Source organism: Megalobrama amblycephala, linkage group LG9 (genome assembly GCF_018812025.1).
Source record: "Megalobrama amblycephala isolate DHTTF-2021 linkage group LG9, ASM1881202v1, whole genome shotgun sequence".
Classification (NCBI taxonomy): domain Eukaryota; kingdom Metazoa; phylum Chordata; class Actinopteri; order Cypriniformes; family Xenocyprididae; genus Megalobrama; species Megalobrama amblycephala.
The window spans coordinates 26,484,676-26,610,165 of NC_063052.1; the positions used below are offsets into that span (position 1 = coordinate 26,484,676).

Sequence of the window (125,490 nt, forward strand, 5' to 3'; positions counted from 1 at the left end):
AGTGTAAGTAAGGCCTAAGAAGGAATCGGCTAAGACTTCTCTGTGCCCTCAGGGAGCCGTTCTGCCAACCCCACCACCTTCGGTGCTTCGGGGCCCAGCGGTTTCCACTGAGCTCATTTCTCAGCATCCGCCCACTGCCCAGAGACATTTCAGCATTGGGAGACTCGCCCCTCTGAGGAGGGTTTTAGAGAACCTGATTATTTGTTCCCTGCTAGTCATCCACTTCAGGCTGCCAGACAGTCTTGTAAGTCTTGATTTTACCCACAGTGGTTGGTCCCAAGCAGGCTCAGGTGATGGAACAAGAGGTCAAGTTTCTTTTGGTAAAGGAGGCTATAGAATGTTTTCCTAATCTAGAGAGAAGGATGATCCAAAGTAGGATGTATTAGATCTACGACAATTGAATTGGTCTGAGGATATATAGTTTCAAAATGTTAACTCTGAAGTTAATCGTAACTCAAATCAGATCCTGGTTTGTCACAGTAGATGTCAAAGACACATACTTCCACATATCAATCCTTTCTCATCACAGGCCATTCCTCAGGTTTGCTTTTGGAGGTGAAGCATACCAGTATTGGTTTCTTCCTTTCAGCCTAGCCTTGTACCAGTATTGGGTTCTTCATTTTAGCCTGGCACCTCTGACTCCTGTGACTCCAGGGCGTATTCAGTTATATCAACAATTGGTTGATTCTAGCTCAATCTGAGCAAGTGGCGGTTCAGCATTAAGCTGTCATCCTTGCTCAAATTAGGTACTTGGGGTTAAGACTGAACTCCAGTACAGAGAACCACTTTTCTAGGGGTAGTATGGGACTCGACTACCATGTAGGCATAACAGTCTCCTGCTCATATTGACTCAATACATTTAGCCATAGGCTATGGGTATCACAGGTTATAATGGGTTCTATTGTCTTTTGACACATTGTGTCACGCTGCTCTTGTCCGGTGTAGACACGGTGTTAGGACACATGGCAGCTGCATACAACGTGATATAAACATAAACTGCCTGGATATGATGGCTGTTTTTCTGGCTTCTAAATATTTCCTTCCACATCTCAGGGGCCACCATGTGCTTGTCAGATCATTCGACAAAATGTGCAGCCAATGGATAATCATCCCGTTTCTTCTTTACGTTACATATATATATAAATTATATATAAATTATTTATATGATATATAAATTAAGGACTCTTATTCCTTATGGTCTGAATGTTGAATTCGATCTAAGCTGTTTTCTATAAGTGTTTTCTTCTGCTTTTTATTGTTGGTGATGTTTTCTGTTGTTGACATGTATTTATTCTTGTCATGTATGTTGGACAGTTTCTTAGAATACTTAATTAATTGATTGTATATTTGATTGGGATTAATTGTATGCACCTGTTGATTGTCTATTTATGCTCTTTCCACTTGGAGTGAAAGTATACCTTGACAAAGGCTTTTGCCGAAACGTTGGCTAATAAACTATTCGCAAGTTGAGTGTGCGGTCATATATCTTTTTTATACACATTTGAATTCATCTCTTCTGACTGGCACCTCAGACGGTAGTGCGTTTGTTTTCCTTTTTCTAAAACTCCCTAGGAGATTACCATCAGAAGGGACCTTCTGTCTCAGGCTGTCTTATAGAGCACCCTCCATGAGGAAACTGTATGCCTTGAAGTGGAGAGTTTTCACTTCATGGTGCAGAGATCGCCAGTTGGACCCAGTTAACTGCCCGGTTGGTTCAGTGTTGGAGTGCTTCCAGGAGCGATTCTCTGCAGGGCTATCCCCCTCCACCTTGAAGATGTATATGGCGGCCATAGCAGTTTACCACACACCTTTGGGTGATGAGTCATTGGGGAGAAACCCACTGGTGTCTCATTTTCTACATGTTGCTTTGAGAGTAGGAAATCTTCAGGCTCTGTCAGTTTCCCCTTTATGTTTTGAGTTTGCCCCTGGCATGGTGAAGGTAAATAGAGAATAAGCAAGTGTGGATATTTCAGGCAATCTCTCTTGCCTATAAGGTGTGCACATAGCCTTCACCTACTGCTGTCAGAGCATTCGACCAAGTGTATGGTGGCTTTGAAAGCCTTATTGTCAGGAGTTTCCCTGCAGAAAGTATGTGATGCAGCGGGCTGGTCCTCTCCGCACACATTTGTGAGGTTTTATAACTTGGACTCCACACCGGAGACTCAGGTGCTTATGTCCTAGATTTGTGTTCGCCATGATTCATACCAATACTAATACTACTACTAGTATGGCGTAGTGGATATTAACATAGCATGACGCAGCATAGAGTTTTTTCAATAGGGAACGTCTTGGTAATGACTAGTGTTGTCACGGTACCAAAATTCCAGTAGTCGGTACCGATACCATGAAAATTTTACGGTTCTCGATACCAATTTCGGTACCACAGTAAAATCTATTGGAACTATTTTACTATTTTATATAGCCTATTTTAAAAACATTAAATATGATTTGGAGTGTGTGTGTTTGTGTGTGTATATATAGGCCTAGACTACCTCAATGAAATAAATTTTGAAATATAAAATAAATAAATAAATAAATAATTAAATGCTCAAACATCCATTGTGTACTGTTGAAAAAACCAGCATATGCTGGTAAGATAGGTTTTGAAGCTGTATGCTGGTCAAATGCTGGTCCTAAACTGGTGCTGCTGGTCCATACTAGTCCTAAGCTGGTCCTGGACCAGCATAAACCAGCTCAAACCAGCATACCAGCTTCATAACCTACTTTACCAGCATATGCTCGTTTTTTCAACAGGGGTAACAGACGTGCGTGTTTATTTTAGCTATTCTGTCAGAGAAACAACACACTACAGCCTGTAAAACTATGAAATAAATATCGGTAAATAATGGTAACCTAAATAATAAGAAAGTTAAATATTATTTCAAAAAGCATTTGTTTTTTATTTCCACACAAAGACGTGTCATATATAGCCAAAGTCCCGTGATATAACCGCTTTGCGCTTTGAGAGGGATGTGGGACACGAGCAGGAAAGAGACCATTTCTCTTTAATAATATCTTCGTTATCTCCTGATGTTACAAACAACTGACACTTGTAAAAGGTCTGAAGAGCGTGTTTTATCCTCCGCAGGGGCAAGACATTCAGGCTATGTTTGATTTAGCGCTGCCAGAGAAAACGAAAGTAAAAATCACTGGTGTGTGAAACGTTCTATACAAATAAACTTGACGCGCCTTATAAAGTCTAATAACAAGCACAAACTCTGGTAAATAGAAACTGACGTGCAAGTAAAAAGGTTTCTGTCCTATGGTGTTTTTTCTACTTTACCACAGTAAATAATGCGAATAGCCTACAATAGGCCTAAATGCGAACGTAAGAAACGTTATAATCCCCTGCGTGAGTGAAGATTTGGGAAAAGAAACAGATTCCATGTTCAGTGGAATAACTAATGGAATATTGTTAAATTCTCTGATAATCGGGTGACCAGATCGCGATTCGGAAAACAGAATACGAAGCTTAAATGTATGGACTCACGCACCTCTCTTATTCGGCATTAACCAAAATGTTTCCATGGCTGCGATGTCACATTTAATTGCTAACCTATTATTTCTTCTGTAAACAAAGCTTTGTGCTTCACTCGTGTCATATTCAAGTAAATACTAGCACAGCCCTATCAGTGGGTACTGAATATACCCGGATTCTCGGTACTACCGGTACTACAGAAATGCTGGTATAGTCACATTTTCAAAATTTCAGTACCGACTTGGTACCGAAGTACCGGTACTTTTGACAACACTAGTAATGACTATAACCCTAGTTACCTGAGAAGGGAATGAGATGCTGCGTTGCGCTGCCATACTTTTTACTCTGTGATCCACTTGCTTTGGCCAATCAGAAGCTGACCTTGTTTGGTTAAGGTGTGCTTTATAGCTTCCTGGTCATGACATCACATGCTACAGAATGACGTCCCACCATACCATTGGACTGATTACACACATGCTTCAAGATGCAATTACACAGAGGCATTGCCATAGCATCTGATGTACCATCTCAGGGTACAGAGAAAAGCATACAGCACATATTCACATATTCATCTAAACGGCATTATCAGCAGTGTGGGCAGCGTCAGATGTTCGATAACAGTATATAGCTGCTCATGTATTTCAAACTTTATTTTACTCCTAAACGAAGAACAAAAAAGAAATTTGCCTTTAGTATATCGAGGCCTTAAAGCATTATCTATTGTGAAGGGTCATTTCAATATGGTTGTTGTAGCGCTATAATTTAGTTTCAAAGAGGTACCATTTCTTATTAATGCGTATAGCTACATATACAGTACGTATATATACAGTAACGTCTTCAGCTAGTCAGCTTAAGATCCTTTCCATCTAAACTGGTTACATCTCTTAAGCCTTGCAGCGAATGTTTTATGAGAGGTAGGATAACCATATAACAGTCACACAGAACTGAAGCACAACCAAAACAATGTTCTTCCTCAAAATGCATGCAGTTTTTTGCTAGAGGGCCAAAAGGTACATAGTGTACTTTTAATAAAATTTTTCATTGTTTCTTTAAAGGTGCCCTAGAACCCTTTTTCACAAGATGTAATATAAGTCTAAGGTGTCCCCTGAATGTGTCTGTGAAGTTTCAGCTCAAAATGCCCCATAGATTTTTTTTAAATTAATTTTTTTAACTGCCTATTTTGGGGCATCATTAACTATGCACCGATTCAGCGTGCGGCCCCTTTAAATCTCACGCTCCCTGCCCCACCGAGCTCTTGACTCTATAGAGATCGCAAAGACATGTGACCTACTGGGCGGCAACTTCATCAGAACGCAAAAAATTATGGGTATGTTTGGCCTGTTTACATGGGCTGGCATAGCAGGCTAGTGTTCTGGCATGAAAATAATTAAAAATTAGTGTGAAAAACAGAATATAATCCTACAAAATGCAGCGGGCTAAAGAAAACATTGTCAGACCATACAGCCTAAAACTAAATCCTAATGCAAAGATGAGATATGACGAGAAAATAAAGGGAATCAAAGGACTGGATCTTTACGAGCAGAACGACTGGTCAAGGGATGTCAAACTGTTGCACAACTTCCAGCACCCATATATATATACAACTACATGGTATTAAGTGTTAGTGCATACACACACGAAGTTTTCAGTAACTTCAAGTTGCTGCAGCAGGCCCATGTATTTTTTACAGATGGATGGGTCCAGGACCTGGAGATTGTAAAAGTAGGCCAGAAAACTGTCGTCCGTTCAAAGGTATGCTAATGTTTTAAGCACCACACTCCTCGCTCTCTCTCATCTATCTGCATGCATTCAGAATTCAACAAACCAGCGTGTGTGTGTGTGTGTGTGTGTGTGTGTGTGTGAGAGAGAGAGAGGCGCGGGTGCGATCGAACAGTGGAAACAAAAACATACTCCGTCATTTTGTTCATACAGGACATCATTCAAACTGCAAAGTGTTTACTTATATTCTAGCCATTTCATGCTAGTTAACAGTTAACATTGGCCTAACGTCAAATCTAATGGTCTGGTTAAGTCAAAAAAACATGCTGGTTCCCTTTCGTGGGAACTATCGACGCTGCGTGAAACGCATTGGGAACCTTCTGTGTGATATCGTCATTGAAGCACTCCTGTATCCAACCAATCGTGTAACGAAACGTCAGAGGCGGGTGACGTCACGGACCAGGAAACTATAAAGACACTCATAAGACACAAATATAAAAGAAATGGCGGATGAAAGCAGCAAGCAATTCAGGAAGTGTGTCCATCCCTGTACTCGCTTTATCCCTGACGGGGATACACACGATATATGTGTTATTTGCCTGGGGGTTGAGCACGCGCAGGCAGCTCTCGAGGGAGCTGTCTGCGTGCATTGCGAAAGGCTCACCCTCAGAGCGCTGCGATCTCGCCGGGCACTCTTTGATAAAGCGGAGGGTGCCTCGGTTGGTGTTCCCCGCGGATCGGGTCCCGCTGCTGCCGAGGCAGAGCGAAGGCTCCATTCGTGGGGTTCACAAATGGATCTGGCAGTGGGGGTTGAGACGGGCCCCGCCCTATCTCTCCCTTTAGCTGCCAGACCCACTGTCTCTCCTGCCGTGGTGGAAGCACGCCCAGCGGTTTCTTCCCCTCGGGGAGAGACATCAGCACTTCATCTGTTTTCATCTGAGGATGTTGATGTGATGAGTGTCGAAGCAGCGGATGAGGAACCGCCATCCTCTTCCTCTGCAGATGAGGAGCTCATGGAGGTAGTGGCCAGAGCTGTTGCCAAATTAAATATTAACTGGCCAGAAGCAGAGCGGGGAGATGTAAAACCCAAAAGCAAACTCGATGAGCGCTTTCTCCCCGCGCGGTCATTACCTCCACGTCGGTGCTTGCCGTTCTTTCAAGATCTACACACTGAGGTGTCTAGATCTTGGAATAGACCGGTCCAACACAGAGTGTTCAGCCCCCAGACCTCGGTCTATAGCAACATCGTGGGGCTGAAACCCCGGTGATGCCCCGGGTTGAAGAGACGCTCGCGGGCTATCTCTCACCCGAGTCGGCGTCGTCCCTAAAAGCACCGACGTTGCCCACCAAGCCCCTTAATACTACATCTAACTTGGTGGGCAAAGCTTATGCGGCAGCAGGGCAGGCAGCAGCGTGTCTTCATACCATGGCGCTGCTGCAAGCTTAATTATAAGCTGAGTGAAGTGCTGAAGTGCTGGGGGAAATTGATACCAGCGGGGAGGCCACATTTGAGTGCATCCAGGAACTGCGCATGGCGACAGACCTGGCTCTCCGTGCCACCAAGGAGACGGCTAAAGAAGTGGGCCGTTCTATGGCAGCCCTGGTGGCCACGGAGAGGCACTTGTGGCTGAACCTCTCTGACAAAAGGGACAGAGATAAGTCTGCCCTTATGGACGCGCCGCTGTCTCCTGCGGGCCTCTTCGGTGACGCAGTCACAACTGTCGTCGAGAGGTTCCAGGAGACCAAGAAACAATCTGCGGCGTTTCAGAGGTTCCTCCCCCGCCGGTCTAAAATCCCCGCCGAGACTGTTGAGCGGGAGCAGTCTCGGCCCGCAACGAGCTCCTCAGCGCACCACAGAGCGCAGCAAAAAATTAGTGTGGCCGCCCGTGCTCCCCCACGTAGATTCTGGGGACAGGGGCGGGCTGCACAGAAGCCTTCTCAGCCCAAGACAGACCTGCGGGCTGTTATTGTGGCGCGGAAGGCTTCTAAAAAGCGGTCCTGATATCTGTGGATCAGGACCCAGGAGGGCGGCCCCCGTCTGGAGGAAGCGTGGTGTTGAAACACCTGGCCCCCGCTTCCATCCAGCGCCCTCCGGGGACCACGCTATCTTCACCATCCAGTGTGCGTCGGGTCCCACCAATCCTCTGAGGAGGGTTGGCCTGCACTTGATTCGGCTGACTTCTGCCGGCACGCCGTTTCAGAGCGCCGAGCCAAGTGCTCAAAAAACACCAGAGGCCAGTCTCGAGAGACTGGTTCCCTTAGTAGATTTTCTGGAAGAATGGAAAACTCTACCAAATATATCAAATTGGGTGCTGCTCATGATAGAAAAGGGGTACAGAATTCAGTTCGGGTCTCGCCCGCCCAGGTTCAATGGGGTCCTTCCCACAGTGGTGACCCCGAGCAGTCTCTGGTTATGGAACAGGAAGTTATGACACTTTTGCAAAAAGGAGCTATAGAAAGGGTTCCTCCTCCCAGCAAGCTGTCAGGCTTTTACAGCCGCTACTTCATAGTTCCAAAGAAGGATGGGGGACTTCGTCCTATCATAGATTTACGGGTGTTAAATCGGTCTGTACAAAAACTGAAATTCAAGATGCTTACACTCAAACAGATCATTCCCCAAATCAGGTCCGAGGACTGGTTTGTGACGATAGACTTGAAAGATGCATACTTTCATGTGTCCATCCATCCTTCTCATTGGAAGTTCCTCAGGTTTGCTTTCGGGGGCGAAGCTTACCAGTACAAGGTTCTTCCGTTTGGCCTATCATTATCACCCCGCACATTCACGAAGTGCGTGGATGCAGCCCTGGCTCCTTTGGGACTCCAGGGCATTCGCATACTGAATTACATCGACGATTGGTTGATTCTAGCTCGCTCAGAGCAACAAGCAGTTCAACATCGAGATGTTGTTCTGTCTCACATGAAAAGGCTTGGGCTGAGGCTCAATGCCAAGAAGAGTGTGCTGATACCGGCTCAGACCACCAATTATCTAGGTGTTATGTGGGAATCCACAACAATGCGGGCACGTCTGACTCCTGCCCATGTGAGCTCTGTTCTGTCAGACGTGTCAGCCAAGGCTACGTCTGTACGCATTTCCCCCGTTCGCTCTGCTCCCACGAGTCCTGGAGAAAGTACGCCAGGAAGGGGTCAGCCTGATACTGGTGGCCCCATACTGGCCGACCCGAATATGGTTCTCGGACTTGGTGTCCATTATAGACGGCGCTCCTATGGAGCTCCCCTTAAGACGGGATCTTCTATCTCAGGCGGGCGGCGCGATAATACATCCCCGCCCAGAACTATGGAAACTATGGGCCTGGCCTCTGAGGGTGACAGGTTCATAGAGGCTGGTCTCTCATCTGAGGTTGTTGAGACCATACTTAGCTCCAGGGCTCCCTCCACGAGGAAGCTTTACTCTTATAAGTGGAATTTATTCTCTACCTGGTGTAGACAACATGAAACGGACCCTGTCCGTGCTCCTATTAGCTTTGTGCTATCTTTTCTCCAAGAAAAATTCTCGGAGGGCTTATCCTATTCAACCTTGAAGGTTTATGTTGCGGCTATATCAGCCTATCATGTTGGGGGGGATTCCTCGGTCGGTCGAGACCCCCTCGTGTCACGCTTCCTCCGTGGTACACTGAGGCTGAGGCCTCCAGTGCGCACAAGGACCCCGGTCTGGGACTTATCAGTGGTTCTACGTGGGTTAGCTGAGGCTCCCTTTGAACCACTGGAGGAGGTGTCTGTAAAGTTTCTGACTTTAAAGACGATATTTTTACTTGCTATTACTTCTCTAAAAAGAATTGGAGATCTTCAGGCCCTTTCAGTGGCCCCCTCATATCTGGAGTTCGCTCCTGGAATGGTGAGAGCATTTCTTCATGCTAGACCTGGCTATGTGCCGAAGGTCCCCACCAATGTCCCGGGTCCCATTGTGCTTCAAGCTTTTCATCCTCCTCCGTTTATATCTTTGGATCCAGAAAAACTAAATCTGCTTTGCCCAGTGAGGGCTTTGGACGCTTATGTCCACAGAGCTGCCCTGTGGCGTAAAACAGAGCAATTGTTTGTCTGTTACGGTTCTCTTAATAAAGGTGGACCGGCGTCCAAGCAGAGGATGAGCAAGTGGGTGGTTGAGGCCATCTCACTTGCATATAAAGCGGTCGGACAGTCCTCTCCCTTTAACGTCCGCGCTCATTCCACAAGGTGTATGGCGGCATCGAAAGCTTTGATGTCTGGCGTCTCTATGAGTGACGTTTGTGATGCAGCTGGATGGTCAAACCAGCACACATTTATCAAATATTATAACCTTGATGTGGGCTCCACTCCGGGGTCCTCCGTACTGTCGAGCTAACATAGCAAGCATTTGAAGTACGGCACAGTTGGGATTGCATTCCCAATGCGTTTCACGCAGCGTCGATAGTTCCCACGAAAGGGAACGTCTCGGGTTACGGATGTAACCCTGGTTCCCTGAGTAAGGGAACGAGACGCTGCGTCTCTCGCCGTACCCCTGCATGCTTGCGAGTGCTTGCTTCAGATTTTCCACAGAAGCTAGCGTTCTCTGTATCCGGGCATGCTTTATAGTTTCCTGGTCCGTGACGTCACCCGCCTCTGACGTCTCGTTACACGATTGGTTGGATACAGGAGTGCTTCAATGACGATATCACGCAGAAGGTTCCCAATGCGTTTCACGCAGCGTCTCGTTCCCTTACTCAGGGAACCAGGGTTACATCCGTAACCCGAGACGTTATTTGCCCACAACATAACATTTACAGAGAGTAATTGTAACTTACCTTTGTGAAAATGCTTTGAACACACCATCATGTGTGGTGGAGTGTTATCGAAGGTAATCTTGGGCCTCCTTACTGCTGCTATCCATGCCATTCGTCGCCTTTTTGTCACCTCTGAAACATGGCTTGTACTATTATTTTTCCACGCTGGAAAACGATAAAAGGATATTCCGTTCTTAAGCTTTATGCCACTTCTATCGTGAGAACGACTATTGCATTTTATAACACAGCAGGTAGACGGCATCTTGAACACTGCGTTCTTCCCTCAAGGCAAAGAAGTCTGGTACCTTATGTATGTTTGTGCCGCGGATTCCCAAAATGCTTTGCACCACTGGGAATACGTCATGATGACGACACATTAGCAAGCCTTATATACAGTGCATAAACAAAGTTCACACAGCTAATATAACCCTCAAATGAATCTTGTAAATGAATCTTTACGAGATGTTTGTCATGCATGCTGCGTGCATGGATCGGATCATGTGAGTATAGTATTTATTTGGATGTTTACATTTGATTCTGAATGAGTTTGATAGTGCTCTGTGGCTAAAGCCAACATTACACACTGTTGGAGAGATTTATAAAGAATGAAGATACAGACTGCAAGTGTTTAAAAATGAAAATAGCGACAGCTCTTGTCTCTGTGAATACAGTAATAAACGATGGTAACTTTGACCACACTTAACAGTACATTAGCAACATGCTAACGAAACATTTAGAAAGAAAATTTACAAATATCACTAAAAATATCATGTAATCATGGATCATGTCAGATATTATTGCTCCATCTGCCATTTTTCGCTGCTGTTCTTGCTTGCTTACCTAGTCTGATGATTCAGCTGTGCACAGATCCAGACGTTAATACTGCCTGCCCTTGTCTAATGCCTTGAACATCAGCTGGCATAAGCAAATTTGGGGGAGTACATATTAATGATCCCGATTGTTACGTAACAGTCTGTGTTATGTTGAGATTCGCCTGTTTTCCAGAGGTCTTTTAAACAAATGAGATTTACATAAGAAGGAGGAAGCAATGGAGTTTGAAACTCACTGTATGTCATTTCCATGTACTGAACTCGTTATTCAACTATGCCAAAGTAAATTCAATTTTTGATTCTAGGGCACCTTTAATAACATTGTTGACTTTTTTATTTGAATCTTTGAATTAATAAATAAAGGGTACATTAGTGGATATAACATTTTTTACTTAAATATCAAAATATATAAGCTTAAATTCAGTCAACTAAATATAATAGTGCATTTTCAGTTCCATTCACAGGTGGAAACAACAGATTCCATCATTAAATCTAACATTTATTATCATCCATAATAAATTACTTGCATTTGAGGCTTGATTTAAATAAATAAATACATAAATAAATGCATGGGCGGTGGTGAGCTCATGCACTGATAACCAATGTCCCAAGTCATGGGAATAAAGATTTTCATCAATACACCAAGAGAATTTGAAGTCAGGAGAGGTAAAATTCTCACTAAAAAAACAAACAAACAGCATGTTTTTTAAACCAGTAACTGGCTACAAAAGCCTGAATGAAAGGTTACCTAGTTGCTTAAAAAAAAAAACCTTCTGTCATTATTTATGGTCATCTTTATTTCACCTTCCAAACCTGTATGCTATTATTTTTCAAATGTTTTTTTAAAGGAGAATTTGAAGAATCTTCATGCTGCTCTTTTTTATAGTTTATATAATAGTTTAGTTTATATAGTATAGTTATATATATATATATATATATATATATATATATATATATATATATATATATATTGCATATATCTTGTGCATTTCAAGTCTTTCACAGCCACATGACAGCTTTGTGCAAGAAACACACTAAAATTTAAATCATTATTCATTGATACATTGTAGCTCAAGTCAAATTTGGCTCTTTTTGAGGGATACTGTCATGTTGGACCTCAATAACATCATGAAACATAATTGATTTTTGTGCATCATTTATTATGTTTTATAGAAAAATAATTAATGTGTACAGGTTTGGAAGAAATTAGAAAGAGTACATAATGACTGAATTTTCATTTTTGGGCACCTCTGAGGGTGGCATGTATGTCAAGTCCAAGTTTGCCATTCAGTTTTGCTACCAAATCAAACTTTTTTTCTTTTTTTATTCTGAGTTATCAAGTAGCCAAAAAGTATTTTTTGCTCATTTAACAAGTTGAGTGGTGTAATATCCTCTTGCAAACAGAATTCTTGTTAGTGTGAGACTTTAAGGCCTTCAATCCTGCTAAACTCTTCAAAGTTTAGTTCCAACCCTAATTAAACACACCTGAACCAGCCAATCCATCTCCTCAGGATCACTTGAAAATCACAGGCAGGTATGCTGAAGGAGGCTGGAAATAAACTTTGCTGGACAGTGCGTCTCCAGGAGTAGGGTTGAAGACCTCTGCTTTATAGCATACTTATTTTCCTTATTATTGTACAGAGAGAAATTAAGGTTTTATTATTTCCTTCCTTCAGTTTTTCTATGATCAGTTTCTCTTGCTCTAAAGGAAGTCGCTGTTCATCTCAATGGAGAGCTGGCTGACTGCCACCTCACTTTGAGTAGAGCCAACGAGGATGCATGCTGTCTTTTGGGGTGTGATGTCCAGGTAATGCCCTGTTTGTCTTTTTGGACAATGTCTGCTTGATTGGTGGGTCTCATTCAGTCCATTAGAGACCCATGTGTGGTTACAATTATCCTTTGTGTTCAGTTTAGAAAGACTTGCTGTGGTTTTTTGTTGGCTGTCTGTCTGGCACATGCAGGGACAGAGTGTTCTCTTGCATTTTGTGGCATCCCGGTAGAGGGATTTTCGGAAGCTGGGCTTAAAGACGAGGTAGACCATTGGGTTGTAGAGGGTGGATGACTTGGCAAACATAGCTGCCAGGGCAAATGCTACTGGAGGTACCAAGTCTGGATCACTAAAGGCTGCCCACATGGATACCACAGCATATGGGCTCCACGCCATCAGAAATCCAATACATACTGCCACTGATAGCTATATGAAGAGGAAACACAAAAACATCAACACACATACATTAATACATATAAAACACATTGTTCTGTGTGGTTTGCAGTAAACAAAACAAGGGACATTAGGTCTGGATGCCCTGGATTACAAGTGGTCAGATCTTTTGCTATGTGCTTTTCCTTCTCTTCCACTTATCTGGGCTGTCCTGAGATGTGCCTGCTGCTCCAGCTAGTAAACACCTACAAACTACCATTGGTCTGTGGTAATTACATAATCTGCTCTGGGGCTCCTCCTTGTTTAATGTGGAAATCTTCTCCAGTTAATTTCTTCTGTTAAGTCTGACAAAGTCAGATGTGATAAAAACATGAACACACTGGAGAGCTACTTTATAGAAGAAAAGAAAGTCTAATCGCAAATGCTTAGTTGACTGCGGTAAAGGACAAATTACTATTAGAGGAGGATCTCACTCTAGAGAAAGCGATTACAATCGCATGTCAAGTGGAAGCTGCAGTTAAAAATTCTGTAATTCCACTGCTACTGCCATGAAATCAGTACAAGCCATTGGTTTGGATACTAAGTACGGCAGAAGGGGAAAGGGGGCGCGCTCAAGTAAGCAGTTACAGCCTGCTCAAAGACGATCGGAGGATTGAAAACAAACAGCGACCGCCCAGCAACATCGACAATGCTTTAGATGTGGATCGGACAAACATCTGGCAAATGATAAAAACTGCTGTAAGAAAGGTGGTAGTTTCAGATGTGATTGTGCTCTGCGTGGATAACATTAAACAATCTACTTCAGCCAATGATAAAATCACCTGTGAAGTGAATATTGAAGCACCAGGAGGTAATAAACATATGTTACAACTGGTTGTGGATACAGGTGCGTTAGTTTCCATACTTCCAGAAGCTGTGTATAAGAAACACTTCTCAAAATGCACATTGACTAAGCCCAAAATCAAACTTGTCACATATGCAAAAGAGAACCTACCAGTTGGCTGCTTATCAGCATTGTGTATCAGCAAATGACAACGTAGTCCCCGCTACTTTTTATGTAGTGACTGCTTGATCTCCCTTGCTAGGGTTAGATTTGATTAGACTGCTGAACCTGGACATTGTAAGTGGTAAAGTAAAGCACATAGACAATGAATGTGAAATCTCACCTGCACCTTCTCAGACGACAGAACATTCCACAAGTCCTGTGTACACAGTGTCACCTGTATCTGCTACTCACCTCAGATGTGTGAAAGGATTCATCCACAAAGTTCAAGTTAATTCAACAGTGACACCAGTACATCAAAAATTTAGATGCTTAACTCTCAGCATCCGCAAGGAAGTGTCCACTGAGCTTAATCGTCTTCTTACAGCGGGCATAATTGAACAAGTTGATGCTTCAGAATGGGTTAGTCCGTTGGCGGTGGTACGTAAACGTAATGGACACATTAGACTTTGTGTAGACTTCCATGAGCCCAATAAGAGTGTGATTATGGATTGCTACCCATTACCTCATATGGAGGATTTGTTTAAAGAACTTGCAAGTGCTTCACATTACAGTCAAATTGATCTGAGTTCTGCTTACCATCAGCTGCCTCTCCATCCTGACAGTTGTGATCTGACTGCGTTCATAACGCACGAAGGCCTTTTCCGTTTCACTCGGGTTCCATTTGGGCTGTCTTCAGCGCCATCAGCCTTCCAAAAAATGATGCAAACGGTCCTAAGGGAGCTGGAAGGTGTTCAGAATGACTTAGACGACATTATAGTGTATGGTAATTCTCAGGAGGCCCATGATAAGAACCTTCAAGCTGTTCGTCAAAGGCTAGTGGAAGTTGGCTTGAGGATTAACTTTGACAAAAGCTCCTTCAACGCAGGCAAGCATTCCGTTCCTGGGCCATGTCATTTCTAAAGAAGGACTACGTCCCAGCCCAGACCACCTGACTGCCATTGCAGAGGCACTTCAACCTACAGACATGGTAGCTTTACATTCATTCCTACTGTAGGACTCACTTCGTGGTTCAACCCATTTTTTTCCGAACTATGCTACTGTGGTTGAGCCACTGAGGCAAATGCTCTGGGCTGATGCAAAAACACCACTACAGTGGAGTAAAGAGACTGTCGATAGCTTTGATACACTTAAGAGAATGCTGCTGGAGAGCCCTGTTCTTGCTATTTATGATCCTTCCTTACCTATATTCATTACTACAGACGCCACGGATTACAGCCTTGGCACTGTTCTGACACAGCTACATCCTCATAGTGTTGAACGTGTGTTATAGAGGTCTGCATTCCCGCGACTCTCCCGCGGGACCCGATAAGTTTTCTTGCTGTGCGGGATTAAATTTTGAAGGTGGATTGCGGTCGGTAACTATAGTGTACATAAGGCGTGAGCGGGCAGTCTGACAAAAACTCGGTCGCTCCGGAGATGCTTTGACATCAGCGCATCTGTGCTTGAACTTGAAGTGAACAAAACTTTCTGCAGTGGTGGTGTTCACACAGTCCCCAGTTCCCTGTCCTGAGAAACCTGGCAAGATATGTTCTTTGCATTAGACGTCTGCACGAATGCACATTCAGAGAAAATTCAACCTTTGTGATCAGATTTTGGACGAGAGACATTCTGAAACGGTCATCAGTCAGCATCATTCTGTTCTTGCATGGATAATAAAAAAGATTTCAATTTGCAATATAGCTAGTAAGCCAACAGTTTTCGCTTATATAGTTTTGAGGGAAATGTTGTAGGATATTTAATTTAACCTATTTTTCTCTGTGATATTTAGCCTATATTATTCTTTGTGACATTTTTTCTCTGACATTTTTTAGGGTGTTGACAGCATCATAAGACAAATAACAAATAAAAATCTTGTATATGCAACATTTTATATTTGTTATCCCCAATCTCTTTCTTTAGGGGAAGTTTAAATGTGAAATTCTGGAAACAATCAAAATTTCGGGTCAGGACGAAAATCACTATATGCGGATAGCGGGTGAACACAGAGTGAATTTTAGGCGGGAGCAGGTGCGTGCGGAATAGATCCTTGCAGGAGCGGGATGAAAAAAACAGTGTGATAGCTTTTGCTTCCAGGACATTATCAACGTCTGATCGGAAATACTCTACTGTGGAGAATGAGGTTCTTGTGTGTGTGGGCGGTAGAAAAGTGGACAACGTATGTGTGGGGACATTGTTTCATTTTAAGAACTAATCATCAGGCCCTTACCACTCTTCTCTCCACAAAAGGTATGAATAGAGCAGGCATGAGGGTAGCTTGTTGGTCTGCTAGGCTCCTGTGCTTCCAGTATGATGTTCAGTACCATCCAGGTAATAAAAACTGTGTGGCGGATTGTCTCTCGTGTATGCCGTTGAGCCATACAGACACCACTGTATCCATTGAACAGGATTTGATTTCTGAAATCGCAGAAATTCAGCCGTTTCTGACTGCGTTGCCTCTAGTGGACTTTAAAGCTGAATGCGAGGACTGTCCAGAGCTGTCACAGTTACACCAGACAATTCAGTCAGGTTGGCCTAAACTGCAAAAGTCTGTCTCCAGTGACTTGTGTCTATACTTACCTGTTAGACATGAATTGGCTGTTGAATCTCCATTGATTTTCAGAGGGAATCGTTTGATTGTTCCTATTGCACTGCGGGAACGCCTCATCCATCTGGCACATGAGGGACATCAGGGGCTAGTGCGAACCAAACAGCGTCTAAGAGAGTTGTATTGGTGGCCACGAATGGACGATCTTGTTCACACAATCCTATCTGCATGTGTAACCTGCCAGGCCAGTGATAAATAGACCCTTTTCACATGACGTCACACAGCTTCCGTTAGGACTCGATGCAGTGTATCCTCACTTCCGTCAGCATAGTGGAATACTAGCGCGACTCGAATGAAGTGCACTCAATAGTTGTACATATGCCACAAATGTGGTTAAAGGATGACTGTAGTCACCTAATTTCATGTAAATTCAAGGTGAGGTATTTGGCAGCCGCAAATCTCAAACAAACTTACTGATCGGCGCGATTTGCTGCTTGAAGTCGGAGGAGTTGAATACGTACGGAAGCCATACATAAACTTTGCCGTCTTTATTGCAGAAGCTGTTTATATATATTTGTGAAATAAACGCATGTTTCCAACATTTACGTGCAGTAAAAAACCTCTCATTCAAAGCATAATGTACTACTTATTGCAGTGCCTGCCTACAGGCCTATGTAAAATGAGATCAACATAAGCTTATTCTTTTTAAATATCAAAGTCTATTTTTCCACTTTTATTTCTATAAATATAACATATATAATAATACAAATTGTATTTAATATAATACCATTTCTACATGAAGACTGTTAATGTAAAAACGGACTCATGTACATGTCATTTTTACCATAGTAAAAAAAAACAAAAAAACAAAAAAACATCGTCATCATTCATCGCTTTATTGCAGAACAAAACTGTCACATACAAAAATATATAGAGGATTTACAACAGTTATTGTTATAGCAGCATTAAATTAACGAAATCAAATTATTTTCTCAAGGGATTAACTTTAAATGAACACATCCGTTTTGTATTTTCAATACACTTCTTACAAATTATACAGTCTTAATATATTGCACCAGTTCAGTTTAAACTGGTATGATGTAAAATTATCTAAAATCTTCACACCATTAATTCTTCTGAGTATGTGGATGTGCTGCTTTCAAGTGTCCATTACTCGTCAATAAATCTCACAAGAACAATTTCCATTATCATAGCCTACCAATTTCTAAAAATAAAGATTTGTTTTAAAAGACAATATTCTTGTTATTCCAAATAGGCTAACAGATTTGTGTGGACACACAATCGTTGTGATAAAACTCAATTAGCCTTTCGCCGAGTCCCGCCCCCCTTAGTTACTGTTGCTTTGTCAGACAAGCCGTGGCGCTGTCACTCCACACGCAGTGAAAAATACATCGCGGAACAAAGAGGATACTGACCACACATCGACAGACGAGACAGAGCAGGTTACTTATGATATTAAACAAAGTCCCCAGCTTTCAAACCGTGTAGTTATTAAAGAAATTCAAACAATAAAAAACGTTTTGTTGCTCTTTAATGTGTCGTGACCATGGCCGTGACAGATTGCTGTAGATCCTCATAAAAAACCGATCATCTCTTCCTATTAGTCCATGAACATGAGAATGAATGTTGTTTCAAACGCGGAAAGACGTCAATACACACCATTTTTCAAGTTTAACTCCACCGAGGTTAATCTTTTAACTACTGGCTGCTTTGTCGGACAAAATGGCGGATGCGGCGTTCTGATTGGTTAGATCGCTTGTCAATCAAACTCCCGGCGAAAGGTCAATTCAATGACAACATTGCAAAAGTTTCTGCTCGTGGAAACCCTAACCAAGGCAGTAACAGAAAGGAAATAATAAATATCATTACCAGAAGATGCCGACTGTGTAAATCCTTGACATAAACAGTTCGCATTTAAAGTTATTAAAACATTTTCCCGAGAAGTCGCCGGCGCGAAGGTAAGACGGAACAACTGATACACTGCTTTGCGGATAGGCGGAAGTTAACTGATGTCATTGTGAAAAGGGTCTATCGGCCAAAATGTTCACAGCTCCAATGCAGCCTGTGGAGTTACCTGAAAGGCCCATTTTCAGCATGTTGCTATTGACATAGTAGGACCTTTCGAGAAGGGAGCTATTGACTGTAAGTTTTCAATAACACTGATTGACTATTTTAGCAAATGGCCAGAAGTTGGTTTTGCTTCATCAGTAACAGGGACTGTTCTGAAATTTCTGACCATGATCTTTGCTTGAGAAGGAAACCCCTGCACCATCACGACAGACAATGGCCCACGGTTCATTTTGTCTGAATTTGCTGATTTTGTGAAAACACAGGGAATGAAGCACATTAAGACAAGTGTTTATCACCCTCAGGCTAACAGGGCCATTGAACGGTTCAACAGGGTGCTTAAAGAATGTCTTCAGGCAGCTGAGATGGCTCGTAAGCCCTGGAAATCTGCAGTCCTAACCATGCTGAAGAGCTATCAAGCAATACCCCATGCCTACAACAGGTGAGACCCCAGGATGAAATAACTAGTATAGGAAAGAAAACCAGCAGCAATTGTGGCACAGAGGGGTTCAAAAACTAGCCCTGACGAAGGCCTGTGTGCCGAAAACGCGTCGGCAAAAATAAAGTTGATACTTAGCTCCAGCTTCATAGTTTTTTGTTTATATTTTTGACCCCTCCGTGCCACAAGTGCTGCTGGTTTGAAGTTGCACCAGACTAATTATATTACAGGAATGAAATAACTGAAAGAGGCTGTTTATACAGCCTCTTTCAGTTATTTCATCCTGTAATATAATTACAGGATGAACACGAAGAACACTGCTTTGAGTCTGAATAGGGGCTTAAGACAGAGATGCCCACCTGTGTGGACTCAAGAATATGTGATGGAGTAATGGGTCTGATAAGAAACAAATAAGTCAGACCAAGAAGATATGTAAAGGGTGTAGGCAGATCGCTGCCCTATCTTAAAAAGTAAAATGTATGTTAAAAGGATAACAGTGTGCTAGAAGATTTCATTATGCTAATTTCAAATGCCGGATTTGAAATGCTTGGTTTAAATGCATAAGAGTTCATTTAAATATGATTATTTGAGATAAGTTTTTGTTTGTGTAAGTAAGACTTGAATAAGGTAATGATCTTATAAAAGAAGTAATTCTGTTTGAGTAATGGGGGAGATGTTGTGTTGAGAAATATATAATACTTGATGTTCTGTTCATAGTAATTGCTTACTATAATACATGTAATTTGGAACTACACCACTAGGGGGCTCTAGTGTGAAATTGTGTTGAGTAATGTAGAGAACAAGAATAAAAGTTGAAGCTTAGTGGTACACCGCATAGAGTGTGTTCTGTTTACAATTTACAATGTTAGTACATGTTTGATAGTTAATGCATTAATTAACATTTATGGCAGGGATGGGCAACTTCAGTCCTGGAGGGCCACTGCCCAGCAGAGTTTAGCTCCAACCCTAATCAAACACACCTGAACCAGCTAATCAAGGTCTTTAGGATTAGTAGAAAGTTATAGGCAAGTGCGTTTTTATCAGGGATGGAGATAAACTCTGCAGGACACTGGCCCTCCAGGACCGGAGTTGCCCATCCCTGATTTATGGCGTAACCAAATCAAACAGCCTCTTTAAGAAGGAATAAGAAGAAATCTGACTTTGAAACAAGTTTAAATAATATTATCAGAGTTTAAACTTCTGACTGCAGCTTTGTCATAAACATTACTGAATAGCACAAAATTAATTGATCCTCCTCATCAAATGTAGAAAAAACTAAATACGCTATTGAGTTTTCTGCATTTCTACACACTATAAAAAGTCTTTATTTGTTTAAACTCACCCTCCTGCAACTTATGCGCAGCTAAATAAAAATTCAAAACCCACAAAGAACATTCGTGGAACAGTTCCCAAAGAAACAACCAAACTGGGATCATGGTTAGAGCGTTTGCTGGGATCAGTACAGTTCGATCTCCATCCAGACACAGGCCGTGATGATACTGTACTTACTCTCGCTGACTTCTTTAAAAGCCACACAACATCACTTAACTGGCCTGAACACTAGTTGTGTTAATGCATATGTATTTTATAGTCAGTTTATGATAAATAATGTGCTGAATTTAGTAAGATGTTAATAGTGAGTTAATTATAATTGGGCCCTCTCAAGTAAAGTCATTACAAAATAATGCATTAACAAGACATGAGTTGATGTTAGTGTATGGTTAGTTAATAATGAGTTAATTATGATGGGCCCTCTCAAGTAAAGTCATGACAAAATAATGCATTAAAGGTCCCGTTTTTCGTGGTTTTTTGAAGCTTTGTGTTTATAGTGTGCAATACAACATGTGTTCATGTTTCGCGTGTAAAAAAACAGTATTTTTCACATAATTTACTTATCTGTATACCGCTGTTTCCACTGTCATAAAAACGGGCTGATGACTTCCTTGTTCTATGAAGTCCCTCCTTCAGAAATACGTAACGAGTTCTGATTGTGCCAGCGGTTCCTGTGTTGTGATTCAACAGCAGCTTAGCGCACCTTGCCCGGAAAGTGCTGCACATAGTTTTACATGTGGATTATAATTTTCGGGAACCGAGTTAAACATAAATTGTAACCATTGATCTCTAAGTACAGCGTCCCTGGGAAGGCCAAACAAAGGTGATTGGACTGCGGGATGAAAATAACAGCGTTTCGACGACATGGCGACAAACACACTCTACAAACGCAACTCTTGCTCTTCTCCGTGGGAGCGCAACAAGACCACGCCCCCTTTTTTGTGTATTCCTGTGGCGGAGGTTAGTCAAAAAGCTGTTTTAGTGACGTCATTAAAGAAGGAAGTAGAGGGATGTAGTCCAAACTGGCCTTTCGATGTAGGCGACTTCTGTTAAATAAAATATCTCGCTTGGCATTGAACTTTGAGCTTTAAAATTTTACAGATTTTATTTATACTCTAACAACAACATTACACACTAACTAAAGTTTGAAACATGGGATCACGAAGAACGGGACCTTTAACAAGACATGAGTTGATGTTAGTTAATAATGAGTTAGTAATGATTGGGCCCCTCAAATTAAAGTCACGACACAATGATGCACTAACAAAACATTATAAATTAAAGCTGCAAGCAGCGATTAAAGGGCCCTCGCACCCTGGGCCACCACCACCCGGTGGCCTTAGGAAAACAGTGAATAGTGGGTGACATGCATATAAGCAAGTAAATACAGTTGAAATATGACAAAGTCATTTTGACATGCCACACTTCCTGCTGCCAACAGGTGGCACTTTGACTATTACTGAATATTGCCATGTAGATGTCTTAAGGGTAAGACTATTATCAATCATGTGAAGTTTGGAGCAGATCGGACATTCGGTGCGTTCCAAATGGGATATATCGCCCTCCGAAGGGCACTTCGGAGTGAAAACGATCATAGCCACCATATTGCAGGGTCGTTCCAGTGCTCAAAACTGGCCACTTCAAAGGGCCAACTGATGGACACTTCGGGACCCCATGATCCTTTGCACAGGGAAGTTCTTTGACGTCACAGAATGGGTACAGGGGGCTCGGAGTTTGATTTTACCTATAAATGTATGTATAGTATTTTTATATACTACTGTAATTTATACGAGTTTGGTGCATTATTATGGTCAAAATTACATTGTACTTCAACAAAAATACTTTACAGCTCCCTTTATCAGTCCATTCAAATGTTTCAAATACATTGACACAATATACAATATGGTGCGATAAACCAAAAATAAATAAATAAATAATAAAGTTAAACAAAGGGCGCAGCTTGCACAATGTACTCTTCCTTGATTGTCTCGTTAAGATGACGCATAAGTGCATTTAAAAAAAAAAGGGTTTTTTTGACCCCTACACCCTCAATCCCTTCGAAGCTCTCACTCTGGAGGGTAAACTCTTTGAAGGTATTAGGCCATAAGGATGAGCCCTTCCGAATGGAACGCAGGGATTGTTTGCCTGAGTTACAACAACTTGCTGTTTCGTAGCATTAATTGCATACTTTAGCACTTAGCCAAGTGTTGCATGATTTAACGTGTTTCTAGTATATTTGGTACATCATGGCATATTTAAATGTGTTTCTGGGAGTGAATTATTGTGCAAAACATCATTTCCTGTTGCCCGCAGGTGGCACTATGACTGTAACTGAATATTGCATTGTAGATGTCTTCAGGTCAGGACTCTAATGAATCATGTGATGTTTGGGGCAGATCTAGTGTTGCCAACCGTTCCGCATAATACGGAATCGTCCCGTATTTGACACATAAAAGTCTTGTTCCGTATTGAACTGATACGGAACGCACTTTGTTCCGTATTTTTGAGAATCAATTCAGTGCAAATCCATGACAGACATTTTCACAGTTTTTTACCGTTAAAATCACAGTCATTTTTTGCAGTGTGGGGTAGATAGGCCTACTAATTTCTCCCCCTGTTTGTCTATGATCAGCGTAGCGCTTTTACCATCTTGGAACATCATCAGAGAATGCCCTTTTAATTGGTCGTTTCAGTCATTGTGAGTCACGTATCGTAGCAACGATGACGACAAGTGACAACAGCGGGAAATGTAAAAATGACTACCTCCGAGCAGCCAGCGAAAAAGAAAAGAGCACAAAAATATAGAATTGAATGGGAAAATGACTACCTGTGGCTGGAATGCCTGAGGGACAATGAATACAAGGCCAATTGTACCATATGCCGTCGCGTTTTTTCTGTTTGTCACGGCGGAGTGTGTGATATTAAGCAGCACGCATCAAGCGATAATCACAAGAGGAGCGAGAGGCTGCGGGCACAGGAGGGAGCGATGTCAAGGTTCCTTGTCCGTCAGATGACTCCAGAGGCTGATATGGTAGGCTATGTAATCATGTGGATTTTTAAAACTCAAATATAGTTGATAAGAAAGTGATTATATTAAAAGAGATAATATAGGTTTAGCCTAACATTCCATATACATCTCTCCTGTGTTTCCCCTTGTTGTGTTCCTGTCTCCCGCTCCCTCATAATGTGTCAATCATTTCTGATGGGTTTCTTAATAAGGTATCTGGAGGAGGGAAATAATTATGGATTTAGATAGCTCAAGGTTTAAAAAAGGGTGGGGTCTTTGAAGGGGGTTCAAAGATTAGCAAAGTTTATTCAAATGACACTTGAAATTTGTTTTTGACACTTTAAAAGGCTATATTTCAATATAGGCTATCTATTTTTTTCTATATGGCTTAGGCTAATACTTAGGTAGGCCTAACCTAAAATAGGCCTATGTATAAGCCACACACACACACACACACACACACACACACACAGAGAGACAGACTTTTACAGACATTCAGTCCAACAGTCCAACCACCAAATAGTTCATATAACTAAGCCTACTCAAAGCATAGGCTTACAAATAGTGAAATTGTATATCTCTTTCTTTAGGTCACTGCTGCTGAGCTAGCACATGTATATCATACAGTGAACCACAATTTGAGCTACAACAGTTCTGACTGTGGGCTTAAGCTCTGTCACCAAACACTGAGCGATTCTAATATTGTCAAGATGTCCTGTGGGAGAACAAAAGCAGAGGCACTAGTCACAGAAGTCCTTGCCCCAAAGGCAGTACAGGAGGTGATCAACAAATTAAAAAGTGCTGAGAATCCACGTCCATTCTCTATTCAAACTGATGCATCTAACAAGGGCAATCGCAAGATGTTTCCCTTGGCTGTACAGTTTTTCACTGCAGAGAGCGGGGTCATGAACAAGTTGATAGATTTTGTTGAAAATCCAGATGAATCTGCTGAGGGAATAGTCACTACAATTCGGAGCTCTCTTGGAAACCTGGGCCTGACTTTGGATCATGTGTCTGCATTCAGTGCAGACAATTCAAATGTCAATTATGGAATCCACAATTCAGTATTCTCAAAATTAAAAAGTTCCAACAGTGATCTCCTCAGAGGCAACTGCCATGCACATATTGTCCATAACACCATAAAGTATGCCCTGGATCAGCTCTCAGTCGACATAGAAAATGTAGTTCTGAAGATCTACAGTTTCTTTTCCATCTCTGCAAAAAGGAGAGAGTCTCTGAAGGAGTTTTGTGCCTTTTGTGATGTCGAGTTCCATGAAGTCATGCGCCATGTGGTGACCAGATGGCTGTCACTCAACCCTGCAATCAGTCGCCTGCTCCAGAACTGGACTGTTCTCAAGTCCTGTTTCATTAGCATGGGTGTTGACTGTCCAAGGCACCTGCAAACATTGCTGAAATTAACAAGCAATGCTGCTGGCGTTGAGGACGACGAGCCTGATCTTGTGGAGGTGTATCTCCTCTTTTGTAACAACATCCTGACCCTCTTTGAAGAAGTGGTCAAAAAGCTGGAGAGGAATGACACCACATCACACCACACTTTTCTGACAAAACTATCTCAGAGAAGAGATGATGGGTTCTATGGCTACCTAACTAAACAAAAGCTTCAGCGTCTTTCTCCATCTGATGCTGATGTTGCCAGACAGGAGTTTACAGCCTTCTTAAACACTGCCATTACGTACATACAAAAATGGCTCAATTTTTCAGAAGACAACTGGCTTTTCCATCTACAGCCCCTCTCTCTGACATCTGGGAGGATCTCTTATGATGGCATGGAGAAGATCATTGAGCAGCTTCACCTGGTTAGCAGGCAAAACATCTCCATGGATATGCTTTATGATGAGTGTGTTACTGCCAACAACATTCTAAAGCATCTCACAGAGCATGATGACTGGGTATCCAAGGGAACAGCAGAGAAGTAGATGGCAGTTCTACAGGCAGCTGATCTCCCAAACATCCTTGCTGTGGTGTCCTTTGTCCTCAGCATCCCGTCTTCCACTGGGTATGTGGAGAGGGTGTTCTCGGCAATGAAAAATAAATGGTCAGATTTACGAAACAAATGTTCAGTTGGACTAATAAAAAGTGAGCTGATCATCACTCTGAATTATGAGATGTCTTGTACAGAGTTCTACAGTGCAGCTCTACAGGACAAACAACTACTTGCTGCTGCAAGAAATCAAAAAAAGTATACATGGAAAAAATAGCTGCACAATGTACTTAGTCTGGAGGTTTATTTGTTTCTGTGAGATTTTCCATGTGCATACATACAGGCGTAGTATTGCTTGAATGCAGTATTTGAGTGCAATATTTTATATTTTCTTTATTAGCTGTTTTTTTTAATGTATTATTGTTTTGCACTGGAAAGAAAGTTAACTATAATGGAAGTATAATTATATAAAGATATTTGCACTACACTTCCTTAAAATGTTGTATAATTAAATTAAAAATATAATTTTTTGCACTGGAAAGAACATTCTAGAAGTCTAATTCTATTGAATAAGTTTGCACAAGGCTACAGAAAACTGTTGTTTATTTTTCTTCAAATGTAGTCTAAGCCGATGAGTTTTGAATGTTATATGTTCTATTTGTTTAAGTTAAAAATAAAACGTATTATAAACTAAACAAATCCATGGTTCATTGTTGGAAAAATGATCATGATAGCCTTTATAATTCACATCTATGTGGTTCAGTCTTGTATATTGATTAGGCCTGCTTTGCTATTCTATATATATATATATATATATATATATATATAGGCCTAATAAGTTGTATTATAATATTCTATAATGTATGAAATATATTATACCCTTGTAATTGCTCAGTCAATTATTCTTCTCTGAAATGAATCGCATTTTTGAGAGCCAAAACATGCTTGAAAACTCATGAAACTTTGCACACGCCTCAGAAGTGGTGAAAATTTACGTATGATCTGGGTTTCAGAATTAGGTGTGGCAAAATGATAGCGATAGCACCACCTGCAAAATTTCAATTAAGCGCCCTTCGCGTTACGTTACACGTATAGTTATGAAATTTGGTGCACACACGTAACAGCCCAATACCTACAAAAAAGCCAATGGGTGAAAAATCTGTAAAACCAACAGGAAGTGAGATATTTAGAATTTTCTCTGAAAAATGTTTGGCTTTAACGAACTCCCCCTAGAGCTTTAATCAGATCAACATCATATTTGGTCAGTCTAATCTAAAGGCCTTTGCTACATTATATTGTGAAGATCTAGAGTTTTCGCTGAAGGGCATGTCCGTGGCGGCCTGACAAAGTCTGATGTTTCGCCATGAAACAGGAAGTTGTTGTAACTAGGGCATACAATGTCCGATCTGCTTTGTTTGTTTGATAATAGTCCTAACCTGAAGCTAATATTCAGTTACGGTCACAGCGTCACCTGTTGGCAACAGGAAGTGTGGCACTTTGAAATGACTTTGTCATAATTCTCCTGTATTTTCTCGCTTACATGCATGTCACCCACTGTTCACTGTTTTCCTGATGCCAACAGGTGGCGGTGAGCCCGGGTGCGAGGGCCCTTTCATCACTGCTTGCAGCTTTAAATCTTATTCCTTTTCACCACCCATACAAAAAACAGATGATAATGGTTATCTAAAGCTATTTTATTATTTATTGACATCAAACATCTATGGGCTCAAAAGAACAGACCTGTAAATACATGGAACACTAATACAATTCATACAATAATACAATCAAATATGGCATGTCCACAAGCTAATGCTAATCGAACCATATACAATTAAAAGACAAATACAGTTAATTATAGTTCATAACTTCCTGAAACCAGCTAACAGCAGATGGAGATTATGCTCGGTACTCTACTGCTTTTCCTGCAGTTCCCGGATGTGAAATGTTGAAATTTGAACCACTGAATTTGTGGACGTGAAATAAAATGGACCGCAAATTGCCTGCTGAATATTATAGGTTGTATTTTTAAACAGAATGAATTTTGGAAGTGAAATCTGAAAGGTGAATATGGATTAAAGGGGTCATGAACTGCGTTGGTTTATTGTTTTATAGTGTTTGCTGGGGTGCACTTATAATGTTAGTATGCTTTTTACATCCAAAATTGTCATAATTTATAAATAAAAGGCATTTTTTCTACCCTGATTTTAGCCCTCTGGTTTGAACGCTCTGTTTTAAGGGGCGTATCTGCCATGAGACTTCAGTGTAAACGCCCACTACTGTGATTGGCTGACATCTATGAATATTAAATAACTCTCTCTACTCTCTCTTTTAGCACGTTTTTACTATTACAGCTATAGCGAAAATTAACTCAAAGGGGAAATATTAATAATTATTCATAACTCATTATGATTATTAATTATGATTAATTATGAATATGCAAATCCGTTAATCAGATTAACTGGACATAGCTACATTAAAATTAATATTACAATCAGTTAACCTGTTCATCCAGTGAACGCTCAGTGTTGATTGTTTATTAATTCTAAGAAATGTTAATTTCCAAGTTATGGAAAACAATATTTCTTATTGTACTGTACTACTCAGAGCACGTAGTCCGGATCTATCACTTAAGAGGCAATTCATTAGCAGACGGAGTCAGAACCAAACATGTCTTGTGCACAATCTTTATTAACTAACTCACAAACACATAACTAAACTAACAAACATGTAACATAACATACACAAAGGGTCACACACACATACACAAGTCAGAATGAGTAATGATAGAGTTGAACCGGAAGAGATGCTGTTACTAGAGCTACATGAAATGTCAAAGGCAATCTGGAAAGGACTCATCAGTTTCTTTTAGCAATAGCAAAGGTAAGTCTTTACAAATCAATACTAAATCGCTGTTTAGCATTAAAATGTACGATACTTGCAAGATGCCTTTAGGCTGAGGAGCGTCGGATCTGCAGGTTGAGGATAACTCTTGACGTTATCATCTGAAGTTGTTGCCAGTCTGTTGGGTGATGAGCACATGGCTGGGTGTTGTAGGCCAGGGGCCTACCAGCCTTGCGGCCGGGCCTAGAGAGGCCGGCCGCAAGGAGATTTGTTCGGTCCAGAAGCAAGGAAGAAGAGGGGGAGTGGCACTGTTCGCTGGTTTTAACCTCTGGTCAAAGTCACACCTCTCAGTTGTTGACCGGACCAATGAAGATGTTGTAATTCTGGGTGGCAACACCCCTCCTGTCAGGGCTTTTACAACCCAGAAAGATTAACAAGCTGAGTTCTTGAATCAGAACTATTAAAGATTCTTTTAATACTGATGTGTTGCACAGGTATGGATGTACCGCATACACAAGCATTTAAATCTTCCCGCTACGAACGTATAGACACTAAACATGGCATGATTGAAGTTACCGTGCAGGTCATAACATTTAACAATCATCAAACATGTAAATACAATGAGTACAATACAACATCAGTAATAATGGATACCATTTCCTGAGAAGGATTCATTTATAGCACAGTCTGTCTATACATTAATGCCATAGAGTCTGTGTTCTGTGTGGAAAATGCAGGGAAGATGCAGATTTTCTGTGTCTCTACTCTGTTCTCCATGCGGCGACCGCATTCCTCAGCGCAATAAACTTGAAACTGAAAACTTCCCGGGGGATGGGGACAGACTCCAGAGTGAGCTTAAAACTATTGGTTAACTAACCAATAATTGTGTCTGATTTGCCTCAGTCATTACACAGCTCTCAAGGTTAACTAATCGTGAAAAGTCTTGCATTACATTTAGATCTATGGCATTATATTTAGATCGTTGCATGAAAAGTTGCAGAGATGAACACCGTGTAACCGATCACAGACGCGTTGCTGAGCGCATGAAAGCAGTGATCTCGTCATTGCAACTCAATTTCTGCACACTAACGAATGTTTTCATCTTCACTAACAGTGCAGAGGCGATATAACTTTTCAGTGTGTGCTGCTACAATGATTGCAAAGGATCTTTGATCGCTTTCTTTATATAATTTAATCACCGTTAAATAACAGATTATTTTCATCCTACTAAGAGAAACAACACAAGTTGACATTTAGTCACGGGTTTGATTTACTGACACACAGACAAAGAACATCTGACTGTACATGAATCATTAATATCAGATCAGGCATTAGAATTAACACTGTTACTCACATGTTGTTGTGTTACTGTCGAGTCCAGGCACTGCACAATATTTTGTAATCCTCAACGCTATGTTTATTGCTTGGTAGCTCGATCTGGTTTAGCACCACATATTTACTTATGCGTGAATCGGTGGGCAGGGCTAAACAGGCAGTTATGAAGTAGGCGTTGATTTTCTTCTGCAGAGGCGGTGCTTGCTGCCCTTTGATGTCATAGATCCCCACTTTGTAAATCCTGTTGTTTGCTGGGTCTGGTGTCAATTAAAGCTTTTATTGGACTAACAAGGACATTTTAATAAGGACAGCTCTAAAACTTACAGGCATATTCTTAAAGTATGATGACCTCTTATATGTCAAAAGCTCAAGGAAAATTTGATTTCTCAGTTCATCACCCCTTTAATGATTTTTTAACAATGAAAATGTGTGTGAAATGTTTTAAATTGAAATATTCATAGCTTAAATATACAACCATGTTGAATTTCAGCCCATAAAAATGCAAGCCCTAAAAATACAATGCATTAAAATACAAGCACGGTTAATGCAATGCATATTTTTTTCAAGTAGTGCAATTCAACAAGCTTTTTATTTCAAAAACATATGGCATTGTTTTACTTCCATAAGGTTAGCTCTTCAATGGTTCATGATTAGTTCATGCTTTCAATAATCATTAGTTCATGCTGAATTAAGTATTAGGTCAGGTATTAGTACATGATTATTCATGGACCCTTATTGTAAAGTGTTACCGATAAATTAACTAAATTAATAACTATTGATTCTTACAACATAATGAATCAATACTGAATTTACTTAAGCTGGACAATGACACCATTTTCTTTAAGAGCTGTTCTGCAGCCAAAATTATATACCAGATATGACACAACTCTGGATCAACATGCACCAATGCAATTCTTCCAATATATCCTAATCATTGTTAACATGCATTCATTACTTCAATAAACTCATTGTTTCTGCCTTAAATTAATACATTGTTTGAATTAAAGGTGGTAAAGAGGATGTTTTGTTTTATACATTTTTGCAATATTACTTGAAACTGTCTTTACTAAGTGATAAAAGACTATTTATTAGGTGCACTGAAAGTAATAATATTAATATACATCATCTGTGCACGAGGTAGGGCCTTAAAAACATCAGCCAATCGTTTATGCGATCATCGCGTAAACGATTGGCCCTCTGGCTTGTCAATCACTGCCATTGTGAGAGACGTGCGCGGATTAGCCCTCTGGCTTGTCAATCACTGCCATGACGTTCCTTGTGCGGCTGTGCGCTCTAGTAACTTTCCACACTACATGCGCCGCATGCAATGTTTTTGTCAGGAGACAGGAGTAACAACTGCAGATTATGAGGTGAGTCCGACATAATGAATCCACTAAGTGTGTGCGTGGCTTAACGATTGTAAGGCCGATTATGAATGTAAATTGATACTTATGACTGATCGCGCTCAAACGCGTCCAGTCAGAGCCAGTTGCTTTCAGTCTGCGATTACAGTCGGTGTTCAAATTTGCTTCAGGAGCAGGAAACTATCGCTGTATGTTGAGCACAGTCAGAATGTTTTAGCTAGTCATAAAATGTGTATCATTTCAAACGCTCATTTCAAAAACTCAGTCGACGAAAACATCCTCTGTACCACCTTTAATAGATTGTTAACTAATCTTGGAGTAATATTTGATGACCAACTGACCTTCAAAGACCACATTGCAAAGACAGCTCGGTCATGCAGATTTGCACTGTACAACATCAGGAAAATCAGGCCCTTTCTAACAGAACATGCAACACAACTTCTCGTCCAGGCCCTGGTCATTTCTAGGCTTGATTACTGCAATGCTCTTCTGGCTGGACTGCCATAATGCACAATCAAGCCTCTACAAATGATTCAGAATGCTGCAGCACATCTTGTCTTTAATGAGCCCAAAAGAACAAACCTCTCTTCATCTCTCTGCACTGGCTACCACTTGCTACACACATAAAGTTCAAGGCGTTGACGCTTGCTTACAGATCTACCACAGTCTCAGCACCCCCCTCACTAAAGGAGCGAAGGCTCATGGTACCATCACAGAGAGGTACAAAATCACTCTCCAGAACATTCTCGTTCACTGCTCCATGCTGGTGGAACGATCTTCCTGCCTTCATCCGGAATGCAGAATCCCTGGCAATATTCAAAAGACAGCTAAGAACTCATTTCTTTCATGAGCACTTAAACTCATCTTAAAAAACAAACAAACAAACAATCAAAAAAACCTATCCTTTCATTACCTATCCTTTCACTTCCTTTAATACCTCTCTATTGTAGCTTATGATACTCTGAGCAATGTCTGAAACTTGTATTGTGAGCACTTCTTGTGTCTATTTGGCTCTTCATGATGACTTGCTTATTGTATTCCTCACTTGTAAGTTGCATTGGATAAAAGAGTCTGCCAAATAAATGAATGTAAATGTAAAACTAACTGCATGATTTGTATATGTACATTTCTGAAATTACATAACTTGCACCTCTGACAACAGATCACTCCAAATTGTATTATTGACATGCATTTTCTGTAAAATTGCTTTGAAACGATATGTATTGTGAAAAGCGCTAAACAAGCAAGGTTTTTTTTGGATTTAGAGAAATTAAATCGTTAGACACCCCAGTCTGCAGGACTTGCCAATCAACACTGCCGATTAACTCTTACCTTGACAATAAGTGTTTGCACACTGGATATTTTGTTTTGAGGAGAGACATGCTGCTGCACTGCATGCTGGGCCCCCCGGACCGTCACAAGGATGAGAGTATAGGAGAGGATGATGATGGTGCAGGGTACAATGTAACAGAAGAAGAAAAGGCAGATGATGTAGATCATGGCAGGTGTGCTGTAGCTGGGAGCGTGCCAATCAATACAGCAGGCAGTGCCGTAAGGCTCTGACCCGTACTGACCCCAGCCTGAAAGCGGACCTACTGCAAACACTGCAGCATAACACCACACTCCAGCCACCAGGAAACGCGCATGGGACGAGGAGAATTTATTACCTGATAAAACACACACAAAAATGGCAATTATCAAAACAGCATATTGCCATGCAACTTAAACAATATCTGCAGTGTGTAGTATTTATACTGCACATGCAAATTTCTACAAAGAGGTGACCGTGAACATCATGTCACCAAGTACAGCGTGTTTCTGGATCAACCTCTTTGTTGATCCTAGAACAACATTCCAATCAACCAATCAGATTTTAGGGACAAGTTTATAGTTTATGTCAAGTTTAGGCTTACAATCATGGTTAGGTGCTTCTATATCAGTGTTATCCACCTATCATTTCAGCATTTTAAATAGACAAATAAGTTGCCTGGATCAAATCAGTAGCAGAGTGATGCTTCAGGCTCAAATAAATATGCCAGAGGTTTGCTGCATCCTCCCCACTGAGCACTCAAATCTGACCTACAAGACTGTAAATCTTTGTAAATCTGGAATTCAAGTCACGTGTTTCATAGTATATCGCAAAATGTGTTGAACTCTATTAACCAATTCTCTTATTTTACTAAATCACATCCTACAATAAATGTAGTATATGTAGTATGTGAAATTTTAATTTCTAATTGCTGAAACTTTAAATCAAAATAGGACTTATTTAAATGTTCAATATGGCACTGCAGCTTCAACACAACAGAATCATAATATGTGAAAAAATGAGTCAGAGCCTCAGTAACATACCGTAAAAGAGGGCAACTGAATCCAAGGTTCAGAGTTAGCCTGTAGGAAAATATTATCGCTCCAGTAAAGGAAAGGGTTTAAGTATACAGCTAAACTCACTCGCAGAAATGAGTGAGTAAGAAAGGTTATAATCACTTTAGCCTTTGGCTTTAAAGTACCACTGTAAAAATACAGGAAAACTTGTAGGAAATTAAAAAAGAAGTATTTCACAATGGATAAAAATAAGCAGTCTACAATTAGCAGTTCGCAGTGGAGTTCATGTGTTAATCTGACCATAGTTCAAGCTTTCCTAGTTTACCAACACGAGCCTGCACAGTCGCATACATCTGATCACGTCTTATTCAATCAAATTGATTATTTCTGTAAAATAACAGTTAAACAGAACAACTGCCCTGAAATGTTAAAAATGATACTGAAAATCAACATGTAAAGGAATTTCCCAAAAATTAAAATTCTGTGATCATTTACTCACCCTCGTATAGTTCCAAACCCATAAGACTTTAATTTATCTTTGAAATACAAATAAATAATTGTATGAAACCCGAGAGATATCTGTCCCTCCATTTGAAGGTCCATTACACCAAAACTTTGACTTTTAATGTCTCCTGAATAGACTTTATACATCAATCAGGCATAACATTATGACCTCTGACAGGTGAAGCGAATAACACAGATTATCTCTTCATCATGACACCTATTAGTGGGTGGGATATATTAGGCAGCAAGTGAACATTTTATCTTCAAAGTTGATGTCTTAGAAGTAGGAAAAATGGGCAAGTGTAAGGATTTGAATGAGTTTGACAAGAGCCAAATTGTGATGGCTAGACGACTGGGTCAGAGCATCTCCAAAACTGCAGCTCTTGTGGGGTGTTCCTGGTCTGCAGTGGTCAGTATCTAATAGGGGTGTAACGGTACACGTATTTGTACCGAACCGTTTCGGTACAGGGCTTTCGGTACGGTGCACGTGTGTACCGAAGCATTACATTGCAACCAATATTCACCACCAATAACCGCAATAAGCTCTGCGTTTTGTTACTTTCGATAAGAAACAAAGTGTCATCCTTCAAATTCTGTCCACGAAATCATGAAGTTTAAACAGAAAATGCCATTTTGACGTGCTTTGATGTGGGGTGACAGATCACTGTACAGGCGCCTCAGTTCAACCGGCAGCGCGAGCGCGGAGCGCAAGTGAATGTGTTCATCTCTTCCTCCTTAATACTAGTTACAGAATAAACATGAAAGAACATCTGAAGGTATGTTGCAAGATTCAGTACAACTTACTGAAACGGTCATATCTCATGTAATCGCTCATTCAGTGTTTCAACGGTGGAAAGACATCAATGAAAGCTTCCGTATTCAACAATATGTCATGATGCATTTACCTCAGAAAAGCCATTCAGTGTTCACAGCTTGTTAGTTCGCTAGAGAAATGAACTCTTTCGCTTAATATATGCACTGTATTAGCCAATATATTCATTATTTTACTTAACCTTTTAGTGATATCCTGATTAGGCTATTTAATGTATGTTTAAATAAATCTGATGTTAAAATAACAGCCACTGTGTAGAAATGATTATATTTCAACAACGAATTGGAGTAAAAACATTTAGAAGTTAATGCAAAAACTGCCTTAGGTGCAGCTTACAGGTTTGCATACAATTTGTTATTTGAGTGTTGATTATTTTATCTAAAAATAAAAAGCAATTGAATTTAGGCTAATAGTTTGGGCTTCTTTCAAGTTAGGGCTCCCTACATAGTTTATAGCAGGGGTCATCAACTATATTTGTCCAAGGGCCAGAATTTTTCTCTGCAGACACTGTAAGGGCCAGATACTCGTAATATAAAATAAAATTCGAATTGTATCCTAATATGTTATTATTTGATATACTAATTCTAATTCCAAATTTATTTAATTTTTTACATATTACCTCTACTGCAGCAAGCCACCAGGGGGCGATAGCGATATTTTAGGCTTCATATTTGTGAGGCTGTCAAGCTGTCCATCACTGTCACGCAATTGTGCGCTAATCCCAGGCAAGGAAAATTTTGACATTTGTGAAAAAATGAGCACGTGAAACAATAAAAGATGTTCAATGAGAGCAACGCGTTTATCGTCATTCTTGACTGAAGGCAGGCTATGGCACAAGCTACTTTTCAGAAGGGTTTTTTTTTTTTCGTTAGATTTAAAAATAAATAAATATGGAACGGACCCGAATATTCAAATATTCGTTCGGTGGGTTTGTTTTCGATTTGAAAATTTGACATTCGAATATTGTTTTTTTTTTTTTTTTTTTTTTTGCACACCTGGGAAACGATTCTCATTCCCCCTTGAATAAGGCCGGCGACACACTGGCTGCGTGAGCGTCTCAGCTGCGTGGCGTGTCCGTTTTTATTTCGGCTCCCATATTTAACAGGTTGGAGTTTGCACACTGAGACACGCGTCTCAGGCGCGCTCCAGCCACGCGGAAAACGCGTGCATGCTAGAAATAGAACCAACGCCTGTTCCAGCAACGGGAGTGTTCTCTGGCTAGAGCGCAGAACAGCGGAGTTTGTATGGACCGAAGTGCATATCTGAGCTTGTGTTTTGTTGCTTTGACATTGTGGAAAATAGAATAATAGAAACAAAATGTATTAGCATTTTTACCCGTTATTATCAATCTAAATTAATCTCGTTTTTAATTTAACTTAATTTCGTTTTTCTTTATTTAAATTTCGTTTTTTCTTTATTTAAATTTCGTTTTTGTTTATATAAATTTCGTTTTTTCTTTATTTAAATTTCGTTTTTCTTTATTTAAATCTACCCTTACTGTGCCAATTTGTTAGTCAGAAAAATATTAGACTACCTTAAAAGTATTGCTTAATTTAACAGACCTGTGTGTGTGCGTTTTATATCACTAGTGCAGTGTCCGTTCTCGGAGCATAAGCCCTGCCCGCATGAGGTGCGCCGCTTCCCGCTCGCGCTGTTCTGACTGTAGTTTACTAAAAGTTTATTAATTCTGAATGTGTCGCGTCTCGCGTGTCCATCTATATTGCACCAAATGCGACACTGCACTGCCTTGTGAAGTCGATTGGATGAACGGTTCTCGAAATAATAAAAATGCAAACGGACATACAGACACAGATTCCTGCCTTTATTAGAGAGAAAAATATGTTCAGCCCCTCTCTCCGAAGAGTCGATGTTCATTACTACCGAAGCTTCGAAGCTCAAAAAATGGTATTCGGACCAGCCCTAAACTTTTTCCTCTTACAAGGCTATTCCTGAATTCAGTATTATTCTGGGGGCCGGATGGAAATCTCTGGCGGGCCGGATTTGGCCCGCGGGCCGCCAGTTGACGTTGCATGGTTTATAGCATTAGCAGAGATCATTTTTTTTTATCCTTAAGAAACTTTTAGTTTTAATTTAATTTAATATATTTAAAGACAAAAACACAATTTGTTCAGTAAACCTCTGTTTAATAATAAAAAAAAGCAATTTTATGTTTAGTTTTCTCTCCACCTGTTGTACCGAAAACTGTACCGAACCGTGACTTCAAAACCGAGGTACGTACCGAACCGTGAGTTTTGTGTACCGTTACACCCCTAGTATCTAACAAAAGTGATCCAAGGAAGGAACAGTGGTGAACTAGCGACAGGGTCACGGGCGGTCATGGCTCATTGATGCGTGGGGAGTGAGGGTTGGCCCGTGTGGTCTGATCCAACAGACAAGCTTCTGTAGCTAAAAAATTGCTCAAGAAGTTAATGCTGGTTCTGATAGAAAGGTGTCAGAATACACAGTGCACAGACCCCTGTCCACCCACCACCAAAAGTGCCAACAGTGGGCAAGTGAGCATCAGAACTGGTGGCCTGGTGGCAATGGAAGAAGGTGGCCTGGTCTGATAAAGGATGGCCGGGTGCATGTGCTTTGCTTACCTGGGGAACACATGGCACCAGAATGCACTATGGGAACGAAGGCAGTGTAATGCTTTGGGCAATGTTCTGCTGGGAAAACTGCCATCCATGTGGATGTAACTTTGACACGTACAACCTACCTAAGCATTGTTGCAGACCATGTACACCCTTTCATGGAAACAGTATTCTGGTGGCCGTGGCCTCTTTCAGCAGGATAATGTGCCCTGCTACAAAGCAAACATGGTTCAGGAATGGTTTGAGAAGCACAACGAGTTTGAGGTGTTGACTTAGCCCCCAAATTCCCCAGATCTCAATCTAATCAAGCATGTGTGGGATGTGCTGAAAAAACAAGTCCAATCCATGGAGGCCCACCTTGCAACTTACAGGACTTAAAGGATTTACTGCTAACATCTTTGTGCCACATACCACAGCACACCTTCAGGGGTCTAGTGGAGTTTATGCCTCAATGGGTCAGGGCTGTTTTGGCAGCAAAAGCGGGACCAAGCAGGTTTAGGAAGGTGGTTATAATGTTATTGCCTGATCGGTGTATAAGTGAACTGCTTTCGCACACACATAAAGCAAGTCAAATATTGTAAACAAAGAATCAAACAAGAACCAATGAGGTTTTTTCTTGCATGTTACGGAAGCATGTTTGATCTTCCACAAGAACAATCTGCTTGTTGAGTCATGACATGCCAAATACTGTTTCCGGGGCCAGATCTACATTGAGAATACTATCTCAACAGCCATTTGTAAGCACTATTCTTTTATAGGACAGCAGCTAAGCTTTTTAAAAATTCACTATGTCACTATGTCTGTCTGGCCAGCAATATTTTAGCGATTCAGAAAAGAAGAATCACTGTCTGGCCAACTGAGATATGGTGAGGTGATAAAGGTTAGATCATGACTTTTTGGTAGTACTACAATACACTGTGAGGGTTTATTAGCACTGTCTGTTGTTTGCTTTTGGGATCTGATAGAGCATTGGACCCAGAAATAGTGACACGTGATGTCAGACTTCAGTCGGATGAGGTTTGTTCTTGTGAATCAAGCAAATATTGTTGAGGATGGTTTATCATATTTGATGTGCTCTATGTACGTATGTGCATTGATCAATGTTTATATGTGAATAAAAGCCTAACTGAATCTGTTCATTACATAGTGTGACTGCGTCTTTTCAAAAGACTAAATCAACCAATTATTATGGATTTCTTTAACAATGTCTTCATGAACTTTTTGAATAATTAAATGTTTTGGCAAAATGGTCTTTCAGCGGAGGGACAAAAATCTTTTAGGTTTCTTAGCTGAACAAAAGTCTTTTGGGTTTGGAACAACATGAAGGTGAGTTGTTGATGAAATAATTTTAAATTGTGGGTAAACTGTCTGTTTAAAATGAAACGGTTCATTTTGAATAATTGTATATATAATTCATTTTTATAATCTGGGCCTCAAAAGAAACCAACTAAGGAGTCCTGCTGTAGACATCATTCCATTTGACTTCACAAACTATTTAAAGTGCAAACCAGATAGACAAAACAACACAATACATTAGGGGTGCAGTTAGGGGGAAGAAATGCAAAACATAAAATTGCTTGTTGTTTATTATTAACATCATTTATTATTATTAACATTTGTAAACATCAACAGTTTACATTTTTTAAACAGTTTTAAATAAAATGCCTGCTTGGTTTAAATAACAAAAATAAAATATATAAAATAAAATAGAATAAAACAGAAGTTCTCCAATAAATAAAATAATTTTCAAATAAATTAAATAAAATATAAAATGTAGTAAAAAATAAAATGTATAAATAACTATTGATGTATAAATAACTACAGAACAGTAAAAATCTCAGCTTGTAGTCCTACTCAGATTTCTTTCTTTTTTTTTTAACCTAACTTTTCCACACATTGTATAAAGAACAACATTACAATTCCAGCTCATAGCCCTATCAGTTTCATTCAACTTTCATGTTTTTTGTCAGAAAAATTAACTTGTCTACACTGTCCACAGAAAGGGAAGATCTGCTGGCAGTAACAATGTCTCCTGCTGTAAAAAATACCCTCTCACTAGGGACAGAGGTAGCAGGTACAGCACACTAGCGCTTTGCTAACTTGGCAATACGAGGATATGTGGACTCATTGGTCATCCCCATACAAGTAGGTTGGAATCCAGGGAAATGCAGTCCACTGCCTTGTATGAGGCAACCTCTTCCTTCACCAGCTGCAAATTAGGCTTTTTTCCCACCTGAGTCTTGAAGATCTCACCAAACAGTTGAGCCATGGCTGACTTCTTGACAGGAGGAGATGATTCAGATGCCTCTGGGTGTCCTCTCTCAGGAGATGAACTGACTGCTGTTGCCCTGTGGCCTCCTCACTCTGCAAAATAAAATGACAAAACTTTAATATCTGTTTACTACTGACACTGTAGCAGCAAGTGTTTCAAATTAAGCAATGAAGACATTTTATGTACAAGAAAATTAATACCTGTTCTTCTTCCATGGTTACAATCTCTGCGATGAGGCTGTTGTAGATTCTGTCAAAACAGGCATCATCCACATGAGGAAGGGCCTTGAACGTTGGGTCAAAAGCTCTGCATTTGTGGAAGAAGTCACTGTCTTCCTCTTTGGGTTCCATAGAGTTGAGCACTGGTTTTGAGGGGCAGGATCATTGATACTGAAGGTGAGGATTCAGTGCTCATCAGTGTTGTGAGGATTTTTAGTGGTTTAAGGACCTCAATTACCTCCTCTGCCATTCTCACATCCTAGTCAGACAATGTGGTTATGTCTTTGTTCTTCTTGAGGGCACTTTCTGTCAGTGCTGAGTACACAGTTGTTCAATGTACCTCTCAAGCATATCATAACTGGACTTCCAGCAGGTGGTAACATCATGAATAAGGGTGTGTTTTGGTAAGTTAAGCATCTCCTGTTTGCTCTCCAATATGTGTGCTGCTGTTGGGGTACGGTGAAAAAAAAAAGACACTCTGCCTAGCACTCTGGATACCTGGCTGAGTCCTGTTGCTTTCTGTGATGCTAAATTAATTGTGTGCACAAAGCATCCAATTTGGGGGCCCAGTCCAGCTTCACGGACTGAATTAACAATATTTCTAGCATTGTCTGTTGTGACAGGAACTGTAGTTGCTGGTCTCTCTAACTTCCATTCCAACACTGCCTGATTAAGTCCCTCTGCCAGATTTGTGCTTGGATGTTGTTCACAAATAGGTCAAGTTTGCAGAACATGGCATACCATGTTCCAGTCAGGGGTGATGTGATGAGCAGTCACTGTTAAGTAGCTCTCGATAGCTCTTGATGTCCACACATCAGTCGTGAGTGTGACAGCAGATGCCTTGGCCAAGTCGTGGACAACAGTAGCTTTTACTTTTTCATAAAGGGCTGGTATGACTTTCTGACTAAATTGTGAACAAGAAGGAATTTCATACCGAGGCTCAGTCACCTTCAATGTGTTTAAAACCTGTGTTTTCAACAACTGAATATGGTCAAAGATCTGCTGCTATAAAAACGTCAGTGGCATTTGTTATTGCTTTGGCCTGATCTGAATTACCATTGGGAGGCTGTTTAAATGACGAAGGAATCAGCATTTGCGCTACACTCCCTTTTTCCTTTTAGCAATGATATCCACATCAGAGTCCTGCACAGGTCCTGTTTGATAAACCTGCACCTCACCTGCACCAGCAGTTATTAACAGCATACCCGACACAAACGCTAATTTTAGTCCGTACCCGACCCGACTGACATCAAAACCGCGTCCCACACCCGCATTAAATCTCCTACATGAGGTAGACAAAAATAATTTCATCATCTCATCTAGCCTAACACAAGCAATAAAACATTAGGCATTCTATATGTCGCTGCTTTTAATTAGACATTGCATTAAACAACTCAAGTAAAATAATAGAACAAAGAATGTTTTAGTAGGCCTATTTAACTGTAAGCTTAAAGCTAGTAAATATTTTAGCAGATTCACTCAGCATTTAAACATGGTTGTCTCTTCTTAAATTCAGCAGGGTTTACCTGGCCGCTTCAGTGGCGCATTGCTGCCACATACATAATATTTTTTCCACTCAATTATGTTAATTAAACAACATCTTTTCTCGTAAAATTGAGATGTTATGTCATTAAAACGACATCTTTTCTCATAAAAACGAAATATGTCGTTAAAGGTGCAATATGTAAGAATTTTGCAGTAAAATATCCAAAAAACACTAGGCCAGTGTTATATATTTTGTTCACTTGAGTACTTACAATATCCCAAATGTTTCCAACTATTTGTAAATCTTGAGAAAATTGCAATTTTAATCAAGGCTGTGTGTGAGGAGTCGCCTCTCCATTGCGTCATACACGCGTTACCCTCGGTTTTATTTTGTAGAAACCATGGAAACACCAAAGACGCTTTAATACATTACATGTTTTAATAGACAAGTGAACAAGTGTTTGGTTACATTTATAGACAGAAATCTAATTGTTGTTATTTAGCTCAACACATTTAGTCTAATTGTTTAAATCTAATTTTCTTGATTTCTTTGCGAGTACCATGCTTTACCATGCCTCAGAGAAAAAAACCTATTTTGTGAAGTAGCTAACATAGCATAATCAGATGCAGCTTTATTTTTAGTAACAGTAATACAGAATTTTCTCCATCATACAATACGTTTTAAAATTAATTGCATATCATTTATCAACACAAGCCATTCAGCATTTAATATGATATTCTAAAATCAATCTAGCTTACTGCAGTGTGCAACAAGTGTCTCACAGCAGCCACCGAGCGAACGCACAGAGTAACGTTATAACATCATTTTCAACACTCTCAAATGTATCTAATATGATAAACAGAGCTGTTACGTTAATAATGCATTCATGAACATGATTTCTTCCCGAGTCCTATCCCAATTCTATTCCACCGTCCGTTGAGGTGAAGACCATATGTCCTAAGATTCTGCGCTCAAACTTGCCGTCATCAAGCTACGCCTTTGTTTTTAATTGGCCTCTAGCGACCTCTAGCAGACAGAAAATTTTACATAGTGCATCTTTAAAATGACATCTTTTTCTCGTTAAAATGACATATTTTCTCATAATAACGAGATATTATGTTGTTAAAGCAACATATTTTGTACATGACGTGTACGTTTACCTTTAGGCTATCTGATCTATAATAGAGAATTTTTTGCCTAGTCTAAATCAGTGCCTTTATCAGACTTCTGTGGTACCGGAAGCAAATGTAGTGTAAAAAAGCAAGCAAATATAGTGTAAAATACCTTTCGATGCCTGTATCAATGGCTGTGCCCAAAGAGTAATGAACACAATATTATTGTTTTATTGGCATATATCCCCATTTGTAAATGCAGTTTCTAATAATAAAGCACAATTTTATCATTTAGCATTCCTTATTTTCTGCAAAATAAGTCGCACATGATGTCACATGCATCAGGTCAGACTTTTTGAGAGGAGAAAAAAGGTCACCCATCGGGTACCCACCCGCGTACAGGACTCCGATCCACATTCATGTGGTGCCGTTTCAAAATGAGTTATCAAGTTTGACGTGTTGCCAGAAACATACACGATCACTGCTAAACAATGTCTCCACACTGCTTTCGTCTTATCCACCTGTCTCTGTCCATTGTCATAATTCACTGGGAAACCCGAAATGTTCAGAAACAGGAGACCTTAATGATAAGGGAGGGTCTGCAAGCTCTGACTTCTCATTTGGATTGCCATGATGACATTCACTAGCTAGAGGCTAGGCTAAGCGTGCGGTGTGTGTGTAGTGCACTGAATAGTATGCATATGCACTGAATATGCACTGGAAGTGTGAGACGGAGAGTAAACAAACTTGCGGTCCGCCACTTAATATGTTCGTGTGGGAACTCAGATTTGACGTATGTTCTGTAAGTAAAACAAGGATTGCATTCGGTACATATGTGCACTAAACCAAAAGTCCTGTACCGAAACGGTTCGGTATGAATACGTGTACCGTTATACTCCTACAATACATTTAACACAGTGCAGAAGTCTGCACTTTAAGGAAACTGCTTTACAGTCATATGGTTCAACACAAAAGAATGAATTCTAGGAAGGATTTGGCAGCGTACCTTCATTTTAAAGGTATGTAAGAATTTTTATGTTAAAATATATTCTCTTAACCCAGCTTATTATTTATTGACTACTTTTAGTATGCCATTTATGGGTTTATCTCGCCAAAGTGTAAACTCTTTCCAGCCTAAGTTTGGGCATGGCTACTATAGTAGATGGAGCCAGAGGGCATTCAGCTTCGGTTACAAAAGTGCAAGCCAAAATTCGCTGCATTTAATTCTTCAAAGTAACCATCAAAGTGACAACTCTCGTTCATTAAACACAAGCACAAACGTGTAAAATGTTCACGAAACTATTATTATATAAATTGACACATTTTATGGATGAGCTTTATGATGTTGTGGTATATTGTAAATGCTGATGAGTTTAAATATTGTGAAATAGTCAAAGGCCTTGATGTTCTAAAGGAAATGTCACAAGAATTACCTTTTAAGGCCAAGATTAGTCATATGATGGTCATTTCCTCTGTACAAAACTCAGCAGTTTAAATGAATAAACAATTAAAATAGTTCACCCAATGACAATGAAAATTCTGTCATGATTTACTCACCCTCATTATTTAAAAAAAAAAAAAAAAAAAAAAAAATACCTGCATGGAGATCAATGATGTCAAACCTGAAGTGACAACTTCATACAGCATATCTAAATAAACATGAAAACAAATTAGAAAGCCATTCAGTTTGGAAACAATAGGAGCATGAGAAAATAAAGAATTTTCATTTTGAGTGAACTGTTCCTATAAGGAATAAAGGTCTTGTGTGGCACAAATGTCTATCATCAAGAAACAACACTTTCAGAAGAATAAAGGTTGCTAACTTTGTCAAACTGGAAAATAGATTTCATGTATGATAATGTGACATGTAACAGAATGATCACAGCCATTTTACACCACCCAGACAATCACATTTTAGGACATTATAGTGTATAACCATGTTATGTTGTTTCTCTCTGCAGAATGTTTTCATTAGTTATCTGGAGATGAGGAATCTTTTGTATTAAAACTGTAAGTTAAGTTTAAGTTTAATTTTAAGTTTAAGTGCCTTAACTTTGTTTAAAAAAGTGGTTGGGACAGGAATGTGTGTGTGTGTGTGTGTGTGTGTGTGTGTGGTGGTGGTGGGGGGAACAACCCTGCTGGTTGTGAAGACTGAATATCACAAATGTACAATTGCCTAAAAATATTCACAATTTAATGACATAGAATTCATGTTTAATGGGATAGTTTCATCCTTACATCTACAATAACAAAATATATTGTTAGTCTCGAGAGTATTTACATTAGTGAATAAATATATAGATCTGCACAAAGTATTCATTAATCCTAATGGGCTAGTGGTTGAATTTTTGTTAAGCGTGCCAGAGAATCTGGGTTCTAATACGGCCTCATATAGCTTTTTTTTTTTTTCTCTTTAAAACCAAAGATGTTCATCAGTGACTGTATATCAAAAGCAGGGAGGGACACGTTATGTGCATTTTGTTTTGTGATTTCACAGGAATGAATAGAGCGTCTCCGCAATGGTGTTAAGTGAACAGTTTGTCCGTCTAAGCCAACACATGCTTGCCCTGAAGCAGCGGTCAAAACCATTGAGGTATGAGTGTGGTGTATAGCCCTGTATTTCTTCATGAGCCCGATGGGCCAACACTTATTTACGGCCCATGGACCAGGCTTCGGGACGATTTTCACATCATAACTCAGAGGCAGACCGGGCCGGGCTATGATTTTTGATGCATAACTACTTGCAGAACGAACATGGCGCCAGTTCCATTTTTTCCATAAGTACAATAGAGAAGGCGTAGAACATACAGCGTAAGCTTTTTGAAGAATGCGAAAGTGCGATTTTGGAGGAACCCCTTGTGATTCGATCATTTGTTTATATAAAGCATATACATTTAAAAAAAATTTTTTTCAAAAATGACCGATTGTTTCGCTAGATAAGACCCTTATTCCTCGTCTGCATCGTTTAAAGCCCTTTGAAGCTGGACTGAAACTGTAAATTTGACCTCAACTGTTTTGAAGTCCACTATAAGAAGAATAATCCTGGAATGTTTTCAGAAACCTTAATTTCTTTTCGACTGAAGAAAGAAGGACATGGACATCTTGGATCGCGCTCTGACAACAGCAGTGATGTCTAGCACTCGTTGAAGTATATGCGCGAGACATCACTGCCGTTGTCAGAGTGCGATCAGACCTCACTAAGCGAATGCTGAACGCAGTTGGACATAGTGGTGTTTTAGAGGTAAAAAATGATATAAATACTGTTCGGTTTCTCGCACAAACTGATTGTTTCATGTCTTAGGACATTTTCATTTTTGGGTGAACTATACCTTTAATGGCTGCAACAAAGGCTGCATTATGGGGAGGCTTAAAAAAAAAAAAAAAAAAGGTGATCCAGTCGGGTTCGGGCTGAAAATTCTGACAAGCTGTCGGACACGGGCCAGGCAGGGCCTGAGCGTCTCGAGCCAAGGCCGGGCTAGGGCCTAGATTTGTGGCCTGTGCAGGGCTCTAGTATGGTGTGACCCTTACATGGCTCCAAGGAACCCGCAAGACCCGCAGAACGTGACCTCTTGGTGAAAGGGGGTGGTCGCTCACTGCCAGACCACGGCCAGTATGACCAAGAGTCTGAGGAAACTGCCCTTTTGTTGATAATTTGCGGAACACAAAAAAAACTCTTTTAAAGGAAACAAAAGATTCTCCACCTGGCCCTCCTCTGGGGGAAGGACTGGTGCGATCACCAGTGGTTCAAAGCAGCTCCCTCTATCTCCGGGTTGCCAATTTCAGGGGGGTGCTTTGATGGACGTTTGGAGGGTTAAGCAGTGGCCTGAGGAAGGGGCTACATCACCTTCCTGACGGGGGCTCGATGTTGCACTTAAGATGTTGTTTCTGGCCACGCCAGAGCAGGTGTAAAAGCCGCAGGGGGATGCCCTTGGCAACGAGCAGACTGGAGGCCAGCTTTCAGCGGCAAGATGTGTTTGATGGCAAGATGTGTTCGACTCAAAAAGTATTTTCTTCGCTTCATAAAATTAAGGTTGAACCACTGTAGTCACATGGATATTTTAAGCCATGTCTTTACTACTTTTCTGGGCATTGAAAGTGTAAATTAACTTGCTGTCAAAGGAGGCCTCACTGAGCCATCAAAAATATCTTAATTTGTGTTCCAAAGATGAACGAAGGTCTTACTGGTGTGGAACGACAAGAGGGTAAGTAATTTATTTTTATTTTTGGGTGAACTAACCCTTTAAGGATCTATTAGCCTGCACCATCTAGAGTTTCATGACAGAACTTTGCATTTGTACCCCTTAAAAATGTTATAATTATTGTACATTTTTCTTTCTGACAGTGAAGCAACTTAATATAACATATAGAATTAAATTAATATGAGAACACTGGTGTGTATATATTTGCTACTGTACAATTTCACTCATGGCTCATCCAATCAGATTACAGAGCCAGAAGCGTCTTGCTCTAGTAAGAGGTTGTGTCTGTGCACAGCACTCATTTGACTCGCCATGGATTCTAGAATGTTATATAATCATCTTTTGCATTCTCAGTTTTTAGAGGTCTTCACTTCTTTTCCAATTCATGAGACTGAATTGGCTCTACTCTTCCAGAGTTTGGAGGTTCCATATAGTGTCATCTGAATGGATCTTGTTGAACATTAAAAAATAAATAAATAAATAAATAAATAGAATTGTTGGAGGTGTTAGCTATGTAGTGCTTAGTGTGTGTTCAATGATACATCAAGAAAATTTGCTTATATGTTTGATGTATTTTAAATTGGCATTAAGGTAGAAGTGTTCCTGATATTTTTGGGCATTACTGTATATTTTAAAAACAAAATATAGAAATAGTACAAAATGTAGGCCTTTTTAGAGCAAAAAATTGAAAATATATGCTTTTTCCGTTTGTTTCGTTTTGACATGTAGCTCATTTATTCATTTGGCAGAGATTTCCTGTGCCTGTTTCACACAGCATGAGTAAGAAAAAGTGGAAGCTGAGTGGAAGCAGCACACACACATTGTGTTTTCAGCAAGCGCACAAGCTGACTACATAGTCTTAATGGTACCATGCTTTTGTTTAGAATTATCAGCATACTCTGTGGTGAAGCAATAATGCCCACTTCTCCCACACACACACCATATAATATGCTTTGTAGTGAAGTTTAGATGCTTCAACTTAAGCTATACTTATACTTTAAATTTATTTAAAATGCTTTTGTGTTTTTGGGCAACTCCTAGTCTCGGTCTGGATTCTATCGCAGCTTTCCAAAGACCTCCCAAGTGGACGTTTGACTGACATGTCACGCAACCAATCACAGTTTGTTTTGTTTCGCATTATGTTTAGGGGCGTGAAAATGTAAAGTCGATGTCCCTACAATAACAGACTGGTGTGCATAGTAAATTATTCTTTCAAGAATGTTGTGCAAGTTTACAGCAACAATGGAGACACGAAATTCAATACTTTTGAAAATCCAGCGTTTAGTTGATCCTAGTAAGCACTCGTTGTCACAGTTGTAAGCACGATGACATTCTTCTTCCACGAGGGTGTCTGCAGTCATGGCATTTGTTTCCAGGCGGACCATTAAAGAATGCGATACACACGTCTCCCGGACATCCAGTAGAATTCAACCAACCAGATGACGACTTCGAAAATCCTGAAGTGTTTCCAGTTAAGTGTGCCATATGCATCAGATGTTCAGCCAACGGTCCATGGGCGTGAAGTCTAAGGCTGGGACAAGGCAACTCCTGGCAACAGTGTGTTATTGTTTGCTTTTTTCTTTTTACACAGTTCTGAAAGTCATATTGTAACTATGCAAAACACAGAGAAACATCATGCTTTTATGGTGAAATTGCTTTTTTCTCATGTCAAATTATTTTGACCATAGACAATGCACTGTCACTTTAATCGATGGTGAGCACTGCAGCAAAAACAGACTTACTGCCAAAATAATCACAACATTGCTCCTATAGGATGGGCTGGCCATGATGCCAGTTAGTTAAATAGTGTAAGACAGCTCTCTTATCACAGCAGCTTGGTTCTCCTTGACATCTTGCTGAATGAAATCGGGGGTGAAAAAAAAGCCCTTCATCAATCATTTGTTGGGTTGGTTTACATTTAATAGCAAGCCATGGGTGGGTGACAATTTTAAGGCTGCTGCATTGCAGAAATTGAGCCGCTGCTCATCACACTCCTTGCCCTGTTTCTCCTCTCATATGCTTGGTTTCACCGTATGACAGATAACACAAAGAATCAGACTGCATATGTATATAACAATTTGTCTCTGCAGGACAAATTCATTAAAAATAAATAAATAAATAAATAATAAAAATCTTTTTGACCTGTTATTATCCTCATGTCGTTCTCAGTCTATTCTCTATTGAAGACAAAAAGAGAAATTGTATAGATCTTAATGTCTTAATTATCTTAATGCTGTTCTGTTCCAACAATAGTTCTTACCCAGCCAACAAATTTTTCTTCTGAGAATGTTTTCCAAACATTCAGTTTTGGTTAGGAAATGCTAAAATGTCCAGTTTTCTTGATGTTAGTGGAATGATTTTTGTATGATGTTCCTGAAACATTCTTTCAACTTAATTTTTACTAACAACTAAACATTATAGAAACGTTGATTTGTAACTTTTTTCAGTAACATTAAAATGTCCACTTTCCTTAATGTTAATAGAAGGTCATTTAAAAGGTTCAGTATGATGTTCCTGAAACATTTGAATACCTGCTGTTACCAAGCAGAATCACTAAAGGAAAGAGAAACAAGAACAGAAACTACAACTGACTTCCAGCCACAGCTTTAGATTAAATCAACTGAAGATAAAAGAAGACATTAAGGCCCGGTTTCACAGACAGGGCTTAGCCTAAACCAGGATTAGGCCTTCATTCAGTTAGGATATTTAAGTAACTTTTATAAACGTACACTAGAAAAAAACATTACTGGTGTACATCTTGAGACAAAACAATGGCACTGATATATTTCAAGGTATGTCAGTGCAAGTTTCTTTCAGTTAAAACAGCTCAAACATTGTCTAGTCTAGGACTAGTTTAAGCCTTGTCTGTGAAACCGGGGGTAAATCTCTCAAGATCTCAGCAACATTCTCCACAACCAGCATTATGAGCTTCCCTTATTACTAAGCAATTTGATTTTATTTCTTTCAAACATGAACAAAAGTTCTTGTTGAGATAAACAGAGGTTTAAAATGTTCATGTTTGGTTGAAAATAAGTTTCGTTTAAACTCATTGTGATGGTGATCAGTGTTTTCTTTAGTTGGGCTCTTGACCCTTGACTTTTGTTAACTTATTTTTCTTTCAGCAATTGCAAGTGTTCTCAGCACACATTTGAGTATTGCTCAAGAAAGCGAAAGATGAAAAAGCTGATTGTCATGTCTGTTTTAATGACTATAAAATGACTGCTTCCTCCGTAGGTTCATGACTGGTTTAAATATTTTTTGAAGTTGAAGCATTAATAAGTTAAAGGTGCCCTAGAATGCTTTTTCACAAGATGTAATATAAGTCTAAGGTGTCCCCTGAATGTGTCTGTGAAGTTTCAGCTTAAAATACCCCATAGATTTTTTTATTAATTTTTGTAACTGCCTATTTTGGGGCATCATTAAATATGCGCCGATTCAGGCTGCTTCCCCTTTAAAACCTCACGCTCCCCGCCCCCGAGCTCGCGACTCTATAATACATTGCTTAACAACGTTCACACAGCTAATATAACCCTCAAAATGGATCTTTACAAAATGTTCGTCATGCATGTTGCATGCATGCATCAGATCATGTAAGTACATTATTTATTTGGATGTTTACATTTGATTCTGAATGAGTTTGAGGCTATGCTCTGTGGCTAAAGCTAACATTACACACTGTTGAAGAGATTTATAAAGAATGAAGTTGTGTTTGTGAATTATATAGACTGCAAGTATTTAAAAATGAAAATAGCGACGGCTCTTGTCTCCGTGAATACAGTAAGAAACGATGGTATCTTTAACCACATTTAACAGTATATTAGCAACATGCTAACAAAACATTTAGAAAGACAATTTACAAATATCACTAAAAATATCATGATATCATGGATCATGTCAGTTATTACTGCTCCATCTGCCATTTTTTGATATTGTCCTTGTTGCTTACCAAGTCTGATGATTCAGCTGTGCAGCTCCAGACGTTAATACTGCCTGCCCTTGTCTAATGCCTTGAACATGGGCTGGTATATGCAAATATTGGGGGCGTACATATTAATGATCCCGACTGTTACGTCACAGTCGGTGTTATGTTGAGATTTGCATGTTCTTCGGAGGTCTTTTAAACAAATGAGATTTACATAAGGAGGAAACAATGGTGTTTGAGACTCACTGTATGTCATTTCCATGTACTGAACTCATGTTATTCAACTATGCCAAGGTAAATTCAATTTTTGATTCTATGGCACCTTTAAAAAGTAATAAATTCAGTTGTTGTAATAGAAAGATCACTTGTAACACCAAAGAGATCTGTGTGAGATCTTACAAAAACACTAAACCTCTTGTGTAAAAGTTGAGACACACTTAGACATCAACACGCATCATACAAACCTCAACAATGGTGACAATCAAAAAAAAAAAAAAAAAACAACCCAACAACAACAACAACAACAACATCAAAAATCTAATTTAAATGGTAAAAGAATTCAGCTGCATAATTTATTCATACTGCAATGCATACTCGGAGCCATGAATAAGTACAATTTATATAGGCCTAGCTTTAAGTGTGAGAACCCTGCTTTAAGGTTTGTGTCTATAGGGAAATTGACTTTCAAAAACAAACCCACCGTAAAAGAATATATATTCACTGAAGTACAAAGTGTGACCGCAAGCCCCCATATCCACCATGTCATGTTATGTAACAACCCTTTTTTGTTATAGGTCTAAAGGTTATATAGGTCTCCATAAATCCTCTTAGTTTATAAAGCCTGTCTCAACTATGTTCTTTAAAGTTATAAGCAGTTTCTTTCTGTCATTCTTTCATTTTTTCATCTCCTTTTGTTGCTGTCCTTCTCTTGAGATGTCTTGTTTCTTTGTCTGAAGCACTGGCTACATTGTTTTCATTCTTGAAAGTAACTAGGCTGGCTTTGACATTTTCAACACAATTACTAGCCTCTCTCTACACAAAATACTGAAAGATCTTTTGTCCAGCTGTGTTCAACTAAAAATGTTCATCTGCAGCATCATGACTGTCTCCTGTCCACTCTAACCAATCAAATTCCTGTGGTGTGACAGTGGCAGTCCATCACTGGAGGCAAATAAGGCTCATCCTCCCAAAGTATTATATAAAAAAAATAAGTGTTATTCTAAATTTCTCATTTATTAAATCAAATTAAAACAGTTTATCTTTTAACTATTGTACATAACTCAGATGCATAAAATGTATAATGTACCATTTTTTTCCTTTAATGTGCAGTTAAAGTATTAATCACAGCAAAAATTCCAAAGGAGGCTGACAGAAAAACTCCTCTTAACTCCTCTCAAACAAAATTTGGCCAAAATATTGATGCAGTCTAAATAATTGAAAGATCTCAAAACAAGTAAAAGACTAAAATGACAAGAAAGGTGTAATGCCACACCAGCAGAGCCAAATACAGGAAATATGTCATGTAACTGGTCAAGTGCAAAGACAGCAAGTGGGGGTATTTTGACAGGGCATGTGTGTTTGCTCATTGCGAATTATTGCCAGTTCATCTGCCTTACCAAGCGTTTCCATTGTTTTCTGCCTGATTGTCTTGTGTATGATTCTGCCTGATTTTCTGGTTTACACTTGTTGGATTATCTCTTTGCTTTGGTAGCCTGATTTAGACTGATGACTGTGTTTGGACCTTTTGCCTGTTTACTCACCTCTGCCTTTTGGATTGCGTTTGTATATGTAACCAGATTGGACTGCTACTGTGGTTTTGATCTATTGCCTGGCTTAACGTTTCTGTCTCTTAAACCTGCTGCTAATAAACACCCGCAAATGGATTCTAATGCTGCCTCAGCCTTGTAGTTACAAAAGAAGTTACAACATCCTCTGAAAATTCCTTCATGTCCTACCATTGCTGTGTGTTTTCTAGGGGTGACTATGAATAGTCGATGATTCGAATCTTCGATAGGAGGAGTCTGATTCGACTACCAATCTCACAGTCGAATCTTCGCAGAGGTTTTATGAAACGAGATATGGGTGCACTCAATATCTGATTTTACACAGACATACCAGTTCTTTCCCAATAGATTAATATACAGCCTATTATGTTAATACTATAAATAAAAATGTGAAAAGAAAGAAGCTTTTAATAAATATTTTTAATATGCGTGAATAAATCCAACCACCCCTGTGACCGATTTAAGTTTCACTTCCATGATCCGTGACCGACAGAGGAGGTAGGGATCTTTGCGGCAGGGATTAAATCTTTAACAATGTCTGGGATAAAGTGTACAATTGGATGCACTTTGAAATGGTAAAAGATGATCCAAAATACATATGATGCAAGTTTTGCCAACAGCTCATGTCCTAGAACTCAACAACGATAAACACTGCGGTGCGCTTCTGCCAGCCAACGAGCTGACTATAGCACGCTATTTGAAAAGACTCAAACGGACACAGGCAGATCGATTGAAAGACTGGATTTTTCTCTCTCTATCAGGTAGGGTAGCTACAAGTGATTTCAAACTATTTCAGCCAGATGTAATTTGATTTTTGGATGCTGTGAAAGTTTAGTTTCCACCTCACTAAACATGAAAAGACATTTATAAGTTGTCACATTCATATAATCTTTGAAAGTGATTAAGAAAGCATGGGACTGGGCTCCAGTTCCCCTATGTCTGAATTAATTTAATTTAATTAATCCTGATATTTAAAATTCTGTCCATCATTATGAATAACTACACAGGAAAAAATGAGTAACTCATTATTAACACTCTAGTAACCAGTGGTGTAATGTAACAAAGTAATAAACTTTGTTGTACAGTATTTTTTGGGGGGAAAATCAGTTTTTTTTTTTTTTTTATATCATTTTTAACTTTTACTCCACTACATTTCCTAAATAAAATGTAAACTTTTACTCTATCTTTTTCCCAAACATTTTCGTTACTTACTACAAAATAAATAGGAAGAACACAGACTGCAAACAAGTGCTCGCACAACCGCGGTTGATTTCATTTTCCGGGTTGCGTCGTTGCTGGAGCGGCTGAGAAGAGCTGTCATTTACAGTACAAAGCTGCCTTAGAGGCGAAATAAAATTATCACTGATCTTGTAGAGTTTGTTTTGACACGTGACTGAGGCTGGTTGCACAGATGGGACATTTCAAAAACGGATTTAAAACAGAAAACAAAACTATGTTTACAGTTTACACTACAGTACATGTTTTCATATCATTTAAAGTAATTGTTTTTGACTAAATGCTGCATAGTGGGAACAGTAGTATGTTTGCCATCGAGGCTGCGAGGATGCTAAAATTAGCAGTACCTCACGGTTAAAACAGGACAAAAACACCACTGTTTAATGTCACATTGTTACCATTCATTTGCATCAGTTTATATCCATTTGTTCGCTGTTTGCATTCATTATCCAGCAAAGTTGCATATTTAAACTGTATTTCATCATGCAGCGACAGAAACATAACAAATCAGAAATTATTCGATTTCAGTTCTTTTTTTATTGGCACTTAACACATATTTATTAGATAATCATCAAGTTTTCTAAAATAGAGGTAAATAATGTGTGAAAGTATAAATATAATAGATATGCTTGCCTTTGTGTGTAAAGATGTAATTTTTAAGCATGACTGTTTGGATTTATATGAAATGATAACTTTCAATAAGAGTCTATTTGTAACATTAAAGGTTAATACAAGTATTGTTCATTTTTAATTTCAACATTTACATTTTAACATTTTAAAGTTGTCTCTTACATTAGTTATAATGCACTATGAATTAACATGAATGATCAATGTATAATTAATATATTAGTATTTTTTTATATTTAAAAATTACAATAAACATTTAGCCATTTTTTTAATTCAAAGAAACAAAAGTAAGAGGGTTAAAACTGAACACATTCTTGCTGCTCAAACTGTGTATAGAACAATTTTTAATTTTTTTTTTTTTGCTCCTTTTGTATTTTACATTGTACTTGTACTTTTACTTTCAATACTTAAGAATAACTTAATATATATAAAAAATACTTTTCGTACTTAAGTAAAAAAAAAAAAAAAAAAATCACATACTTTAAAACTTTTAATCAAGTAACATTCTAAACAGTGACTTTAACTTCTACCAAAGTCATTTTCTGGTAAGATATCTATACTTTTACTAAAGTATGGTTTTCAGAGTACTTTATACACCACTGGCTAGTAACTACTATTAACTAACAAGAAACTGATTAATGAATTACTAAGTAATGGTGCTCAGTTGAATGAGGTAGTTCACTTATTAGCTAATCAGCAACTACTATTTTTTTCATACCTACCAGAGTACTACCAGAGTAAACGAAGAGTAAACGAAGAAATGTCATATCGATCACAAGTTCAATATGGAGTACCGCAAGGCTCAGTACTAGGACCGTTGCTTTTCACTCTGTACATGCTATCCTTAGGAGATATCATTAGGAAGCATGGCGTTAGTTTTCACTGTTACGCTGATGATACTCAGCTCTATATTTCTTTGCGCTCTGACGAAACTTACCAATTCACAAAATTAATGGAATGCATAGCTGATATAAAAAATTGGATGACCAGTAATTTCCTACTACTAAATTCAGAAAAAACAGAGATTCTAACTTTTTGGACCAAAAACTTCTTCACATAATAACCTAGAATACTGTCTAACACTTGATGGCTGCTCTGTTAAGTCTTCGTCATCAGTTTAGGAACCTGGGTGTGCTCTTCGATACCAATCTTTCATTTGAAGGCCATGTTTCTAGCATCTGTAAAACCTGCATTCGTCCATCTTAAAAATATATCTAAACTACGACATATGCTCTCAATGAAAAATGCAGAACAGTTAGTTCATGCGTTCATGACCTCAAGGCTAGATTACTGTAACGCTTTACTGGGTGGTTGTTCTGCTTCACCTGATAAATAAACTACAGCTTGTACAAAATGCAGCAGCTAGAGTTCTTACTAGAACTAGGAATTTATGACCATATTAGCCCAGTTCTGTCAACACTGCATTGGCTTCCTGTTAAATATCGTATAGATTTTAAAATCTTGCTAATTACTTACAAAGCACTAAATGTTTTAGCTCCCCAGTACCTGGGCGAGCTCTTATAAAATTATAGTCCTTCACATCTATTGCGATCTCAGAATTCAGGCCAGCTGATAACACCTAGAATATCAAAATCAACCGCAGGCGGTAGATCCTTCTCCTTATTTGGCACCTAAAATCTGGAATAATCTGTCCTAGCATTGTTCGGGAAGCAGACACACTCTGTCAGTTTAAATCTAGACTAAAAACGCATCTCTTTAACCTGGCATACACATAACACATTATCAATTTATATTTTCAAATCCATTAAAGGATTATTAGGCTGCATAAATTAGGTCAGCCGGAACCGGGAACACTTCCTATAACACCAGATGTACTCGTTACATCGGAAGAAGAATGGCATCTATGCTAATATTAGTTTTTCTGTTTATCCCGAGGTTTATCGTAGTTAACCGGATCCAGGCCGTATCCAGGTGAGATCAAGGACCTGCACCTTGACACGACCACAACGCAGCCCTGAAGTATCAGCAGAGATTGAGTCAACTAGATCATCCACTGTGAAGGCCTCATCAACACGACAACCAGTAGCGCAGCTCCTCAACAACCGTCCATACCGGCGTGATGAATACGATTCCTTAACTGGATGGAACTGAAATAAATACTTTGAATGTTGTGATCCTATCGGACTTATGATAGCATCCTGAGTCGTAACAAAGCACTGTTTCGCCAGAGGAGAACTGGCCCCCCGACTAAGCCTGGTTTCTCCCAAGGTTTTTTTTTCTCCATTTTAACACCTATTTGCCACTTGTTTGCCACCTGATGTCACCTGTTGGAGTTTGGGTTCCTTGCCGCTGTCGCCTTTGGCTTGCTTAGTTGGGGACACTTGACATTTGATATTCAACAGTGCTTTGATCTGCCTGCATTGACACTATTCTTTAAGAGCTGCTGTGCAGCCAAAATAATGTAGCAGTTATCAATGTAAAGCTGCTTTGACACAATCTGCATTGTAAAAAGCGCTGTATAAATAAAGGTGACTTGACTTGACTTTACTACTACTAAGATCTGCTATATACAAGTTCATAATTAACATGAATAAGGCATAATGTATAATTAATTCTAAAGTGAAGATCATGGTAATACACTAGACTCAAGTATTACGAAATCATTCAGAAGGAATTACTAATTATTTGGATCAGTATTCTAAGGTGAAAAGCATGGTAAGTCATGATAAAACATGGCAAAACATGGTAAATACTGAAGTCATTGTAAGCTTTTGAGGTTTTTGTATGATTTTTAAGGTTTTGCATAGTAATTACTTCTGTAACACTTGAGTCATTAATAGTGAATTACCGTGATCCTTACTTTAGGACACTGATCCAAATAATTAGTAATCCCTTTAGAAGAAAGTAATAACACCTATCACTACTATCCAAAACCTTACAAAAAACTCAAAAGCTTACAATGACTTCCAAATAATTAGTAATTCCTTCTGAAGGATTTGATACTTGACTCATTACTAGTGTATTACCATGATCTTCACTTTAGAATTAATTATACATTATGCATTATTCACATTAATTATGAACCTGTATATAGTAGTCCTTAGTAGTCCCTGGGGAGGTATGAAAAAAATAGTTACTGATAAGCTAATAGTGAACTACCTCATTCAACTGAGCACTAATAGTTACAAATTCGTTAATCAGAGTTTCTTGATAGTTAATATTAGTTACTAGAATGTTAACAGTGTTAATGTTAATAATTACTCATTTGTTCCTGTGTAGTTATTCATAAATGATGAAACAGTATTATAAAGTGTTATTGATTCTCTATTTTTTAAAAGCATGTGCCTGGCTTGGAGTGTTAGCATGTGCGTGGCTTGGGCCTGGCTTACATTAGTACAGTATGTGCACCCCCTGCTAATAAAATCTCTAAGTAAAAAGATTATTATAAAGCTCATATACCATACTTAATCAATATAAGTCAAAATGTTACTTAATGTAGATGAATATAATTGTGTTTTATGTTATACTATAATAGCGTGACATGAAATGTTATATTATAATGTGATGAAAAATTGGGTACAAATTTAGCAATATAGTGGATGAATTATGTATTTAATGTATTTTCATGCATTTTCTGTAAAGCTGCTTTGAAACTATATGTATTGTGAAAAGCACTATACAAAATAAATGTGAACATGTGAAATGTGATTGTATATTACGATGTTATGATGATGAACTATATGCCTTTCTCCACTGACGTTTCTAAGTTGTTGCTGATTTTTAGAAGGCAGCTGTCTGACTCTGCTAGCAACACATTATTAGCTGTTTGATCAAATTAAAGCTAATCATATCAATTACCATTATGTGTCTGACGTAGTGAGCGATACATAAAACACATTACCATTCTGATACCTAAACTTGTAGACGATCCTGTATAATTCACTCTTCCACTTCTTCTCTGAATCAGTTTCTGGTTCAAACATAAATGGCTGAATTAAACCAGTATTTCCACTTGCCATTGTTTTTTCATACAGTAAAGTTGACAGAGTGGATCAGGTATTCTGAGCTTGTGTGATTGAGTCAAAGCGGGGACTAATATGCATATTCATATGTATACTACAGGTGCTGGTCATATAATTAGAATATCATTAAAAAGATCATTTTTTTATTGTAAATTATTTTTAAAAATGAAACTTTCATATATTCTAGATTCCCTAAATGTAAAGTAAAACATTTCAAAAGTTTTTTTTTTTTTTTTTTTTTTTTTTTTTTTTTAATAATTTTGATGATTAGAGCGTACAGCTCATGAAAGTCCAAAATCCAGTATCTCAAAATATTAGAATATTTATTTATTATTAGAATCAAAAAATGGATTTTCAAAACAGAAAAGTTCAAGTTCTTTAAAGCATGTTCATTTGTGCACTCAATACTGGATCGACTGTTTCTCATCTTTCTCTTGAAAATATCCCATTCATTAAATGACTGTAGGGATGGTCATTTAATGAAACTCAAATGTAAATATTCTAATATTTTGAAATACTGGATTTTGGACTTTCATTAGCTGTACGCTCTAATCAACAAATTAAAAAAAAAAAAAAAAAAAAAAACCTTTTGAAATGTTTTACTTTACATGTAGGGAATCTAGAATAAATGAAAGTTTCATTTTTTTTTAATTATTTACAATAAAAAAAATGAACTTTTTCAGTTACATTCAAGCTATTTTAAGTAATGAAGAAATTATTTTTGATGATCAAAGATGAGTTTTAACGGATACAATTATTGACTACAATGTGACTTTAAGATAAAAAGTCTTTTTGAAGCAAAGTTTAACACTAATCAAGGATTTGTTGATCCTGGGTTTTATTTTAAATCAAGTTGTGTTGCACCACTTAATTTTAAACACATATTAACTATGAAGAAAGACCGTTAGAATCATTAAAGGGCTAATCAAGCAGCATAGGCAGAGGGTGAACCGACGCCAGGCTAAAGAATCCTTAGTGCAACCCACCCTTAAAGTGCCTTAATGTACTAAAACAGTAATAATAAAAGATCAAATTCAGTTTAACCCTTTTCGATTATCATACTATATACAGTCGAACAGATGAGCCCAGAATATGAACGCAATGCGTTTTCTTTATAATGGTTTTCGATGGGGAAAAAAAACGCTTAATGAAAAACCTCATGTTGCATTCATTTTCTGTGTTCATTTGTTTGTCTGTACAAAGTATGCATTATCAATAAGGTGTATATTGAATTTGGTCTTTTAATATCACTGTCTTACGAAATTAGATCTTACTACAACTTTTACCTGGTAAAAATGTGTAAAGGGAGTCCACTGGGGGCGAGTGCAGGTAGAACCCAAGTGCAATATTTAATGATGATCCAAAATCCAAAATACAAACATGAACAAAAACAAAGACGTGACTTCACATAGCATGACTTGACTTGACATAGCATGACATGACTTGACTTGACTTGACTTGACTTGACTTGACAATAAACACTAACACACACCAAACAGCGGGTTACAATAAACAGTACATGACAAAGGAACACGGGGAAGACAATGGCTATAAATACAAGACCTGATAGAACACATGACTAAGACAACCAATGGGGAGGTGACACAAGGAACAAGAGAACCAATGACAGAACATGACTGAAAACCACATGACCATAAACACCCAATGAGAACATGACACATGGACTTAAGGAGAACATGAGGAGCAAGGAAACAAGACACAAACAAGCAACATGAATCAACTACAAAATAAAAGACATGGAATCATAAACGTGAACACCAAAACACCTGTGACAAAATGACTGGCAGGCAATAGAGGAAAATGTTTTGCCCTCCAGGGGGGCGTTCCCCTTTGGGCGTGACGTCACGTGAAAACTATCAATTGGCTGATGGCAGTCCTATGACATCACATGGAGTGCCTGCATTACACGTCATGAACTTAAGAGTTGCCTGAAGGAAGACGCACAGGCATGCCTGAAGCATGCCAACATGACGCAGCATCTCTTTTCCTTCTCAGGGAACTGAGTTACACACATAACCCTAATCCTTTTTGAGGGAACTCGATGGTGCGTCATCATGTTGATGCTATAGGGAACATTAATTAAGGAATAATTAACAACGGGCCATTGAATTATTAGAAAATAATGCACACCCTGGGTGTTATGAGGCCATGATGCAAAGCGAAGCGAAGCCTTTACACCTCAGGTTTGCATTATTTTCTAATAATTCAATGGCCTGTCGTCAATTATTCCGCTAATACTATGGTTACCACACCTCAAGACACCATTCTGATGTTGTATTTCAAGACATTTGTCAGGTTTTTGTCCATAAAACACTCTTGTGTGTGGGGCTAATTTCTTACGCATCTCATCCCAAGCCTCCTTTGCTAATGCGTAACGTCATTTCAGAACTAGTAACGGAGGCTTGAGGCTATTTATGCAGTTGAGAGAGAGTGTGTGTGAGAGAGAGAGAGAGAGAGAGAGAGAGAGAGAGAGAGAGAATAAGCATATGTGAATTAGCCTACCTGAGTCTGTGCATCTCTCACAGCAGCAGTGTCTCTACTAATAGTGAAAGTGTAAGTTTATCTATCTCAAGAACCAGTTATTACCTGGTGAGAATTGTCATGTAACTTTTAAGTTGCTAAACTATTTTACTGAGTAATTAGTCAGAGCAACGCTGACAACACATTTCTGTGCGAGTATGTGTCCTGTCCTGTGCTGTATGTGTGCGTTTGAGTGAGAGAGAGTGAGAGCAGGAGAGAGTATGCACTTTCAGGACATAAAACATATTTTGTGGCAAAAACCATGACAATAATTTTTCATTTTAATTCTATTGTTTACCTATATTTATTTTCTTGGTTGGTGTCATTGTGGGTTTTGTTTCTTTTGCTATTGTAGGCTGTAAGGACCTTTTGAAATAACTTAAATCATTTGGCGAAGTGATTTGGAACTGTAATGCGTTCAACACCTGCCTAGAACTACTTTAGCCATGTGTTTCCCTGAAAATAATTGCACACCTTGGAGCATTCGATAACCAATCAGATTCGAGCATTCAACAACTCCATTGTATAATTAAATACTTAACTGTCCACTCTAAAGACATGCAACTATTGCCCAGTAAGACCCCTATACTTTAGGTTTGCACATCTACATGTTTAACCAACTTCAACCTGTACTCTGCTCCTGCCTCTGCACCCTACTTCTTGGAGGGGGTGTGCAGGTAGCCACACTCACCTTCTGACCATCCCTCCAGGAGCTAGTCCCAAGTGATGGGTCAGAAGGCTTAAAAGGAGTCTGGACCCAGCAATGTACCGCCTGAAAGCCCTGATAAGTTTAGCCAAAGATGCCTGTCCATTTCTGTTATGTACAGAAAACAAAAACAAACAAAACAAAACAAAAAAATAAACAAATTAAACCATGTGTAATGTGCAATTCCATGGAAGATGAAGACGACGAGGATGACACAAGGATTATTAAATAAGAAAGCCAGCATGGGAAACAGTGTGTACATATACCAAAATAACAGACAGCTGTAATGATAATCAGTGTCCATAGAAACTAATGAGTGGCAGGAAACAAAGACAAAGAAACACACAGCTATGATGAAGTCCATTAAAAGCAAACTAACTGAACACAACTGTGACACCATGATCTTCAATCATACCAATATAAAAATGTTCTTTAAATAAATAACATAGACATTTCACTCTTTTCACTGCAGGGTGGGGGTGTCACAAACACTCATTCTTAGTTGAGGTGTTTACATGAAAGTTTTTCAATCTGATTGAGCCGTCAATTCTGATTAAAAATTGGATTATTTGGGTGCATGTAAATGTAGCCATTGTTTTTGTTCCAACATGGCAGAGACCTGGAGCATTACGTGGAGGAGTTCCCTGACATCTGCCATCTAGCCACCTGCGACAATGTCTATTTCATGGAGGGATTTCGGTGTGGTTTGGATGAAGATCTCCGCTTCGTCATGCCCCATGAAGATCCCTGCTGGACCCTGAGTAGTTACATTAACTTCGCGCTGTGGATGAATGGATCCGCGTTCACAGTGGGCAAAGCGGAGGATTCCAGCAGCCTCTTCCAGCCACACCCCACAGACGTCGCGCAACCAAACCCAGAGCACAGCCCACCAATACTCCGCACTATGGAGACAACAACGCCAGAGCCCCCCGCAGACGGAGAGCTTCTGCTTGCCACGAGCATGGAGCCTGTGACAACAGCGCCCACTAACTGCCCAAATGTGAGTCTGACCAGGGGTGTGAGCCAGCAACAGCTGTCCGCTGAGGGAATTTTGGTGTAGATTGACACTGGGGAAGGCTGGCTAATAGACTGGGACACTGTAATACTGCCTACCACCCTACCCCACCCTGATCTATGTGCATTTTTATCATCATAGCTGCTTTTCGCCAGCTTAGAGACTGAATCTTTGTCCTGTATAAAATGTGATCTGTTATCAGTGGTCCTGCCCAACCTCCCTCTCCCACCTCCACTATCTAGCACTACCAGTCCTCCGCCCAGTCTCAGCTGGATGCCTGAATCCCTTCATCTTCCCCTGTGACGCCTAGTAGCGATGTGAAGCCTTAAGGTTGTGTAGTCTCCAGCCTCGCCTGAGCTAAAGGATCCTGTGGTTCTGCCTCCGGCCTCTGATCCCCTCGTTCCACCTCGGTGCGTTGACCTGTCGGCTCCACCTTGACTCCTCGCACCCTCGGCTCCAACAGAGACCCTCGGCCTTATGGCTCCACCGGGTTCCCTCGTCCCATTGGCTCCACCTTGGTCAGTCGTCACCCTGCCTGCACCACGAACTTGTGAGCCTCCTGCTGTGCTCTGTCTCTCCACCCCTACAGTGACCCCAGCGGGCTTCTCCTTCCCTCCAGCTACACCTTGGTCCTTGGTCACACCGGATTTGCCTCAGTCCTCGGGTGATTTGGTTCCATCTCAGACGTTCATCGCTGCGGCTTCGCCCAGGTCTCCAGTGCCAGTGGTGTCGCTCGGGTCCATCAGCTCTCTGTCGCTGGGATCCCCTGACATCGGCTCTGTCTCCATCAGTCGTCATGCGGAGGTCGTCGGCCATGCCTACACCTTGGCTCTCCCTCCATCGATGCCTGCCGTGGACTGTCGTCTTCACAGTGCTCAGGGTCTATACCATCTGGCCACTACTCCCATCATCGCCCCCATGGATGCTCCCACCATCTGTTCTTCCGTGGAGTCTCTGCCTGTCTGCCTGCCTGTTAATGCCTGCCCTTCACCTACTCCTCTTCACCAGCCCTTCACCTACTCCTCGACCTCCTCCAAAGCCTCCACCCTTCATTCATTTGGCTTGTACTTAAGATGCTGTCTGTTCTCTTCTCAGTTGTCTGTTCTCAGTAATGCATAAGTTGAGTTTCTTCATTTGTACCTATTGGATTTACCTAGTGAGTTTATTATTGAAGACTTTTAACCCAATATTCCTCATCATTTTCTGCTATCTGCAACTATGCGTGACAGGGTTTTGTGAATGTTGTGAGAATGCTGTTAAGCAAAACAATCATGGTAAAAATAACTGTATTTTTTTTCTTTGTATAAATCAGTGTCAGCAGCAATATGACTAAAGACAGCAATGTTAAATAATTTAATGTAGTAATAATAATGACTACAAATAATTTATGAGAGTACTGAATTATTTTATTTGTGTGTCTTTTATATGTAGTGTATTTTTATTTATTTATTTATTTATTTATTTTTTAATTGTTTTTATTTCCAAGAAAGCTGAACAATATCTCTTGCAGAAGTGAAGCCTGGGGTGAAGATAGAAGATAACACACCCATGGATGGTGGCAAGTGTGACTTTAATCACTTGGCTCACCCATGCTGCCTCTGGTAAATGCTGTTCATAAATAGAGTTTTTAAAATACTTATTCCAGGCAGACTTGCAGCCAAAAGATGGAAAAAGTGTGCATTAAGCTGATTCTGCCTAAAGACACTCATCACAAATCAGTTTAGAATCAGCACAGATAGACCATGAAACCCAGAAAGGTAGACAGAGGGGCAGTTGATTTTTAGTTCCATTATTATTAGTTATTTATTGTGTTGTGATGTCAGCATGTTTTGCATAGTGCTGGATCAGGAGAGTAAATGTTGAAATTAATTTCTAATTTATGTGGTTTTGATTAAAGGGAAAGATTAAAGGGAAAGTTTAATGTTCAGTTATGTTTGACATTTAAAAGTGTTTCTGTTATGTTAGTTTTTGTGGTTACCATTGTGTGTTTGATTCACTCCATTAATTCAAATAATGTTGTTTTAGTAATGTTTATTTCAATAATGTGTTCATGCTAGTACTGAGACTAGTCTCTCCTTATTTTCTTATCCCATATGCTACATTAAAAAAATAAATAAATGCATAAACATGGTCCCCTTTCACGATACCTTCATGAGTGGCCACATGAGATGCATTTGATATGTATTTTCACATTATCTTCTGCTTGATTGTCCTGTGTACATACAAAGACAGGTCTTACCATAGTTGGGGCAGCAGACTTTGAGCCAGCACACAGAGGACAGTACGGTCAAGTTACTGAGGCTGCAGAGACCAAACAAAACTCCACAGAAGGCATAACACATACACATCACCTCTGTGAACAACCACCTGAAAAAAGAAATAGATAGCAATCTGTAAAGTCATTAAAGACTGGGGTGCCCAATCCTGTTCTATGTGTATTTAGCAAGTGTTTCTGAAGATATTATTTGGCTGGTTCAGATGTGTTTGATTAGAGTTGGAGCTGAACTTTGCAGAAAGGTAGATCTCCGATAGGAACAGGACTGGTCACGACTGCATTGTAAACAAAGCAACTACATATTTTCCATCTAATCACAATTCCCCATCGGTTAACTTGTGGTTGGTGAGTGTTTCAGTGGTGGAGAGTGTGGAGGAGATCAAATTGTTTTACACGATTGACACAATTTAGCTTATTATATATACTAACTCTTGACAAGCATACAGTAAATGCTAACACTATCCATCATGTCCTCTTGAATACTGGTTTTTGCATTGTAATAATAATAAGCAAACTATTTAACATTACATTAAAAAGAGCAGAATGGTTATTCTGTACTCATGCACGTCACTGTTTTATTTAAGTTATTTCACTGAAAATGTGACTGGCTGCAATAAATTGTGCATCCGGGAGTTCACACATTGAATGTTTGAGTGATAAAGGTTTGGATTTCTGTACACAGTGACTTCAGCACTACATTCCACCTCATGGATCAGAAATCAAAATCAGAAAATAAAGAAAACACTGAATAATGAAAATGAGTTTTCATGATTGGTTTAGAATCGTGCTAGGGAATCTTTTTTGTTCTTTTAAAAAAAAAAAAAAAAAAAAAAAAAAGAGAACAAGCAGACTGTCTCTTACCCTAAATAAATAATACAATTAAAGCGCATAGAGAGGGCCCCTTCTCTATTCCTGTTTTTTTATAGTTAAAAAAAAATTCATGTTGCATTGTCATTTGATGTTGACATAATTTCAGGCTTAATTGACTTTACCTCATTTCATAAGTTCATCACATGAAACAGGTTTCTCACTGCCTACTACACATTTTCTACTGCAAGGTGCATGTTGGAAAATCATTTCTGCAGCCCAAATAATAGAGCATGGCGCTAATAACACCAAAATCATGTTTGATTCATACTGAATGCATGACATGATAAAGTACTTTCAAGTCAATGTAAGTTGTTTTGGATAAATGCAAATATATGAACAGTTTGAACAGTTTTTGTTCAGAAGTGTACATAACCAATGGGGAAAACCCTGGAATAACAGCTCAGATGAAGGAAGCTAATGTGTATGTGTCACAGTCACCGTCTGTCTCACCTTTCCCGGACTCCACTTCCCAGCATCCCTCCTGATCCACACTTGCACCCAGTCAGCTCATCATCTCATCACATGGATTCCCTGCACCTGCACATCCTCATCAGCATTTCCTTTAAAGACTCACTCCTCCTGCACTCCCTTGTCTGTCCTCGTCTTAGTTTAGTTGGTTGTTTCTGTTCCCGCTCCTGAGTGTTTTTGTGTTCTAGAAATTGTAAATAAAACATTGCTGCTTCAATTGATCCTGCATCTTCTCCTCTATTACAGCCAGCCCTGACAGAAGGACAGACCCTAAGGATATGGATCTAGCAACAACAAACAACACTCTCCTGGCTGAGGACCACCTGTGCAGACTGCAGCAGAAGGGCTGGCCTTTGGAGAGATATGTGGAATGTGGTATTTCTTGAGCTCTCCTATCAGGTGAGTTGGCCTGATGCCTCCCTCAGTGCCTGTTTTCTGATGGGACTGGATAAGGATACAATTCGATATAGTGAACCTGCTTGTTATTTCTCCCTAGTCGAATCGATAAATCTTGTTCTTTATTTAAACGGTTCTAATTTTGAAGTTGAAGAGGTTAAAGTAAAAAAGTATCCTCCTCATCCAGTCCCATCAGAAACAAATGAGGCCTCGCAAGCTCACCTCACGCTGGTTCCCTTCACATGCTGCTCCACTGGCTCTGTCCATTCTTGCTCACCTGTGATTCCCCATGGACGTAAATGGGCTTCCAACAGCGCTGACCTGGGGGCCAAGGTTCCAGACCCGATGTCAACATCTGTCAGATCAGTGCTGAATCCACCTCCCTTCCAGCTACAGCTGCCATCCCTGTCCTCAGTCCTCATAATGCCATCCCGGTCCTCAGTCCAGTGAGCAAGATGGCTGCCAGCCCAGAGTCCATTCTCAAGATGGCCACCGCCACAGCTGAACCCTCAGTCAAGATGGCCACTGCCACGCATGAGCCCTCAGTCAAGATGGCCACGGCCACGCATGAGCCCTCAGTCAAGATGGCCGCTGCCACGCCAGAGCCCTCAGTCAAGATCGTCACCGCCATGCCGGAGCTATCAGTCAAGATGGCTGCTGCTGCCGCCACACCTAAGCCCTCCATCAAGATGGACGCTGCCACAACTGAGTCCTCAGCCGTAATGGTTCCCATGCTTGTGCCCCTTGGCCTGTTGGTAGAATATGAGGGGATGTCCTGGAGTCCCCGAGCCCGCTCCATTCCGCTGATCCTCTCAAAGAAATTTTGAAGGGGGCTATATACCTGTGGCCGTAGTGCCCGAAGCCACGGCACAGCCAGCACCTCCGTGGCCTCCCGAGTGGCCGGCTCCTCCGTGGCCTCCCGAGTGGCCGGCTCCTCCGTGGCCTCCCGAGTGGCCGGCTCCTCCGTGGCCTCCCGAGTGGCCGGCTCCTCCGTGGCCTCCCGAGTGGCCGGCTCCTCCGTGGCCTCCCGAGTGGCCGGCTCCTCCGTGGCCTCCCGAGTGGCCGGCTCCTCCGTGGCCTCCCGAGTGGCCGGCTCCTCCGTGGCCTCCCGACGACCTACCCTGCATTTATTGCATTTATTTCTTTTTACCCTATCACCTGTTCACGTCTCCAGGATGCCCTCCCTCCGGGTAGGCGTGTCCTCGCACCGTGGATAGATAACCAGGAGGTGTCACAGTCATCGTCTGTCTCACCTTTCCCGGACTCCACTTCCCAGCATCCCTCCTGATCCACACCTGCACCCAGTCAGCTCATCTCATCACATGGATTCCATGCACCTGCACATCCTCATCAGCACTTCCTTTAAAGACTCACTCCTCCTGCACTCCCTTGTCTGTACTCGTCTTAGTTTAGTTGGTTGTTTCTGTTCCTGCTCCTGAGTGTTTTTGTGTTTTAGAAATTGTAAATAAAACCTTGCTGCTTCAGTTGATGTATATACTTTCATTGAAATTCATTAATAGTGTTATAGTTGACATGTCAGGATGTCTACCCAACAATTTCACTGCCCTAACCCACACAGTATGCATTATATTTTATCTAGCTAGTCTATGTAAACATGTGCTAAGAAAAACATTATGAGATACCTATGTTTTATTCCACTCCATTGTCCACCATCCTGTGTGAATGGTTTGCATAACGGCTTGAATAATGCATGCTGATTCCGAGACTCCGTAGACAGAGTAAGCCAGAATTTACATTTAATCATTTAGCAGACACTTTTATCTAAAGCAACTTACAAATGAGAACCATAGAATACCACATTGTACCTGTGAATTTTTATTACTGGACATTCAATAATTATGGTATCACTGTTTTTGTTACCACCCTGAAATCTCAGATTCCCGTAGATGTACAACCATTCATGTAGTGAATTGTGTTGGTTCGTGTTCAGCGTCTGTGTAAATTTGATTTTGTATGAAAAATGTACAGGCTTGCCCAATCTGAATATTGATTCTCTGTTGTTTGATAAATCCCCAATAGCTTGAAACCAAAATAACTATTCAGTTTTATTCTTTATTCCCTAATCTAAGCTCTTGTCGAGGGGCCCTTCACTGCAGATAGAAATCCAAACACCCTGGAAAAAAAAGTGAAATGACTGTCATGTATTTACAGTGCATTTTATATTGGTCTAATTGAAAATCATGGTTTCCATGATTCCATGGTTTAAGTTTGTTTAAAAGCACATACAGCCCCTATAGATAAGAAAAAAATCTTTTAAATAGTATTTTCTCTTGATACCATAGTGTTGGTGTACAGAAAACATTGACTAGCTTTACTAACTGCAGAAATTATTGTGGGTTTTATTCACTTTTCTGGTGTTTTTTTTTTTTTTTTTTTGCCCTGTACATAACCGAAAATATGATGCACATCTTAAGACATCACAATAAACATTAAGGTGCTTCGAAGTTGTCTTTATTTATAGTAGGTTAGCTGAATTAAACACTGACCAACAAAATGTGTTTTATCTTAAATTTGAGAGTAGAATTTTCGCTTTAAGATAGTTTATATTGAACTACTTTAAGTAAGGTTTTGGCTTATGTCTAAATTATTATTATTTTTTTAATAATCTTTTCACTTTGTATGAATGTATTTATCTTTGGGAAAAATAAATTAATATTAAATCAAAATTTAAGGTTTGAACAATATAATTATATACAATATAATTTTAGAAAAACTAGAACATTTGGCTTATAATGATTTGCATTATAAATCAGCTATCTGTGTACAAGAAACCTGTTTATATTTAAATTCTTACATTTTTATGTCTCTGTGTTCCAGTGCTCACATTTTCTGTATGAGGTTTCAAAAACAGAGTAGTTACTACATGATCAATGACTATAGCTTACTACAAAAACAAAAAAGGGGAAGAAAAAAGGAATAGCGGCATCAAAAGCCCCAGTCATCAGAGAGTTCAGTCTCTAAGGACACGGAGCCTGCACTGATGTGTTTCCAGCTGTTAAAGTTGATTTAATTTGCTTTTATTATGCTGATGCCTTTAAGAGGATCAGAGAGAGAATGAGATGACCCTCTTTATTAAGTCTCAAGAGGACATACTAACATCTAAAGGGGAAAATAAAGATATGTATATATATAAAGATATAAAATATGTATATGTAAAGAAAGAGGGGAAGACTCTTATTATATAAGAAACATCCCTGCTGTGAAAGAGTTTTACCTGTGAGCGAAAGCAGAGGGAATAGCAAAGGGAAAAAGGAAAATGGTCATGCCCAGATCACTGATGGAGAGGTTGATGATAAAAAACTCAGCTGGCTTAAGAGATGACCTCTTGCGATAGGCAACAAACAATAGAGTGGTGTTTCCCATCAGAGACAGCACACCTGCAGTGAAAGAATGAAAGAAAGGAATACACAGTCAATAAAACAATGAATGAATTTTCTGTGAAGCTGCTTCAAAGTGAAAAATGCTATACAAATAAATGTGACTTGACTTGAGAAGATAAGGCTATTAAAAGTAGTAGGCAGACAGAATCATTTTTTTAAATAACTTTTTTTAAAGGATTAAACAGAGAATAATTTAGTCACTGAAAGCGTAATCAGTATCAGTTCAATAAGTGCACATGCATAAATTTCTTTGTTTTTGTCAAATTATATTAATGGTTTGGTTCAAACCTTTTCAAACCTATTTTAATTTAATTTAATTCAAAATTAATTTTACCATTTGCATAATATGCAAATATAATATAATAAAATATAATATGCTATAATATGAAGATAAAAAGATAAGAATTTTGATAAAACTAAAAATATTTTGTCCATTTCTGTCACCTGGTGAAGTTTTAATTCCTTGCCACTGTTGGGGACACTTAAGCCTGGTTTCATAAACAGGGCTTAGATTAAAGTGTTAGTTCACCCAAAAATGAAAATTGTCATTTATTACTCACCCTTGTGTCGTTCCACATCCGTAAGACCTTAGTTCATCTTCGAAACACAAATTAAGGTCCATTTTTTTGATGAAGTCTGAGAGGTTTCTGTCTCTCCATAGAGATCCAAAGCAACTACCACTCCAAGGTCCAGAAAGGTAGGAAAAAGACATCATTAAAGTATTCCATATGACTCCAGTGTAAACTCAATTTTATGAATGCTTTGTTTGCTCAAAAAACAAACAAACAAACAAACAAACAAACATAATTTACCACTTTATGTACAAAAATATTGATCTGCAATGCATGCCTGCTGTGTGCATCAACACAAGGCACATGTGCGAGAGTTCACGAAATTGAGTTTAAAGACACTGGAGTCACCTGGAGTCCTTTAATGATGTCTTTTTACTACCTTTCTGGACCTTGGAGTGGTAGCTGAGTTGGATCTCAATGGATAGACAGAAACCTCTCAGTCTTCATCAAAGAGATCTTAATTTGAGTTCTGAAGATGTACGAAGGTCTCACGGATGTGGAACGACATGAGGATGAGTAATAAATGACAGAATTTTCAATTTTGGGTGAACCTAACCCTTTAAGCCAGGATTAGACCTTAGTTCAATTAGGATATTTAAGTAGGTTTTATAGACATGCCATAGAAAATAAAATAAAATAAATAAATAAATAAATAAATAAATCAAAATAAATACAGGTGTGCATCTTGAAGCAAAGCAGTGGCATTGACATATTTTAATATATGTCACTGCAATTTGCTTTCAGTTAAAACAGTTCAAACATGCATTTTAGTCTGGAAACTAGGATTAAGCCTTGTCTGTGAAACTGGGGGTTGTAACATAAGTCCACTGGAGGTGAGTGTAGTGAGGAACCCAAGTGCTGTTTATTATAACATAAAACATAAACAAAACAGAATTAAAGACTTGGCTTGGTGTGACAAACATAGCATGAACAAAAGAAACTCTGCAACAATGATTACAGGGCAACAACAAAGCTAGACAAGAAAACAATGAAACATGAGGGCTATTTATGCAAAGAGACTAATGACAAACAAAGGAACACCTGTGAACAATCAAGACAATAACCCAATCAGAAAACAAAACAAAGAAAACACATGCCTAAGACAACCAATAGGCTTGTTTGACTTCATGCAGTGGTGCACAGACCGATTCGGCAGCTGACTTGAAGCAGTGCATGCTTAAGAAACGGTAAGAAATTTTGTCCGACTTGAGACAGCGCCAGACGCAATGTGACTGTGACATATGGCTTCAAAGTACTGCGAGAGCGATTCGAGAGCAGTCGACTGAGTCAACCATTGCAGTTTCTCAAGAGCAGCTGCACAAGCTCTGATGACAACACAGCTGTTCCATGATTGGCCGGATTCACCACATGACAATGATCACGTATGTTTCGTGTTTATTCTCGCACCTTCAGTTCCACTAATGCTCAAAAATCTGTATTTTTATAACAGTTAAAGATCTTTTCATGTAAGTTGTGATGTTGTATTGTGTCATGTTTATCAAAATAAAACTGCTAAAAAGCGTAGACCCTACTACATTGGTATTTCAATAATATATGTTTATGTTGAACTTTATTTTTGTAAAAACAGACGCTGTAAGCAGTATAAAGTACTGAATGAACATATCTCTGAAATACCGGTGTATTAGTCAAATATTGCATTTATTTCTTTTCAGCTGTGATAAAGTATGTAAACGTAGCACGAGCATCACTGCGGGAAGCAGAAAGTGTCTGACTTCACATCTCTGTTTTCAGCTCCTCCCCGCCTGCACGCGGCTACACTCGCCAATCGGTTGCATCCAGCCGCAGCTGATGTCGAACACACCTAACATTACACATTCACAAGGGGAGCACATGGCAAGATCACATGAAGAGCAAGGACAATCACATGACAAAAGGAAGCACTTGGGAAACAAGTAACAAACAAAGCAGTGAAACATAGCAGGAAACATGAACATAACACCAAAAGAAGACATTACAGGGGTTAATATTCAGCAAAATTATTGATTTGACTGCACTGACACTATTTGATTAGAGCTGCTTTACAGCAGAATAGAACTCTGTTTGCATCATTGAATCTTTATTTTCCTGTTTATCACTGTAAAGTTGCTTTGAAACAGTCTGTACTGTATAAAGCCCAATGTAAATAAAGGTGCATACTACGATTTGGGACACACTAATTTGAATTTTGAATACTATTTAGGATGGATAGTATGTGAATTGGAACGCAGCGCATGACTTAAACCAGAGCTCAAACGTGCTGTGTAACATGAGAATGAACTTGATTAGTTCTTGCAGAAGCTCAAACATGCATGTAACACACGAGAATGAACCTGGTTGGTTCTCGCATGTCAAGCAAGCATGATTAATAGTGAACAGGATATTAAACATGTTAATTACTATTATATCCTTTATAATAAGATGCTTGCAGAAATAAAAACAATGTTTAGCAAGTCATATTAGATTACATTTGACAGACTTACCAAAGATGATGTAGATGGTTCCCAGGAGGAAGTCATTCTCTTTCGATATTTTGGACATAAACAAGTCAGATTCAGATGAGTTTTCCATCTGCACAGAAGAAGATGAGAAGCAAATATAAGACCACATCCAGGCCTTTGTTTTAAATTGCACACCTTCCTCTTAATTTTTAAAATTCATGTCGTTGGATTCTGCCTTTTTCCCAGAATTGATCAATGCATTTCCATTAGCACCTGCTCTAGTCTAAAAGATGAGAAGGTCTCCGGAAACGAGAGTCTCATTATGTCTTATACCATAAATCAATTTTGCTCTGAAGTGCACTCAGTCCACATGCAAAGTTATGTAGCATGTGTGATTGAGCATAAAGCACACAAACACACACTGCGCACACACACGCACAGCACACACATGCACAGACACACACACACAGGTTTGTTTTGCTATCAAAGTGAGACATTCCATAGGTGTAATGGTTTTTATACTGTACAAACTGTACACGCTATCCCCCTACACTACCCTTAAACCTACCCATCACAGAAAACATTCTGCATTTTTACATTTTTAATAAAACATTGTTTAATATGTTTTTAAATCTATTTTAAATATGAGACTCATGAAATGTCCTCATATTTCATGTTTGTGCATAACCAGTGCAATACATGTCATTAACAAATTTGTGTCCTTATAAATCACAAAAACATGTACACACACACACACACACACACACACACACACACACACACACACACACAAACAGCACTAGATAATGACCGTATGTGTAAGGACTCATTGAATAAAACCAATGGATGGGTTTTGTGAAAATAGTGAACTATACAACAATCTTATAACCATACTGGACTAGTTTAAGTGGAGCAAAGGGGATATTCAGAGACAACACATGCATAGTAATATGTTGGCACTTCCATTGCTTTCTCATTACTAACACATTTTGCTTTCCTCCACTTTCATCTTTAGCTTGCGGGCACCTGACCCAGAGGAATATATCACACACAACAAATGATCCAGTGCTTCACATCCTCTCTCCTAGCCTACGGCAAGATATTTTATCATACAAAATATCGCTCTTTGATATCAAGAAAAAAACATTTATATGCATCCCACAACCAACAGACCACATCCTCGTAGTTCATTCAGGAAATGCCAGTTACACGACATTTGATTGATGGATTTGTCAGGTGTGTTGTCAGCCAGATGCAAAAGTGTAAGTCATTTGATTGATGCTCTTGAGTGTTTAAAGCTGGTGGACAGCAGAACATCTTGCCAGCATCCAAGTCAGTTACCTCTCTCACAAGCAGTTATGCTTATAAATAAGATAATTAAACATCTGTCACAAAGCACATGTTTAACATTTCATGTTTAATGATAAAATTAATCTTTTATTTCTATGATTAAAAAGGCCCTTCTTATCATTAAACAAAATTCTCTTTCAGTATAACAATAAATCTGTGTTTTGTTTTAAGTTTTAATAATAACATTAATTGTGATGGTCCCCTTTAGACATTCAAGTCATACAGATATGGAAACCTTATAAGGGTAAGTAAATGATGATTTAAATTTTTTGGAACAATCCGTTTAAAATTCAAAATTTTGGAAAATTGGGGTGATGGACATTCAGTCATCCATTTATGAACAAAATCAAAATAATACTTTCTTTATAGCGGTTTGGCACCATTTCAAATGGCTCACTTTTGCAAAACTGTCTCTGATTCTGTCCTGGTAAGAACTCAAAAACTGCCATATCAGTGCTTAGTCTATGAATAATATACATGAATAATATTAATAATCTGATATTAAGGCTTTTCAAAAGAGATATATGGCTACGTCTAGTACACTCAGTGAGTATTTATCATGATTTAAAAATAATAAGATTGATTCCTATTTTTGCATTATCATTTTATTAAGCTCCGATTATAGGACCATTAATTTGTAAAAATGTTTAAGTTTTTTTGCTAAATGGTACGTATTTTACGAGTTGCTCGTATGAATTTGTACGAATGACCAACCCCTAACCCCACCCCTAAACCTACCCATCACTAGGGTTTAGACAAATCGTATGAATTCGTACAAGTGAGGTCGTACGAACCTGGTGCTCATGTGTGGTTTGAGGTAGTGATAATAATTCCCCTCCCATACTTTGGGAGGGGAATTACTTTTGAAGTATTGGTTTGTATTGTATTAGTACGGTATTATTGTATAATATTATATCATTGTTTGTGGTGGAGAGATTCAGATTCAGAAGTCAGATTAGTAGGTTGTATTTGATTTGGAGATTTTCCACGACACCAGCCTGTATTCTAGTCCGTTTTAAAACTTCAAACTGCACCTATGTTACGTTTTATGTTATGTCTTGCTTTTGTTAAAGCATCTTCTGAATTAGTGAATGCAAATGTACATGTGTTTTTACATGTTTTCCTCTGATTAGGTTGGTTGTGAATTACATAATATTACATTAGTGTGTAAGCACAAATTTTCCCAGCTTGCAGCCTCACACACAGTTTATGCTAAAGAGCTTTCAAAGGCTTTGTTTCCATATTTCCAAAATCCCTCTTTAAATTTTGCCACAAGTTTCCCTTTTTTCTCTTGGTCTACTTGCATAGGAGCAAATGACGGCTCAGAAAAAATTAACTAAAAAAGATATAAACAACTTCATTCTCAATCCCATCACATATGCAACACATTCTATTTACTACTAAGTACATACACAAGTGTATAAAGTCACCTCCTTTGCAATAAGTCATTTTCCACAAGTCATTTCAACAAGTGGAAGAACTTGCTGGCCTGTACAGAGCCATCCAACACTTTTGGGGTGAATTGGAATGGAGATTGCGAGCCATTTAGAAGAATATGATGAAATTGAATATTTGATTTCTAAAGACTTGGGTGAATCTCAAAGTTTGAGACATTGCTGACTTTTGATGCAGAGGAGATGCAGAATTTGGATGAAAAACAGGAGACTTCTAAACCTGTGGTAAATCTTTGGGTGAATCTGAGCAAAGTGAACAAAATTGAGTTCATTTAATTCTACTTAAAATAATATTGCTGACATGCAAAATGTCTTCTGTACATTTAAGAAATTACCTCAATGCAAAAATGAGTATCCAAGGCCCGGAGATGCCAAATGTACTAAGCTGAGTAGCCTAACTTTTTCCTAAAAACAATTCAGTGACGGATTTAGGCCTGGACGGCCCAGGGCGGCACAGGGCACCCGCGCAAGAAAAAACAAACAAACGAATGCGCGATCAGGTTTTTACCCGATCTCATTTGCACGCAACGTCAATGATATCATGTCACTCGGTGGGTAAATTAACCTGGTCGGGAGGGACTCGGAGTGTGCGCCCAGAGAAGACAACTCACTCAAAAGTATACGAGAAGAAGGGATGAGGTGACGTCTGTAGGGACAGCGGGACAAGTTCTAAATCAGACAAAAGGTCTAAGCCACCGGAGGCCGATTTAAGTAACGTAAATAAATAAAAAGGAAGAGGGGAAAACATGCAAAAGATAAAGGCATGTATGCAGCTTACTCATATCGTAATAATAATAGGCAAATAATAAAATATGGCCTATCACTTATATGTTGCTTGCTATGCTATTACACATTGGCCAACAATATTCATTTTTCTGTCCAACTAGCTTAACCAGACAGTAAAATGTGATTTTGTAACATGTAACTTTTTTTTAAACAAACGTAATAGCTTACTTTAATATTTTACTGTAAAGTTGTGCAATTTTGTAGGATTTATGGTATTTTGTGTTATTTATTTGCCTCAATTTGTAATAATTTAAATATATACATTTATATAAAATAGCAAAATTTTATGTTAAATCCACTTTAATAAAGATCTACATTTCTAAATTTCAATCATAGTGATAGACATGAAAAATGTGCCTGGGTTTAGTGGACTGGAAAGCAAACACTTAATTAAATTAAAATTAAAATAACATGAATTTTTAACTACAGCCACTAGATGGCTAGAGAATTAATCAGTGGTTCACATTATAAAATCATTATTATAAATATAAAAATAACTCTATATCAAATTTTAGCATTTTTTGTACTATCATTTGTACTATCATGAGTATTTGAAGATATTTTTGAAAAATACAATTATTTGCAAGGTTGTAGAGAACAGTGCACTATTGGAGACTTATATACTGAGGTTTTAATTACATTATTTTAATATAGTCAGTCGTGAATTAAAGTGGGCCGGTCTAAGGCATGAAACTCCAGGGCTGAAAATGAGTCCCAATCCGGCCCTGGTATCCACACAAGCAGCATGCATATGATAAATTGCGTGCAGTCTGCAGCCTTAAATCGTGCTAAATTACTGTCGTTCTTGACAATGCACCTTTGTAAAAGTAGAGATTTAGCACTTACTCGCATGAAGAACAAATATAGACACAGATAGTGGATTGATATCGATTAAGACTTAAACTTTCTTTGATACAAAAACATACCTTGTGTGAGTTCTTGTATTTAATGATGAAAACGAGCAAGAATGCAATTGTTCCCAAATATCCACATGACTGCAAATGTGACATTATTATACAACAGGTCAAAAAATAAAACGTACATTTTAAACACAGTACTGTCAGTATTTACTCTATTTTGCAATGAAATAGTTCTGACAAAAACCACAGCAGAACTACAACACACGTCTGTGTTTCGCAAACAATTATGCGGCTTTGAACGAATCGTGAGTCAATTATTCAATGATTCATTCACAGCCACTTACTTCGTTACTGAATGAATGACTCGATGACTCACTCATAAAAAAATGAGACGTGACTTTCTGCCACCTACTGGTGGTTTTAGTTTAATATTTAAAAGTTTTACTTAGTTTTACCATCATTGCATATTTCTCTGTTGAACATTTTTTATTTAAAACTTTATTTATTTTATAAAGTTATTCATAAAGCTAAAAAATGCACTGGAAATTCAATTTAGGGGGCAAATGTTGTCGCTTAATGGTAAAGCTGTGACTGTAGTCGAAGTGGAAGAGAGGGGGTACGCAGAAGGATGGTAATCCCTTCAGGGGGTACTCCAAGCTAAAAAGTTTGGGAACCACTGGCTTTCACAGACTAAGAGAAAATGAACCAAGAGAGAGGACGAGAGAAATATGTAAGGGTGTGTGAGTTTAGATGAAGATAGATAAAATTTGCTTTAAATAATAAATAAAGAAGGGAAATTCATGATATTCAGGATTTAATTAAAACCAATGAAACAAGGGACTTAAGTTACAACAATAAGCCTGATTATGTAAACAGGACATAAATGATTATCTTCCGTCCCTGAGGGTGCATATGGAGAGACTGTCCTCTCTTATAGCTTCAGTATTACATCCTCCAAAGGAACACACAGAAATGAAGATTCCCTATCCTCACAAGCTGCTCTATTTATATTAATAATCTCTTCATTTATACAGCTTTCTCTCCGTAAATCACTTAATCAGCTGCTCTGAGAAAAATAAATAAATAAAAAAAGAGTCCTCATACTGACGGATTATTTACGGTCAAAACCTGATCATAGCCTGTCTCCAAAAAAATAGGGGGTGGGGGTTCACTATTCATGCACACTGATAGCGCGGTTTATTTACACATGATGTCTGCATTGTTTTAGCTTCCCATTCACTTTAAGGATTATGCAAATCAGGTAATGACACAAACCCTGCAATGGAAGTTTGTAAAGGATGCAGCAGACCACTATGATGGCATACTTTACATCACTCTACCACAAAGATCCAAAAAGTGCAATGGAGGTCAGAGACACATTTATCCCTTAGTGTCAGCAAACTCCTGGTGAACCATGGATCAATTTAGAAAAAAAAAAAAAAAAACGTTCATAACAAAGTAAAAAGATTATTTATAATAAAGACCATACTTAATATATTTTCCTTTAGGCATAAACAAAAATGTTACTGTAACGTTTAAGCTCTGCTTCAGTTTCAGTTCCATGGACTTTTACTTTGTGTCTCCTTGTTTTCCCGAGTTTAGTTCCTGTTACTCATGTGCCAGTTTGTTTCCATATTTACTGATCATGTTGACCACCTGTGTCTTGTTGAGTTCCTCATTATCCTTTGTATTTAATGCCTTCTGTTTCCTCATATCCTTTGTATTTAATGCCTTCTGTTTCCTCATTTCCTTTGAGTATTTTCTTTAGTTTTCAAGCAAATCTGTTATGTGTGTTTTTCTGTGTGTTAAAGTGATAGTTCACCCAAAAATGAAACATATCCCATGATTTACTCACCCTCAAGCCATCCTTGGTGTATATGACATTCTTCTTTTAGACCAATACAATCTGAGTTATTTTAAATAATGTCCAGGCTAATTCATGCTTTATAATGGGAGTGGATGGTGGCCCAAATTCTAAAGACAGAAAAAAAAAATGCACCCATCCATTATAAAAGAAAGTCCACATGGCTCCGGGGAGTTAATAAAGGTCTTCTGAAGCAAAGCAATGCGTTTGTGTAAGAAAGATATCCATATTTAAAACTTTATAACATGTAATCTCTAGCTTCTGCTAACTGTCATACGCGCGTTCACGAGAGAGTGGTGTCCCAGCTTATGACGGAGGACGCAGGTGCAGCGTGAGCTCTGGTGAGAATATGCTAGTCTCTAGTTGTGTACAGTGTAACGGTGGTGGGCCCCAAAAAAACAATTCATAAATAAATTGTTTTTAATTAAACTTATTCGGGCGCCAGACAGGTATAAGCCTGCCAAAAAAAAGAAAAAAAAAAGAAAAAAAAAGGATAGCTTAAAATAACCACCTGTTACGTTCAATAAACTCAAAATATTCACAGAGTGTTTTGTCTCTTTTTTTCCCCACTCAAATTTTTACTTAACACAAATGGGTTTACTCAACACAACACCACAAAAAAGAAAACTGTCAAAACTAGTTTGATACAACACCAAATAATAATAATAAAAAAAAAACACAGCCACAATCAAATAAACTCCACACTCCACACGGTAACTCCAACTCAACTTCTCTCCCACCACTCTCAACTGTGTTCACTTGTGACGTCTCTCCCCTTTCCGGTGTGTGAGCCTCGCCCTTATATTTGCTTCCCCTTTTAATTGATATGCACGCCTCCCTTTAAAGGGTTAGTTCACCCAAAAATGAAAATTCTGTCATTTATTACTTACCCTCATTCCGTTCCACACCCGTAAGACCTTCATTAATCGCTGATTCACTATGCTCCAATGCTTCCTGAAGCAGTGTTTTGAAATTGGCCATCACTATATAAGTCGTTATTTTGTTGTTTTTTTTGGCGCACCAAAAATATTCTCGTCACTTTATAATATTAATATTGAACCACTGTACTCACATGAACTGATTTAAATATGTTTTTAGTACCTTTATGGATCTTGAGAGAGGAAATGTCATTGCTCCCTATGCAGGCCTCACTGAGCCATCGGATTTCAACTAAAATATCTTAATTTGTGTTCCGAAGATTAGCGAAGGTCTTAAGGGTGTGGAACGGCATGAGGGTGAGTAATAAATGACTGAATTTTCATTTTTGGGTGAACTAACCCTTTAAGTGGCATACTGACTTCTCCATTTTGCCACAACAGCAAAGGAAATCCACACGAATTGTTTGAGTGATACTCTACATTTTATTAGTGTTTAATGGTGATTTCTTGTGAATATCCAGGTTGCTTCAACAAAGCTAAAGTCTTGAGATTATGGCGCCGACATCAAAGGGAGATGCACCATTAACATTTCACAAATTCCCTGTAAAGGATCCTGAATGATTGAAGCTATGGCTGTTTGCTGTTCGCTAGAATGTAAATACATTCGTGGAAAAATTTTATAAATGAGTGCTGTGCAGTAAACATTTCCGCTCCAAGGATTACAAAGGGCCAGTTGAGGAAAAAAACAGCATATGCTGGTAAGGTAGGTTTTGAAGCTGGTTTGCTGGTTAACCAGCATATGCTGTTTTTTTCAACAGGGTATTCAACAAATACTGTAATATGATTGCTATATGAAGTTTTTAAGTAATCGCTTATGTAACTGTTGTAAAGGTTCTTTTTAAATTTGCCTATTATTATTATTATTAATCTCTACATTGCAATTTAACATTTAAAACTAGCTCAACTCGGTATGCCAACAACCTGACTGTAAAACAAATGCATAGAGTGAATACAGCTAGCCCACACCTATAACAACATAATATTTACACACACACAAAAAAAACGTACTCCACAGACTGTGTACCACCAAGTCCTTCAGGCCTTGGTCAATGCCTCCAGTTTATACAATGTAAGGAGAATACTACTTCGAGTACACTTTGGCTCAACAAAGGGCAAAAAGCCTTCATATTGTGTTACACAGCAGCGCTCAGTCCTCTCACCGGCAGCATCAAAAACTTCTAAAGGTGGCATTCCAATTGCCCATTCATGGCAGCAATCACTCTCAACCTCTGTTGGTATGGCTTTGCATATCCCGCATGAGTACCATTACGGTGGCGTGTTACGGCTGTGACGCGGCTACCGGAGCTGATCCGCGGCCACTCTAGTCAATGCTTGTGTTTACACCAACCGCACCGTGGCACGTTTCAGAAGCGGCTCGCCACGCAGCTTTGCTAAAGATAGGTGGCAAGTCTATTTGACAGACGCCGCAGATGCTGTTGTTTGTTCCGCTGCTCCTGCAGCCTCCTCCATCTCCCGGAGGTCCTGGTTGGTAGGCCTATACTCCGGTTCAAACAAATATGGCTGGGTAAAAAACTCAGTGTCCTTTTGGCTTATATCAAAATCCTCCAACAATTTTCTTTACAAATCCTAGTTTTGTACTTTTAATTTGTGACCGATATTTTGTTTTGCTCTCTCCTCTACGCTTTCTTGTTTGTTACCAGAGCTCACGCTGCACCTGCATCCTATGTCATAAGCTGGGACGGCACTCTCTCGTGACGGTTAGCGGAAGCTAGAGATTACAGTTTATGAAGTTTTAAATATGGATATTTTTCTTACACAAACGCATTGCTTCACTTCAGAAGGCCTTTATTAATCCCCTGGAGCCGTGTGGGCTTCTTTTATAATGGATGGGTGCAATTTTTTGGACTTCAAATTTTGGGCCACCATCCACTCCCATTATAAAGCATGGATTACCCTGGACATTATTTAATATAACTCCGAATGTATTCATCTGAAAGAAGAATGTCATATACATCTAGGTTGACTTGAGGGTAAATAAATCATGGGGTAATTTTCATTTTTGGGAGAACTATCCCTTTAAGATCATTGTTTGGATTGTTTGTGTGTGTGTGTGTGTGTGTGTGTGTGTGTATATATATATATATATATATATATATATATATATATATATATATATATATATCTCAACTTTAGCAGTTGATTCTAGCTTTAGACTTTAAAATCAAAACCAATACAATTTCTCAATCTGTTGAGAGCATGAGATAAAAATACATGTTCATGTAATCCCAACCAATCACCAGTAAAGCACTAAATGAATGTCTTCTCATTTGCTCTCAATCTCCTTCCACCCAAATCCACTTCCTTGTGGAATTTGGTCAAGGACCGAACTGTGAACTATATGAGTCAATTACAGCAATTCAAACCCTGTTTACCCTAGTGAAAAAAAAGTATACTTTATTGTATTTTAAATATATTCCCTTTTTCTATAGTACACTGCAAATATACTAACAAAACTGTACTATCATTAAATATATAAAAAGTATATTAGTATCATATTTTCACAATGCAACTTTTAACACACTTTAAAATAATTGTACTTTAGTATATTTTCAAAAAAATATATTTTAGAAAAATATACTTGAAGTGTAAGTTCAGTTTATTTTTTAAAAGTGTATTTATTTGCACTTTATAAAAATATATTTGAGGTATATTTTTACAGTGTGCTGGAAATGATCATTGTAACAATGCACTGAAAGTATATTTAAAAAATACATTATTTAATATCCTGAAGTTGTAGTGTATCTAATGTTAAATTTGAGTATATTTTTTAAGTTTACTTCTTCATCCTTGGAATTCATATTATTACTTGTGCTTATTTATTTCAGTATGAATGCATTACAAGCCCATTTAGTATATGCAGTGTAGCCTATACAATTTCCAAATATGTTTAAATGTTTATTAAGTTTACACTGGCAGAACCATTTTACAATCTTACACACAAATCTATATTAAACAACACACCAGCAGCACAAGTAATGGGAAAAAATATGTCGAGTGGTTAAACTTATCGGAATTCAAATGTCTCTTCAACTTGGTCTGTGACCAATCAGATTTTGTTGCTCACTGCCTTCAGCCAATCAGAGCTGCTGACGTCACGGTCGTCGTCTGAATTCCCTCGCTCAGTCACTCAGGTGAAGTATAATGTCGCAATGTATAATTTATTTAATAAAACACTGAAAGCGCAATACATCGCTCAATCTTGGGGATTCTGACCAGTTCAATCAAGTGACATCGCAGACTGACCGTGATGGCGACGACAACCGGCTAATCTAATGGCCTACGCGATCCTGAAAGAACCTGCTATTGGGAGGTGAGTTGTAGTCTACCAGTTAACAAACTTTATTTTATTTTCTTTAACAAACGGAGAGCGATATTTCGGCTTGATATCTCCTTTTTGAGTCTGTGTGTGGTGGTTTATGGCACATGTTTGTATGCAGCACCAAAACATTAATATGATTGGTCAAATCGGCCCGTATTCTGTACGATATTAATTCATAAAGTGTTTTATGCTTGACTATGTACCGAAAACAACATCGACATGCCATTCTGATACAGTTCCCTGCTGCTAATCCTCATTTACTGTTCAGAAATAGTATTGGTTCAATGTAGGATTTAGACAGACTATTGTAAACATGAATAAAGAGTTGAACATGCTGTCTTATATCTTTGGTATATTCTGTCAACAGATGCTGTTCTTCACGAGTCTCTGCGGTCATCATTGTGCCATCAGACACAGTGAGAAGCTCATCAGAACATGAATATAATGTGTCATTTGTATTTGTGTATAGAGGGTCACCATGGTCCAATTTTTTTTTTTTTTTTTTAATGAAAAACATGGTAAGTTTTGCTGAATCTAAGTTTAAATAAAAACTATTGGATTTGTCAATGAAATATGTCTCTTCATTAGTGATGTTCTTATATTTTATTTATTTTAATGGCCTTGAAAACAAATGCATTCAACTTTGGGAAAATGTGTTAAACTGTATTTAAATAGTAGCACAACTGTATTGTGTGAGATTATGTAATTCAAAGTACAGTAGTCAACATTTGAAGTGGATCAAAAAAGTTAGGACAACTTTGATTAAAGGTTTTGATCCGCTTCAAATGTTGACTATATTATACAAAGTATAAGTAATAACAAAGTGTATTGTTATTAACTGCAAAGTGTGTAATGTTTAATATTTGGAATAAGCCAAAGGTACTGAGCATACAGTATATACTATTACCTGTAAAGTAATATATTCAGTGTATATTGCTTGTGTTTTCTGAAGACACTCGTAATTATTTTGTAATGTACTTAAATCACAAATAAAGTGTACTTATAACACAAAGTGTACTCATAACAGAAATAAAGTATACTTATAACACAAATAAAAGTATACTTATAACAGAAATAAAGTATACTTATAATACAACGTATATTATAACAAAAAATATACTTTTAACACAAATAAAGTATACTTATAACACAAACTAAGTACACTTTAATATCGCTAATCAAGCATGTAATTAGTCCCTACACAGGCATATACTTAAAGTGTACTAAGTATACTTGAAGTTGTTCCAATTTAGTACACATAAGTATACTAAATATACTTAAAGTTGTATTTTAATACTACTTAATTTCAACTTAAATATACTTAGTACAAAATAAGTTGTTTCAAAATAGCACACTTTAAATGAACTAATCATTAACACACTTGAAATATACTAATAATTAGTCTTGCTGCAAGTATACTTAGTATACTTTTTTTTCACTAGGGTACCCTCTCCACCTTCCATTTATAAATTATATGATATTATGAAATACTCAGAAATATCTGACAAACCAGTGCCCTCATGAAGAGCCTGGAGATTAAATTAATTAAAAGTGTGGTATGTGTAATTAGCCTGCTCATCTCATCAATGTCTGGGACCAATTAATGGGGCTACCATTGTAAAGAAGCAATAGCCTGATAAAACCTCAATTAGTGGAGTTTACTAAGGGAAACAGTACTGTTACTATTGCTCAAATTCACTGTTACAAACACATAACCCTTAGTAGTAGTATTAAACTTCAATGTGTATTTGTAAGAGAGGTGTGCAATTACTTTTCTAAGCGATAATACTTGATGATAAAACAGATTTATGAATTCGGTCACACTTTAGATTAGGGTCCAATTCTCACTATTAACTATTAACTATGACTTTGACTCAATAAACTCCTAATAACTTAAATTAATGTCTTTCTTTCTTCAGTCAAAAAGAAATTAAGGTTTTTGATGAAAACATTTCAGGATTTTTCTCCATATAGTATACTTTAATGGAGCCTAAACAGCAGAAGGTCAAAATTACAGTTTACAGCGATCCCAGACAAGAAATAAGGGTCTTATCTAGAGAAACCATCGCTCATTTTCTAAAAAAAAAAAAAATACAAATTTTAAACGTTTTAACCATAAATGCTCATTTTGAACTAGCTCGCTTCTTCTTCTCTATTTGAATTCCAGCAGTGTAGACACTGCTAAGTTTGAACTAAATTGTCATATACAATATGCTAGTGCAAGTATGTAATAATTATTTCAAACTTTAACCTGTGGAGGGCAGTAATACACTTAGCAGTGTCTACACTGCCGAAATTCTAATAGAGAAGAAGAGAGCTAGTTCAAGATGAGCATTTATTGTTAAAACTTACATAATTTTTTTTTTTTTTTTTAAGAAAATGAGCGATGGTTTATCTAGATAAGACCCTTATTCCTTGTCTGGGATCGTGTAGAACATTTCAAAGCTGCACTGAAACTGTAATTTTGACCTTCAACCATTTGGGCTCCATTAAAGTCCACTATATGGAGAAAAATCCTGGAAAATTTTCATCAAAAACCTTAATTTCTTTTCGACTGAAGAAAGAAAGACATGAACATCTTGGATGAAATGGGGGTGAGTAAATTATAAGGAAATTTTAATTTGAAAGTGAACTTATCCTTTAAGAAAGAAAAAAACAAAAAAATGAGATCTCTTTAACATCTCAAATGTTTCTCCTTGACAGAACACTGTAACACTCCCACAGTGGTCTTCTTTAAAGTTTTAGAAGAGATCTCAACAACAATACTTTAACGAAGTTCATTGAAGGTGAGTTAAAATTGAGAACCCATTAGCAGTTTTATTACAAAAGTGTCAAACAAATACAAAATAAACAAAATCAGATGATGACTTGGCTTGAACAAAACCATGAACAGGAACTCACCAACAGCAGGTCACACAAACAAAGCTGTAGACAAGGCACAATGGAAACATGCAGGCTGTATACACACTATTAACACAGGGACTAATTACATAACCTGAAAGCATTCAAACAATGAACCAATCAGAACAAAACGGATGACGCAAAGTAAGCACATGACAAGATCACATAAGGGGCAAGGGAATAACATGGTGAGTTACTGTAACTGTAACATTTTTATATTGTAAATGATTATATCATTTATATCGTTTTATATCGTAAATGCAAACATTGATGCTGGAATCTTACATCTTTAAGAAAAGATTTAGTTTTCAGTCAGCTAGTCCCATGCTGGTGAAATGGGGGGGTTGTGTGACATTGTTCTATGGGACGTGTTAAGGCCGTGTTTTAGGGTAGTACTGCGGGGCTACTGACACGACAGTGGAAAGGCAGCCTGATTTAGCCTGAACATTAAGGTTAATTAGTTAACATTAGTTAACTACATTAGTTAACATGAACTAATAATGAACTGCACTTATACAGCATTTATTAATCTTTGTTAATGTTAATTTTATCATTTACTAATACATTATTAAAATCCTGTTAACATTAGTTAATGCACTGTGAACTAACATGAACAAACAATGAACAGCTGTATTTTCATTAACTAATGCCAAAGAAGATTAGTAAATACAGTAACAAATGTATGGCTCATGGTTAGTTAATACATTAATTAACGTTTAACTAATGAACCTTATTGTAATGTGTTGTAAAAAAATAAATAAATAAATAAAAACATGGACTGAATGAATTACCTAAATACCATTTACAAAAATCCACATATGGCATTCCTGTTCTACAGAAAAAAAAAAAAAATCATACCAGTTTGGAACAGCAAGAAGGTGAACAGCTTATGATCTTTTTTCTCCCCCCTTGGAAACAATTCTCATTACTAATATTATCACTTCTTTCAAGATCTGTCAATGAAATTAATGTGTCCTCAGAGATTTCTATTGTCTCGCTCTAATTCTGAGTCCCAATTCATGCTGTTTAATTCTCAGACAGCTGCGGTCAGTGCTGTGATCTCATATCCATCATACTATACTTATGCTTTAAAGTGGACGGTTTCCTCACACACAGCCTGACTCTACTAAGGATCATCTAGGTCAAGACTGGGAAGAAGACATAAGGAACAACAGAAAAGACTGACACTGATGAATGGCATTTAGAGTAGAGATGTTTGATGTGTGATCAAACTTGACATCCAAGCGGGATCTGAGCATTGTTGCACTCTGGGCAAAAGTCAGTTATCTATTCCTGTCAAGCGCCACCTCAGCAGATGACACTCTTACTGTGGAGTCAAATGCCTGCTCTCTGCTTTCAATGTGTTGGTGTTCTGCCAGGCCAGTGTTTGTTGTGCTCTTTTTTTTTTTTGTTTTAACTTTTTTTTTTCTCTGTGAATCTGCTGCTGTAATGCCATGGGCCAACATCAGAGCTCATGAATACATCACCAGATCACCAGAGAAAAAGCTGTTTGAAAACAATAATGAAGTCAACATGAAGCACTTTGCAATTTGCTAACTATTTTACTTCTGTAATATTATGTAATTTGGAGTGAAACAAATAGGCCTAGGTGATGTCAGTCAATCATTTAATGAACTGATGATTGTTCACAATTAGACCAGAAACATATAACCTATATTAAAAGCATACTGCAAGTTTAAGAATTCAAAACCCACTCCCTCAGTGCAAAAAAAAAAAAGGTTTTATTTTATTATTATCAAATTAAATTATTATTAATTTATTTTTTCATGCTTTGCATCATTATTGTTATTTGAGATGTGCATCTTTACTAGTTTTAGATGCACAGTATTATATATATATATATATATATATATATAATATATAATATATAAAATATATAAAAAGAAAGAACAGAGCCCAAACAAACAAAAAAGTTTATTCCAGTTTCAAGAATTCTTTTTTTTATCAACACTTGAATGTGGGTAGGTTTCATAAAAAAGACACATTTTAAACAAAACACTGAGAAAGTCAATGTGCAAAAGCAATGCTTTTATCGCTTGTTTCTGCTGCTTCTTTGCCTGTTTTGAGCCGAAGATTCTGTACTCTTTCAGAAGATGTGTAATGGTGCCCCCTACTGTATAACAGGGCAAACATGGATTGCCGGAAATTTCCGTCAATGGCGTGGAAAGAGTTAATATTGATGCTCTACTATGGAAATTCACAGATGTTATTTTTGAAATGTACATTTGGCCTTGACAAAAAAATATGCTGTATGTTTAATTATAATTGTATATGTAATTTGTTATGGGTAGTTTAGTCGTTAAAGATCTAGACTGGTAACTGAAAGACTTTTGGTTCAAATCCCACAAGGTTTATTCTTTCAGCTATCAATACTGTTCCAATTAGACACCACTGGTTCTAGACTAATATAGATTATTATGTAACATCTTAAATAATTAATTCATAAGGCATCTTGCGACCCTTTGGACTTGCTGAAGCCCCTTGGTGGACCCGAGCTGTTTGAAAACAACTGATCAGTATAGTAAAAAAAGCATTTTAAGTGTAGAGAAAATTAATTTTCATGCAGCTAAATCATGCACAGAGTAAAGACTGCATTCAAACTCATTGCTTGTCTTGCGTTTGTGGGGCAAACCCATCTTAAGAGGTTGCAGCACACTGCTGTGTAGCAGAAGTGTGTGTCAGTGGAGTTTCGGCACTGAGCTGTGCTCTTGCACTGAACACAGCAGAAAATGTCTCGGGTTACGTCTGTAACCCTGGTTCCCCGAATAAGGGAACGAGACGCTGCGTAAGCGCTTTGGGAACGCCTCTGCGTGTTACGTCTTGAAGCACTCGTGAAATCGAACCAATAGTGTGACGGGACGTCAGAGCGGGTGACGTCACGGACCAGGAAACTATAAAGCACCCTTGAGAACAAAGAACGCCAGCTTCTGAAATAGGGATGAAGCAGACGCTCACAGGCGTGCTGGGAGTATGGCTAAGCTACGCAGCGTCTCGTTCCCTTATTCAGGGAACCAGGGTTACAGACGTAACCCGAGACGTTCCCTTTCATGGGAACATCGACGCTGCGTAAGCGCTTTGGGAACGCTATCCCAACTAGGCCATAAGACCAGATGCATGTCTGTTATCTTTCAGGACGACAGTACTGAGGACCCTGGAGTGGAGCCCAAATCAAGGTTATAGAACCTAATAAAGGTATGCTGAGACAACCACCCAGCAGCCTCACATATGTCATTGAGGGGAACCCCCGACATCAAAGCCTTTGAGGCAGCCATACCCCTGGTGGAATGTGCCCGGACAGCCAACGGAGAAGGCTGCCCGGAGGACTCATAGGCAAGCGAGATGGCCTCGACCACTCACTTACTCATTCTCTGCTTGGACGCCGGACCTCCTTTGTTAGGAGATCCGTAACATACAAATAATTGTTCAGATTTTCGCCACAGGGCAGCTCTGTGGACGTAAGCGTCTAAAGCCCTCACTGGGCAGAGCAGATTTAGTTTTTCCTGATCCGCATTTGCAAAAGGTGTAGGACAAAAGGCCTGCAGCACAATCGGCCCCGGGACACTTGTAGGGACCTTGGGAATATACCCAGGTCTAGGATGCAGAAAAGCTTTGACCATTCCAGGTGCAAAGTCTAGACATGAAGGAGCAACGGATAGTGCTTGTAAATCTCCAATTCTTTTGAGAGATGTTATGGCCAGAAGAAATATGGTTTTCAAAGTGAGAAACTTCTCAGACACTTCTTCCAAAGGTTCAAAGGGAGCCGCAGCTAACCCTTCCAACACAATGGCTAGGTCCCAGGACGTAGTTTTTGTGCGTACCACGGGCCTCAGCCTCTGAGTACCACGGAGAAAACGTATGACTAAAGGGTTTCTACCCACAGAAACGCCTTCTATTTTAGCGTGATAAGCAGAAATCGCTGCAATATATACCTTCAATGTAGAAGGGGTTAAACCATCCGAGAATTTTTCTTGGAGTAATTGCAGTACATGACTGATGGAGGAGTGGAACGGATCCACCTGTAGTCGGCTACACCAAGTAGCAAACAGCTTCCACTTATACGCATAAAGTTTTCTCGTGGATGGAGCTCTGGAGTGGAGAATGGTCTCTACAACCTCGGTTGAGAGACCGGATTCTACGAGCTCGGCCCCCTCAGGGGCCAGGCCCACAGTTCCCATATCTCCGGGCGGGGGTGAACTATTGAGCCGCCCGCTTGAGACAGAAGGTCCTGCCTGATCGGAATCTCCATGGGGGAGCCTTCTAAGAGGGATACTAGATCCGTGAACCATATCCGGGTCGGCCAGAACGGGGCTACCAATATTAGACGGATCCCGTCCTGTCGAACCCTCTCCAGAACTCCGGGGAGCAGAGCGATCGGGGGAAATGCGTACAGACGCAGCCTCGGCCACGTCTGTACCATAGCATCCAGCCCCCACATTTTGATGTCCCGGGATATAAGCTGCTCTCAGAGAGAGAAATTTCCCCTGGGACCATAGGAGGATCTGATGTGATAATTTGCACAGCTGACGAGACCTCAGACCCCCCTGATGGTTGATATAGGAGACCACCGACATGTTGTCTGTACGAACTAACACGTGATGGCCCCTTAGGTCTGGGAGGAAGTATTTGAGTGCTCGAAATACCGCCATCATCTCCAGCTGATTTATATGCCAAGAACGATGATGGTCCCCCAAAGACCCTGAGCTGAGCGACCACTCATGATCGCCCCCCAGCCTGTGAGAGACGCATCCATCGTTAGCATTTTGCGACGACAAGGAGCCCCCAACACAGGACCTTGGGACAGAAACCAGGGTTTCTTCCACACTGCCAAGGCGCGAAGGCATCGCCGCGTGACCTTGATTGTGCGAAAAGGATTTCCCCTCGGAGAAAACCCCCTGGTTCTGAGCCACCACTGTAACGGTCTCATGTGCAGCAGACCAAAAGGTATCACGTTGGAAGCGGCTGCCATCAGACCTAACAGTTTCTGAAACTGTTTTACAGTGAGTGACTGGCCTAACATCACCCCTTTCATGGTTGAGAGAATAGAATTCACCCGGGCAGGAGACAGATGTGCCTGCATCGTCGTGGAATTCCAAACTACCCCTAGATAGCTGGTAGTTTGAGCTGGAAGAAGCACACTCTTCTTGGTATTGAGTCTCAACCCTAACCTTCTCATGTGTGACAGAACTACATCTCGATGTTGAACTGCCTGTTGCTCTGATTGAGCCAGAATCAACCAGTCGTCAATATAATTCAGCACGCGGATGCCCTGGAGTCTCAGCGGAGCCAGAGCCGCATCCACGCACTTTGTGAAGGTGCGGGGTGAAAGAGATAGGCCGAACGGAAGAACCTTGTATTGGTAAGCTTCGACCCTGAAAGCGAACCTGAGGAACTTCCAATGTGAAGGATGGATTGACACATGAAAGTACGCGTCTTTCAGATCTATTGTCACGAACCAGTCCTCGGACCTGATCTGTGTGGTGATCTGTCTGAGTGTAAGCATCTTGAACTTGAGCTTTTGTACTGAGCGATTTAACATGCGTAAATCTAGAATAGGACGCAACCCTCCATCCTTCTTCAGAACTATGAAGTAGCGGCTGTAAAACCCTGACTGTTTGCCGGGAGGAGGAACCCTCTCTATAGCTCCTTTTTGCAAAAGTGTCATAACTTCTTGTTCCATAACCAGAGACTGCTGGGGGTCCACCACTGTAGGGAGGACCCCGTTGAACTGGGGCGGGCGAGACCTGAATTGTATTTTGTAACCCTTTTCTATCATCTGCAGTACCCACTGAGAAATATTGGGAAGACGTTTCCATTCTTCCAGAAATTCTACTAAGGGAACCAACCTCTCGAGGCTGGTCTCTGGTGTTTTTTGAGCACTTGGCTCGATGCCCTGGAGCGGCGCACCGGCAGGGAGAAGTCGAATCAAGCGCTGACCGGCCCTCCTCAGAGGGTCGGTGGGGACCGCTGCGCCCGTAACGCACGAGACGGCGGGGTTGGCAGAACGGCCCCATGAGGGCGCTGAAGAGGGTTAGTATTATAGATTTTAATTTTACAAGACCCTCTCCGGAGGGGGCTGCCCTCAGAAGTCCTGAACCCCTGACATCAGGACTTCTTCGAAGCCTTCCTCGCGATAATGACAGTCCGCAGATCTGTCTTACCCTTGGAAGGCTTCGCTTGCGTTGCCCTCCCCGGTCCCCAAGATCTTTGCGGGGGAGCACGGGTGGCAACACTTTGTTTCTGTTGCGCTCTATGCGCAGTCGAGGAGCTTGTAGACGGCCGAGGCTGCTCCCGCTCAGCATCCTCGGCAGAGCGGCGAGGGAGGAACTTTTGGAAGGCCGCCGACTGTCTTTTTGCCTCCTGGAACCTCTCGACGACAGATGTAACCGAGTCGCCGAAGAGGCCCAGGGGAGACACAGGTGCATCTAGAAGCACAGACTTATCTCGCTCTTTTATATCTGATAAGTTGAGCCATAAATGTCTCTCCGTGGCCACCAGGGCTGCCATAGAGCGGCCTATTGATTTTGCCGTCTCCTTGGTGGCCCGGAGAGATAAGTCGGTAGCCTTCCTGAGCTCTTGAATAGCGTCAAAAGTCGCCTCGCCACTCTCGTCTATCTCCCCCAGCAAGTCGGCTTGATATGCCTGGAGGATGGCCATAGTGTGGAGACATGCGGCCGCCTGACCTGCTGAGGCATAAGCCCTGCCCACCAGCGCTGATGTTGTATGCAAGGGTCTGGTGGGCAAAGTCGGGGATTTTAGGGACGATGCTGTCTCAGGCGAGAGATAGCTCGCGAGCGTCTCCTCGACCTGAGGCATCGTCCCATAACCGTGCTGTTTACCTCCTACTATATTACTATATAGAGTGGTTTGTGGGTTGTAAACACGAAATTGTGCTGGCTTGTGCGGCAATCCCCGGGGCTGAGGCTGTGATCGGGCGAGGAGAAAGCGCTCATCCAGTTTGCTTTTTGTTTGCGCTTCTGATCTTTCTTCTGGCCATTCTATTTTTAACTTTGCCACCGCCCGAGTGACAACATCTAAAAGCTCCTCATGAGCTTGAGATGAGGATGGCGGGTCCTCCTCTCCAGCCCCGACGCTCGCTACATCCATCTCCTCGGAGCTGGATAAGTGAAGCGCCGGTGCAGGTGCCTCTACCCTGGGGGAAGAAACCGCAGCGCGTGCTTCCGCAGCCAGGGGAGAGACACTGGGTCTGGCGGGTGAAGGCTGAGATAGGGCAGGACCCGTCTCTAGCCCCTCTGCCAGATCCATCTGTGAACCCCAGGACTGAAGCCGCCGCTGTGCCTCGGCAGCAGCGGGACCCGAACCCTGGGGAACACTCGCCGCGGCGCCCTCTTTATTCTTGTCAAAGAACGCGCGGCGTGAGCGGAGTGTACGGAGCGTCAGTTTTTCACAATGTACACAGACAGCTCCCTCGAGAGCTGCCTGTGCATGCTCCACTCCCAAACAAGCAATGCACATCTCGTGTGTATCCCCGCCCGTGATGAAGCGAGGGCAGGGATGAACACACTTAACAAACTGTTGCTTGCTTGAAAATCGCCATTTGTGTCTCACAATATATATATATGTATATATTATATGTGCTTTGGTGAACTAAAATACTCTTGTCCTCGGACGAAGAGATATTTTGTTTGCTGTGTAGATATAAAGGGACAGACAACACCAAATAAGACACACGATAACACAGAGCGCTGCTGAAGACTTCAGAAGCTGGCGTTCTTTGTTCTCAAGGGTGCTTTATAGTTTCCTGGTCCGTGACGTCACCCGCTCTGACGTCCCGTCACACTATTGGTTCGATTTCACGAGTGCTTCAAGACGTAACACGCAGAGGCGTTCCCAAAGCGCTTACGCAGCGTCGATGTTCCCATGAAAGGGAACTAAAAATTCACTATAAATCAAAACAATCTTTTGCAATATAAGCTATTATGAAGCAACATAAAACTATCCAGCCACTGCTTGAAAAAAAAAAAAAAAAAAAAAAAAAAAAAAAAATGTAATGACAGCCACACAAAAAGCACATTCTAGTAAGCACATTCTAGTCCATTATTCTGACTGATGCCAGATGATTTGAACAGTTATTGTTGATGTTGATGATGTAAATGTGATCCCTTTCCTCATGTAAATTAGACTTCATGATGATCAAGTTTATAGCAATTCTTATTTTCACTCGAAGTTTATAATTTATGTTATTAAAGGAAATTCTCTGTTACAAAGCAGAAGCACTTTTAGCATGAAATCACACCGCGAGCCTGTTGTATACTTATATAAATGGTTTGAAACAAGCTTAAGGTGGCCATTAATCACATCCTGGTATCCTCAAATTTGCTATATGTTTATCATTCTGGTGATGGAACACAGGAAGCCAAGTTAAAATCATAGGATGCAAATGTAACATTAATTCAAATGTCTATTTTATAGAAAATATTTAATTGCAAATTGTATTATCAGCATATCATTTGAGTAAACATTTTTTTTTTTTTTCTGTTTCCAACTTCCAAGAGGCTGTTAGAGTGACATTTAAGGATTGCTTTACTAGACACAGAGCATCAATCTACTGCCTGCCTTCATGAGCACAGGATGATAAATTACCCAGTGAAAACCTCTGATTCCTTGTTAGCTTTGGGGTTAGAAAGACTGTCTGCAACTAAAGATGGGAAAAGTCTAATAGAAGAAGCATTTTGACAGAGGTAAGACTTAGGACCTTGAATAAATTTCTATGATAATCGTTTTAGTAAAAAGAGTGTGCAAACAGCAGACAATATAATCCAAATGAAAAAACTGAAAATATATGGACTAGTTAAATCATGGTAAAATATGCATTGAAACGATATGCTGCCATGTTTATCACATAGGCTATCGAGTTGTTGTGAATGAATAATGCACTATATCTGAAATTGTATACTTCAGTTTGGTGTTTTTATGATGAGTTTATACACCATGTTCTTCAATTGACCTGAACTGTGACATTAGGTAATTTGTTATGAGGCTTGACACATTTGCCTTGAAGCCCTTTTAGAAAATGAATGAATGAAAATCTTTGAGAAGACTGAATGTCACATGACATCTCAGCCCACAACTGAGCGAGTATGACTAGCACGACTGCAGATGTTACTAATGACGCCGTTCGTCAACTCAGAGGAACATTAGTTGCTCTTTCATAGTTCATGGAATCCTCACTTGTGTTTCACTGAAGTATCAACTTGGTCTTTTTTATTAGACAAAAAAGACAATTGTTGAGATACGGTAAGAGTATATAAGGGCACATTTACACGACAACAATGTACTGAAAATGGAAAAGTTTTGCGTACAGATGACAACTGTTGGAGATAAACAGTTTAGGACCCTTGAAACCAGTAATGTTGAATAAAGACCCGGAGTCAAAGTTTAAAAAAAAATAATAAATTGAAGAAAAATTTAATGAAGAATAGTTTGCAGTTTCATCAGCAGAAGCCAGCTTCAAGTCTCACAAGGAGGTCATAGGCCGCTCTGCATACATTCTCATTTTCACAACAATTATACTCTAACAGAGTCAACTAACTACGTCATTACTTCAGGTTGAATGATTCTGATTGGCTAAGAAAAATAGACAAATTTAGTAATCTTCCACGCATGGACAGATAGTCAGAAGCATATCTCCATTCGTCAGGATGCTGACGGGGGTACTCTGGATTTAGGTACTGGATGTCTTTTTGGGTTCATGACATGGCATCTGCTGGTCTCAAGCAGAATGCCAGTTGTCCAGTACAAAGGACCTGCACAGAACACTTAGCGCACATACACAGATACACGTTTCACAACTTCGTCAAGGCTGAAGTTGATCTGAGCTCTGCTCTGAGCAGGAAACTTTCCCAAAACATACTGATAACATGTACTTTTCTCTCAGTCAGAGGTACAGACAATATTCACTACTTAATTATACAAATATTCAATACTTATTTTCTAGTGTTTGAAAAGGAAAAGAAATGCTTTAACATATGTTGAAAAAGTCATTCAAATAATTTAACAGAAAGATAAATGTTGATTAATAACTTGGATTCCAGAATCCATTCCTTCACAACAATCCCAGTTCACACGGATCTGTATTATTCATGCCATGCCAGTTGGCGATGACACTTTGTATAGAATCACTACGCGGCTATAGACTAAACACCTAATACACACTGTTTTAACAAATTCACATTGTTGTTTACACAACCATCACAATCATACACAATCATTTTCAATTCTCATGCCCTCAAAATACAGTTGCCATGTAAATGAACAGCAAAATGTTTCTGGTTTTAGCTGAAAACAGTGTTATGTAAACACCCCAAAAAGTGTTAATGTGGATTACAAATAGCTCAGATCATTTGGTTTCAGAAGAATGATGCAAAATTGTGGAGTTCATACTGACATTTCTGATTTTTGGTTGCAGACTATATAGGCAAAGAGGAGATACAAGTGAGATTACTGGGGTGTTTTTCTCAATTACTTTGTCTTCGGTGATTGAGTTAAACAGGAAATCAAACTGCATACAGACATGTGCTTTAATGTTTGAGTGGTTACACTTGGGCATTGGCCCCAAAACAGCTGATTGTCTGTTCAATCGATAAAACTATTGAACAACTGACCTGTGACACAGAGCTTGTTTACTGCCACTGTTCATGTGTGCTCTTTTCCAGTCACAATGTCATTCTCTGTTTTCCTCAGGACACTCTTCACGAGGCTTTCAGAGAATTTGATCTATCTTGAAAGCAGCTTTCCTTTTCTACTATTTATATGTAATGATAAACAAGCTGGAAATCACTGTTAAAGTCAGATTGAGATCTTTTTTGTTATTGTATTTAATCAGTTACCACTAAATTAATACAGTTAAGATTGTTGATTAGGTATATGTCTACATTTGCTTGCCTTCACATCATGGTTAATCAAATCTTTCTTGTATAATACTACAATATTTGTAGTTTTATAATGTCTCAAAACATGGTTCGAATAGGTAGGAAATTAAATTAGTGAAACAGACCTATAGGAATATTGATAGACATCGGTGTACACATGGATACAGGATATATTATCAGAGCGGATGGACAAATAACATTTATAATTATTATTATTGTTACTATTGTATGCATTAGGGTTCTTCTTGTTCTTCATCTTCCATTCTTGAAGTCTTTGACAGTACATAGAATCTTATGGTAAAAATTTGTGAAATTTGAACACAGATAGAGGACAGTCTGAACATTAACCAGAACAATTTTGGAATCTCAACCTCAATCCCTTCTAGTGCAACCAACTGTCCAAAGCTGCACACACTTTAATGCTAACAACTTTTGAACCGTAAGGGCTAGAAACTTTCTTTTTCCCTCTGATTACTTGAATCAAGAAAATTCGATTGCACTCTATGATATCATTTAATGTAATGAAACAAAAAATGTTGAGCATGGCCCGTTATTATGTAATAAAGGGCGGAATTCCTTGTATGGGCACTTCTCCCAGAAGAGCACGTGCACACATTAACTAGAGCGAGAGCAAGAGCACGCCCATCAACGCGTTTCATTCGGGTTACGAAAGTCATTGGCTCTGCACAGGACGAGAAAGAATTGTCACTTTGTTTTTAGACTACGAAATCAACAATGTCACCAAAAGAAGTGTGTTTTTGTTTGTGAGGGAAGATAACCTTGTTTCCCAAAGAACCCAGCATTAAGTGGAGCTGAGAGATTTGTGCTCATGCATTACATTGATGTGCGCTCAATATTTGTCATTAAAATAACCATAGAAACCGCCTTAAATGAACTATCAAAATAAGAATAAAGTCATGTCTGATAGTCGCAATCAATTTTCTATTGGTTAAAATGAATGGACAATATCTCGTATTTTTCCGAGGCTGCGCGAGCCCTCAGGTTCGGTGCTAATGGTTTTATAAACAAGGCCTAGTTCCACACTGGATTTACAGATTGTTTGAAAGTGAAAGATGGAGCAGTCACAGCGATAATGATTCCAGTCATAAATCAGAACTGTAGGTGGTGAGTAAAACTGCATCAAATGTCTGTTTTGTTGGCAGTAGGCAACTAAGTGCATATAATGTAAACAACACGAACGTAGTGAATTCATAAATTCATTATTCATCATTCACTATACGCTATATTAATTATAGTGATTCAAAAGTTATCCAGGGCTAATGCAATGGTGTATTGTGTGTGTTTAAATACATTTGTTTAGCTGACCATCGATAGCTTGCAGCCAATCGCTACACAAAAGCTGTGTGTGCTTCGCCCACGGCACGCCTCCAGGAGCTCGGCTGTTTTCGGAAAGACTCGGTATACAGCGTATTTTTCTTTTATAAATCTGATAAAACGAAAGACTCTTCGGAGATATGCAGGATGCTATACTACTCTATAGGTACTCAAGTTTAACATGAGATTGGCAGAAACTGTGTGTGTTATGTACCCTTTAAATAACTGAATAACAAAACTGGTCTCTTTAGATTCAGTGCAGCATGCAAATGATACTCAATTGGCCATTTTGGGCGTCGACCATTTTGAATTTTGTCGTAAAATACTATATTTTGTGAGCGCATTTGCGTATCATTACAAAACTCAGTACGTGTTAAAAATAAGTAAAAAAAAATGCTAACAGCTTTTGATTCATTTTGCCTATTGTAATTAAGCTGGTCTTAATACATTCGGAATTTCCGAACTTCCTGTCCGCCATTTTGAATTTCTTTTAAAACCTACTTTTCCAAAGTCCTCCTAGACTGTTTGATTTTCACTAAATTTGAGTCAAATCATCTTCAGACCATGCTGGTAAAAGTTGGATTTTGTGTTGATAGATGTAACCATTTTCGTATACCACATTAACGAATTTGGTGGCATAATGTCAAACTGCATCTGAGGCTGTATCTTTGGAAATATTTAACATATTGATACCAAACTTTTTGTGAGTAATTGTCACCCAGAACTGATCACACCAGATCATTTTGGTGTCAGCGCCACCTATTGGCCAAAAATAATAAGTAATAATGTCACATTGCAAGTGATTTTATTCATCGTCCACCATTTTGCTTAAAAATGTCTCCAAATGTCTTTACTCATTTTTGCAGTTGGTCTGATGCTTGCTGCCTTGATTTTTAGCTCCTCTGTGGTGCTTGGCCCCTTAATCTGTGCTTACAGCTATAATTATTATTATTGTTGATGTTGTTGTTTTTACATTTACCATGGATCATTCAAAACAACAAACCTGATCAGCTGTATATTAACAATATTACATCTGTTCTTGTTTGTTCAACAACAAACTTCCAGCTTCACAAAAGATACTTTTCTCTGTGCATGGATATGATGCTTTTTTTTTTTTTTTTTTTTTTTTGCATTCTCTCATTAATAACTTTTTTAATCAAAAAATGTACGTAGTTTAGATTTAATGAAACATAATTTTACAGTTAAATACTGTTACAATTGTATGTATTTTTGTGTTACAGTGCCCCTATTATGCCTTTTTAAGGTTCCTAAAATTGTTTTGCGAGTCTCCTACAACAGGTTTACATGCATGCAAGGTCAAAAAACACTTTCGTTTTCTCATAATATACATTTAATTTCACCTCAGTTTGAAGCAGTTCAATGAATCAGTCTCTCTAAACCCCTCCTTTCCGTGAGTCTACACTGCTCTGATTGGTCAGATGGCCCAATCCTTTGTGATTGGTCCACTGTGCGCACCGTGCGCCCATTGCCATAACTGAATGACAGCTATCAGTTCGCAAGACATTGTATAGTGTATGGACAGAAAAGATAGCATTGATTTTACCATATCAATTCGAGCCCGAGTCCGACGATGAAATGTCTGAAGTAGTCGATCAACCAGAAAATGGTTCGCAAGCACGACCGGAGTACATTTCTATATTTATTTATTTATAAGACATGATAGTAGTGTCATTGTTATATTTATGTGGGAACTGTATCAGAATGCCAAGCGAAGCTGAAAACCTCTAACATAAGATAAACATTTAGGCCAGATGTGTACATACTTTTTCGTCATAACATTAACAAAGAAAAATGGCTATATCATTGTTTGACATTACAATGGGTGTTTACTGTTTACAGAGAGAAGACTTCAACTAGTTAGCGCAGCATCTTAACATCCTATTACAATACAGATAGAGCTCCACTCTACTGTAATAATAAAAACGCAGAGGAAAAAAACAGTTTTGTATGTTGTAAACTTCCACGTTACCCGAGCACAAATGTGAATAGCTGATAATGCATTACACTTTGTAACAAAAGTCGTGCTCCATCCTTGATCATTACTCCAAGTAATAAGACAGACAACCTGCATTAATCAACACATTTTTAGACAATATTGGACCCACATTTGAATAGCAGAACTACAGAAACGTGAGTTAGCCGGTTAGCAGGAGACAGACGAGGGTGTATGTTACACAACAAAACATAAAAATCTATGAATCTTGAACGATCGCTAGAAAATATAAACATCAATTATTAATTCTACTTACAGGTTGAGATTTAGAGGAGCAAGCTGGTCCAAATAAACTGGGCATTGATCCATATTTTAAGACCAAGCATTTTGTGAATCCTGCGTCAAACTCCCCGAGGTTTGAGAAGCAGTCGTCAGTAAAATGATGGGAACACAACAAAAGATTGTACTGCTGTGGTATTGTCTGCATGCGCAATAAGTGGGTGGGCAACATGCTAATGTTTCCTTGTGACATCACAACAAAACGGCTTGGTATTCGTTTTACAGACGACTCGTTTAATTGACTCAGAGTCGACTCTTACTTTTGAGAGACAATAACTTTCAGATTTAAAACTTTGCAGGATGTTTTCATTCACTTAGAGCTATGTAACACACTACATGAAAGGTAATTTTCAAAAATCCATAATAGGGGCACTTTAAATATAACATTTAAAATAAAATAAAGGAAATTCATACTGTCATGTCTGAAACATTTTTTATAATATAATATAATATAATATGTTTTTATATAATACACCAATAAAGGTGCCATCGAACGTTTTTTTACAAGATGTAATATAAGTCTAAGGTGTCCCCTGAATGTGTCTGTGAAGTTGCAGCTCAAAATACCCCATAGATTTTTTTTAATTAATTTTTTTTAACTGCCTATTTTGAGGCATAATTAGAAATGTGCCGATTCAGGCTGCGGCCCCTTTAATTGCTGGTGCTCTCCGCCCCCTCCCGAGCTCTCGACTCTATCACTGCATAAACAAAGTGCACACAGCTAATATAACCCTCAAAATGGATCTTTACAAAGTGTTCGTCATGCAGCATGTCTAATCGCGTAAGTATGGTATTTATTTGGATGTTTACATTTGATTCTGAATGAGTTTGATAGTGCTCCGTGGCTAATTTATAAAGAATGAAGTTGTGTTTATGCATTATACAGACTGCAAGTGTTTAAAAATGAAAATAGCGACGGCTCTTGTCTCCGTGAATACAGTAAGAAACGATGGTAACTTTAAACACATTTAACAGTACATTAGCAACATGCTAACGAAACATTTAGAAAGATAATTTACAAATATCACTAAAAATATCATGTTATCATGGATCATGTCAGTTATCATCGCTCCATCTGCCATTTTTCGCTGTTGTCCTTGCTTGCTTACCTAGTCTGATGATTCAGCTGTGCACAGGTCCAGACGTTAATACTGGCTGCCCTTGTGTAATGCCTCGATCATGGGCTGGCATATGCAAATATTGGGGGCGTACACCCCGACTGTTACGTAACTGTCTGTGTTATGTTGAGATTCGCCTGTTCTTCGGAGGTCTTTTAAACAAATGAGATTTATATAAGAAGGAGGAAACAATGGAATTTGAGACTCACTATATGTCATTTCCATGTACTGAACTCTTGTTATTCAACTATGCCGAGGTAAATTCAATTTTCAATTCGATGGCACCTTTAAGACACCTTGTCAATTAACAATTGTTTCCTGAAGCATTTTACATTGTATTTACAGTGCTTTTAATTATTAATATTTTAGTTGTCTTGTGTTTCATGAACACTTCTCTCTTTCTTTTAATTCTTTTCAGACACCTATGAAAAGTTGCTCTTTGTCTTGTCCCTTGTGAAAAAGAAGTGCACTTAATTGTATTGAAAGTGTACTTTGTGTGTACTTAGTATACTTTTTAAAAAGTGCACTTGCAGATAATACAATATAATTAAAATTAAAGGCCACTTAAGTGTACTTAAATAGAATATACTTTAATGACAATATTTATTATCATGCTTAAGTGCACTTTTTAAAAATGCACTTTGTAATAATGTCAAATTAAGTTGTACTTAAAGAAAGTACACTTTAATGAAAATATTTATTAACACGCTTAAGTGCACTTTTTAAAAATGCCCTTTGTAATAATGTCAAATTAAGTTGTACTTAAAGAAAGTACACTTAAATGACAATATTTACTAACACGCTTGAGTGCACTTTTTAAAAATACACTTTGTAATAATGTCTAATTAAGTTGTACTTAAAGAAAGTACACTTTAATGACTATATTTATTATCATGCTTAAGTGCACTTTTTAAAAATGCACTTTGTAATAATGTCAAATTAAGTTGTACTTAAAGAAAGTACACTTTAATGACAATATTTATTAACATGCTTAAGTGCACTTTTTAAAAATACACTTTGTAATAATGACTTATTAATTGTACTTACAGAAAGTACACTTTAATGACAATGTTTATTAACACACTTGAGTGCACTTTTTAAAAATGCACTTTGTAATAATGACTTATTAAGTTGTACTTAAAAAAGTACACTTTAATAACAATATTTATTAACACGCTTAAGTGCAGTTTTTAAAAATGCACTTTGTAATAATGACTTATTAAGTTGTACTTAAAGAAAGTACACTTAAATGACAATATTTATTAACACTTTTTTAAAAATGCACTTTGTAATAATGACTTATTAAGTTGTACTTAAAGAAAGTACACTTTCATGACAATATTTCTAAACATGCTTAAGAGCACTTTTTAAAAATGCACTTAATTTTTACTTAATTATGACTTTATAGTGTTTTAAATAAGTAAACTTATTCTGATGTATTGACTTATATATTAAAGCACATGAAAAATCATTTATTTTAATTTCAACTTAAGTGTGTTGTCCAAGATGACATTTGTTAATGTATTTTAAATGTGCTTAGTCTTTAATAAATACTGTGTGCATTAATACACTTGAAATTTATTTTTCTGAATTTCAAAACACTTGCTTATACAGTGTATAATCCTGTACAACTTATTGTTGAAATTTTTATCACCAGCTCCTGCTCTAAACTCGACTAGTGTCAGTTTTCTACATAATATTTGACAATTTTTTTTTTTTTTTTTTTTTACGGAGTGCTGTATTTGTGATACTTAATGCAACAGTGCTGTACTTTACATATCTGTATAATACTTATAATATCATTGTTGTTCTAAGTTGATTAAACCTATTTGATTGCAAGCAAAAGTTTAACAGATCTAAAAATTAATTTGAATTCATATTCAGTTAAAATACATTTAATTTTAATCAGACTAAACTATAAAATAATTGAATTTCAGTTAGGTGAATGAGTCAAGTTCTGTAAACTTACAGTCTAACTACAACAATGAATTAGAAAAACTTCAACTTGAACAAATTTAATCATGCGCATGCGCCACAATACTACGTCATGACGGCGCATTACTTCACCAGAGTTTGAAAAAATGCACCTTCAGCCATCTTTCTGTGATCGCGATGCGTGAGGCAACTTTGCTGATCAAAGAAGAAAACAAAGGAGCGCACGTTTGGATGACTACAGATGAGACGTTATGTATTACAAATAAAGAAGCAAGTAAGTATCTTGATATTGATATATGCTCTCTTCATTTTTATTTTTTCACCGGAACATAGCAGTTCTTATGAGTGTAACTTATTTAGTTTAATCGCAATATGGAGGTGAATTAATCATGTTTCCTGTAATTTATTTATGATTGCATTATAATAATTTCTTATATAATATGAACGTGGTCGCGTGTGTGGGCGTGTTCAAAGAATTTGGCTGCTGAAAATATATTTTAATTGAACTCTGACTTTTTAAATCATTTTAAATGACTTAGTTAAATTTGTTAAATTTGCAGAACTATATTCAAAGATCTGATCTTGTAACATTTAAAGACAATTTAATCGCTATTATAACCACCAGTAATGCTTATAATCTATTTTTCTTTTTGCATTTGAAAAGTTAGTTGTTCAATTACTGTTTGTGTTTGTAATATGTAATATTTTTGTGCTTATCTGTTGTTTTATATATTCATTTTGTAGGATCAGTACAGATTTGTTATTGGAGATACAGTGCAAGCTGTGTGGAATCAAAGACCTGTATTGATGAGGTGATGTTCCATGTTTTTCCATTAATTCAGCCACCCTGATCACACACTACAAGCTAAAACACTGCCATCAACTGTCCTTATAGCTTTTAAATGCTTTGAATCTTTTCTGTTTGCAAGTAATAAATTCTCACCTGTGCACTTACAAATTCCCATCTAATCATTATATATTTATATTTATATATAATGATATTATATAATTATTTTCAAAGCAAAACCCCTCAATTTGCTTGGGCCTTGGGTTATTCATCTATATTTCTGTAATTGATAAAGTTATGTTTAATTCCTTGTAAAGTAGGAATAAAAATGTTTATAAAAATGTTCTCTATTTTGAAAGGCCAGTGTCAGTGAAGATGGTGTGGTCACTGGAATCCTGGTGTTTGTGGGAAATGTGAAGGAGCTTCTCCCAGGATTCTACAACAGTGTTGTCCTGATGACTGAGGTAATTCATCTTAGGTGATGCAGTTGCGGTCAAAAGTTTACTTACACCTTGCAGAATGAACTGCTTCATCAGGGAAGTACTAAATAAAGAAACAAATACAATGCTAATTTGTATGATTTTTTTGTTTTATAATAAAGTTATGATTATGTAAACTTTAGAATTACATAATCATATTTATACTCTAAATTGTTTTTTGAAATATAAACATTTAAATTGTAGCTGTCATAAATTATGTATTCAAACATTAAATACATAGATTAATTATAAAAAAATATTTAAAATAAAATTATAATGAATATGTAATGTGGTGCATATAATTAGCAGAATGCTCCTCTCTATAGCTGACTAATGAGTTTATGCTGAATATGATTTTTCTGAAGTAAATGTGATGTTACGTGACATTCTTTACAAGCTGTTTCATTGACGTCTTTCCGCGCGTTGAAACACTGATTGAGCGATTAAATGTGACAAGTTATGGATCAGTTGTACTGTATGTTGTAACATACCTTCAGATGTTCATTCATATTTATTTCACACTGTAACTGGTATTAAAGTGGAGGAAATTATCAGTACACAGTAAACATCTTGGCCACAGGCTTCAATCACTATCAGCAACTCTTTGCCTTTAGGGAATACCAAATGGGTCTAGGAGGGTGGTGGAAAATGTTTATGTTCATTTTTTATTATTTTCAAACCTACAAAGGTGTATATAAACTTTGGAGTTCTGTATATATATCTATATCTATTGATTTCATTCAATTGAACCAATTATAATAATGGACTGACTCTTACTTCTTTTTTGTTTTTTTCCCTCCAGGTATTTATTTTTTTTTACTTTCTTGCCTCTTTGGAACATGTTCATTTATGCATACTGTGTAGAGGTGGTTCGCAGCTTTATGGACATTTAAGGTTTTCTGCCGATGAAGAGCTTCTGGGACATTGACATAAACAGCACTTTTTCATACAACTTAAAAAAAGGTGGTGACAGACAATTTTGGTTTTCTTGTTTTTGTGCCTTTGGAATTCATTGTTTTTTTGTTTGTTTTGTTTTTTCTTTTCAAAATTACATTCATTGTAATGCTGGAGTAAGATTTTAGAAGAAACCTTTTTGTCCTGTTTAATGTTTGTGCTAGTAAGGGTTGCAGAGCTTATAAGTAACAAGGTTTACAAAAGGTAACACTTTACAAAAGGTCTCGCTTGTTAACATCAATTAATATATTAGACAACATTATCTAACTATGTGCATTGACTTTTTTTTACAGTATTTATCAATATTTGTTAACATTAGGCAATAATTTTTTTTTTTCTCAAGTTAATAAAATGTATAGTTATTGTTCATGTTAGTTTACAGTGCATTATCTATTAACATATGCAACTTTTGATTTTAATAATGCATACGTAATATTAACTAGGATTTATAAATGCTTAAAGTATTTTTCATTCATAGTTCATGTTAACTAAAGTAGTTAACTAATAGAAAATTATTGTACAGTGTTACCCAAAGTTTTGAATCTTTTCTTTTCTTTACATTTTGTTTGTATTAATTCATGGGTGTTATCTTATTTATCATCTTATACAGAATGATTTTATCTGAAAATGTAAAAATGCAGAAAGATTGTGATGGGTAGGTTTAGGTACCTTTGTATGTGATGGAGAAAATTATAGTGCATATAAGCCTCACTGTCCTCCAGACTCTTTCTAAATGAGAGTTAAAGTGTTGTAATTGTTTGTGATTGTGTATAGTGTTTCTTGGGTTTTTCTTGTGCATCAACAAAAAGGTTTTTGTGCATTTGTTTTAGAGATTATTTTGTCAGTAAATGTAGAGGGTTTCAATTTGCATTTGTGTTGATTGTAATATTTTGAAATATACTAAATTGTAACTTCATTATTATATGTACAAATAATGTAATTACAAATGTATTAAATTATATAATAGTGAACATGTAAATTACATTAAAGTATATTTAAGTTCACATTAATTGCTTGTCAGTACATTCGGAAGTATACTTTTACCATATTTTAAAGTACATAAAAAATTGTATTAAAGTCCTACTTAAGTGCTTTTAAAAAATCACTGAGAAGTTCAACTTATTGCATTTAATATGAACTTAATCTGTGATATATTTGAAATTAATTACAAATAGAATGCACTTAAGCGGCTGAAAACATTACATTTAATTCACACTTAAGTGTATTGATAACTGATATTAAAATATATTTAAGTTCACATTAATTGCTTGTCAGTACATTCGGAAGTATACTTTTACCATATTTTAAAGTACATAAAAAATTGTATTAAAGTCCTACTTAAGTGCTTTAAAAAAATCACTGAGAAGTTCAACTTATTGCATTTAATATGAACTTAATCTGTGATATATTTGAAATTAATTACAAATAGAATGCACTTAAGCGGCTGAAAACATTACATTTAATTCACACTTAAGTGTATTGATAACTGATATTAAAATATATTTTAGTTCACATTAATTGCTTGTTATTACATTGGGCAGTGCACTTCAACTATATTTTAAAGGTACTAGAAGCAATTACGAAGGTTGTCATAAAGTTGTATTAAAGTACCACTTAAGTTGTTCAAAAAAATCACTCAAAAGTTCAACTTATTGCATTTAATATTAACTTAATCTGTGATATATTTGAAATTGATTACAAATAGAATGCACTTAAGCGGATGAAACATTACATTTAATTCACACTTAAGTGTATTTATAACTGATATTAAAATATATTTTAGTTCACATTAATTGCTTGTCAGTACATTGAACAGTGCACTTCAACTATATTTTAAAGGTACTAGAAGCAATTACGAAGGTTGTCATAAAGTTGTATTAAAGTACCACTTAAGTTGTTCAAAAAAATCACTCTTAAGTTCAACTTATTGCATTTAATATGAACTTAATCTGTGATATATTTGAAATTAATTACAGATAGAATGCACTTAAGCGATGAAAACATTACATTTAATTCACACTTAAGTGTGTTCTTTTAAAGTATATTATTTTTGCAATAAGTACACTTTATAAAAGTATACTAAAGTGCACTTTTTTTTCCACAAGGGGTGCCTACTTTATCTCTTCTCATTATGCATCAACAAAATGTTGTCTCTCTTTAGAAGTCAGATCAAATTTGAACACAAAAACACATCTTCTTCCTTTCGTAATCTGAGCTGATCATTTCCATAATCGTCTCACAGACGCACACCTCATGTATCACATCTTCAGTCGTGTCATCACACATATTCATATTCAAAACTCACCAGGGAAATAATCCGTCACTGACATCAGGGGTTCCCTACATTTTTCTTTGCTCGGAAGGGCTTACCAGCTTCTAAGCCACAGTGAAGTTTAATTAGTGGAGCTAGATATCTACACTTAATTAACTTCAGCAGGAAAAAGTCGCTCAGCCCCAGACCTGAGCTCTGTCTTTATAATAAGCCCATCTGTTAAAAAAATACATAATGATTAAACATCAAAACTAAGCCAGAATTCCACCGAAACTGAAATCAAGATAAGATATCATCAGAGAGAAGGTAAAGAAGAAAGACCTGACTGTTAAACACAAACTTTCTAAATGGGTTTTGTGACCACTAAACAAGTTTTGGCCATATCAAGGTTATTGGAGAATAACAAAAACTATTTGTTTTGTAGCAAGAGCAATAATATGATTCATGTAATGTACATCAAGGGAAAATAAAGCAGTTATGAATTAAACGAAGTGCTCTGGGGATAGATCTGTTTCACTAACAGCTGATGCATGACTGTTGTTCCTCAGAGTAATTTTATTGCTTTTGCTTCTTTACATTACATACAAATAGTGTTAGTACTACTTGTTGCTCATAATGAAGTTTTAATACACTCAAAATAACCTTCTCTCTGCCTGTAATCCATTTTTCAATATGCAAATGGGATTTGATTGTGCCCGAATGTGATATCATTGTCTCCTTCCCCCAAACATTTCTGTGTGAAAGTACCTTTGCATAAGCTCTACTTCTTTCTAATGCATTCTGTGACATTCACATGAACGTAACTGTCGCTTGACTGTGCATTTGAAAGCTGTTCTGCATGAACAGATCACAGCAGTTCATCTAGTCTAGTGCATCTCTGTGATTTGGTATTTTTCAGACATTCTTTAGCTGGCATTACTTGTATATTTTGTAGGGATGTAACGATATTATTAACAATATTGTCTCAATATTATCATGATCACATGACTGTATAAAACAATACATCTTTCGACATTTTCGACTATCTGCTATCGATATAACAATGAATTTGTCTATTATAAACAGGGATCGAACGTGTTCATGACAATCTTTTACATTCAGGTTACCTATAAAAAGTTACTTGACTCATTGAATCTTGAGAAGGGATACAATAATGCATGTTACCTTTAAAAATGACCCAAAACGCTCCTTTCTCCTAGCATTTAAGTCCCACACAATGTCTGTTAAGTCCATCTGACGTGCGCACTGACTCTCAATACTGAGAATGGCAAGTTCAGAAAGTCTGTCCTGACTCATTGTGCTTCTCATGCAGGTTTTTATTAGTTTCAATTTAGAAAAAGACCTCTCGCCACTTGCCACTGTGACAGGGATGGTTAAAAAAAAGCTTCAGAGCAGTAGCCACGTCTGTCATACTTGGTAGAATAGATGTATGCTTCACAATCAGCAGCTCTGCCAGATCTTTAATTGCGCCCGTTTCATTTTTTTATTTTTTTTTATCTCTTACCACAGATCACTACGAAATGAAAACAGTGATGGAAATTCAGGTGTAATGTCATCGCTGTAGGTCACTGCAAAAGTTTCGGCAAAAGGTACGCAGCTCATCATCAGTTGCATATACGAGTTCACTTGGACGTAAAAAGTGGAATCGTCAGCTGTATCAGTGCAAGCATAAAAAATCCTACTTTGAACATTTTCTCAGGGTCTGTGAGACACTGGTCCTCACTGATTTAATCGAAGTGGCGCTTCACAAGCCATGCGCGTTTTTGAATGAAATGACAGCTGATGCCCCAGGATGCAGCAAGGCCTTGTGCTGTGCTTTTGATGTCCTCGAACTGATCTCTTAGCAGCAATAAGGAGTTGCGGGTATTTTCCAGTAAGGTAGCTACTTGAATAAGATCCACATCCTTCTTCTGCAGTACATGTGAAACTACATTGATCCTCTCCAAAACATTTTCCTGAATCACAAGCATCATAGCGAATTCAAATGTTTCCATTGATTTGATAAGTCCAGTCGCCTCTGTACGTTCTTCTGATTTTTTTGACTGTAGAGGGATTTTGGTCAGTGCCTTTAGGATGTCAGCATAACGAAACCGCAGAGCGTGGATAACATTGCGCCTTGACGCCCATCGCGTGGGACAAAGTTTTTTCAGTGTTGGCTTTAAAAGCTGATTTTCCAACATTTCCCACTTTTGATGCTTTGGCTGAAGAAAACAAACTCTCTGGACCATCCTAGAACTCACTGATCACTGTGATATGCTGACAAGCATCATTTAACACCAAATTCAAATTATGTGCTGCGTAATGTATGTATACAGCATTGGGGTCCATGTCTAAAATCCATCTCTGCACCCCAGAATAAATTTCACTCATGACACTAGCCTCATCATATCCCTGGCCTCTGCATTTTTTAAGCGACAGACCCTTACTTTGGATGAGATCAAGGATTTTCTGATGGAGACCCTCTGCAGTTTGATCGGTGATATTCTGGAAAACTTTCAGTGGCATCAAGGAGTTGATCAACTTTGCTGATATCCTGCGTAGTGTCCATTATGACTGAATAGAATTCTGCCTCCTTTATCTCAGACACGATTTGGTCGTGCACCTTCTGAGACAACAACGCAATCAATTCATTCTGAATTTTTGGGCTTAAATAATTGACATGGCTTTTTTTATCCAGCAATTCTCGCAACACTGGGTCATACCGGGCTAGCAACTCAATCACTGACAAAAAGTTCCCATTGTTTGGGTTATTCAAATTTTCATTATGCCCTCTGAATGCCAGATTACATGAGGCTAATGTCAGAGTGACTTCAATGATTCTTGTAAGCACTTGAGTCCAAAAATTAACCTGACTCTTGTATTTGCTGTCAAGCTGTACATCATTTGTCGTTTTTCCACACATCATACGTGATGCAGGCTGCTATGAGCATGTGAAGATACATGTTTTTTTATTTTGCCTGAAAGGCCCTGCCAGTCGTTAATTCCAACAGTCCATGACGGATGGTGGAACAGACATCTCCTGTCTGCAAAAAGCCAGCACGGCTCACAATAGGCGCATCCATAGGTCCATATTTGGCGAGTAACACAACCATTTTCGAGGAACCGTACCCATTTTAGAACGTTTTGAATGATAATCTTTCGAAAAACATCTGCCATTTTTGTCTTGGGGATAGGGTCCCTCTGGTTTACATGGTCCCAGGTTAAGTATTGCCCTCTTCACACTTGCATTGGTTAAATCAACAGGGAAATTAGCTCTGTCTGTTGGATAATGTGTACATGACGCTGTTACTTCCGCTGTAATATTTTTAGCTGCTGTGATAGTCATCAGCTAGATGGTGAGATCTGCTTTTGTCGATATCTGGCGGGTCAGTTAGCAAAGCCATGCCCGCACCTAAGTTTAAGGTATTAGCATCCGTGCTGACACCACTAACATTACGCTCCCCAGAACTTGTGTTCGCAGCTGCCTCCCGCTGACTTGGAAGAAATATAGGTGAAATCTTTGGTAGTTTTGCATTGAAATGCTCTTTTTGTTGTTGGTTAATTCGTTTTTGGGCTCCACTGATATATTTTCTTTTATTCATTTTTGCACTCATAAGCTTCACTTATAAGCTTCCCTCTCAAAGCAATTTAGGAAATTCCCGATTGTGATTGGATAAAAACAGCAATGACAAATGAAATTGTGATCGGAAAACACGGATAGGCGGCAATTAGTACCAAAATAATATACTAATAATATAAATGATATCATATAAAAAGCTTTAGTTATTTATTTGAGTCAATTTTGCGAGGCCCCCCACCACTTGTGCCCTGCATGGGCAAAAAGTGTAGTTTTTTTCAGTCCGGTTCCGAAAACGGCGAAGTGCGAGGAGCATATCCTTTAATAGAGATGTCTCACCTCATTAATATTATAGCAACGAATGCACTGAAAAGCCCTTGCGCTACTCATATACATCAGACATCAATGCAGAGAGATAGAGAGAGAGGTATGCACAAAGCTGCTGATGAATCTTTAAAAGATTGCGTTTCGATTCGAATCATCCCCCACATGATCTAATTCCTAAATGACAACGATTTGCCCGTATATTAAACCTTTGACAAAAATAATAGCGCAAAATTCAAATCTGTGTTTGCGCTGACATTGATCTAAAGAGAGTTGTCATGTTTAGATATAAACATATTCACAAACAATCTTTTCAAAAACACAGTATCATTATTTCTGTTACAAATATTCAAATGATCACAGAAGAATATAAAAGGGTATTATTCAATTATAAATGCTGGTGTCTACTTTACTGATCAAAATAAAATAACGACTTCTAATAAATACTGTATCGATTGCATTGTTACGCCACTAGGTGGCAACAAATTACTTAAACTGCATCTATCGCTGAATCATTCTTTTAGAAACAAGTGAAGTCTTTATGAATCCAACTTACAAAAATATTCTGTTTCACCTGTCTGGATCTTACATGTGTGTTCAAGCATCTTATTTGTGTTGAATTTGTGGTAACACTTTATAATATGGTTCATTTGCTAACATTAGTAAATTTATTAACTAACATGAACTAACTGTCATGCTAGTTGTGTATAAATACAAGAACACGACAAAGAAGAAGATCAGATAACAGGTAGTTTAATCCACAAGATAATGTCCAACACCGGTTGGCAAGGTACACAGTGTATGTACTGACGTATAGACGAGGAGAACAGGGAGATTATATAAGGGAGCTAATGAGGGAGAATGTAATCAGGGAGAACAGAAACAGGTGTGGATGGTTAACTAATCAGGATACACACAATGAGGGCAAATTAACAGAACAAGACATGACAGAACTAACAAAAGTCCATGAGTGTTACAGAGGGAGGGTGCTCAGGTGGAGGACGAGGAGCAGGTGAAGGGTAGGCAGAACGACAGGGAGACGACCCAACAGGAGACAGGAGGGACCAGGGTGGAGCAGATGGTGGGAGGAGCCAAGGAGACAGGAGGAACTTGGAGCAGGAGGAGTAAGCTTGGACCCAGACTGCAGCCAGGCAGGCTGCCCATGGTGGAGCCGATGGAAGGAGGAGCCATGGTGGAGGAAGGGCTGATGACACCAGGGCGGCAACTGACTGAGGCGGAGCAGGTGGAAGAGGAGACCAGGGTGTAGCCGGAACGGTGAAGAGCCAAGGCGATGCTGAGGATCCGACGGGACATGGCAGTGCTGACGGCTCTGGCGACCGAGGCGTAGGCGGAGATCTAGAAGGCCATGGTGGAGCCGGAGTGACAGAGGACCAAGGTGGAGCTAGAGGGAGTGAGGAAGCCAACGGAGCCAGAGGGACGAAAGGACGAGGCGAAGGCAGAGGAGTGCAGTCCCGAGGCAAGGGCAGGCTGACGAACAACCAAGCCCAGCAGAGCTGGTGGACTGATAGGCCACAGTGGAGATGAGGGAGGTTTGAGCCAAGGAGGAGCTAGTGGACTGACGGGCCGAGGTGGAGTCCTGGTCGCGGAGGCTGGAGACGGAGACTGGGGATCCACTGACCACAATGTAGCTGTAGACTGGCAGAACCATGGCGAGGCCACATCACTGGTGGTGGACTGAGTGTGAGCAGAGGGGCTGACAGGATGTAGCGGAGACAGAGATGATGAATGGTGGATGATGGGAGGAGGGGGGAGAGGGAGGCTGGGTGGGAATTTGGGACTGGCTGGGAGTACAGAGGCTGTGTGCGCTGCCCACACACACACATTATAGTAACTCCCAGCATAGGGAGAGACACAGTCAGGCGTACGATCTCCATAATCGTGATGGGACAGGCAGGCAGTTCAGCATCGACAGTCAGTTCAGCACAGACAGGCAGTTCAGATGATGACAGAAGACAGGTTACTTCAGAATAGAAATCAATAAAATCCATTACCCCAGAGCCCTTGCTCACCCTCAGCAGCGTTACAGTGGGCGGTGCTTTCTTCCATGCCCTCGCAGTTTGTACAGTTGAATTCCAGCAGGAAAAATAAATGATGTCACTTCTTGAAAATGGTCTCAATGAAATTGCAGTCAGTTTTGCAAAGTGAGAAAGTACATACTAACAGGGTGGAAGATGACTTTAGGGACACAGTGATTGAAGAAAATTGTAAAAAAAAAAAAAAAAAAAAAAAAAACATAACAAAAAAACTATATTTTCACATGATTTATATATGTATATGGTGAGAAGCAGTTTAGCCTAGTCATTAACATAATTTAAAAATATTGTGAGGTTTTTATCATTTCATGGTTTATATTTCTTGTGGAAGTTGATTACTTTGCACTGAGGACATGATAAAATTGAATGAATATATCAATAAAAAGTTGTGTAAAATACAAAATAGTACTTTTAATGTCTATTATCTCTGTTTAAGTGATAAAGAAGACCTAAATATGCAATTTAAGAGAAAATGAGTAAATAAATCATTGAGACAGAAAAGTCACTGTATAACAGGAATGACCCACTCTTGTCATCCGAAGCACAACTGCACATACATCTAGAAGCACTTTGATTGAGACTATCGGCTCAGACAGTTAGAAGATATTTAAAAATATGTTCTAAACAAAAATATATATATATTTTTTTTCAGTTATACAAGGCATATTTTAGTGATATCTATGAAGAAAACAAATATATAGGCTGTAATATAGACATAATGGTCTTCTCAAGTAATTGTATGAACTTCAGGATAAAGCCCCGCCTTCTTCCGGTTTTATCTGAATACAGTTATGATAATTTTGATACAGATACAGATACAGATACAGATACAGATACAGATACAGATACAGATACAGATACAGATACAGATACAGACTCCACTGCACACCCCTACAACATACACTGACGTATAGACAAGATCTGACAAACACAGAACAGAACAGGGAGATTATATAAGGGTGTTAATGAGAGAGAACGTAATCAGGGAGAACAGAAACAGGTGTGGATGGTTAACTAATCAGGGTACACACAATGAGGGCAAATTAACAGAACAAGACAACCTTTTTTATTAACCTTAATAAAAATACAGCTGTTCTTAGTTTGTTCATTTTACTTCACAGTGCATTAACTAATGTTATCAAATACAACTCTTGAGAATGTTAGAAAAAAATGATAGATGTTACCTTTGTCAAGGTCCAGCTGGTGCAATTATTTTATTTTATAAAAGGGAGTGTTATGTCATTTGACCCATCTCATACTATACAATACTATACTACTGTATACTATACAGTTATATATAATAGTTATGATTAGAAGATAAAGAAAAGAGGACAGGATATGACATGGTTAATTTGTACATCATTGTTGTGTTCAATTATGGCACTTTTTTCCAAGTCTTCATTGTTTTTTTTTGTTTTGTTTTTGTTTTTTAATATCGCAATAAATATCGTATCATAGACTTTATACCAAGGTATTATACTGTACATCCCTAGTAATTTGGGTCTGTGTCTTGTTGCATCACTCAGCCTCTCTAAAGCTTGAAGTCATTACCTGTTGTCCTGACATTCCCATGCAAATGTCTTGATACAATTTATAATTCATTGTTGACTACAAAATTGTTGACTGCAACAAATGACTACAAAGTGTCCAGACCCTGAAGCAGAAAAGCAGTTTTAAACCATGACACTCCATCCAACATGACTCACAGCTGAGACAAGATGCCCTTTTTTCCTCTAAACAAAACATTAGTTTTTCAATTTTTATTTTTTTTTAAGTGCAAAAAAACCCCTACTTCTTTCCTGGTAAAAAAAAAAAAAAAAAAAAGCCATGAAATAAACTTCTGTAAAATAAGTATAATGAAGTACACAAAAAGCATTTGGAATGTCTCCAGCATGTTTTATAATTACCTAAAGACCAAACATAATTCACCCCTCACACACATTATCATATCTGTCTAAATCTTCGACTGGCTGTTGGTTGGAATATTAGAACTAAAAACATTGACATAAATTTGTTCTTCACTCACTGAAACTGAATCAGAATGATCAGTGAAATACTTCACACTGCATGCTAAAGAGAATAAAAGCCAATCCAACTGAAAAACCACGTGCTGGTTCCTGACGTAAAAAGTAAAAAAAAAATTAAAGTTATATTTTGATACACATTTTTTTTATGCACAAATGTACAATTTGAATATTTTCAATTATTTTCTATTCTTGACTGATCTCTTTTTTTTTTCATAATTTTGGCAAAAGATGAACTGTTAAATCTCAAATCTTGAGAGGAGTCCCATCAAATTAGACTCTCATATGCTGATGATTTGTATAAAATATTTGATCACCATCTTCTCAGTTGTTTAAAAGATTAAGGAAATTGCCAAAGTTTGATAAAATGTTTAATTTTCCAATAAAAGATAATACATTTTTACATGATTTGTTACATCACCCTTTAGCAGATTTTGATTCATATATGCATACACACAAAAAAATACATTTATTCTATTTTGTATTTTTACATTAAAGGCACAATATGTAAGATTTTTGGATTCAAATATCCAAAAACCACTAGAACAATGTATCTTGTTGAATTGGGAACTTACATTATCCTGAATGTTTCCAAGAATGTTTAAATCCAGAGAAATAAGCAATTTTAACCAGGGCATGGACCATGTCCGTGCGTTGCCTATCAATGACATAATACCGCGTTACACTCGGTTTCCCATTTTATTTTGTAGAAACCATGGAAACACCAAAGTTGCTTTAATATACAGTATTATGTGTTTTATTAGACAGGTGAACTGTTTTGATGGATATTCATGACAGAAAACTAATTATGTTACATAGTTCAACACAAGTCCATGTTTTACCATGCCCAATCGATCTAGCTTACTGCAGAGTGCAACAGGAGTCTCATAGTAGCTGCCGAGTGAAAGCAGAGTAGCACTATAACAACTTTTATCACACAAATGTATCTAATATGATAAAACAGTGCTGCATTCCCTTGTGAAAAAAAAGTGCACTTTAGTATACTTTTATAAAGTGTACTTATTGCAAAAATAATATACTTTAAAAGAACACACTTAAGTGTGAATTAAATGTAATGTTTTCATCGCTTAAGTGCATTATATCTGTACTTAATTTCAAATATATCACATATTAAGTTCATATTAAATGCAATAAGTTGAACTTAAGAGTGATTTTTTTGAACAACTTAAGTGGTACTTTAATACAACTTTATGACAACCTTCGTAATTGCTTCTAGTACCTTTAAAATATAGTTGAAGTGCACTGCCCAATGCACTAACAAGCAATTAATGTGAACTAAAATATATTTTAATATCAGATATCAATACACTTAAGTGTGAATTAAATGTAATGTTTCATCCGCTTAAGTGCAATCTATTTGTAATCTATTTCAAATATATCACAGATTAAGTTAATATTAAATGCAATAAGTTGAACTTTTGAGTGATTTTTTTGAACAACTTAAGTGGTACTTTAATACAACTTTATGACAACCTTCGTAATTGCTTCTAGTACCTTTAAAATATAGTTAAAGTGCACTGCCCAATGTACTAACAAGCAATTAATGTGAACTAAAATATATTTTAATATCAGTTATCAATACACTTAAGTGTGAATTAAATGTAATGTTTTCAGCCGCTTAAGTGCATTCTATTTGTAATTAATTTCAAATATATCACAGATTAAGTTCATATTAAATGCAATAAGATGAACTTCTGAGTGATTTTTTTAAAGCACTTAAGTAGGACTTTAATACAATTTTTTATGTACTTCAAAATATGGTAAAAGTATACTTCCGAATGTACTGACAAGCAATTAATGCGAACTTAAATATACTTTAATGTAATTTACATGTACACTATTATATAATTTAATACATTTGTAATTACATTTTTTGTACATATAATAATGAAGTTACAATTTAGTATATTTCAAAATATTACAATCAACACAAATGCAAATTGAAACCCTCTAAATTTACTGACAAAATAATCTCTAAAACAAATGCACAAAAACCTTTTTGTTGATGCACAAGAAAAACCCAAGAAACACTATACACAATCACAAACAATTACAACACTTTAACTCTCATTTAGAAAGAGTCTGGAGGACAGTGAGGCTTATATGCACTATCATTTTCTCCATCACATACAAAGGTACCTAAACCTACCATCACAATCTTTCTGCATTTTTACATTTTCAGATAAAATCATTCTGTATAAGATGATAAATAAGATAACACCCATGAATTAATACAAACAAAATGTAAAGAAAAGAAAAGATTCAAAACTTTGGGTAACACTGTACAATAATTTTCTATTAGTTAACTACTTTAGTTAACATGAACCATGAATGAAAAATACTTTAAGCATTTATAAATCCTAGTTAATATTACTTATGCATTATTAAAATCAAAAGTTGCATATGTTAATAGATAATGCACTGTAAACTAACATGAACAATAACTATACATTTTATTAACTTGAGAAAAAAAAAAATTATTGCCTAATGTTAACAAATATTGATAAATACTGTAAAAAAAAGTCAATGCACATAGTTAGATAATGTTATCTAATATATTAATTGATGTTAACAAGCGAGACCTTTTGTAAAGTGTTACCTTTTGTAAACCTTGTTACTTATAAGCTCTGCAACCCTTACTAGCACAAACATTAAACAGGACAAAAAGGTTTCTTCTAAAATCTTACTCCAGCATTACAGTGAATGTAATTTTGAAAAGAAAAAATAAAACAAACAAAAAAACAATGAATTCCAAAGGCACAAAAACAAGAAAACCAAAATTGTCTGTCACCACCTTTTTTTAAGTTGTATGAAAAAGTGCTGTTTATGTCAATGTCCCAGAAGCTCTTCATCGGCAGAAAACCTCAAATGTCCATGAAGCTGCGAACCACCTCTACACAGTATGCATAAATGAACATGTTCCAAAGAGGCAAGAAAGTAAAAAAAATAAATACCTGGAGGAAAAAAAAACAAAAAAGAAGTAAGAGTCAGTCCATTATTATAATTGGTTCAATCGAATGAAATCAATAGATATAGATATATATACAGAACTCCAAAGTTTATATCCACCTTTGTAGGTTTGAAAATAATAAAAACCCATTTGGTATTCCCTAAAGGCAAAGAGTTGCTGATAGTGATTGAAGCCTGTGGCCAAGATGTTTACTGTGTACTGATAATTTCCTCCACTTTAATACCAGTTACAGTGTGAAATAAATATGAATGAACATCTGAAGGTGTGTTACAACATACAGTACAACTGATCCATAAGTTGTCACATTTAATCGCTCAATCAGTGTTTCAACGCGCGGAAAGACGTCAATGAAACAGCTTGTAAACAATGTCACGTAACGTCACATTTACTTCAGAAAAATCATATTCAGCATAAACTCATTAGTCAGCTATAGAGAGGAGCATTCTGCTAATTATATGCACCACATTACATATTCATTATAATTTTATTTTAAATATTTTTTTTTTATAATTAATTTATGTATTTAATGTTTGAATACATAATTTATGACAGCTACAATTTAAATGTTTATATTTCAAAAAACAATTTAGAGTAGAAATATGATTATGTAATTCTAAAGTTTACATAATCATAACTTTATTATAAAACAAACAAATCATACAAATTAGCATTGTATTTGTTTCTTTATTTAGTACTTCCCTGATGAAGCAGTTTATTCTGCAAGGTGTAAGTAAACTTTTGACCGCAACTGCATCACCCAAGATGAATTACCTCAGTCATCAGGACAACACTGTAGTAGAATCCTGGGAGAAGCTCCTTCACATTTCCCACAAACACCAGGATTCCAGTGACCACACCATCTTCACTGACACTGGCCTTTAAAAATAGAGAACATTTTTATAAACATTTTTATTCCTACTTTACAAGGAATTAAACATAACTTTATCAATTACACAAATATAGATATATAACCCAAGGCCCAAGCAAATTGAGGGGTTTTGCTTTGAAAATAATTATATAATAATATCATTATATGTAAATATAAATATATAATGATTAGATGGGGATTTGTAAGTGCACAGGTGAGAATTTATTACTTGCAAACAGAAAAGATTCAAAGCATTTAAAAGCTATAAGGACAGTTGATGGCAGTGTTTTAGCTTGTAGTGTGTGATCAGGGTGGCTGAATTAATGGAAAAACATGGAACATCACCTCATCAATACGGGTCTTTGATTCACACAGCTTGCACTGTATCTCCAATAACAAATATGTACTGATCCTACAAAATGAATATATAAAACAACAGATAAGCACAAAAATATTACATATTACAAACACAAACAGTAATTGAACAACTAACTTTTCAAATGCAAAAAGAAAAATAGATTATAAGCATTACTGGTGGTTATAATAGCGATTAAATGTATATAATTGTCTTTAAATGTTACAAGATCAGATCTTTGAATTTAGTTCTGCAAATTTAACTTAAAGTCATTTAAAATGATTTAAAAAGTCAGAGTTCAATTAAAATATATTTTCAGCAGCCAAATTCTTTGAACACGCCCACACACGCGACCACGTTCATATTGTATACGAAATTATTATAATGCAATCATAAATAAATTACAGGAAACATGATTAATTCACCTCCATATTGCGATTAAACTAAATAAGTTACACTCATAAGAACTGCTATGTTCCGGTGAAAAAATAAAAATGAAGAGAGCATATATCAATATCAAGATACTTACTTATTTGTAATACATAACGTCTCATCTGTAGTCATCCAAACGTGCGCTCCTTTGTTTTCTTCTTTGATCAGCAAAGTTGCCTCGCGCATCGCGATCACAGAAAGATGGCTGAAGGTGCATTTTTCAAACTCTGGTGAAGTAATGCGCCGTCATGACGTAGTATTGTGGCGCATGCGCATGATTAAATTTGTTCAAGTTGGAAGTTTTTCTAATTCATTGTTGTAGTTAGACTGTAAGTTTACAGAACTTGACTCATTCACCTAACTGAAATTCAATTATTTTATAGTTTAGTCTGATTAAAATTAAATGTATTTTAACTGAATATGAATTCAAATTATTTTTTAGATCTGTTAAACTTTTGCTTGCAATTAAATAGGTTTAATCAACTTATAACAACAATGATATTATAAGTATTATACAGATATGTAAAGTACAGCACTGTTGCATTAAGTATCACAAATACAGCACTCCGTAAAAAAAAAAAAAAAAAAACATTTTATGTCAAATATTATGTAGAAAACTGACACTAGTCGAGTTTAGAGCAGGAGCTGGTGATAAAAATTTCAACAATAAGTTGTACAGGATTATACACTGTATAAGCAAGTGTTTTGAAATTCAGAAAAATAAATTTCAAGTGTATTAATGCACACAGTATTTATTAAAGACTAAGCACATTTAAAATACATTAACAAATGTCATCTTGGACAACACACTTAAGTTGAAATTAAAATAAATTATTTTTCATGTGCTTTAATATATAAGTCAATACATCAGAATAAGTTTACTTATTTAAAACACTATAAAGTCATAATTAGGTAAAAATTAAGTGCATTTTTAAAAAGTGCTCTTAAGCATGTTTAGAAATATTGTCATGAAAGTGTACTTTCTCAAGTGCAACTTAATAAGTCATTATTACAAAGTGCATTTTTAAAAAAGTGTTAATAAATATTGTCATTTAAGTGTACTTTCTTTAAGTACAACTTAATAAGTCATTATTACAAAGTGCATTTTTAAAAACTGCACTTAAGCATGTTAATAAATATTGCTATTATAGTGTACTTTTTTTAAGTACAACTTAATAAGTCATTACAAAGTGCATTTTTAAAAAGTGCACTCAAGTGTGTTAATAAACATTGTCATTAAAGTTTACTTTCTGTAAGTACAATTAATAAGTCATTATTACAAAGTGTATTTTTAAAAAGTGCACTCAAGCGTGTTAGTAAATATTGTCATTTAAGTGTACTTTCTTTAAGTACAGCTTAATTTGACATTATTACAAAGGGCATTTTTAAAAAGTGCACTCGAGCATATTAATAAATATTGTCATTAAAGTGTACTTTCTTTAAGTAAAACTTAATTTGACATTATTACAAAGGGCATTTTTAAAAAGTGCACTTAAGCATGATAATAAATATTGTCATTAAAGTGTACTTTATTTAAGTTCAACTTAATTTGACATTATTACAAAGGGCATTTTTAAAAAGTGCACTCGAGCATATTAATAAATATTGTCATTAAAGTGTACTTTCTTTAAGTAAAACTTAATTTGACATTATTACAAAGGGCATTTTTAAAAAGTGCACTTAAGCGTGTTAATAAATATTTTCATTAAAGTGTACTTTCTTTAAGTACAACTTAATTTGACATTATTACAAAGTGCATTTTTAAAAAGTGCACTTAAGCATGATAATAAATATTGTCATTAAAGTATATTCTATTTAAGTACACTTAAGTGGCCTTTAAGTTTAATTATATTGTATTATCTGCAAGTGCACTTTGTAAAAAGTATACTAAGTACACACAAAGTACACTTTCAATACAATTAAGTGCACTTCTTTTTCACAAGGGTTACCCCACATACTGTAAGCTTGGCTGGAAAAAGCAGAAGCAGCGACTGTGGCATAATAAAAGTTCCACCGCTCTCGAGACGTGTGTCACGCTCGTCTCTCGTTAGCAAATGCTCCAGTGGCCTTGTTTCAGCTCGCACAGCACTTGGCCCTGCTCTGCTTCATACTACAGTAAAGTTAAAAATCTCATCCATGAACATAATTCTGCCCAAGTTCCGTCCTGATTCTTTTCCATATAGGCTGTGAGGTGAAGACAACACCCATGATTCTGCGAAATCAAGATGTCATCAAGCTACTCCTTTGTTTTGAATAAGCGACCTCAAGCGGCGAAGATTTACATAGTGTGCCTTTAACAATGAAGTTAATGTTCTATTTATTTAAACCAAGTATATTTCATATCAAAAGAGCCCTTTAAGCATTTTTTAAGCAGTTCAGTCTTTAGTTGCTTGTAGCTGCTGATAGTGTCAGCCCTACTCTCCAGTACCGAGGACACGTGTCTAACAAATAGTACACAACCTCACATTCCAAAATTTGGTCCCTTCTGCACATTTAAAAAAAAATGTGATGAGCTCTCACTAACTGCAGGACTAATTTCAGCTGTTGGTAACCGTGGCATGAGAAAAACTCGTGCTGTTATTTTAAGCAACGCCATCAGCGATCAACCAAATCCCATAGGGTGTTTATCAGTGAGAGATGAACCAAATCCCATCAGTGCCCCATCCTCATAGCAAGCAGCGTTAGAGAAAGCTTTCACACTCATTTTTGTGTGTGTGTAAACACATATTTCTCAATTTTTAGTGACTGACGGAATTTCTTTTTTATTATTTTGCCAAAGAAATTACACTTTAAGCAACATTCTTTCTCAATAATAAGATTATTTCTAATTCATCATGTAAAACAAAAGAAATGTAGCACAAAGTGAAACAGAGATGGATGATACAGCTTCTGCTAAAACTGATAAATGGATAACAATGTACAAAACGCACTAACATGTTACACTAATTGAAAAAGCAGGGTGACAGGTGCTCCATAGACAGTCTTTGGAAAAGAGATTTTCTGGGGACTTAGCTAATAGTTTTGTCTTGTGTTTGGTGAAGAGAAGGGGGGTTGGATAATTGGAAAATAAGGTAATTGGAAGCACTAAAAGTGTGATAGACACATCGAGTCCAGCAAAAAATAATCTATTTTTTTCAGGACTAACATATTGTAAATATTATACAGCACTAATTAATTCAATGATCTCACAACTCAACCAGCGTTGAGTGTTGACATACTAATCATTCATATAGTATGTCTTCTCCGTTAAACATTGTTTTCATATTGTTTTGCAGGTCACATGGGCTTTGTCATATATACGAGTCCACTAGTACTGACAAAATACCAAAGTGGCAAAGACATTGGCTGACAGCTGAGAGTGACATCACATGTGTGTTTGTGTGTCATCAGTCAACCATACACACACCTTGAGGATTACAGATGATCTAAGCAACATTTTTACGTCTATGCATCCACACGGTTATTAAAATTCCTGCACACACAAATAGCCCCAAAATTCTCATGAGCTGCCTGGACTAAATCACTGTCCAGTAGATATCCATAGATATAAATACCTCAGAGCCCATATGTTTGTGTATGTGTGTGGTTTGAACAAAATGGTTCAGGGGTCACAGTGTACAGGATGGACATATTGTGCCACAGTTGATCCATTATCAGAATATAATATAACATCATACTTACTGCACCCTACATTAAATCCAGAAAGTAAAACAGAGGGAGGAGAGAAGCAGAGAAACATATAGTTGGCATGAAGGAGAGAATTTGGAAATGAATTCTATTCTTGATGTATAAAACTGACATCAAAGCACAGTGACAAGTATGGATGCGCAGAAAAGCAAACGCCCTGGGTAAAACCTGACACAAAAATCTCATTTTGCACCCTGCTCTGTCCATCTCTCTCAGATTCATCTGTATGTCAGCTAGCGGCACACATTCAGAGCATGCTAAATATTATATTCCCTTTCCTTGTTAATGCTAATCCCACCAGCAACAGCCATTAAGCATCTCCAGAATCATAACTTATGCAACTTTATCTTTGATTGATCAAGGCACAGGCAAGCACATGATGTGGTCTGTGTTCAGAATAGAATACCAGCTTACTCCATTGTAAAAAGTGGTAACCTGCAATTGTTACCTTAAAGAGCTGTTTCTACCGCGGATGTAACCCGTAAAAATAGTTTTGTTGGTGAGTTGGTGTAAGTGAGTCATTTATGCAATGCAATGACAATGTCAACACAATTTTACAAATTTGTGTATTACATTGTGACAAATGACCACATCACATTGCACTGGTAGAGGAGTCCTTATCATTTTGAAAATACATAAGATTATGATTACTTTTTATTGGAATTTTGGCAGTTAAAAATGAGAGATGATAAATAAACATTGTTTGTCACCAGAAATGGACTGGATAGGTTATCTGGGTGTGCAATTTTCATTTAGTGCACAGTATAAATAATGTATGCTTCAAAAAGAGCAATAGTAGTGTTCTGGTCCCTAGCTCAAAGATATACTTTAAATGTAAGTCTATGGGAAATATATATATACTTTCTTTTAACTATTATGCACTAGATGGAAATAGTACATTTGTTTGCATGTCGGTTATGGGGTTGTTCAAATAACAATTGTGATGCTAACACCATGGTAACACGTTCTTTTACATGTTAAATGTACTTACTCCAGTTATAACAGTAAATTATGCATATTTAA

General features: G+C 37.9%; 1 protein-coding gene and 1 long non-coding RNA gene across 2 annotated transcripts; both read right to left on the minus strand.

The window, feature by feature from the left end:
• Positions 1-11,641: 11,641 nt before the first annotated feature.
• On the minus strand, positions 11,642-72,750 carry opn7b (opsin 7, group member b). Its single transcript, XM_048202423.1, has 5 exons — positions 72,642-72,750; positions 69,424-69,586; positions 64,419-64,546; positions 32,156-32,490; positions 11,642-12,978 (listed from the first exon to the last, which is right to left on the minus strand). The coding sequence occupies exons 1-5, from the start codon at positions 72,727-72,729 to the stop codon at positions 12,487-12,489; spliced, it is 1,206 nt and encodes a 401-aa protein (XP_048058380.1). The 5' UTR covers positions 72,730-72,750; the 3' UTR covers positions 11,642-12,486.
• A 46,273-nt stretch (positions 72,751-119,023) lies between these two features.
• LOC125275468 lies at positions 119,024-120,368 on the minus strand. Its single transcript, XR_007186456.1, has 3 exons — positions 120,339-120,368; positions 119,897-120,001; positions 119,024-119,108 (listed from the first exon to the last, which is right to left on the minus strand). It is a non-coding gene; the product is annotated as an uncharacterized LOC125275468 (long non-coding RNA).
• Positions 120,369-125,490: the final 5,122 nt, after the last annotated feature.

Bases quoted from the DNA above. Each gene is read 5' to 3' on its own strand.
- opn7b (XM_048202423.1), bottom strand. From the start codon at position 72,729: ATGGAAAACTCATCTGAATCTGACTTGTTTATGTCCAAAATATCGAAA. The intron at 64,547-69,423 runs GTAAAACTCTTT...TTCTTTTTTCAG, and splicing joins CCCTCTGCTTTCGCTCACAG to GTGGTTGTTCACAGAGGTGA. The intron at 12,979-32,155 runs GTAAGAGTTAAT...CTCTTCATATAG, and splicing joins TGCAAACACTTATTGTCAAG to CTATCAGTGGCAGTATGTAT.